At 45.2% G+C, this 121,896-nt stretch overlaps 1 protein-coding gene across 1 annotated transcript; it reads right to left on the bottom strand.

The window, feature by feature from the left end:
* Positions 1-246: 246 nt before the first annotated feature.
* Positions 247-36,155, bottom strand: PLEKHM1 (pleckstrin homology and RUN domain containing M1). Its single transcript, XM_088472179.1, has 12 exons — positions 36,013-36,155; positions 35,469-35,604; positions 34,252-34,496; positions 32,788-33,399; positions 31,478-31,769; positions 30,311-30,488; positions 29,348-30,238; positions 29,127-29,272; positions 27,651-27,844; positions 23,914-23,977; positions 17,670-17,827; positions 247-1,868 (listed from the first exon to the last, which is right to left on the bottom strand). The coding sequence occupies exons 2-12, from the start codon at positions 35,520-35,522 to the stop codon at positions 1,757-1,759; spliced, it is 2,946 nt and encodes a 981-aa protein (XP_088328305.1). The 5' UTR covers positions 35,523-35,604; positions 36,013-36,155; the 3' UTR covers positions 247-1,756.
* Positions 36,156-121,896: the final 85,741 nt, after the last annotated feature.

Below are 121,896 nucleotides of genomic sequence, written 5' to 3'. Positions count from 1 at the left end.
TCAAATTCCATGCCAGCTGTATGCCGCCGCCGCCACTCCCCCCCCCCCCCCCCCCTGCCCATACGCCAACACATTTTGCAGTATACAGCAGAATGTCCCTGCTCTTAACGCCAAACCTGCAATTAAAAAACAAAACAAAACAAAAAAAACCTCTCCTATATGTCCTAGTCTGGGGCCTAAACAAAAGTAATGCACCTCTCCCCACTGTAACCTTATCTTTACACATCTACTCGCTACCCACAGCCAAAGATTTAAAATCTCATTTATTGCAAGAACAAATAGAACAAGAGATAAAACAAATAATTATTAACAGTATAATAAAATAGAATACAGAAAACATTAGTAAACATTTGGCACAAACATTGATTTACATTGTTATGTTATGAATGAACAGCCAGTCGAAGATTTCCCAGTTTATAGTAGTGCACAGTCAGGTTAAGTCTCATCTATAAATAAATGCAGCAGCAGCAGCAACAGGATGGAGCTACACAACCCAGGGCAAAATTTATATTATTTAAAAAAACAAAAAAAACAAAAACACACCACCACCCTTACGGGCAGAGAGCCATAATCATGGCAACAGCGGCTGATGAAACCCTTTACAAAGGCTGTGCTCCCTCTGTATACCAGCCACTACACTGCATATTCCATTCATTATATGACACATTTTAGAATACCAGCATCGTTAGCACCAGTAAATGACCAGCTGGTTTGGAGTAAGCACAGTGCATACATTTCTACAGTGCTTACTGGATCATCCGTTATTATAAGCATATTGATGTGATTAGTTGTACAGACTGTGCTAGGTATCCATGTTTAGCTAAATATAAATGTAACGGAGGTTACAGAAAAGTAACCTCTATGCATAATTATGGCCTTATGAGTAAGTTTGGTCCCACATTGCTGCCTACATATAGAGTTATCCTTTGATGCTTTACACAGGCTAGTAAGGAACAACAACATTTATCCATTCTTTGTGTTGAACAAGCGTAAATAAAACCTTTACTTTTTCCCCAGCAGGTCTGTTAGCAATTTAGGCCACTTGCTGTGAGACATAGGGCATTGCCAGAATCTGCTGATGAAGTTATAGTTTAAAGATACCCAGGGACAAAGGCTGAACATTGTTAGTAACAGAAGGCACAAGATAAGGTAAAATACGACATTACCAACTCTATGTAGAAATAAGTAAACACTCTGAATGATTAGGTACAAAAATACCTGATTTTAGAAATGTTTCTGCAGCAAAAATAATAAAAATCACTGTCATTTCCAAAACTCGTGTAAAGGAGAAGTTTCCTCCGAACAGACACTCCAATGGCTTTGAATGGTGACTGGGAGGAAGCTTATTTCTTGGCAATGACTGGTTTGATTAATGGAAGACAAGATTTACATGAATATTTCTAAATTACAGGGAGATGAAAGATCCAGACAGCTAGTACCAAAATGAGCCCTTCATATGATCTTGCAGAACAAGACACTACGTGCCAGTCAGCTAACAGCTTAGTTTCTGGAGAACCACACACTTTTTGCAATTCCAGAGTACACACCTTGTGTACAATGCACAACATCCAGTTAAGCATCTCTGTGAATCAGTGGGATATATGTACAAAATATACATAGTCTACATACATTAGTAATGATGAGAGATTCTTCAATGACAGGAAATTGTTCAGTCAAAAGATGGCCATTATGGGAGATTGTGTGCAAATTGCAAAACAAGGGCTTGTGCAAACTATGGCAGAGAGAGTGTAACGTTTCATTCTATCTTTACACGCAGATTCTGGCACTTTCTCCTCTGGAGGCATCGTGGACATGGCCTGCTCGCTATCTTGCATGGTCTATGGAAGACCGCTTTACAGTCGCCACATCTAGAAGAGAGAAGTACAGATATATAATGGAGAAGGATATAAAGTCACAGGTTCTGCTCAGTCAGACTCAGATGATGAGATATTACTCAGAGCAGAAAATTGCTGTTTGATGACAAATCAAATTGAACCCAATCATGAGCAACACTGCACATAAAATGTATAGGTGCGGGTAAGAAAAGTTTTTGATAAAAACTTTATCAGGACTGGTGGCACATCAGAATATAACATTTTATTTTATTGCACTGACACAAACAAAAATAGGTTACAAAAGAGTGGAAGATTTCAAAATTCCGTCCACATTTATTTTCGCTCAATTAGCACAATATTATTTTATAGGTCTACAAAGTTCACAGACATGTTTACTTTTATTTCTGGCCCTGTAAATAAAAAGCCAGAGATTTTTTATGATACATAACGTATACACATGTATAATTACTAGATAAAGGAGCCTAAAGTGGGGTACACACCTGGCCAATCCAGCAGTCTGTTGACCGAGCGACCAATCTGATAAGCATACACACTTACCAATCAGCCACTCAATGTATGGCCAGACATCACAACTGGACAGGCATTTAAATTTGCTCATTTTTATTTAACGTCATTGACGTTGGTTTCTACAACCAGCATAACAGGTTGGTCAGTGGCCCGTACACACCAGCAGACGCACATGATTTATCTAATAATATATATTGCCATGCTGCACGGCCAACACGATACATTGGTGAACGATGTCGCTCACAGATACATCGTGTGTACACAGGAACCAAGATATAGTTTGCCGGCTGTTCAAATGATTTATTGTACAGTGTGTACCCAGCATGAGAAAAAAAAAAAAAAAAACACCTACAACTTGGGCCAGACTTCTAGAAATCTTTTTTTTTTCCCCTTTCTTTTTTTTAAGTTTTTCAAGTTATATTGTCCACCCATACATAGTACAGACACACACATACATTTAAGATAAATAGACAAAAAAGCATTCTAACTCCAGGCATCCTTAGCAAGGAGAACAAGAAAAACCAGAGACATACCTGAAGGGTTGGGCATGAACTAGTGAGAAGTGCAGTTAACGGTTTGCAAGAAAGGGACTAGCCTTAGACAAAAGGGCAGCCTAGAGTTTTTTCAGTAATAGGCACGCACCTGGGGGTGTGGCCGTAACGGAGATGCCAACCACAGATGTTAAAAAGTATAAATATTATAAATAGTGGGTTCCAATGTCCCCTTCATGGAACCAGACGAGAACATCCCAAAAATGAGCCTGCATGTGCATATGCGCAGAAGCTGCAGTACCAGCACCTTCCATAAAAAACTAGCTTCTTCAGATACAAAAATGTTGAATATGTAAAACTTGATCAATGTGTGGACTGAAGACCAGGTGGCCATCCAAAACAGCTGCTCAGCCTAAACCATGAAGGAGACGTTCACAGATCCAATGGAAAGTACCAACACAATTTTGGGAACGGGCTGTCCTGCTCCAATTTTTATAGCAAATGGTCTGCATTGATGCCGCATAGACTCTTGTGGGCATCAAAAAGATCATCTGTGCACTTTAAGGGTCCTATGAACATATGTCCTCGATTCCAGACAACGTCCAGAGTGAAGAGAGCCCTCTTCATAATGTCCAGATTAAAATGGTGATCTGGGTGAAAAAAAAAACTTTACTGCCACTTACATTTGAAGGTTCAAAAATAAGATGCTGCAAGGCTTTCAACAACGGGCTGAGATCCAACAGAGATATTGGGGTCATGTATAGAGTTTGCACATGCAGCACTTTTAGTGAGAAAGTCTGCATCTCCTGTACAAATGCAAGTTTTCTTTGGGGTATGACATCTGAATCTTCAGAGCTGTCTCTAACCACAGGTAGACCTTCTTGCAAGAACAGCAGTAATACAGGCCAAAAAATAAATAAAATGGAAAAACTTTCCATTTACACCAGGAGTTGCAGGACCCCGTCCTTTGTTAATTTGTAGATGAAGCTGGCTTTCTAGCCATAAGCATGGTCTGAACCACATTGTTACTCTACAGATTGGGACTTCATCAGTCAAGATGGATCAACTGCCTTGTTCAGAATGTCCATGTAATACATCCTTTTTGGCCAATTCAGTGCTACCAGATTGGACAAGAATGCCTTTTTACCTGCTTTAGCAGCCGCGGAAGTATTTCTACCAGAGGTAACAGGCAAATCAGGCAATGACACGGAAACGGTTTATACAAACAATGCCATAAGACCTCTTGTACTTGTAACTTAGTGCCTCTCTGACCAGGAGGTATGCAACGGTCATGGCATCATGTGACTGGACCTTTATGACCCTACACCCAAAAACTACCACCCCCTGACTAGAGTGTTGAACACCACTCTGAATTTCAGTACATTTATTAGGAGTTTTGACACCTCTGTAATCCAAAGAGCCAGAAGGCCACTCTGAAAAGTGACTGACTCCCATTTGGCACAATTTTACAATGATAAAATAGTGAAGGTGCAACACCTGTTGAGGTTGTTGCCCCCAGCCATCAGAGTAGCAATTGACACCTTTGGATAAAGTCTGATGAACTGGCTAGTCAGATGATGGAGTCACTTGTACCATTTCATTATAAACTTGATGTGGTACTCTTTCAAGTGGAACTGTGCAAATTGGACAATCTTGAATATTGAGACTATCTTCCTTAAGACATTCAAACAAAATTAAGCAATGCTAGTCTGCCAGCTAAACTAGTCCTAGTAAGGAATGATTTTGTCCTCAGATGGGAACACCTCGTACTGACAGGTGTGGAACAGCAGCTCCAGGAAGGTGTTAAGTTTAATTTCTTGTAGTTAGTGAATCAACTATGGATAGTCTAAAGTCTGGGCTGTCTCCTAGTATATGGGCCTGTAGCAAGATTTGAGACCCTGACATCATCAGCAGATGGACCAAAATGATGTTAGAAGGATCTCGATCGCTGCCATGATCGTTATGAACACTCTTGGTGCTGTCACCAGGCCAAAATGTAGAGAACAAATTAGGAAACTGAATGGCAAATCTGAGAAGGCACCAAAATTTGAATATGCAAATATGTATCTTTGATGTCCAAGGACTCCATGAACTCACTGTGGTCCATACGATTTATGACAAACTTCAGGTCACTCCCACCGTGTCAACTTGAAGCTGGATACTTTGGGTTTTTAAGTTCACAGTAACTCCAAAAGATCCGTCCAGCCTCTGAGGAAATATTAGTAACCACCCAACTCATTCTGCTCTTCTGGGACTGGAATAAGTACCCTTGCAGAGATCAAGGACTGAATAGCTCCCTGTAGAGAAATACATGTTGCTTTGTCTCCAGGTAGGCTGGGCATTTTTCAGGGCATCACCACTTAATGCACAGATACTTTTTCATCACCTTTCTATTTGTTTGTTTATTATTTATGTAATTTTAATTATTTCTTATTATATTAACACTTATTATCTTTACAAATCTATACTTTACACTTCACTATCACCTTCTTTCCCTTTTCGTGTGATATCTTGGGGATGGTCTTTGGCTGGATTCTTTTGGGGTGCCCTGCGCCTCAGACATGAACCCCTTAATGTTAGGGACGCCGGTATAGAGGAGCCTTGACGCTGGCCCGGCCCTTTATCATATATTTGCAAATGTATGCAACTAATAAAAAACAGTGAACAACAGCGCTGTGTACCACCTATAGTCTACATTAAAAATAAAAATGAAAAATAGAATGCAATACAAAAATTGTGCCAGAAATAAAAAATATTAATGATAAATAAATTATGAAAGATACTTGAATAAAAATACAAATTTAATATGAAACAGACATCATTGGCCAATGTAACAAATGTACATATACATAATCAAAAAAATGTGTCTAAAAACACTAAACATCAAAAAAGAGCCAATAAAACACTGTAATAAATGATAACTCGTGACATATAAATTTGGATCACCACATGCACCTAATGTAGCAGCTGTGGTTATAGGTGCTAAATGTATGGGCAGAGAGTGTTATGGCTCCATGCACACAAGCCTGAAATCTGTTAAAGTTCCACAATAGAAAGTAAGACGATTTTCAAAGAAATTGTCTTATCCGGGTAGATGATATAACAAATTTAAAGCATAATTCTCAGACTGTGTCCTGCTGAACAATGATGACCACTGTCCATAAATGTGATTTTAGGAATTTGGAACAATTTATAGCGCACACATAATGTTCAGGACTTTGCAGAGAGTATTTGGTCATTCACATCAGTCACTGTACCAGTGGAGCTTACAATCAATATTCCCTATCACACGATACACAGAAATACATTATTTCAATAAATTTTTTGTCAGAATCCATTAAACCTACCAGATGCAGTCACATTACCAGCCGCCGAGATACCAGGTGTCGGGAATCCCAATACGGAACCAAAGATAGTCAATATCCCGACGACGAAATCCCAACAGCCACCATTCCAAACGAAGGTAAGTGGGCACTGTTAATCATGGGGGGGGGGGTTTGAACATTAGGGTTAGGCACCCCCCCCCCCTCAATAGCATACAGTGTGTATGCATGATATCGTAAACTATGCGCGCTCCTGCGGATCATTAATGATGTCTACTGTCGCCCGAACATGCAGGGCAACCTGATGATATAGTCAGGTTGTGCATGTTCAGGGATGAGGGAGGGTGACGTTACTGGACAATATCGTTCAGTGTGTATGCTCAATGTCATTCCCGATATTGAGCCCGGCAGTTCAAGGGAAAACACTTAACGATATGTTCCATCAGCGATATCATTAAGTGTGCATGAGCCTTTAGGCTATGGGGAGGGGGTTAGGCACCCCCAGGGGGAGGGTTAGGGATTCTTCACGTTCGGGATGCCAGCATCAATGTTTTGACAGCCGGCATCCCATCCATCGATATAACATATCGATTCCAACCTACCAGTATGTTTTTGGCTTGTGGAAGGAAAATCAAAGCACCCAGAGAAAACGCAGACAGGGGAGAACATACAAACTCTACAAAGTAAGGGCCTTGGTGGGAATCGAGACCTTAGTGCAGTAATGCAAACCACTATGCCAACCGTGCTGCCCATAGAGAAATAGAAAGTAGCTCTCCATGGCACTTTTCCAGTTCAGGACTGCACAAGACATCCCCATAAAATTTCAGGGCTATCTTAGGCCCAGAGCCAGGGAGCACAGTATCATTCAAAGATTCCAGAGGCTGAAATCCTTGCCCCAGTAAGCATAACACCACTAGCAGCAGCATCAACGTATTTGGATTAGGGATGTGCAGGCTCGGATAGGTTCGAGTTTGCACGTGGAGTTCGGATTTTTCCCTCCAAAAAAACGGAACTCAGAACGAGGCAAAACGTCATCTTACATGGACGAACATCATCATTCCTGGACAAAAGACCAGGAATGATGATGTTCGTCCATGTAAGATGACGTTTTGCCTCGTTCTGAGTTCCGTTTTTTTGGAGGGAAAAATCCGAACTCCACGTGCAAACTCGAACCTATCCGAGCCTGCACATCCCTAATTTGGATACATCACAGTATGCTCCTCCACAGTTAGCAAATCCTAAATTGGCCTTCCAGACCGCAAGACCTGTGCCAATTGTGCTGATCATTTCCTAATCACCTTACTGGCAATTCAGAAACTAAGATGGGTTTAAATGAGGCCCCTGCTTCAAGGTGAATATGAATGCCTTAAAGCAGGTAGCAGCATTCAGAATCTGAATGGTGGTAGTCTTCGACAGATGATCAAGGGTTTGAACACTCTGCAAGGCGATGCAACCAAAACTTGAAGCAGACGCCGCAAAAGTGTCAAAATCTGTAGAAACATACAAAAGTATGTATGTCGGTCTCAACAGCCACACCGTCAAACAAAGCAGAATTAAATCCATGTAAACGAACGGACCCTGCTGCAGGAGATCCGACCGCAGTGGAAGGGACCAAGGTTAGTTTGCTAGAAGGAGTTAGAGATCGGAATACCAAGCCCGACTAGGCCAATCCGGAAGCACTAGAATGACTGTGGACGACTCCAGTTTGATCCGCTTGAGAACCCGAGGAAGAAGCGGAAAAAGGTGGGAAACCGGTATACAAGGCTGTACTGCTAAGGAATCAGTAAAGCATCTGCTCCCACCGCTGCTGGATCTCTGGTCCTCGAGCAGTAAAAAGGGTAGTTTATGATTTGTCTGGGACGCCATGAGAGCGATCTGTTGCCTCCCCCTTCAGGTGAACTAGTTGAAGGAAGACCTCAGGATGAAGGGACCCCTCCCCGGGTTGAAGATCCTGACGACTTAGGTAGACTTTGGTGCAGAAGTACTTCTGCCAACGGAGCCACCATTACGGCCATCACCTTGGTGAATACTCTTGGAGCTGACGATAGACCGTACGGCAGTGCCTGAAATTGGTAATGAGTCTCCTTGATGGCAAACCAGAGGAAAGCCTGGTGAGCCTCTCAAATCGGAACATGTAGATAGGCATCTTTGATGACTAATGACACCAAAAACTCGCCTGCTTCTAGTCCCGCAATCACAGAATGAAGGGACTCCATCTTGAACCTGTGAAAGGAGAGATAATGGTTCAAGGATTTCAGGTTTAGAATGGGTCCGACTGACTGAACCACAAAAAGGTTTGAGTAAAATCCCTGCTTTCTTTGTGCAGTGGGAACCGGAAACAGAAATTCGTCCAGTAGAAGTTTGTCGATCGCCTGACGCAAAACTAGTTGTTTCAAAGGATCGACAGGAAACCCGGTTGTGAAGAAAAAAAAAAAAAAAAAAAAAAAAAAAAAAATCGCACTGGAGGAGTGAAAGCGAACTCGATCTTGTGTACGTAAGAATCCAGATTCCGAACCCAAGTGTCGGAACAAGTCTGCCTCCAAGCTGCGCTGGAGACGTGCGCCCACCTTGGGATCCCCGAGGTGAGAAATGCGAGCCCGTCATGCCACAGGCTTGTCTGCTGGCTTGGGATCCGGATCGCGGGCACTGGTCGCCTGACGTCCTCTGGCGCGACCTCCTCGACCTGCTGAATACGAACCTGGAGGTCAACTCTGAAATTTTGCTGGAGCTCGAAAGGAGTGAAAAGGTTCTTTAAACGAGCAACATGGAGGAGGTGCTGACGAAGGTAGAAAAGTACTCTTACCCCCAGTGGCCAGCGAGATCCACTTGTCCAACTCTAGACAAAATAAAATATCACCTGTGAAAGGAAGAGCTTCAACTGCTCTTAGACTCAGCGTCCACTTGCCAGGCATGTAGCCAAAGTGCTCGACGAGCAGCGACCGCCGAAGCAGAGCTCCTAACGCCTCCCTGGCCGATATCTCTGGAGGAGTCTCCCAAGTGTACTGCGGATTCCTGAATATGCTCTGCCAAGGTAATCAGATATGCCGGCGGAGTGTTTGACTTTAGACCCTCCGTCAATTGTGCCGTCCACTTCTCCACTGCCTTGTTGACCCAAAAGCCGACCAAGGACAGACGGAGATGTGCTCCCGCAGCAGTATAAATGGATTTCAGCGTAGTATCTCATTTTCGCTCTGAGCTTTCCTTCAGCGTAGTAACTCCTGGAATGGGTAGTGTGATTTTCTACGACAGACGAGAAACCGAAGAATCCACAGGTGGCAGAGTCTCCCATCGTTTTCTATTTTCTGCGGGAAACTGATAAAGGGAGAAAAAACGCCTAGGAATCTGGAATTTACAGTCTGGATTCTTCCAGGCTGCCGGCACCTGTTCATCTACCTTGGGAGAAACAAGTAAGTTGACAGAAGACTTCTGTGTCTTAGCAAACAAGGAGTCATCTAACGATTCTGGAGCCTCAGGGTCAGAAACACTGCCAGGATGAGTGCATAAATACCCTGCATTGCTTCAGGTTCCTGTGAGGAAGCCTCTACATCGGATTCGTCCAGCATCTCCCCCTTCCTCCTCCCGAGACGAGTGATCTGCTGCAGAATCCTCATCTGACTGGAGAACCGCCGGAAGTGCCCTCTTCTTAGACGGCCGACTTACCGCAGCTTGAGAAGCTTTAGATGCAAACCCCATAACCTGGGCAAGACTATTCACGGTGCAGGCTAGATCCTGAGCCCACACTGGTTCTGTCGCTAGAAAAGAAGGGTTAGAGGTGCTAGGTCGATCTCCCTACAGGAAGCGGCTAACTCAGAAGAAAGATCTGCCATGACCCCTGCCAAACTATTTATTAAGGAGGGTGTGACAGTCTGCGCTTAGCATCGCACAGGGATGACCCTTCAAAGCAAACATCATGGGTAAATTTCTTTCTGCACCTAGTGCAGGCAAACAGTTTATTGTGAAGCAGTTTTGGCTCTTTAGCTCTGGAAGACATCATAGCCCACTCACAAACACCCACACACAATTGCAAATATTCTGAACAGGTAAACTGAGGCAGACAAGAGCAAAAATAGGGAGGAGCAGAACTTCAATAATAATGCTACCCAATGTATAATAGGTAGGGTAGAAATGAATGCTACCCCACTGTATGACTCACAGACCCCTTGCTGGAGCTGTCAGTAACTGGACTACACTGTATGCTGTAGTAGAAATGGCGCCGCTCTTGTGAGCAGAGCTCGCCAAAGCCGCCAGGTGATGAAGAAGGAGGCGGCGCATAGCTCTCTGGCAGCCTTCTATAGGTAGGGATCCCCTCCATAGGGTGACCGGACACAGGCTGCAGTAGCCATGGTGGTACCCTCCCTGGCGGCTCCCACAGCCAACAGTCTGCCTGTCCTCAATTCTTGTTTGCTAAATAATAATTAAATAAATGGAATAGGGCTGGAGTATAACCCCATATGCATCGGCTCTCTCGGGCACATTCTAAAAACTGGAGCTGACAGGGCATAGAGGGGGAGGAGCCAGTCACACTTTTAGATTCTTAAAGTGCTAGGATCTACTCAATCACCGTCTATACCCCACTGTCATGAAGCTCCAGTGTCCTCTGGTGGATGAAGGAGAAATACGCTGCTGGCTGTGCTACTACTTACTTTGGCAGACTTGTCCTTGTGAGATAAGCCTACTAAGGAGGAAGCACTTCTTTGGACCTGTTAGAAAATGGGTAGGCAATACATGGCTCTCCAGCTGCTGATGAACTACATCTCAGCATGCCCTGCAAGAGTTTTAGCATAACCAAATAGCAAATCAATGGCAGAGCATGCTGGAATGTGTAGTTCTACCACAACTGGGGGGGGGGGGGGGGGGGGGTCACTGCCCTCTGCCAACTTCCTGTCCACATTTAATCCCCTGAAGGCTGTGGGATTTTAGGCCATTTAGCGCTGGTGATGTTACCAGCTACTCCAGAGATATCTTCTCTGCTTATTGCGCTTTTGCCTAATCCCTTTATACAGACCCGGATTGCTCTTTGACTAGGTTTGATTGCATGCACCCTGTCCACCTAAACTTATCAGATTACCCTTTTACCAGTTACTCTGTTTATCGCATGCCCTGACAATTGTTCAATCCTAACATATCAATACCGTCCTAGTTCTTGTTGGTTACCTTGCATTCAGTAACTCAAGTAAACCTACAGTGTCGTACCCAAACTACTCCAGGACTGTGACCTGCAAAAGTAAACAGCGGAGCAAAAACCTCCTTGAGCGAGTTCTTTTTTTGGATAACAGACTCCCGTTTGACTCCGCACTCTTAGGCGAAGGAGCACCAAAACTGACCGGCTTTATGAGAAGCTCATCTATCTGGTAAGTTTCCTAACATTGCCGATATGCAATGACGACTCCATGGCACTGAGGACACTGCACCCATGCCTCCTGTGTAGGCTCCAGCAGCAGGGGTTAACCATGACATATCTCATAACATAGCTCCTGTGTTGGCCCTTAAAAACCACATCCCTTAATTTAACTTAAGTGATAACTTATTTTTACAGCAGCATTCTTACAGCAGTCAAACAGAAAGTGTCTCAGCTCCCTTGTACATTCCAGCAAGATGACTCATGCACAGGTACGGCAAAGTATTAAGCAACTTTTACTAATCCGGGATGCTAGTATCACCTCGGCATCATATAAATTGCCCCATCAATAATATATTAATAGTACAAGAGTCATATTTATATATGCACATACATAACAAGAGATATGGTAAGAACTTTGTTATCTCTGTTTCTATGAAGTCCATAGGGTCCACAGGGTTGACCTTGGGGGTATAGCTGGATCTGGATTCATGGGCACCACGCAGTTAACTGCTCCCAGGATGCACTTGCATCCATCCTCCTCTATACCCCACCCCCGAGCCACAGGCACCTCAGTTTAAGCAGCCCAGGCCGGAGGAGGAGACTAAATAGAGAGAAGGAAGACTGGAACACACAAGAAAACCACACTCACAGAAAAGGGAGACGGAAAACCGGTGACCAGCAACACAGCCCTTTTGAAAACAGGTGCGTCAGGGCGGGCGCCCTGTGGACCCTATGGACTACGTAGAAACAGAGATAACAAAAGGTAAGTTCTTACCATATCTCTTGTTTTCTACTTCAGGGTCCATAGGGGGTCCACAGGGTTGACCTTGGGGATGTCCCAAAGCAGTTCAACTAAGGGTGGGGACGCTCGTGCAGAAAGGAGAATCCTGCGCCCAAAGGATGCATCCTGAGAGGCAAAGGTGTCAAACGCATAAAACCTCAAAAACGTCCGAATGGAAGACCAAGTGGCTGCCTTGCACAGCTGAACAGCGGAGGCACCACGTCTAGTAGTCCAAGAAGGACCCACAGACCGAGTGGAATGAGCCTTAACAGAGGCTGGAACAGGCAAACCTTCCTGTACATAAGCCTCCCTAATAACAGAACAAAGCCAACGGGCTAAGGTTTGTTTGTTGGCAGGCCAACCCCTCTTATGAAAACCAAAGAGGACAAACAACGGATCGGACCTTCTAACAGAAGCAGTCCGATCAACATAAATTCTTACAGCACGGACAACGTCCAACGAAGCCTCGCCAGCTGTAAGATCAGGGGACTGAAAAGCTGGCACCACCAGTTCCTGATTGATGTGGAACTTACAGACAACTTTAGGCAAAAACTCAGGACAAGTGCGAAGCACTGCTCTGTCCTGGTGAAAAATTAAGAAGGGGGGACTACAGGAAAGTGCCCGTAACTGCCTCCCAATTGAGGACTCCCAAGAAGAAGACTGCCGAAATCGCTGGAAGGTGGCGCGCCGCCCAAGCCAGGATCTGAGACACCTCTGACATCGCAGCTCGGCTGCGAGTTCCTCCCTGGTGATTGATGTACGCCACAGTGGTGGCGTTGTCGGATTGCACCTGCACTGCCCTTGCGTGAATAGCGGTGCCTGACGACAACAGAGCCCTGTACACGGCCCGCAGCTCCAGCACGTTTATGGGAAGAACTGCTTCCTCCGCAGACCTACGGCCCTGAAGAGACAACGAGCCGGTCACTGCCCCCCATCCCCGGAGACTGGCATCTGTTGTGAGCAGAACCCAGTCCGGGATCCAAAAGGGGCGACCCTCGATGAGATTAGCTGGCTGAAGACACCAAGCTAGAGACTGGCGCACTTCCGAGGACAAGACCAGTGTCTGGGATCGGATCCGGATAGAATCTGCCCCTGCAGGGGCCTGGAATGGAACTGGGCAAATTCCACCATGTTGAATGCCGACACCATGGACCCTAGGACTCTCATGGCCGAGTGTACCAACACCCTGGCACTGCTCAGGCAACTGTGTATCCGCAGTTGTAGGGAAGACACCTTTTCCGCAGTCAGGAAAATCCTTTGCTGACGAGAATTCAGAAGGGCTCCCAAATGAACCATCCATTGTGATGGGATCAGAGATGACTACTTCCAATTTATCAACCACCCGTGTGCCTGAAGACAAGCAATGGTCAGGTGGAGATGTCAAAGTACCACCTCCGGGGAGCCCGCCAGCAGAAAATCGTCCAGATACGGCAGCAGCCGTATGCCCTGGCCCCGAAGGTGGGCGGCCATAATTGCCATCACCTTGGTGAACACCCTCGGAGCCTTGGAAAGCCCAAAAGGCAACGCCCGAAACTGGTAGTGATGTTGCAGGATAGCAAACCTCAGATACCTCTGGTGTGCCGGTGCTATGGGCACATGAAGATAGGCGTCCTGGATATCCAGGGAGACCATGTAATCCCCAGGTTCCATCGCCAGAATGATGGAACGTAACGTTTCCATCCTGAACCTGGGAACCCTGAGGTATTTGTTCAGAGACTTCAAATTCAGGATAGGGCGATGAGAACCATTGGGCTTCTGTACCAGAAACAGAGTGGAATAGTACCCCGTCTCGCGTTGAGATTGCGGAACGGGAACAATGACCCCTGCTTGCAGCAAGGATTGTATAGCCACCTGCATCTGGGAAGCTTTGGTCTTGTCCAGAGAAGGACTCGTGCAAAAAAATTGGCGGGGCGGCCTGACCCGAAAAGACAGGGCGTACCCCTGAGAAACTACTTCTCGAACCCAGGCATCCGTGGTGGTATTGTGCCAACAGTGGGCGAATTGGAGAAGTCGGCCTCCCACTCTGAGGTCCCCCAGAGGGAGGCCCATCCCATCAGGCCGCGGGTTTATCTTCCTGCTTGGAAGAAGGGCGCCGAGCACTCCAGGCTTGCTTCTTGGGTTTAGAGGCGGTCTTAGCCGCCGACTGTCTCGGGAAGGACTGACCTTTTGCCTTACCCTGAACCCGAAAGGAACGAAAAGCCGAGCTCCGGACCGTGGCAGGCGTTGCCGTTGAAGGGAGGAAAGCTGACTTGGATTTAGCCAGGGTATCCACTATTTTGTCCAAGTCCGGAGCAAATAGTAATTCTCCATTGAAAGGTAAGGCCTCCAGGCCCTTCTTTGAATCAGAGTCCGCTCTCCAGGACCTCAGCCATAAGGATCGGCGGGCAGACACTGCTGCAGCCGATACCCGAGAAGTCAGCAGACTAGCATCCAAAGAGGCTTCTCCAATGTAGGAAGCAGCGTCCCTCATCTGTCCCAACAACGCCCTCTGGACATCCGGAGCGTCGTCCGGAAAGGTATCCTCCAATGCGTTGGCCCATCCCTCAATGGCCTTGTCCACCCAGGAGATGGCCATGGACGGTCGGGCCACTGCCCCTGAGAGGGAGTAAATGGACTTTAAGCAAGTCTCAACTTTCCTGCCCGTGGGATCCTTCAGCGAGGATATAGACGGTAATGGCAAAGTAGCGCTCCGTATTAAACGGGTGAAGTGAGAATCCACCTCTGGTGGAGTTTCCCATTTTTTACAAAGTGCCTCAGGAAAGGGGTAATTAGAAGCCAACCGCTTCTGAAGTAGGAATCTCTTACTGGGCGCCTGCCAAGCCGCCATATGATCCGTCAACTGATCAGACAGGGGAAACACCGAAGAAGCCACCTTAGTTTTTTTTAAACTAGGATATTTCGACTTAGGAGCTGGTGCCTCATCCTCTATTAGGAGAATGGCTCACACTACCCTAAACAGAGCTCGCACATTAATGGACGACTTGGTATCCACTTCCTGGACCGATGTGTCCGAATCAGTGTCATCAGGAACCACCCCATCATCTGAGGACCCCTCTGAGTCCGATACATGTGCCTCCTGCGCCATTAGTGTGCGTTTTGACGCCCTAGAAGGCACGTCAGTCTGCAACATTGACTGAAAAGCCAAAGACGCGGCCGCCAAATTTTGTACGGAGTTGGAGAGCACATCCACCCAGGGCGGAGGAGCCACCATAGGGGCCTTGAAGGGCACCAGACTGCTGCGTCACAGGGGAAGCCTGTATGTACATAGGCAACCCCGCATAAGGACCAACAGAGTGAGACCCGGGGGGGCTGCGCAATAACTGCGGAACACCCGGGGAATGGGGGACAGCCGGCTGGGGCAACGCCCTAGTAGGAACCGCAGTCGGGATAGACACCAGCACCTGAGAAAACATTGCCCATGGTGGTTCCTGCGTTATAGGAGGCTTTGATGGGCCAGGAACCACCTGGCCCCGTCTACACAGGCCATCCTGTGACAAATCCTCCCTATCCACTCCTGCAGAAGAGCGTCCGCAGGAGACCAACACTGGAGCCACGGAATGCTCAATCTCCTCGTCCGACATGACAAAATATATTAAATAAATATATCTGGCAACAGAGCCGAATCAAGTGCACTCACCAGTGTGCTGAACAACAGCCCACAATATGGTACTGTGTAGCACACAACTGTATGTGACGGACCTCACAAATACGTGATTTATATAGGTGGGGTCTGTAGAAACGCCCCTCCCCCACACACCTGTAGGGCTTGTAGGAGAAGTAAAGGGATAGGTATAAGCTGACAGTAAGTAGAAATAAGCACAGACAGGCAGCACTAGCACAAGTCACATACCATGCAGAGAAGATATACTCACTGCACCTTTCCACTACAATCAACCTCCCAGATTCAGTGTCTGGGAGGGCTATAGCGCTGTGTACACTGTCCTTGATCGGGGGAGAGATACACAGGGGGACGGTCCGCGTGCTCCCTGAGAGTATCTGTGCTGCCACAAGAAAATGGCCCCCAGAGACCTCAGAGGAGGAGTGGCCGAGGAATCTGCAGCTCAGCGACGCCAGACTACGCACTGAAAGGCGCGCTGAGCTGAGGGGAGGAGCCGCTAAGCAGGGAAGGCTTCCTCCCCTGGCTAGCAATTAACCCCAGGGCTTGCCGGCTTCCCGCTTGCCATTGAAATCCCTGGTGGTCTAGTGGTCCCACGGGGTATTCCTCCGCAGAGGGGGAGCCCGCCGCCACCGCTAGCAGCCCCCGGTCTGTCCCCTAGAACCGGGGGCAAAGGACTGCATTTCTGGCAATACCTGTGAGCCGCCGCTAATCGGCGAATCGCGGCTTACCTTGTCCCCGGCAGCAGTCCAGGGAGGTCCCCAGAGTCCGGCTAGTACAGACTCTGGCCTCCCGCCGCGATCCCCAGTGCGATACTGGCGTTGCGGCGCCAGCGGGGAATAAGATGGACCCAAGTGCATCCTGGGAGCAGCTAAAGCTTTAAATGCGTGGTGCCCGTGGATCCAGATCCAGCTATACCCCCAAGGTCAACCCTGTGGACCCTATGGACCCTGAAGTAGAAACACACATTGCACAGTAGTAGCAGTCAGTCAATCTGCAAAAGTAACTGGGCCAGTATTTAAGAAACGCACACAAAACAGGGAATCCTAATTATAAGGCGAGCTGTAAAATTCTGTATAAGCGAGTATAAATGAAATCAGGTACAAAACAAGAAAAGACAGTGTACTTAGAGCTTCATTCAGAGTTATACGCCAATGCCACCACTACTGCAGCTGCGTACACATGTGATAATATGCAAATGTATCAGCTGCCGGGACATACATTGAGACTCCATCCTGCTTTGCAAATCCAAGCATCTGCAGAAAAGTCACAGCACAGTTCACTCGATTACAGCAGTGCTGAGAGAGTCTATGGTCCCACAGAATTGGCAACGAAATCAGACGCCAGCACCAATGAAAATGCGGACAAAGACACTCGATCAGACACGCCTATGGTAGCAACACGCCCGCATTTATTTCTAACCAACCCTCCGTTACCACTCACAAACGATCTCGGTCAATCACCCTGCATCTAAATCCGCTCTGCAAATTACATCGCAGAAGCACCGGTATGGGTGCAACTTGGACACATGCGCTGTAATAAAAACCATACAACTGCGTCAATATCGCCATAGCGTACAACTCTGAATCAGGCCCATAGTACCAGGATAGATGGATTTCTATCTCCAACACAGACCCGGTAAACAACTGATTATACTGGGTAGACTAGCGATCATTCCACTTTGTGTGGATTCTCAGAGTTAAATTCCATCCACAGAATAGGACATTGATTCATTTTGTAATTCCATGACTCACCTGGTGGTGGTGTCAAACTGAAAGGGGTAAATAATCTCATCATGTTTACAGATCAGACAGACAAACCCTTTCTGGCTACAGAGATCACACTGGAAGACATGGCTGCTGGCAAACTCTACCGCAGACTGCAGGAGAGATTCAAACACTCCATCAGCGATCTGTAATAAAATATGAGATATGGTAAGAACTTACCCTTGTTATCTCTATTTCTACGAAGTCCATAGGGTTCCACAGGATACCTTGGGGTATAGGTGTGACGTCAGTCGCAGGGCACCAAAGAGTTAAGCTTTCAGCCTCCCAGGATGCACTAGGTCCCCCTCCTATACCCCGCCCCCGGGCCAAGGCACCTCAGTTAGTTACCAAGCCATAGGCCGGAGGAGGAGAAGGAAGAGAGAGAACAAAGATCTGGACACATACAAGAATCACATTCTCACCAGAGGGAGACGGAAAACCGGTGACCAGAGCAAAGCCCATCTGCAGCACAGGTGCGACAGGGCGGGAGTCCTGTGGAACCCTATGGACTTCGTAGAAATAGAGATAACAAGGGTAAGTTCTTACCATATCTCATATTTTCTACTTCAGGGTCCATAGGGTATCCACAGGATACCTTGGGGATGTCCCAAAGCAGTATCCTTTAAGGGTGGGGACGCTCCTGTGCAGAAAGGAGAATCCGCCGCCCGAAGGAAGCATCCTGAGAGGCGAAGGTGTCAAACCTGTAATACCTCACGAAGGTATGGACAGAAGACCACGTAGCAGCCTTGCAGATCTGAACTGCCGAGGCACCACGTCGAGCTGCCCACGAAGGACCCACAGACCTAGTGGAATGAGCCTTCAGAGAAGGAGGGACCGGTAGGCCTTCATGAAGATAAGCTTCAGAAATAGCCATACGGATCCAGGCTGCCAAAGTTTGCTTTGAAGCAGGCCAACCCTTTTTACAGAAGCCATAGAGGACAACAAAGCGTCCGACTTCCTAAACAAAGAAGTGCGGTCAACATAAGTACTTAAGGCCCGCACAACATCCAAAGAGGCCTCACCCACGGAAAGACCCGGTGAGTTAAAGGCCGGAACAACTATTTCCTCGTTAACATGAAACTGGGAAACAACTTTGGGAAGAAACTCGGGCCGAGTGCGGAGCACTGCCCTGTTCCCATGAAAAACCAAGAAAGGGGGTCTACAAGAAAGAGCCCCTAACTCAGAAACACGTCTGGCTGAAGCAACGGCCAGAAGGAAAACAGTCTTAGCTGTTAGCCATTTAATATCCACTGAGCCCAGTGGTTCAAACGGCGGTCCTTGGAGAGCCCTCAGGACCACAGCCAAATCCCAAGGCGCCACAGGTGGAACAAAGGGCGGCTGAATACGGAGAACACCTTGCATAAAGGTGCGCACATCCGGGATTGTAGCAATCCTACGGTGAAACCAGACAGATAGGGCCGAAACCTGTACCTTCAAAGAAGCAAGGCGAAGCCCATGATCTAGTCCCGCTTGCAGGAAGGCGAGAATCCGAGACAGACGAAACTCCAGCGGTGCATAACCTCTCGGTCGACACCACTGGAAGAACGTATGCCACACGCGATGGTATATCCTCGCGGAAGACGGTTTCCGAGCTCGTAACATGGTACGCACCACAGAGCTGGCAAACCCCCAGGACCTCAGCATGGCCGTCTCAACAGCCACGCCGCCAAAGACAGCCGAGTCAGGTCCGGGTGAAGACAAGGACCCTGAGACAGAAGGTCCGGTCGTAGCGGCAACCGCAGAGGACTGTCCACGGACAGACCCTGAAGGTCTGAGAACCAGTGCCGTCTGGGCCACGCGGGAGCTATCAACAGGAGCGTCCCTCCTTCCTGTTTGAATTTCCGGATTACCCGTGGAAGAAGGGAGACCGGAGGGAACAGGTATGCGAACCTGAACGTCCACCGGACGGACAGAGCATCCACCAGAGACGCCCCTTCGTCTCTTGTGCGAGACCCGTACACCGGCAACTTGTTGTTGTGCCGGGACGCCATGAGGTCGATTTCTGGAAGACCCCACCTGTCCACCAGTAGTTGAAAAACGTCCGGGTGCAGGGACCATTCCCCTGGATGAACGTCCTGGCGACTTAGAAAGTCCGCCTCCCAATTTAGCACTCCCGGGATGAAGACCGCTGATATGGCCGGAAGATTGCGCTCCGCCCAAACCAGGATCCGAGAGACCTCTATGAGAGCCGCCCGACTGCGAGTTCCTCCTTGCCTGTTTATGTAGGCCACGGTGGTAGCATTGTCCGACTGGACCTGCACCGGGTGACCCTGGAGAAACCGCTGTGCCTGCAGGAGAGCATTGAAGACCGCACGGAGTTCCAAGATATTTATTGGAAGCTCCGCTTCTGTCGGTGTCCACCTGCCCTGGAACAAGTGTGGACCCGAAACTGCTCCCCAGCCCCGAAGACTGGCGTCCGTTGTCAACAGGACCCAATTTGGAACCCAGAACGGACGTCCCTTGTTGAGGTGGGTCGTCTGTAACCACCACGCAAGGGACAGGCGAACCTCCGGGGTGAGCACAATCGTCTGGAACTTCAGAGACTGAGGCAGCCCGTTCCACTTGGACAGGATCAGGTGCTGCAGAGGGTCTGGAGTGAAACTGGGCGTATTCCACCATGTCGAACACCGACACCATGGAGCCCAGTAACCTCATCGCCGAGTGTAAGGACACCCGGCGGCTGTGCAGACAACTGCGCACCCTTGACTGTAAAGCAGAGATCTTGTCCTCCGTCACGAAGATCCTTTGCTGTCCCGAGTCCAATAAGGCTCCAAGATGCAGAATCCTCCGAGACGGGATTAGAGTGGACTTCTGCCAGTTGATTAGCCAGCCGTGCCGTTGCAGCAGTGCAATGGTCAGGTCCAAGTGGTGTAACAGGAGCTCTGGAGATCCTGCCACCAATAACAGGTCGTCCAAGTACGGCAACATGCGGACTCCTTGCAGCCGCAGAGAAGCCGCCATGACCGCCATAGCGTCCTGTATGTCCAATGACACCATGTAGTCCCCAGGTTCCAGCGCCAGAATGATGGACCGTAGGGTCTCCATCCGAAACTTCGGGACCCGCAAAGACTTGTTGAGTGCTTTGAGGTTGAGAATCGGACGATATGACCCATTGGGTTTCTGTACCAAAAATAGATTTGAATAGAAACCCTAGCCCCTCTGGGAGAATGGAACAGGCACTATAACTCCAGCCTGGAGCATAGTGCGCAATACCTTCCGCAGCTCCGTAGCCTTGTTCCGGTCTGATGGTAGACCCGTGGTGAAGAATCGAGCCGGGGGTCTGTGCCGGAAGGAGAGGGCGTACCCGTGAGAGACCACCTCCAGAACCCAAGTGTCTGTCGTAGTGAACGACCAACACCGGGAGAACTGCAGCAGGCGGCCTCCCACCCTGGGATCCCCCAAGGGGAGACCCGGACCGTCAGGCCGCAGGCTTGTCATCTGGCTTGGGGGCCGGACGTCTGGTACTCCATGCCTGTTTCCGGGGCTTGACCGATTTCTTAGGGCCAGCCTGTCGAGGAAACGACTGTGGTTTGGGCCTGCCCTGGGCCCTAGATGACCGAAAGGACGATGGTCCAGAACCAGAAGGAGCAGCGGCCGACGGGAGACAAGCAGATTTGGCTGCCGCCAGCGTGGCCACAATCTTATCCAGATCCGGACCGAAGAGAACTTCTCCGGTAAACGGCAACGCTTCCAGACCTTTCTTGGATCTGCGTCCGCCTTCCAGGATCGCAGCCACAAGGTGCGACGAGCAGCTACCGCTGCTGAAGAAATTCTAGACACCAGAGTACTAATGTCTAGAGCCGCCTCGTTGATGTAGGTGGCCGAATCACGGAGATTGCCAAACAACTCCGCTTGTTCGGCCGGACAGTCGGATTCAAAAGAAGCCTCTAATGAATCCGCCCAGCGCTCCATCGCTCTGGCAACCCAGCAAATGGCCATAGCCGGCCGTGCTGCCCCCCCTGCAAGGGAATAAGCGGACTTCAGGCAGATTTCTACCTTGCGGTCCGTAGCATCCTTAAGGGAGGACATGGATGGCATCGGCAATGTGGCACTACGGACAAGACGGGTCACGTGAGAATCCACCTGTGGAGGGGATTCACACTTAGCAAAATAATTATCCGCGGACGGATAAGCCACCGCCAGGCGTCTCTGCGGCTGGTATCTTTTGCCAGGTTGTTTCCACGCCTCCTCTAAATGGTCCACCAACTGACCCGAAAGAGGAAAGACTGTGGCATCGCCCTTCACATCTTTGAAAAAGGCATACTTAGATTTAGCCGCTGGGGAACTTCGTCCTCAATCACCAAGGCTGTGCGGACCGCCCGAATAAGTCCAGGAATATATACTTTGGACTTAGCATCAGCGTCCTTAGTATGGAAAGGTTCCTGATCGTAAGGATCCAGAATCTCCCCATCATCAGACGTCCCTTCGTCATCCTCATAAGGAGCGGACAGAGACGCCACCGGCCTTTTATGAGGCCGCATCACAGACTCCCCTTGCAACACATCCGACAAGTGCTGTAAAGAACTCGTCAGGGAGTTAACCCACGCTGGCTCCTGAGAACCCGGGAGCGGGGAAATAGGGAGACTGTGGGGTACCACCAATTGTCGTGGGAACCCCTGCATGGGTGACGACACCACAGACTGCTGGGACAAACCCATCGGAGTAAACGCGGGCTGCGGAGCTAACTGGCCCACTAAAGCTGTTAACGCCTGAGCGAAACAAGCCCAGGGCGGCTCCTGTACCGATGCTGTAACCGTAATAGGCCGCGCCATGGACAAACACTGCCGGCAAAGGCCCTCCGCGCTACCCTCCCCCTCCGCTAACGGTACTTTGCACGTGGTACACTGTAGCCGGAGGGGAAAATCACTTTCAGACATGATGGCACCACGTATGTGACCTCTCTCACCAATTAAGTATTAAATAGGCGAGAGACCACCCTGCAGCACCGCACCGCAAGGGCTTTAGCAGAAAGAACAGGGACAGTAATAAAGCTGACAGTTTAGAGAAGAATAGTTACAGGCAGCGCTAGCACAGTCACATACAATGCAGAGAAATAACAATTCCTGCACTAACAGCGCTGATCACTCAACTACACAGACACAGGGCCTGGTAGGACACAGCGCTGCATACACAGACCTGAGCCACAGCGGAGGAGAGGTATGCGGGGGGACCCAGACCACGATGCTTCCTTCCAGACTTCCAGCAGCGTTCACCATGCGTTGCAGAGAAGATGGCCGCCGAGGAGCAGAGAGAAGCTGGCCTGGGGGAGGAGCGCTGACACAGGACCAGTCAGCACAGTGCAGAGAGGGCTGTGTGCAGCGGGGGAGGCGCCGGCTGTGAGACAGGGAAGGCGCGCTCCCCTGGCATGCATTTAACCCCTGGGACGCCGCAGCGCTACCGCTCTGCTGCGGTCCGCTGTCCCAGGGGGTAGTGGAAGCGCAGGTTGGTCGCCTGGCTCCACGCTGCAGCCAGTCCCCAGGGAGCCCCCTGCCTGGGGACTTAGGACCATGTGATCAGCGGGGACCCACCGCGGGACCCCGCTGCTTACCTCTGTCCCCCTTGAATCCGGCCATGGTCCGGAGCATCTGGGGTCACCGCTAGCTGTGACCCCAGACGCCCACCAGCATCCCCGGATCAGTACCGGCGTTCTGGTACCGGCGGGGTGTAGGGAAGACAGCATGGACGTCAGGACTGACTGTCCATGCTGTTCATCCAGATGTGCAGCCACAGCTGCATGAAGAAAAAGCTTCAGGGGCTCTTCTAGCCCCCACTCCAACAGGTGCACCCGACTCCGGCCGGGCACCAAACTAAACTGAGGTGCCTTGGCCCGGGGGCGGGGTATAGGAGGGGGACCTAGTGCATCCTGGGAGGCTGAAAGCTTAACTCTTTGGTGCCCTGCGACTGACGTCACACCTATACCCCAAGGTATCCTGTGGATACCCTATGGACCCTGAAGTAGAAATGAGAGATACAAATACTGAGATAAAAAGCATATACGGCTTGAGGGCATGTAATACACTGACCACACCTGTTTACACCTATTGTCATTTCAAAAGAATCCTCTTGAGTTTGTTAGTGTCAAGGCAGAATCCCACAACACAGCAGTTGATGAAGAATCACTCTATGATTTTGTCATGTTTGAAAATGGGATATCTGGATCAACATAATTCTCTAATAACCTTAGGTTCCAAATTATTAAAACAATGAGATACATAGAACGGTCACACCGTACCTGTTTTAGGTCTCTCACGCTGTATGTGTGAGCGCACTCTAGCAGATAATTTCGCTGTTCAAGGCTATAAAAAGAAAAACATAACTATAAATATTGAGATAACTGCACTTTGGCCCACACTGCCCTAAAATACATTTTGCATAGTTCCCTAAATGTCTGCAGATTCATAGAAACTTGTGGACAAGACCACAAATATGTCTGCTTTCAGGGAATAGGCAGGAAGAATAGTATAACACACTTCAGCCTGTCATGTAGACTGCAAGCTTGCAGGGAAATGGATTCCCTTCCTAATGTCTGCCACTTGCACGTATAAGAACACAACTGCATGGTGCCCATTCCCTTTTTATAATACATTATGTACAATGTGATCTCTAGAGAAAGACACAATAAAATGTTAATACTCTTGTAAAGGTTGCATATATGCACACAATTTAGCACTGTTGGCATTGGCATTTTATAGGTTTACGAATGCTCTGTTAAAAATATAAGAATATTATAAGTCGTCTAGTATCTCCCTGACCATGGGTTTATACTTGTCACATGACTGTGTAGCACGTTTAGGATTAAGAAAACGGGAGTTTTGTTCTTACATTAAATAATTTGGTCTAAATTTGCTGGGGAATATGGACATTGCGGTATACAGGATCCAACTAGTAGTATGGCTCTAAGCAAATGTTTACATTTCGCGACTTACTACCCACTACCAATTCTATATCCCCCTTCCTAATTTTCTATCCCATCCCACCAGCAACTTTCATCCCAAGCTAGCTTCTTTAGACACAAAGGGGGCCATTCAATTGTTTTATTGCGCCCGATCTCCTGTCCAAAGTGCTAGGAGATTGGGGTGCAATATTTATTTTGGGCAGCCCCAAATTTTATCGCGCATTTCAGCCCAAATCAGCTAAACGCGACTAAAGTACTGGTTAGCGCGCCCAAGCAGCAGTTTGGGCACCCAAAACCAGGACTTCTCGCCCCTTTTCTCTTGCATCCTCAGGATGGTGAGAGCAGAAATGCCGGCGCCTATCGCGCACGAACAGAGCAACAATTGAATTGTTCCATCAGGTGACCAGTAGTTAAAGCTGCTGACGTAAACAACTTAAGTCCCCAAAGACTTAATATATTTAGTAAAGGCATGGGTGGCAAATACGCACACACTGATCTGGTACAATGTGATTTTAGATAGTTTCCGTACCCCATTATAAGCAGACTACCAAAATAATCCACCGTACAATTGTTTGCTTTGATGCCAGCCAACATCTCTTGAGGGCGTCAAAAAAGGACTAAAAGATCATTTGTAATAAGCTTACAAGTCCTATTTACATTGAACAATGTCCTAGTTTAAATAAAACGCGAAAACAATTAGGCTTAAAAAAAAAAAAAAGGTCTGTCCGAAAAACAAGGAAAAAAATAAAATAAAAAAAAAACGGTTTGTCAGAAATTTTTTTTTTTGCAAGACAGAGAAAAAAAAAAGTCCTGTGAAAAGGGGACGTTTTTCCAGGAATCAGGACTTTTGCCTAATTATTAAGTCCCCTGCTGGGTAAGGCCAACATGAATAGCTTTCACGGTGGCATTCTGCAATGTGAGGAAGCCTTTTTATCATAGACGCTGCCATCCTCTGCTAAAGCCATCAAAGATGGTGTTAGCCAGTATGCCCATTGGAAAAAAGCTTCATTATTCATATGCTTTATCATTATGAATCTCTCTGAGCATTTTACCTGAGGGAAAAGACTGCACAGCACAACTAGAGGCTTATTGAATCTGCCCATGAGTGTAATATACGGATCTATGGAATGGCTCATATAGAATGATAGCCAGCCCCCCCTGACATATGAATAGCAACCACAGCTGCCATGATCTTCATGAACACATTTGGCACTGCTGCAGGGCCCAAAAGGTAGAGCACAAAATTGGAAATGAGGAGCCTGAGCTGTATATCTGGAAAGACATTGGTGACATTGCCAGATCAGAGCATCCAACAGCGCATTTTCAATGTCCGCCATGCACTCATTCCGTTTTATTCCCTATACGATAAATCTCAGACACTCCATCATGAACCTGTTTACCTGTAGAAGGGTTTTTAGGAATTTAAAATTCAAATTAGGCTGACAGGAGCCATCTGTTTTTTTGGCCAAGAGCCGCTATGAACAATATCCCTTCCTTCAGAGCTAGTTGCCTTGTTTAGTTTTTGGGAAGGCAAAGGGAAAAAAAACCTCTGAGGCAACGTCAGGAAATGATATATCTCTGATCTACAATTCTACAAGCTATTTAGGTGAGGAACCACTGATCCCAGAAGAGAAGTTAATAGGTTCCCACAACAGGCCTTCCCAAGTGGGCAGATTACCCATCATGCAGACTATTTCTGAGGGTTTGGAAGCTGGCCACCTTGCTGACCAAGCCAGTATCCCTTTATGTTATAATCCATGAGGAGTGGGGTACTGACCTGATACTGGCCTGGCTAATAATTTTATCCAGTTCTGGACCGAATAAGACATGATCTGAAAAGGCCCTGGACTGGAGTCCTCTTAAACACTGCTCTGCTTCCAATGCCTCAAAGCCATAGTCTACAACACATGTAAAGGTCACTGAGGCTAAAATCATAGCCGAATGATAACAGCACATACACAGAATCTCCCAGATATTCCAAGGCCTTGCAAGTACATTCAACTAAGGTCAACTGGTCTGACCAGGGTCTACTAGTTCTGCAAACCTTCCCAAGGCTGTTCTGACCACCTTCCCAATACCACACGGATGCCAAAAGAAGTCTCAAAGGTTCTTGCAGATCTACATACAGTTTAGACAGACACAGAATGTATGAATATGGGAGTAGAAGTTTAAGAGTAGCCATTTAAGAAAAAAATCTCCCCAGAGAGCTGGAACTGCAGGTTACTTTGTCTGCAAATCTGATGAGATCATCAGGAAAGTCTGCAAGGAGATGCTCGACTGTCTGAGAATATCCCCTACCACCAGTCATTGGACAAAACATTGTCACCATAGGACGGTGCCCTGTAGCCAGAATCTGCCTCATGGGCCGGCTTCCTGGGGGCCAGTCACAAAACACTCCTATGCAGGCCCTCATTGCAGGGAGCTATTAGCGACTATTGTATTGAATGGTAGACGTTACAAGCCAAGCTCATGTAATGTCCTTTCACTTCTCCTTTACTATAAAAAAAATACAAAGCTGAAAAATATCCCATCTCCCTGAATCATGGTCACATATCCGGTGTCAACTTTTTACTGATAATGCCGCACTTGCATTACGAGTGTGTTACACAATTACTTAAAGAGCACTTTTTGTCCAATATTACCTAACCACACTTCTTCCAATATTCTCCCAAATGCCCTCATACCTGCCTCCTTCATGGGCCTCACCTGCTGCCTAGAAGCTTGAATGTTGCTACCCACTAAAGTCACCAGCCACACCTGGACTCTCCCCAATGCTCTATGAAAACCCACTTCCTTATTAGAACTCTCCACATTCCCACCTATATTAGGTCTCTTGCCTTAACCCTACCTTTTCAGGAGCAGGGCCTGCCCTACCTTTATTTCACATCTGCTATTATTTTGTGTATGTTGTAGGACTCTGGTTCATGTATGGCCTGTTTTTTCACGGTCTAGAGCTGCAAAGTACCACAGCAGCTTAGACATAAATGACAATTAACACAATCGCCCGCAGTGCTGACCTGAGAAGTCAGATATTCCCTGACAATCGTGCACTCTATCTAGTGTTACAAACTTACAAAGTTCTCAACTCCCGAAGCGCTCCACTGCGACAGGTGATCAGATATTCGCCCAGCAGTCGCAGCTTTTCACGATTATGGCTTATCTCATACATTGTCTGCGTGTGCTGATAGAGACTCTCATTCAAACGCTTCATGTTAAATATCGGCTCGGTTTGCACCATTTTCAGGAAATTTAAAGCTTGTCTTGATACCTGTAGAGAGAACAAAATACAAAACAAGTGCTATAAAGGTCACTTAGCTTGCACTTTCATTTCTGGTTTTGTAAACTTTTTATTGACAAATTTAAAATGAAGTTATAAAAACTGAGAAGGTGGTGAGTGGGGGGGGGGGGAGCTGGCTTTTTACAGAAGATGTGTTAACAATATGCCAAATGAAATATGGCATATGTTGAGAGTGTGTGTACGGTTTTACTTAGGGAAGGACTGTGAGGTATGCCTATCTGCTATGGGTGAGTTATGACGGCATATTTTTATTCATATAGGGGCTATTTTTGGACTGTCAAAATAAGTGAAAATGGATGCACTCTTGTCCACATTTACGTTAACATAGAGACGAAGCCTCCAGATAAAGCTTTGTGGACCAGACTGGGGACTAGTGCTTCTTTATGGTTTCTCCTGAGCAGAATTTTCAGACATGTATGCAAGAGGAAGAGCTGATAACATTGGACCTAATGTGGGGTTTTCCTAGACTGGTACCAGGGGCAGGAGGGTTGCAGATGGGATTAATTTTTGAGTCTGCCAAAATAGTAATGACAAAATAAAAGCCCCAGGGGTACATTTATTAAAGTGCAGGTTTTTTGTAGTGGAGATGTTGCCCATAGCAACCAATCAGATGCTACTTAACATGTATCTAGCACCTTCTAGAAGATAATAGCTAGAATCTGATTGGTTGCTATAATGCAACATCTCCACTTCTATAAACTCTCACTTTAGTAAATATATCCCCCAGAGTCTACAAACATGTGTGCTAGGAGTGCCACAATATATTCTGAGCAAATGGCATGGTTAATGATACCACCATCCCCCCTCTCCCCCCTATAGTCCCTGGTGGAGGCAGGTAATCACAGGCAGTAGCTTCTAGGGTGGTGCATTATTTGAAAGCAGGGTCCCCCTTTTTGATTTTCCTCCTCCATGATTTTTCTGTAGGGTAGGGGATATTGCCTAGTGATCACATCAGGAAATAGATTCGATAGGGGCATCTGGGTTTGAAAAGAGTAATCTGCCCTTGTACCGCTTAGCATTGATGCCATCTGATTTTTTAAGGGGTTAAATGTATAAATTAAACTCAAAGCGCACTCTACTTAGTGCAAACTTCTGGTGGCAGTCGGCTTACACTGCAGTGGGATTGGGTACAGATAGATATTTGGACAATAGAGCACTAGTGTCCAATTTAACCCTTACTAAGAAAGGGTGCCAAAGACATCCATTAGACGAGGTTTGAACAGTAGGCTGTAGAGACCCATTGTGTACTCACCCCTCGTTCCGTCAAATCCCAGTTATGCACTATTCTTGAGGGAATGATGGAGATTTCGTCCTGGTGACAAAGACCACAATAATACAGCCCAGAATATGAACAGACCTTTGCTTTCGAAAACTGGAATCCAAGCTGTTGGTGGCAGCCTGAAATGAAAGGATGTATATAACATATACAGCCACAGAGCAGCAGTATCTACAGCACACAAAGCTTCCTCTGACCTGCACACTTTACGTTCTGCATGTCCAGTCCATGCTCTGTTGGAATATAAAGAAGGTATTTGAAGAGCAGATGTTCCTTGACATTCGATTTTATCTGAAAGTTTCCGACCACAGGGAGTGGCGCAGTATCTTCCGATTCCAAGTAAGCGGCACGAACAATTTCTCTCCAAGCTTTTGCTTCATCTGTGCTCTCAGCTTGCAATTGTAAGGAGCCTTTGGTGGTCACGAGCCGGAAGCAGGAAGGACTGCCAAGACTGGAATCTGGCAGAATGTCTTTCACCAATTCGGCACTGTAAGTGTTGTAGAGCGCTTTCTCAGAATTTTTGAGTAGAAAACATTTCAGTGCCCGTTCCGATAAGGAGAAGATGAATCTTGTCCACTTTTTGTGGATCTTCATGTATAGAACAGACTCTTTCAAAGCATCTGGCTCCAATTCCGAATCATAAACCCAATCAAAGACCTGACAGTAGGATGTGCTACCATTGGGACTGGTGGGTTCTTTACATGGGGCCAAATTGTTCTTTTCTCCACAACCTTTCGGAGAATCTGGATAGTGTATAATTTCCCATGATTCATCATTCTGCAGTCGAAATTTTTGTACAGCTTCCTGTATTCTATCTACCCAATCCTGAGCCTCGTCTCCAGACGGTGCTCTCAGATACAGCTTTTTGCCAGGAAACTGAAGTTCAAAGCGGCCATCACTGTGAGCGGGACCCACAGACTCGCACCGCAGCAAAGAGCAACTTTCAGCACAGTTCTGCTCATCCCCTTCCACCTGCAGGCGGAACTCATGTGGGGTCAGCTCACAGTAGTAAGGCTTGTAAAGTCCTAAAGCGTGCTTACGTTCCAGAGTTCCCAGCATCAGACGGCCTCGGAAAGGGTTCGACAGTCCTGGGGAAAATATAATGATCAGTATAAAGCAAATAAAATCAAAACAAACATACAGAAACTGAACTAAAATACCTATTTGCCGCCGATGGACAACATTAAAAGCTTTGTCAGGCTGCTTCAGTGCCTGTGAGTGGACAGTAGCAGACTCAGATGACAGCGAGGGCACAGAGTGTACTTGTTGGGACTGATCTACAGGGATGATGTTATCTGGTCTATGGAAATCTTCCTCGGAGATCCAACTTCTGCTTTTCTGTAGGATTGTAAAGAATTAGGTTCCCCATGTATACCCAACGTCCAAAAAAACATGCTAGAGACATGCTGTATCAAGGGGTTTAGCAGTCAGCACCTTAAACGGATTAAGCACATAACATTTCACTGGAAAGAACACTAGACTGATCCATATCAAATTGGATATTGATGATATGCTAATGGGAGATTAGCCACAGAATCAATACGTATTCTAGCTTCTTAATCGGGCAGCACTGATCAAGAAGTAGGGTACATCTGTGCACACTCGGAAAGGGGCATCGTCTCGCAGCACAACCCCCTTTCAATAATTCTAAGGGACGTACTCAGCACTCACAAAGATGCAGGCCTGTTCCCAAGCCCTCCCTAGACTATGAATGGCATCTATTCACCCTCACATCATTGCTCTCCCTAACTTTAATCCCCCGCGGCATACTGACAGGGAGAGGTGGAACACTGTGGGCCAGTCGGCGTCAGGCTGTGATCAGAGAAGCACCTTCAAAAGGGCAGGATGCATTTTAGCCATTTAAATGGAGCAGGGCATGGCAGCCTGTTGAAATAGCCTAGCGGGAATGCTAGTTTCTTTCCATTGTAAGCTTCATGAAAGAGGATCATCAGTCTTCCCTCTTAATTTACTAATGGACTAGAGGTAATTGAGTGGTGCTGCACACATGCAATGCTCATATATGTGCATAATATGCTGTAACAGTTACAGCATTGCTTGGATGGCACTGTATATTATCCTCCTCTACAGAAAATTTGGCACCATATAACAGATTGGCTTTAAACTACCATTGTTAGACTGCAGTAACAACAGTACATTCCGCTGGGATTATTCCCCCAAACATGCAGAGGAGGAAGTACCATCTATAAACAAACATCTAGGGTGAGATAGAAAATGTGCACCACTGTCACAATCAGATATGGAAGTGTGCACTGTCGTATGAGATTAATATTTACATTCTGGAGACTTCGATTACACTAGGTACTCACTGGAAGCTCAGCACCAGGACAGTCCTCTGGGGTAAGTGCCGTTCCATTGTGGGAAATGTTGTGCACTGCATGCGTCTGTGTGATCAGTGTGTCAGAGGCACTGTGCAGCTTAGAGACTGGTTCACTGGAAGCTGCAACACATTCTGCAGGTGCTTGATATGGGAGATCTGTTGGAGGTGCCTTTGTTAAATCAACACACTTTACAGATATTAGGTAATCCATGATGGGTGTGCGGGGACGTGAACTGCTAGCTGTGGTGTCAGATGGAGAAGAAAGCCCAACATACACGCTTCTGTAAGAGAGAGGGAGAGTCTTACGTGAGTAATGTACTGTATGCGCTGTCACTATAAACTTGTCCAGAGTCCCATAGCAACATCATCTTATGCAAAAGAAGGGGCCAACTGATTCCAGTATGAAGGTGCCACTTGCAGAATCAACTAATTGAGTCAATTCAATCAGAAGTGATGTATGGATGATGCGTCCCATAGGAGTACAATACAGGACAATACACGGCATAAGCATCCCATATGTACGAGATTTCGGCGCAATGCACATTGCCCATGTATCGTGGTAGAACATGCCAGGTCACATAGCTTCTAAATGAATTGACTCCACAGAGTGAAGAGTGAGTGAAATGCCCCACCTCCCAGTCTCCTCATGCATAGATGCTCACTAAGCTTCAAATTATTGAGTATTTAGTATCTGGTAATATTCAGATACAATAATCATTTTCCTTAGCCAATGTCTATATCACTGCCAATCAACCTTGCAAACATTTTTTACCATAATGCTAGGGCACAGCCAGGTCCCTGGTTGTGAAATGGTTTTATTTACCTGACCAGGGAGAGCCCAACTTCTATTCTCAGAGACATCTGGCAATGGTGGGCAGTACCATAACACTGCCAAATCACTGAGTATGGGTAAACTCTGAGCATGAGTGTAAACAATGATAGTATCAGCACATGCCATTCCAAGTTCATTGCTATCAATGTTTAGGGGGTCCTAAATATTTACAAGGTCATTTCTCTTGTTAGCAGTAAGGGATTATCTTCTATAAAGCAGGCTGACTGCTGTAATTCAACAAATTCAATGCTCAGTATCTAAATTGGAAAAGTGGTGAAGTTGCTCACATCAACAAATCAGATCCTAGTTATTTTCTACAATGTATTAGATGAGAGCTCTAACCTAATTGGTTGCTATGGTAAACAACTCCACTTTTCCTTTTTAGAGGTTTCGATAAATCTATCCCACAGGGCGGTTAGAAGACAAAGAAAAAGCACATACATAAGCACACCCGAAAACATGCTTACCCGGCATTACATTTAGTGACTTCCACAGTGTTGGCTGTGTCTGTAACCAGTGAGGATAACGCAGAGCTGTCAGATAAGATGGGGACTGCTAACACCCTATTCTGGTGTTGTTCATCAGAACCAGGGCTGGAGGAAAGCTGTGAAGAAGATGAACTGCTGGTGTCCAGGCTAAGGGAAGATTCCTCGAGTTTCCTTTTGGGGTCACTAAAGTTAGAGTTATTGGTGTCATCAGAGCCAGATGACTGAGACACGGAATCCAGGGACTTCCTCCTGCAAGGCTCATACTGTATAACACGATCAGTATCGTCCTGCCACAGCCCTGATAAGGACAGTGGAGAGGCTGTCCACTCATTTAGAATAGAAGACTTATAGGATAGCGAGAAAGTCAGGGATGACAAACCCTGCAAGTAGCTGAGCACAACATCACAATCCTCTGCATCCAGCATCAATGCAAACGGCTGGTAATATTCCAAAAGCCGAGACTTCTCTCTCTGCAGCGTGATGAAATAGCATTCCATCAGGCACTCGTTAAGAGCCTGGCGTAACCAGGAACGGCAGCGGCCCACATCCGTGTTAATGTAAGTTACACTTTCGAGCTGTGTGATAACATTCCTGCAAGACAGATAGAACCAGGCCAGTATAAAAACTAATGAACAGAGTGTAGACACAACCATCAGTGACAATTAAGATATACCAGTACAGAGATTAAACGAACAGAGAGTGCACAGCCATTAGACCAGCACAGAGACTAATGAATAATGAACTCACAGATGCATCATCAGGAAACCCACCATTATATTGAAAAAAAAAAAAAAAGGATGATTTGAAGTGAAAACAAAAAAAGGAAAAATCACAAAAACTGAAAGTGAATAATATACTGACAGCTGAAAAAAAAAGTTCTATATCTATAACTGCATTAACAACCTGATACATCTGGATTGTGTCCAATATAAATATCTGACACTTTCACCCTATTTCTAAGGATTTTATCTCTGCTGTGCAATAAATTCCTGGTCATATCTGAATATGTAATCCATGATAAGAGGAGGTTACTGTACTATGGATACACATTATATTCCCAGGAAGGCAGGAATAACTGAAAAATTTAGCAGAGTAAATCAAAATAAGTGCAATCTAAACGTATTGTTCTGCCAAGGTTCAGGATAATTTGTACACTACTGTATGTAGTTTGCTCAAAGTAATATCCACCTCTAGTAATAAATTCAGAACACCTGATCATTTCTTACTTAAGGATTTACTTTCAATTTAATAAAACAAACTATTTGAGCACAATTTATGAATCAACAGGTGTATGAGCTTCCATTACTTCTATTTGTGGAATATGAATGTCTCTTCCCACTACTCTATAGTTGATAGATTACCAACTCCCTAACTTTTCACCATGAGAAATAACCATATGGTTAGTGGCTCTACAGACATATACTATTTCCTGTATAGACTGACCGGTGAGTGATGGCTTTCAGCAGAGGCCAGTAGGCTGGCTGTGGTAATGGAACATGACGCCCTTTGTTCCTCCGTCTCTCAGTCTGAGTTTTAATGAATTTTGCTTTTAGTCCATGTATAAAGATAGCCTCAATTGCTACACACAATCCATTTGCATCATTGTCATCGCTGGTGATGACATCATCGGTGGTTACATAACGGACCTGAAGAGCGCGCAGCGAAGACGCTAATTTTTTGGTTATTTTCTGTCAATACAAAATCAAGTTGACAATTTTTATTAAGCAAAGCTGATAACACATGAATTACTGCCAAACGATTAGTGTACTCATTTGCTTATTGCAGAAATCAGAACCAATGTTATTAAAAAAAAAACAAAGTACACATACGTGCATGTTAGATGACTTTACAAGAAATTCCACTTTAGAAGGCTCATATTATATAAGAAAGGGTTAAACACTCTCAGGACAGGCTGCTCTGCTGGAACCAAAATAATACTAGACAGTTTATAAAAACAGCGCTCAGACTAATGCAGGTAATAAAGGAGGAGTATTTGGATGACACAGAATTTGCATCCTATTACATAGGAATTAAACACTGATGTCCGGAAAGAGATGTAATCTATATTACCCCTTCTTGGTATCAATTAAGGCAGTGGTTCTCAAACTCTGTCTTCAGGACCGGACCCCACACAGGTCACCCAGCAGGTGTACTCATTACTCACTGACATTTTAAAAAATCCACAGGTGGAGCTAATCATTTCACTTGTGATTCTGTAAGGAGACCTGGAAAACATGCACTGTTGGGGGGTCCTGAGGACAAAGTCTGAGAACCTGTGAACTAAGGTAATCCAATCAGGGAGAAATATAACAGTCAGGAAAAAAAAAAAAAAAAATGAAGCTCGCAAACTTTTCACCATAAAGAATAATGCTGGTTAAGTGTGCATAGGGTTCACCATGGGACGTCATCTAGATTATTATTAGCTATGCCTGAAGATGGGACATCAAATGAATTAAGAGTCTAGCAGGTCACTAGAATTGTTGTACACAAAAACATGTTTCATTCTCCCAGTTTCCCTATGATTTGAATTAGAGGAGATGTATTTGCTAACAATGACAAGGAGTATAAGCCTGCAATGTGCAGGCAAAAAAAACACACATCTTAGAAGTAATATAATAGAAGTAACTGCTAATAACATGAATCTGATAAGCCAGCCTTACCTGCTTGACTTCTCTGGCGTCCGGGACAATGGCAGGGGTGTGGGATGAGTACATGTCAATGGCTGCGATTACTCACATGACAACTAGGAAATGCCGGTGATCTGGATTCTTCTGCTCGATATGCAGTCACACAATCCTGTGTAATGGCAAACAGCATGCATGAGGTCTGAGCAACCAGGAGATCATGTGTAATGGGGCAAAGAGGGGATCAAAGGACACATCATCCTGTCACCACCACCTAGGGGTGGGTAATAAGCAGCTCCCACCCCAGATGTTGTAGAACTACACATTCCAGTATGCCCTTCCACAGTTTTGCCATGTTAAAGCTGTTGCAAGGCATGCTGGGATTAGTAGTTCAACAACGGCTGTAGGGTCTCTTATTGCCCACCCCGTAGCCCATCAGTGTGGTATGCGGGCTCTGCAGATAACGATATTGCACTACATATGTAAACAGCTGAGACCTCACATTGCACTATATACCAACGTATATATACACTTCTCAGCACTTATGTTATAGACACTACTACACAGAGCATATACATACACATATTGTACCGACTGCTACATGACATCACAGGGCGAAGGATTGGGGGACCGGAGCAGCAGGCCGGGGAGCCGGGGCACAGCGTACATACACACAACCCGGGACGGCGCCGTCTCTCTCTCTCTCTTTCCTCCTCCGGTCAGTGTAGCCAAAATTGATAATAACACTGAGCTTCCGGTCACGCGAGACTACAGTCAGTGACGATGCATGGGAGGGGCTATTACGGTCACATGATCAGCTTCAAGCGGCATGTTAAGTGGAAGCGTATACTGTAGATCCCCATTCCCCTGTCGTAGCTATACGTTTGGAATGTGCTGCCTGACTAAGCTTTTGCTTCATCTATATCTTGACAGATCCCACATCTACTAACTAGTAATAATATTACATACTACCCCTTGTATGCTGCACTGCCGCCTAAGATAATATATATATATAGATATATATATATTAGGGGTGTGCACCGGCCACTTTTTGTGTTTTGGTTTTGGATCTGGATCTTTCTTCGTGTTTTGGATCTGGATTGGTTTTGCCAAAACCACCCTTCCGTGTTTTGGGTTCTGGGTTTTGTGTTTTGGATCTGTATTTTTTTGAAAAAAAGCATAAAAACAGCTAAAATCACAGAATTTGTAGGTTTTTCTGCTCCTATGCTATTATTAACCTCAATAACCTTAATTTCCACTCATTTCCAGTCTATTCTGAATACCTCACACCTCACAATAGTGTTTTTATGTCCAAAAGGTTGCACCGAGGTAGCTGGATGACTATGCTAAGCGACACGAGTGGGCGGCACAAACACGTGACCCATCTAGGCGTGAAACTGCAGTGGCAGACAGGATGGCATTGAAAAACTAGGCCCCAAACTGTACATAATGCAAAGAAAAAAAAGAGGTGCAAGATGGAATTGTCCTTGGGCCCTCCCACCCACCCTTATGTTGTATAAACAGGACATGCACACTTTAACAAAGCAATCATTTCAGCGCCAGGGTCTGCCACACAACTGTGGCTGAAATGATTGGTTCGTTTGGGCCCCCACAAAACAAGCTGGCAATTAATCTGTCCCTGCACAAACTGGCTCTACGGAGGCAAGAAGTCGTCCTCATCCTCCTCATCCACAGATTCCTCACCCTCTTCAGTGTTATGTACATCCTCATCCTCACAGAGTATTAATTCGTCCCTGCTGGAACCACAGGTCCCTCTGTACGTTCTGGAGGCTGGTCTCCCTGGAAGAGTTGATCATTCATTTTATGAACATCATCTTCTCCACATTTTGTGGAAGCAACCTCCTACGCCTTTCGCTAACAAGGTTCCCGGCTGCACTAAACACTCTTTCGGAGTACACACTGGAGGGGGGGCAACTCAGGTAAAATAGAGCCAGTTTGTACAGGGACCTCCAAATTGCTTCTTTTTCCTGCCAGTACAGGTACGGACTGTCTGACATGCCTACTTGGATGCTGTCACCGATGTAATCCTTTAACAGACAGACGCACGCTTGTCGCTGCTGCTTTGAGGATTCAAGTGCGGCTACAGCCCACACAATTCACAAAGACAGAAAAAAAAAAAGAATATTTTTATTGTTTGTGGAGCACACTTTGAGGGTTACACCACCCTCTAACAGACAGACGCACGCTTGTCGCTGCTGCTTTGAGGATGCAAGTGCGGCTACAGCCCACACAATTCACAAAGACAGAAAAAAAAAGAACAATATTTTAATTGTTTGTGTAGCACACTTTGAGGGTGTCACCACCCTTTAACAGACAGATGCACACTTGTCGCAGCTGCTTTAAGGATGCAGGTGCGGCTACAGCCCACACAATTCACAAAGACAGAAAAAAGAACAATATTTTAATTGTTTGTGTAGCACACTTTGAGGGTGTCACCACCCTTTAACAGACAGACGCACGCTTGTCGCTGCTGCTTTAAGGATGCAGGTGTGGCTACAGCCCACACAATTCACAAAGACAGAAAAAAGAAGAATATTTTTATTGTTTGTGTAGTACACTTTGAGGGTGTCACCACCCTTTAACAGACAGACGCACGCTTGTCGCTGCTGCTTTGAGGATGCAAGTGCGGCTACATCGCACACAAGTCACAAACACATTAAAAAAATAGTTTTTTATTTTTTGGAGCACTTCGTGAGTTACACCACCCTTTAACAGACAGACGCACGCTTGTCGCTGCTGCTTTAAGGATGCAGGTGCGGCTACAGCCCACACAATTCACAAAGACAGAAAAAAGAAGAAGAATATTTTTATTGTTTGTGTAGCACACTTTGAGGGTGTCACCACCCTTTAACAGACAGACGCACGCTTGTCGCTGCTGCTTTGAGGATGCAAGTGCGGCTACATCGCACACAAGTCACAAACACATTAAAAAAATAGTTTTTTATTTTTTGGAGCACTTCGTGAGTTACACCACCCTTTAACAGACAGACGCACGCTTGTCGCTGCTGCTTTAAGGATGCAGGTGCGGCTACAGCCCACACAATTCACAAAGACAGAAAAAAGAAGAAGAATATTTTTATTGTTTGTGTAGCACACTTTGAGGGTGTCACCACCCTTTAACAGACAGACGCACGCTTGTCGCTGCTGCTTTGAGGATGCAAGTGTGGCTACATCGCACACAAGTCACAAACACATTAAAAAAAATTTTTTGATTTTTTGGAGCACTTTGAGAGTTACAACACCCTTTAACAGACAGACGCACGCTTGTCGCTGCTGCTTTGAGGATGCAAGTGCGGCTACAGCCCACACAATTCACAAAGACAGAAAAAAAAAGAACAATATTTTAATTGTTTGTGTAGCACACTTTGAGGGTGTCACCACCCTTTAACAGACAGACGCACGCTTGTCGCTGCTGCTTTAAGGATGCAGGTGCGGCTACAGCCCACACATTTCACAAAGACAGAAAAAAAAAGAACAATATTTTAATTGTTTGTGTAGCACACTTTGAGGGTGTCACCACCCTTTAACAGACAGACGCACGCTTGTCGCTGCTGCTTTGAGGATGCAGGTGGAATCTAGACGGGATTTGGAACCGAGGACACACTACCTCCATCAATTGTCTAAATCCCACTGCACTAATGTCGGATACCGGACGCACGTCTAACACCAACATAGCAGTCAAGGCCTCAGTTATACGTTTTGCTTCAGGATGACTGCTGTCGTACTTCATCCTCATCGCTAGGGACTGTTGGAGGGTCAATTGTTTAGTAAAAGTAGTGATGTTCCTACTTCCTCTCTGGGATGATGAACAACTCCCAGCAGCAGCAACAGCACTAGTAGGAAGTGGTTCTTGATCTTTCCCTATTTTATTTTTATCAGAGAAAGTTTGGTCCTCCATTTATGTTATATTGATATATATACGTGCGGCTAAAGCGCACACAAACACAGAAAATATTTTTTTATTTTTGCTGGAGAGTAGTGCACTTTGTGGGTTACACCACCCTTTAAGAAATGAGCCAGCCGGCTCTTTACTTATGGGACACAGGCGCACGCTTGGCGCTGCTCCTTTGTTGATGCACGTGCAGCCACAGTGCACACAAGTCACAAACACAGAAAATATATATTTTTTTGGTTTGGAGTGTACTTTGGGGGTTACAGAACCCTTTAACGGTCAAGCCAGCCGGCCCTTTACTTATGACACAGGCGCACGCTTGGCACTACTTTGTTGATGCACGTGCGGCTACTGCGCACACAATTCACAAACACAGAAAATAATTTTTTTTTTGGTTTGGACTGGAGTGTACTTTCGGGGGTTACAGCACCCTTTAACGGTCAAGCCAGCCGGCCCTTTACTTATGACACAGGCGCACACTTGGCACTACTTTGTTGATGCACGTGCGGCTACTGCGCACACAATTCACAAACACAGAAAATAATTTTTTTTCGGTTTGGACTGGAGTGTACTTTGGGGGTTACAGCACCCTTTAACGGTCAAGCCAGCCGGCCCTTTACTTATGACACAGGCGCACGCTTGGCACTACTTTGTTGATGCACGTGCGGCTACTGCGCACACAATTCACAAACACAGAAAATAATTTTTTTTTTGGTTTGGACTGGAGTGTACTTTCGGGGGTTACAGCACCCTTAACGGTCAAGCCAGCCGGCCCTTTACTTATGACACAGGCACACGCTTGGCACTACTTTGTTGATGCATGTGCGGCTACTGCGCACACAATTCACAAACACAGAAAATAATTTTTTTTTTGGTTTGGACTGGAGTGTACTTTCGGGGGTTACAGCACCCTTAACGGTCAAGCCAGCCGGCCCTTTACTTATGACACAGGCGCACGCTTGGCACTACTTTGTTGATGCACGTGCGGCTACTGCACACACAATTCACAAACACAGAAAATAATTTTTTTTTTGGTTTGGACTGGAGTGTACTTTCGGGGGTTACAGCACCCTTAACGGTCAAGCCAGCCGGCCCTTTACTTATGACACAGGCACACGCTTGGCACTACTTTGTTGATGCATGTGCGGCTACTGCGCACACAATTCACAAACACAGAAAATAATTTTTTTTTTGGTTTGGACTGGAGTGTACTTTCGGGGGTTACAGCACCCTTAACGGTCAAGCCAGCCGGCCCTTTACTTATGACACAGGCGCACGCTTGGCACTACTTTGTTGATGCACGTGCGGCTACTGCACACACAATTCACAAACACAGAAAATAATTTTTTTTTTGGTTTGGACTGGAGTGTACTTTCGGGGGTTACAGCACCCTTAACGGTCAAGCCAGCCGGCCCTTTACTTATGACACAGGCGCACGCTTGGCACTACTTTGTTGATGCACGTGCGGCTACTGCGCACACAATTCACAAACACAGAAAATATATTATTTTTTTAGCACTTGGGGGGAGCACCCCTGATGGACAGAGCACCCCCTGGACAACACTACAGCACCTCTTTAGGACTGGGACACTGCACAGGACTTTGGAGTGGACACAGCCCCTATGGAGAACTGACTGCACAACACAGTCCAGCCAGCCCCTATGGACTTTGAAGTAGTGGACACAGCCCCTATTAACAACAGCAGCACAGCACAACACAGCCAGCCCCTATGGACTTTGAAGTAGTGGACAACAGCAGCACTACACTACACTACACTACACAGCCCTAACTCCCACCCTCCCTCTTCACTGTCCACAGCCGAGTGAGAAAATGGCGCCGACGTGGGTACCTTATATAGGATCCAAAACCCGCGAGACTCGGAAGGCGGGAAGATGACGTTTTGCCTCGATTTCAGAATCCGAGTCAGGCGGGAAAAGTCGAGCCTGACTCGGATCGGACTCGGATCGGGGGGGCTCGGGGGGGTTCGGATTTCAGAAATCCGAACCCGCTCACCCCTAATATATATATATAAAAATATATATATATTATATATAATAATTAAATAAAATATATATATGTGTATATATATATATATATATATATATATATACATACACACACACACACACACACACACATTTTTTTATTATTATTTTTTATTTGAAACCAGAAAGACTGGACGGCCAGCACACCTTTTTATAGGCCAAAAATTTTTTATATATCACATATAGATACCAAGATCACATATCTCAATTTAAAAAAAAAAATCCATCAGTTCACATTTAGGGGTCTAGTTACTAAGCCTTGGATGGAGATAAAGGGAACGGAGATAAAGTACCAGCCAATCAACTCCTAACTGTAATTTTTCAAACACAGCCTGTGACATGGCTGTTACGAGCTGATTGGCTGGTACTTTATCTTCTTTTCACGTTATCGCCATCCAAGGCTTAGTAAATAGACCCTTTAATGTGCAATTGTGCAAAAAAGCAAAACACATGGTGATACTCATCCAAAAGTGCAGGACGTGAGCCAGCATTATGGCATCAGTGAAGTGGCCAGACAGCTGTTACGGTGCCCACAGGCACCTTACTCCAAGGTCATAACCTCAAACACACACAAATATACATGCAAAAACTAGCTGCACCTGTTTTCCTAATTACCCAATTAGTCACGCACTCGCATGAAGACATAAAGGAACAGCCAGTAACTCTCCATCATCCGGACTGTCACGTCCTCCAGGTTCCTATTATACATATGTTTATGGCCGAGCACCCGTTTTTTCTGTACTTTGAGTGTGCAGATTTTGCTGGACTTTTGTGAATATGTGCATATATATATTTATATATGTATATATATATACATACACACACACGAGGGCTGATTGAATAATAATGACTAATTTTTTTTTATGCTGAATCAGATGACTCCACAGGATCTGCATATTTCTTTTTCAAAGTAGCGTCCTTCACAGTCAACACATTTTTTGCAGTATTTCAAAAATGATTCTAAGACGTGCAGTAGACTGTTTTGTGACATCACTTTAATGGTGCATACACACGGTCAGATTTGTTGTCAGATGTGAACGATAACGATTTAAAAAATCGTTCATATCTGAAAGAAGCGGCTTTTCCCTTTGTACCGCCGTGTCTGAGCGTTTATTGGCTGAGAGAGGTCAGCCCTCGCCTCTCAGCCAATGAACAGCTCCCACCATTTAAGTCAATGGTGAGAGACGCAGGGTTGCTAAAGATGATTCTGCGGTTCTCACCATTGACTTCATTAACAACCCGGCACCCGTGGTGCCGGGAAAGACCCGGGCCATCAGCCTAGATCTGGGGTGCCCTGGAGAGGGGGACCCCTTTATTGGGGGGGTCCCCGACTCCTCAGGGATCCCCGGCATGGGCTGACTAGCAGTCAGGGGTAAAGTTTCGGCTGGAGAACCCAGTGATAGGGTTGCGAAAATCATGGCCACTCGCTTACAGCAAATCTTACCCACTCTTTTGACTGAACACCAGTTAGGATTTGAGACGGGAAGACATTCAGTTAAAGGCATCCGCTCTGGCCACCATAATTGCCTCTAACCAGGATCCCCATACTCAGAACATGCTCCTGAGCCTTGATACACATAAGGCATTCGATACGGATATGTTTCGTTTTATAACCATGCCTTCTTGATGAGATTATTGATTGGTTACAAGATCAAGAGATCTTGTGATACATCCCTTGAATCACAGTTTCTACCCACTATGACCCTAAAATATTTCCTACATATTCATGATCAAGAGGTTCCGTCAGAGGTTCTAGACAATCTTTTATTAATGACCACTAGGCGCCTCTGGCACATTCTGCGTCACAAATCTTGCCTTAATGGTCACAAATCTATTTACCTCCTGCTATTGCGTAACTTAGATTTTGAAGAGGGAGGGGCGGCTTATCCTTTTACGATATGGAGGGCGGGGGCGATTCATAATATAAGTCATCTACTCAACTTAGATGCGCGGTGACCCCTGACATTCCACAAGGCAACTGCGAGATTTGAGACTTTAAGAGTTTTCCCAATAGCTTATTTTCAGGTACAACATTATGTAGCCTCAGTGGTGCGGACATTTTCGGCTGTTGATTGGCGTAACCTGTTAGACCAACAACGCCTCTTAGGACCAATACCCTCACGTAAAGCCATTTCCACATACTATAGATTCTTGAGTGAAGATTTGGACCATGACGTGGTCAGCCAGGGGATACGCCAATGGTTGACGCAATTTCCAACTCTTTCTATTGAGGATTTGGTAAAAGGGCTACTGAGATCATGTACACTGCTAACGGCTAGTTCATATAATTAACTATTTTTAAAACATATCATAGGACCTATTTGTCCCATTATAGACTATATAGAATGGGTTTATCCAACACTCACAATTGCCCTAGATGTGCTAAGTAGGAGGCTGACCTCTATCACTGTCTGTGGGATGTGCCATAAGTGCCAAAGCAAAAAAGACCATTTTGCAGTATTGGGTACACCCAACCCCTATTCACTTTCAATTGTATAGGGAGAAATTACATTTTATTTTCCGAATGGACTGGGTTGAAACGATGTTTGAAAAAGAGAAAAAGGCAGTTTTTTTTTCTTTGACACCTGGGAAAGTTTTCTAGCGCCAATTTCAACACAAACCCAGATTTATCATAGTATGCGCCTGACCCAGTGGTATGTAAGTAGAATCCTCTTGGGTGATCCTTCTATCACGTGGCCTGGCGGGTGAGTGCCGGACTTTCCCCCACCTTTTTTTCCCATTTATCCATTCAAGTTATTATTTAATTATTTTCTATTATTTGCGTCTATGTTTCAATTTGTATTGGATCAAATTTTGGGAAAATGAATGCTTGTATTGTATACACATATATGGATATGCTCTGAAATAAGTTTATATACTGTTAGACACCATACAGTATGTATTGTTTTTCTTTATTTGTACTTTACTTTTTACACTGATGTCTCACTATTTTGATGCATGGTGTATTTGCTTAAATAAAAAAACTTAAAAAAACAAAATATAATAAAACTTATCTTATGGAATATACATTTTGTCCCAGGACATTCCGTCATAGTTAATGAGAAGTTCAGGAATTGAGGGTCTCATTCAGACCCGCTCGCGAGCACCTATGTGCTCGCAAGCAGGTCGATGTTGAGGCCCTGCGCACGCACAGCGGCCGTACTGCGTGTGCGCAAGCCCCGGAGCGAGAGAGAAATCCTCTTGCTCCGGGACTCACTACAAAAGGGGCGGCTGTCGATGATGAACGGGGCGGGGGAGTGGCTACACAAACGGAGGCATTCTGACGGAACGCCTGCCATTTGGGGGTGGCCCCACTGACATCACTCATGATGTCAGTGGTGAGCTTCTGGCTCTAATAGAGCCGAAAGCTCACTGGGGCTTGCGGTAGATGAGACCCTACCACAAGGGTCTCGTCACAAGCCCCGATGGTCTTGACCATCGCGACCATCAACCTGGCTGCTTGCTAAAGCTGTGGGTGGTAACCCACAGCCTAGCGTGCGGCCAGGAGGCCGGCTCTGAACTTAGAAGCGGCCGCCCTCATTCAGAGTGAGCGCTCGCATTTTGCGAGCGGCTGAATGAGGTCATGTGTGTGTGTGTGTGTATATATATATATCAGTGTTTGCCCGCAGCTTCACTTACGTGGATGTCGGTTATTAAGACAGTAGTAACATCTAATATTGTGATATATGTTTTATATTGTAGACATTGATCACAAAATGTCTTTGTAAACATTATTTGCAGTTTTTCCTGAAGGGCTTAACACAAAAAGATGCTTGGGGCTACAAACTCGTGAGCAAGCCACTTGACCTACAGTAACATTAAAAGGTTGCAAGTAACATGAGCAGTGACTCTGATATGTAGTTTGTCTTGGTGCACCATCTACTAGATTGACATGTATATTGCAATTTCATGAGTCAAGATAAGCTGCCTTATTAGTGGTTAATATATAGTTGGATTTTCCTGCAAAATAGATCTTGAGATAGATATATATACAGTCAGGTCCATAAATATTGGGACATTGACAGAATTTTCATATTTTGGCCACTATTCACCACCACAATGGCTTTGAAATGAAACAAACAAGATGTGCTTTAACTGCAGACTTTCAGATTTAATTTGAGGGCAATTACATCCAAATCGGGTGAACGGTGTAGGAATTACAACAGTTTCAATATGTGCCTTCCACTTTTTAAGGGGCCAAAAGTAATGGGACAAACTAAACAATTCTAAATCTAACTTTCACTTTTTAATACTTTGTTGCAAATCCTTTGCAGGCAATTACAGCCTGAAGTCTGGAACGCATAGACATCACCAGACGCTGGGTTTCATCCCTGGTGATGCTCTGCCAAGCCTCTACTGCAAATGTCTTCAGTTCCTGCTTGTTCTTGGGGCATTTTCCCTTCAGTTTTGTCTTCATCAAGTTAAATGCATGCTCAATCGGATTCAGGTCAGGGGATTGACTTGGCCATTGCATAACATTCCACTTTTTTAGCCTTAAAAAACTCTTTGGTTGCTTTTGCAGTATGCTTCGGGTCATTGTCCATCTGCACTGTGAAGCGCCGTTCAATGAGTTCTGAAGCATTTGACTGAATATGAGCATATAATATTGCCCGAAACACTTCAGAATTCATTCTGCTGCTTTTGTTCAAACGGTGGTCCCTGGAGAGCCCTCAGGACCACAGCTAAATCCCAAGGCGCCACCGGTGGAACAAAAGGCGGCTGAATTCGAAGAACACCTTGAAAAAGGTGCGCACATCAGGGACTGTAGCAATCCTACGATGGAACCAGACGGACAGGGCAGACACCTGCACCTTCAGAGAAGCAAGGTGAAGCCCATGGTCTAGTCCCGCCTGTAGGAAAGCCAACACTCTAGACAGACGGAACTCCCGAGGCCGACACCACTAGAAGAACGTATGCCACACACGATGGTATATTCTTGCAGAAGAAGGCTTCCGAGCTCTTAGCATAGTTCGTACTACAGAGCTGGAAAACCCCCTGGACCTTAACATGGCCGTCTCAACAGCCACGCCGTCAAAGACAGCCGAGTCCGGTCCGGGTGAAGACAAGGACCCTGAGACAGTAGGTCCGGTCGCAGCGGCAACCGCAGAGGACTGTCCATGGACAGACCATGAAGGTCTGAGAACCAGTGCCTCCTGGGCCACGCGGGAGCTATCAACAGGAGCGTTCCTCCTTCCTGTTTGAATTTCCGGATTACCTGAGGAAGAAGGGAAAACAGAGGAAATAGATAAGCAAATCAGAACGTCCACTGGACGGACAGAGCTTCCACCAGAGACGCCTTTTCGTCTCTTGTTCGAGACCCGTACACCGGCAACTTGTTGTTGTGCCGTGACGCAATGAGGTCGATCTCTGGAAGACCCCACCTGTCCATCAGAAGTTGAAAGATGTCCTGGTGCAGTGACCATTCCCCCGGATGAACGTCCTGGCGACTGAGAAAGTCCGCCTTCCAGTTTAGGACTCCCGGGATGAATACTGCTGATATGGCAGGGAGATTGCACTCCGCCCAAACCAGGATTCAGGACACCTCTACGAGCGCCGCCCGACTTCGGGTTCCTCCCTGCCGATTTATGTAGGCCACGGTGGTGGCGTTGTCCGACTGGACCTGCACGGGGTGACCTTGGAGAACCCGCTGTGCCTGCTGGAGAGCATTGAAAACGGCGCAGAGTTCCAAGATGTTTATTGGAAGCTCCATTTCCGCCTGAGTCCATCTTCCTTGGAACAAGTGTGGACCCGTGACCGCTCCCCAGCCCCACAGGCTGGCGTCCATTGTCAATAGGACCCAGTTCTACACCCAAAACGGATGACCCTTGTTGAGATAGGTCGTCTGCAACCCCCAGGCAAGGGACAGGCGAATCTCCGGAGTGAGCAGCATCGTCTGGGATTTTAGACTCTGAGGCAGTCCATTCCATTTGGACAGAATCAATTGCTGTAGAGGTCTGGAGTGAAACTGGGCATATTCCACCATGTCGAATACTAACACCATGGAGCCCAGTAACCTCATCACTGAGTGTAGAGACACACGGCGACTCTGCAGACAACTGCGTACCTTCAACTGCAAGGCAGAGATGTTTTCCCCCGTCACAAAGATCCTCTGCTGACTGGAGTCCAATAAGGCCCCGGGGTGCAGAATCCTCTGAGACGGGATCAGGGTGGACTTTTGTCAGTTTATCAACCAGCCGTGGCGTTGCAGTACTGCAATCGTCAGATCCAAGTGGCGTAGAAGGAGCCCTGGAGACCCTGCTACCAACAAAAGGTCGTCTAGGTACGGCAACAAGCGGACTCCCTGCAGCCGCAGGGACGCCGCCATAACCTTGTTGAATACACGTGGTGTTGTCGCCAGGCCAAAAGGTAACGCCCGGAACTGAAAGTGATCGTTGCGGATTGCAAACATGAGGAACTGTTGGTGACGCAAAATAATAGGGACATGCAGGTAAACGTCCTGTATGTCCAACGACACCATGTAATTCCCAGGTTCCAGCTCCAGAATAATGGACCGTAGGGTCTCCATCCGAAACCGCGGCACCTGCAAGGACTTGTTGAGGGCCTTGAGGTTGAGAATCGGACGGTACGACCCACTGGGTTTCTGCACCAAAAATAGATTGGAATAGAAACCCTGGCCCCTCTGGGAGAATGGAACAGGCACTATAACTCCAGCCTGGAGCATAGTGTGCAAAACCTTCCGCAGTTCCATGGCTTTGGTCTGGTCTAAGGGAAGACCCGTTGTGAAGAATCGGGATGGGGACCTGTGCCGAAAGGAGAGGGCGTAACTGTGAGAAACCACCTCGTGAACCCAAGTGTCTGTCGTAGTTGCCGACCAATACTGGGCGAACTGGGCAGCAGGCGGCTCCCACTTTGGGATCCCCCAAAGGGAGGCCCGGACCGTCAGGCCGCAGGCTTGTCATCAGACTTAGGGGCCGGACGTCTGGTACTCCAGGCCTGTTTCCTGGGCTTGGCCAATTTCTTGGGACCAGCCTGTCTGGGAAAGGACTGTGCCTTAGGCCTACCCTGGGCCCTATAAGGCCGAAAGGACGACGTACCCGAACTGGAAGGGGCGCAGCAGACGGGAGACATGCAGACTTGGCTGCCGCCAGCGTGGCCACAATTTTGTCCAGATCTGGACCAAAGAGGACTTATCCATTAAATGGCAAAGCTTCCAATCCCTTTTTGGAATCAGCGTCTGCTTTCCAGGATCGCAACCATAAGGTGCGACGAGCAGCCACAGGTGCCAAGGAAATGCGAGAAGTGAGGGTACTAATATCCATGGCCGCTTCATTGATGTAAGTGGCTGAATCCCGGAGATTTGCCTATCAACTCAGACTGTTCAGCCAAACAGTTGGAATCCAAAGACGCCTCCAAACTATCTGCCCAGCGCTCCATAGCTCTGGCTACCCAACATACGGCCATAGCCGGTCTGGATGCCCCACCCCCCCCGCAAGGGAATAAATGGACTTCAGGCAGAACTCCACCTTACGGTCCGTAGAATCCTTCAAGGAGGGCATGGGCAATGTGGCACTTCGGACTAGGCGTGTCACATGAGAATCCACCTGAGGAGGGGATTCCCAGTTAGAGAAATAATTGTCCGCAAACGGATAAGCCACCGCTAAACGTCTTTGAGGCTTATACCGTTTGCCAGGCTGTTTCCACGCCTCCTCTAAATGGTCTACTAACTGACCCAAAAGAGGAAACACTGTGGCATCACCCTTAATATCCTTGAAAAAGGCATATTTGGACTTTGACATTGGAGGATCATCATCCTCAATAACTAAAGCTGTGCGGACTGCACGAATAAGGCCAGGAATATAAACTTTAGACTTAGCATCCGACTCTTTAGTACGGGGAGGTTCTTGGTCAGAAAGATCCAGAATCTCCCCATCATCGGACGTCCCGTCGTCATCCTCATAAGGAGCAGACAGAGACGCTACCGGCCGCTTGTGAGGCCGCAACACAGCCTCCCCTTGTAACACGTCCGACAAATGCTGTACAGAGCTTGTCAGCGAATTAACCCACGCGAGCTCCTGAGAGACCTGAGGAGGGGAAATAGGGAGACTGTGGGGTACCATCAGTTGTCTCGGGAACCCCTGCATGGGTGACGACACCACTGACTGCTGGGACAATCCCATCTGAGAGAACGCAGGTTGCGGAGCTAACTGGCCCACTAGGGTTGTAAGCGCTTTGACGAAACAAGCCCAGGGCGGATCCTGTACCGGAGCCGTGACAGTAATTGGTCGCGCCAATAAAAAATACTGCCGACATAGCCCCTCCGCGCTACCCTCCCCCTCCGCTATAGGTACCTTGCACGTAGTACACAGAAGCTGGAGAGGAAAATCACTCTCAGACATGATGGCAAGTATGTGACCCCTCTCAATGATACTCGTTAGTATAGTGGGAGAACCGCCCTGCAATCACCGCACCACAAGGGCTTTAGCAGAAGAAGAGCAGGGACAGTGAAAAAAGCTGACAGTAGAAAGTGAAAGTACAGGCAGCAGATGCTAGCAGCAGTCACATACAATGCAAAGAAATTAATCCCTGCACTATCAGCGCTGATCCTCAACTATGTAGACCCAGGGCCTGGTAGGACACAGCGCTGCATACACAGACCTGTTCCAATGGAGGAGAGGTATGCCGGGGGACCCAGACCACGATGCCACCAATCAGCAGCTTCCAGCAGCGTTCACCATGCTTCCATAAAGATGGCCACCGAGGAGCAGAGAGGAGGCCGGCCTGGGGGAGGAGCGCTGCCACAGGGCCAATCGACAGTGCAGAGAGGGCTGTGTGCAGCGGGGAGGTGCCGGCTGTATACAGGGAAGGCGCGCTCCCCTGGCATGCAATTAACCCCTGGGATGCTGCAGCGCTACCGCTCAGCTGAGGTCCGCTGTCCCAGGGGGTAGTGGAAGCACAGGTTTGTTACCTGGCTCCACGCTGCAGCCAGTCCCCAGGGTGCCCCCTGCCTGGGGACTCAGGACCATGTTTCAGCGGGGACCCACCGCGGGACCCCGCTGCTTACCTGCTGCCCCCCTTGAATCCGGCCATGGTCCAAAACATCTGGGGTCACCGCTAGCTGTGACTCGAGATGCTTACCAGCATCCCCGGATCAGTACCGGCGTTCTGGTACCGGCGGGGGTGTAGGGAAGACGTCAGTAGTGACTGTCCATGCTGTACTTCCAGATGGGCAGCCACAAATGCCTTGAAGAAAATTTCATGGGCTATCTTTAGCTCCCCTCTAAACAGGTGCTCCGACTCCGAGCCGGGCACCAACGAAACTGAGATGCCTTGGCTCGGGGGCGGGGTATAGGAGAGGGACCCTACTGCATCCTGTGAGGCTGAAAACTTAACTCTGGTGCCCGATGCCTGACGTCATCACCTATACCCAAGGTATCCTGTGGATACCCTATGGACCCTGAAGTAGAAAAATTGTGGGTCCCAGGGATTTAAAAAATCGGGATCCTACGCCACAGTTTCTGGGTCCCATCACATATTTTAAGGGATGAGGCCAGGGAGCAGTTGGGACAGTGCTGGGGGCAGGTAGCAGTTGGGGTAGAGCTAGGGGTATAGGCAGGGAGAAGTTGGAGTAGAGCTGAGGGTAGAGAGTAGGTGCAGACAGCAGTTATGACAGTGCTGGGGAGCAAGGAGGGGACTAGGGGCAGGCAATGATAGGGGTAGGAAGGGAGCCAGGCAGGGGTGTATTAAGAGAGGAGGGGCCCATGTGCATTCCCCGTCTGGAGCCCCTCTCTCGCCGGCAGCAGACTGATGGTTGACCGCAGCAGCAGTAGACTCTGGGAGTCTACTGCACATGCGCAGGTCACCGGGGAAATGGCGCGGCCGCAACAGGGGCTGAGACACATGACACAGGACCTTGGAAAGGTATTAGAAAATATGGTTGCAGGGTGTGCGGTGTGTGCCCCCCCAGGAGCCCTTGTGCTCTGCACACCCTGCACCCATTATAAATACACCCTTGGAACTAGGGTAGAAAGCAGCTGGCACTGTACTGGGGAGCAAGGAGGGGGTTAGGGCACATGCAGTACTGAGGATATGGAGTGGGTAAAGGTACATAGCAGCTGGGGCAGTACTGGGGGCAAGGAGGGGGTTAGGGGCAGTTTTTGCTAGGGGTAGGGAGGGAGCAAAGATAGAAAACAGTCAGAGAGAGATGAGTACTATGTGACTGAAGCAGAAGGAGGAGTGCTGTCCAGCCAGGTGTACTGAGCTTCCTACCTTAGGTCTGTTCAGCCATCTTCTCATCGTGGGAAATGGGTGGTGGGCCGGCCGGTGTCTGCCTGCTCTGTAGTTGGAGATTGGCTGGAGGGGAGAGGACCAGTTAAGGAGACACCGCCGGTGGATATTGGTTGAGAAGATGCCGGCGGCGATTGGCTGCTGCAGCGCTGCAAACAGCACGTTCTGCAGGACCATCTTAGTTTTTAAAACCGGGTCCCCATCTGCCTGTAGCTCGTAAAAACGCGCTATAGCGCGTATTTTGCAATCCCTGCCTCAGTTTCTTTCTAGGTGACTAGCTATACAATATTGAAAAAGCAATCCAAATTCATCCCGTTGATTTTGCGTGATGCTGGAACTGGCAAACTAAAATTCCCCCCCAAAAGTTTTTGTCTCCATAGTTCATACACAGGCCCTGATTCAGAGCTGTACGCTCTGACAGAGCACTCGCTCTGAATCAGGTCCGTCACTCCTCCTTTTTGGAGCGGCCTCCTGGCCGCTCGCATAGCTGTGGGTGACCACCCACAGCTATAGCGAGCGGCCAAAATGATGGTCGTGATGGTCAAGACCATCGCGACTATCGGGCTTGCGACGTGACCCTTGCGGTAGGGTCTCGCTGCTCCAAGCCTTGGAGTGCTTTTGGCTCTATCAGAGCCAAAAGCACTCCCACTAACATCACTTGTGATGTCAGTGGGGCCGGCCCCAGACAGTAGGCGTTCCCATGGGAACGCCTCCGTCTGGGCAGCCACGCCCCGGCACGCCCACCAAAGGGGGCGTGCTGTCAATCACCATCGACAGCACGCCCCCTTTGGTGCGAGACCCATAACGACGGCTCGACCATCATTATTCGGGTCTCGCGCATGCGCACGACGGAGCCGCCTCCGTCGTGCGCATGCGCACTTGGGCAACAGCGACCCGCTTGCGAGCGCTCAGCGCTCGCGAGCGGGTCTGAATCAGGCCCTCTTTCCAGAACATATCAGTTCCATGATGTTGAAGATGAAATTAAACATCAGCTAATTGCATTTGGCATATGTGGAAAGTTGCGCAGACATGCTCTTAGATCTGAAATGACGCTGACAGAGCTGCAGCAATAAGCTAGAAGTCTTGAACTTTCAGAAACAGATGCTTAAGAGGCCAATCCATTAGCAGATGTATTTTTGAGCGTTGAAAGACAAAAGATATCCCTTGAAAATTCCGGTGGCTGTGCTGAACGATATCTGTCATGTACATGACTGATTTTGGCAAACGACGAACAATATCGCATGACATAATTCAGGGAGTGGATTTTTTTCTGCAGCGCTCTGTAGCTGCTGCTAATATCTTTCGTCGTTCGTCGTTTACCGCATATAAACTGCATGATATTGCTAATATCGTACAGCTATATGCGATAATTGACCAACATGTTGGAGAGATGATAGATGCGATTCATCGGCCGCGGGAGTGCGCATCTGTCATCGTTCAGGGCCTATCCATTAGCAGATATAATAAACGATTGAACGATATATCGTTCAATCATTCATTTTATCTACTAATGGATAGGCCCCTTAAAGATATGGAAAGGGGCATTAACCAGCTGGAAGTGTGCTATAAATTACATACTGACACATGTGGCTATCTGGAGTTGAGTAAATCTAGATAATGTTACAGGTGTGGACGCTCCTATCCACATTCAGGAGACTGTCCTGCCACTGGTAAAATTTGCACTGCATGTGGCAAACTGAATCACTTTTCCTCTGTCTGCAAATCCAAGGAAACCAAATGTACACCCAAACAATCTTCTCAGTAGTTTAAATCAGAACCATCTGACAGTGATAATATGCCAGAAGGCTTTATCTACATGATTCATCAGGTCGGTAAAAACAAGGGCCCTCATTCAGACCTGGACGCAAGTGGCCGTTCGTACGTTAGGCGAACGTAAAGAAATATTTAAATTCAGGCACACGTCCGTATTTTCGTTCGCATCAAAACATCCTCCCCAAACTCAGGCGACCCCTTCTCTAACTAACGAGCGTGCCAAATAGCGAGCGTACATCCCCGAAGTGGTTTGAAGGGAACGCACGCACTAGTACTACCCGGAAGTTGGCCTGAGACATTTCGATTAACTGCTCGTTTATTCTGCCTACCTCCCTCAATCGTAACATGCCAATCAATATATCAATTAGCTTAATTGGTTTTTTTTTTTTTTTTTACACAATGCAATAAACTTTATTTATGTCCGTGTTTGTGTTTACCCGCAGAATACGTACGGCTGAAACATTCGCTTTTATTTGTCAAAATACATGTTAACCCCTATAAACTAATTGGTATATTTGTTTTTAGCCCCGCATATTTCATGGAGTTCATTTTTTAATGTAAATTTGCTTACGCATGTCACTGCATTAAGCCTATCATAAGTCTCCTCAGATTTCTGGCCCTGTCGAACACATGACTTATACACTAACCAATAGAATTGCTCCTGTTAATATCCTAAATACATTAGCCAATCAGAAAATTTTTGAGCACTTTATCAAAAATTATTTTTTGGCAAAACTCCATTGCCATCATGAGAGCCTCCGCATTCACCAGGCGCGAGCTGCTGGTGCTTACGGAGGTGATGGATCGGCGGATAACCAGCCAGCCTCCACCCATCACCAACCGGGAGAAGCGATCCGCATATGCGGAGGTTCGGGCCCACCTTCGCTCCTTCGGCTAACGGCGCCATATCGGGCAGCTGGAGCGCAGGTGGTCAGACCTGCAACGGCGGACGTCCCGCTTGCTGGCATGCTTTCGCATGCAGATCGCTGCGAGTAAGTTTAATGGATTGTGGTTTTCATGTTTGTCTTTGTGGCCCTAACTGCATGGCCATGTTTTCCGTGTCTTTCATCTTTATTCATTCTCATATCTGCATGGCCATGTTTTCCCTGTCTTTCATCTTTATTCATTCTCCTCATATCTGCATGGCCATGTTTTCCCTGTCTTTCATCTTTATTCATTCTCCTCATATCTGCATGGCCATGTTTTCCCTGTCTTTCATCTTTATTCATTCTCCTCATATCTGCATGGCATGTTTTCCCTGTCTTTCATCTTTATTCATTCTCCTCATATCTGCATGGCCATGTTTTCCCTGTCTTTCATATTTATTCATTCTAATTTTTTTTTTTTTGGGGGGGGTTTGGGGGTGCATTTGAAATTGATTTTGTTTGCGGATTTGTGTTGGATCTAACCACAATTTGTTTACCATCTTTTAGGGGCCCTGCGAAGACTACGCCATCAGCGTCCCACCAGACGGCGAGCACGGCCACTCTCCCCCACCCCCAGCCAACACTCCAACTCCACTCCTTCCCCTATTCCCCCCTCCTCCCCAGCCTTCCTACACCCTCAGCCAGATTTTTCTGGACTCCTTCCCCTCCGTCCCAATTCCCCCTCTCCTCCAACCACCCCTCTTCGAATGACCCCCTCCCTGGAGTCGGTCATTACACCGCCCCGATCTTTGGGGAATGGACCCACCTCCGAGGAGGACGATGGAGGGCCTTCTGTAGCTGGCGTTGTATCTTCCGTTATGTTTTTTTGTGCTGTTTTTTTTCGACACAAACTGTTTGTTTTTTGTTTTAAATTTTATGTTTTTTGTTTGTTTAACACAAAAATAAGTGGTTTGGGTCGTTTGCCGTAACCTGTTACTGCTGTTTTCAACATACACATAGCACATAGCACATACACCTGTCTGAATTTGGACATAGGCCTTGTATTTTTGCCCTACACCATTTTAGTGTGATGAATTTTAATGCATTTTTTTTTTTTTTTTTTAATTGTTTTTTTATGTGGTTTCACTATTGTTGTATTAATCCCCAATTTTTTCTCACCCACAGAGGAACAGAGGCTTCGGGCAAATTTAACAGGATGTGTGGCCCAGATGCACAGCCAAATCATCGGGGTGCTGGTGGTCCTTGACCGTATGTCGGTCCTCCTTAGGGAGTAGTTTTATATTTGTTCAACATTCTGTAAATAAATCGTTTTGTTTGAAGTTACGTTCTGGCTCATTCGTTTTGTCCCAACCACATATTGTTTACCCTGACATAAGTATAGTGTTCCTGCAAGGATTTCACATTTGGGCCAATAAGAGTGTGTGTTGTATTTTTGGGTCAAACAGCCACAAGAAACACCTAACAGTACAAATCTGATTTCCCTTTTTGGTGTAGTCACAATTAGATATTTCAACATTTTCCAGGTTCCTAGTTGGTGTGCAAGCAGCTTAGGGCAATATTACGAAGCAAAAGGATTGTACAGGCTTCCTTTTGGTGTTGGTTTGGACCCAGAATAAAGGAATCATTTTTGCACAAATGGCGTCAGTACTGGATTACCCCTTAGTCAAATGTTACATGTGTGAACCTGGTTACACTTGGTGGTAACGTTACAAAAAAGGGACAAGATTTCGCTCAAAAAAAATTTATTACCAACATAACAGAAATTGCAAAGTGGTCACTCACAAACAAAACACACAGTGATAATCTCAAATACAACACATACCAAAAAACAAACACCCAAAAAAAACAATCAAGAACTGGTTGACGAAGGACCATGCCAACATGATTCCACATATATGGCGTGGCAAGAAGTGTTCTCAAATATAGCCACAAAATATCCACATACAGGTTTTGTAAGGGTAGCAGGAAGTAGTCATCGTTGGAGTGCCAAAGATTATGTCAAAAAACAGAAGAGGGAGAAACAAATTAGCAAAAAATTAGATGCTCTCAAACAAACCCAACCACATTAGGTATCAACACTGGTTTTTTGCAAATAATTACCTAAAAAATCTGGCCACCACATCATCGCGTATGGCCCCCCCACGTACTGACCTCCGACCAACCTCGGGGGGCCATCCTCGGGTAAGGCATCCTCTGGCTGCATTGGGACACCACTCCTTATGACGATGTTGTGAAATATCCCACACAGGACCACAATTTTCGAAACCATATCCGGCAAATACATGAGTTCGCCACCAGAGCGGTGGAGGCATCTGAATCGGCCTTTTAAAAGGCCGATACAGCGCTCCACCACTTGCCTGGTGGCTGTAAGTGTGGAATTATACTCACTTTGTGGCCCTGGTGTGGGAGCCAAATAAGGAGTGAGCAGCCAGGGCGTGCAAGGGTACCCACTGTCTCCTGTGAAAACAAAAAGACAACATCAGGCTCACTCTGTATGAAGCTTAACATTGTTAAGTACTAAAGGTCTCCACTTACCCAGAAGCCACGCATCACCAGCTTGTAGGTTGGTTAATTTGTGCCATATCCCTGATTGCCGGATGACGAAGGAGTCATGTGCACTTCCTGGTAATTTTGCATTCAGGGACAGGATCTGGAGGGAGGCATCACATACCACCATTACATTGAGGGAGTGATAGTGTTTACGGTTTCTAAATATTGCCTCCAGCCGTGCTGGAGGCTGAAGTGGTATGTGAGTACCATCCACAACCCCTATGATGTGTGGGAAGCCAGCTATTTGGTAAAAATTGGCCTTGGCCACACTAAGGGCACCCATATCCAAAGGCATTTGAATAAAATGATGGAGGTGCTTGAAAAGTGCCTCCATCACTGCCCTCAGGATCCGGGAAAAGGAGGATTGTGAGATGCCCGCCACTATTCCCACCGTTGTTTGGAACGATCCTGAGGCACAGAAATGTAACACCGCCATTAATTGCGTAAGTGGTGGTATTGCTGTAGGACTGTCAATTTGCCGCTCAAGATCACTCTCTATTAATGAGAGAGTGTCTATGATGATTTTTGGAGTAAGATGGTATCGTCTTAAAACCTTATCATCTGGCATTCCAAAAAGGGTGACACGTGTTCGAAATATCTGGGGCCTTGCACGCCTACGATGCCTACGCCTGGGACGAGATTGAGGTTGGTCGGCTTCCGGGAGCAGGGCCAGAACAATCCGACCCAAATCAACCTGAAATGACAACATTGGAAGGTCAGCCTTTTTACAACACCTAATAAAAATACATGTAACTTTGCTTTCAAATACCATCCAGTGATGCTTACATGCCGGGGTATTGTCATGATATGTTGTAACTGCAAATAATAACATCAAAAATATACATCATTTTATGCTGGCCATGTCATTATCACAAATTTAAGCAACACAAAACATAAAAGGGGACACACACACATTTGGCCCAAGAGCAAAACGACGTTACGCACACTACGCCAAATAGAGGCCAAATGTAATCAACCAATGCTCCAGGCGACAAAAAACATTATTAAGGGATGAATACACATTTCACAATGCGCTAATTAGTTTGCAAAAACAGGGCACAATAGCAAGTAGTAAAAATGCGCTAATTAGATCGCAAATACAGGGCACAATAGCAAGTAGTAAAAATGCGCTAATTAGTTTGCAAATACAGGGCACAATAACGCCGCAAAAAAAATTATAAAAAAACACAGAGTTCGATTTGGCAAAAAACAACGTAACATGTGGAAGGCCAACCAAAGTTGCGTACAGACAAACAAGAACATTCCCTAAACAATTTAACACATGAACTTACCAAGAGCTAATATCTAAGAAACCGGACCAAAATGTCTTTGGGGCAGAGCCAAAAAAAAACCTAAGAGAGATGAAATGACGGAAAAAAAATATTAGAAAAATCAACACCACAATGAGAGACAAATTGCCCCGAAGTTATACTTCCCCAAACTTACCAAAACTGGAAACGATCAAAAAAACCAAAAGTGAAAAAAAATGACCTGAAAACCAAGAAAAACCACTAACACAAAAAAAAAACAATAAACGCAATCTCCAAAACTAGCCAACAATCAACTCCAACCAACGTAACCTCCAACATTCAATAAACGCCACCTCGAGTCGAAACGCCACAACCCATAAATAGTGTTTCGTTTCCCGCCCAAATTAAGGAAGGATCAGAGGAACGCACAATCAATGATGCGGCCGCAAAATAAGGACGCATGTATAAATACGTCACAAGACAAAAACACAATTCTGGTGTATTTCTAGTTGGAACAACACACATGGATACAGACCAGGAAAACAATGGACAAAAGTCCCACGGTAAGTATTTCATGCATTTTGACTCAATGATTAATTCTAAACATATTATTGTGCAAGTTGGGAATTTGAGATTTCTTCAAATTACCCCAAATAGGTGAGGAGGATGACATGGAAGAGGCTGCTGGGCCCAGTAATCAGGGCAAAGCTGCCAAAAAGAAAAGGCAGCCACAATTCACAAGAAAGGAGATGGAGGTTTTGATTCAGAAGTGTGTGGACATCCTGCCACAGGCAGACAGGAATATGAGTGCAAGCCAGAAGTGGAGAATGTGGGAAGAGGTAGCCGTGGATGTCAATAGGGTGGGGGATTATGTCCGTCTAGCCCGGGATGTCAAACGGCGGTAAGTAAACACTTGACCACCCTAAAACCAACAACCCAATCAAATAAAAAGTAATGCTTCCAATTTAACCCACAGATGGCAAGGCTTCAAATATCGGCTGAAACAAAAAATGGCACACAGGGCTAGGCATGCAAGGGGGACAGGTGGAGGTCCCACCCCTGTGTCATTGGAGTTTACAGATTTAGAAGAGCTGGCACAGGGGTGTGTGCAGCCTGTGGAGGTGTTTGGCGTGTCCAACATGGATACAGACATGCCAGACTTTGCGGCTCCTCATGTTGTCCCAGGTAAATGTTGTGATGTCACCAACTGTGAAATGTTATTGTGCCAATATGTAGATTCTAATGTGAGTCTTTTCTCATTTTTCCAACAGAGACACAGGCGGATGAGTCTGCTCCAGAGGGGAGCCTTGGCCGCAGAATTTCTGCTGGCTCTGCAGGGGAGGAACCAGTACATCCGGCTGAGGACCCTGCAGAAGCCAGTCCAGGGCAATCCCCCTCGCAGGCAGTGTCCCTCCTCACAGAACTCAATTTAAAATCGGATTTCCATACGGAGATTCTGCAGAGGATGGACGCCAGTCTGGTACGGGTGGCTGAGGCCCTGGAGCAAAATGCTGCGGCCAACGTGACCATTGGTCAGGCCCTGGCGGAAAATACCAGGGCCAACATCCGCATCGCCACTGCCCTGGAGCAGCTCGTTCGCCAGCACATGGTGGAGCCGACCTCCCTTCCTGCCGGAACATCAGGATCCTCCACCTCTGGCACAACATCAGCCAAGCCTCCAAATGTGCCTAGCCCTGTGCCTAGTCCAGAGGCCACAACATCTGCCTCTAGACAGGCCAGCCCGATGACATCCCGGACCCGGTCTGGCGCCCTCCCTCCCCCAGCCAAACGGGCGAAAAAACGGTGACACCATTGGCTACTTTTCCCATACTCCTTCTGTGCTTGCCTCATATTCCTTTCTGGCCAAAACTTCCCTCTCCTTTCTTGTGAATTGTTTTTAATTTTTACATTTACGTTTATTCAAAAATTATTGTTTGCACAATTAATAAATATTGTGAAACAGTGTCCAAAATGTTGTAGTTCAATATGTTTTTTTTTTATCGGTGGATACAAATAAATTTTGCAGAAATGTACGACTTTGTATTCTGACATTCTTTACAAAATGGGTTACACAAGCCAACAACGTTCAAAAACACAAATTACACATTGTAAAAAAAAGTGCTCGTTAAGGAACGTTTTAAACATTACCTAAGGAGTAAAAAACACCTTGCAAACACAAAATGAGGGACCAAACCTAAACATGATGACATTATTGTTACAATAGTCCAAAAACGAACACATTGCGGCCAAAATACATCCCCACAAATGTACGCTAATTGATTGTGTAATCCTGACATTAGCAGCTATGATTTCCACCTGCGTTCGGTTTTGTGCTATCCAAAAAAACTGCTTTCCAAACACATACCAAGCCGGTTTTCAATCCAACACTAATTGAGTTTCTGACAAGCCGTGATTAATCGATGCAACATCGTGGAGTGCCGGGACGGAGGAGAAGGCCATCGCCACTGTGGTCGAGTTATCCAGCCCCTAAGCTGTGCGAGCATTTTGAAGGGAAAGAGGATCATCCAGTGACGTATGAGTTTGTACGAACACATTTGACGTTCGCATTTGTTAATGTATGTACGCCCCAAAAACGCCTCGCCACGCCTGTGTTTTTCCATCTCCACCCCCGTCAACGCCCAAAAACGGCCTGTTCTGTCAATCACATTTGACATGTCACTTCCAGTACGCTATTTGACGAACGAGACAAAAAAAACTCGCAATCAGCCGTACGCACATGCGCAGTGTAACACCGGCGCATGCGCGGTTAGTCAACATCGGAACGCAGTTAGGCAACGAGCGTACTGCCTCTAACGAATGGCTCTGAATCAGGGCCAAGGTCAGTCCAAAAACTGACATCACCCTAAACAACACATCTGTTGAATTTCAAATAGATTCCGGTGCTACTGTAAATCTAATAGAAACTATCAGTTTCAAGAAGTTGAATGGCAAGGTGGTTTTGAATCAAACATCTGTAAAAAATATTCACTTATGGTAATAAACGACCCTTCCTTACAGGCATTCTTTTGACATTATTGCACGCAAAAATGACAAAAGCATTCTTTTTGTCACTAAATATGCAAGAAGCAATCTCTTGGGATTTGATATTGCGTCAGAATTGGGTCTTATACAAATTGTGGGCCACACTCACATTTCCAATCAGCAAATTGTTGCGTTCTGTGCATGCATTGCAGTGCGCAAATCGGCTACTGTGAACGTAAAGGCTATGTAGACCCATCGCAGAGTGAATGACAGGAAGTGCCATTTGTGGGTGGTTACGTGGGGTGGTCGGGGAAATGCAGGCATGCCAGTGCGTTCGCACGCCGTTTTAGGGTCGTGCATAAATCATCCACTGCGAATGCCTACACTGCCTGAGGTCTCATAGCGTGAATGGCTGTTAGCTATTTTTAAGTAAGGTCAGAGCTTGTGCAAGTGTGCGTGAGGCTGCGATGGTACTCGATTGTACAGATGGTTTCGCTATTCTGCTAAGTATTACGGATGTGTGTAAAGTGAAGTGGGCGTCCCTGTGCAGTGCTGCGAGGGCATTGCGATTGCAATATTTTAGCAAGGATTAGCATACTATCTCAGTTTAACTGCGTGCGGATTAGCTGCTTTGATCGCAATAGCGATTGAAGCTGAATCAGGCTGAATGATATTCTGTTTTTGGAGCAACACACATGGAACATGATGTGGCTCTGCGTCAAGTGTTTCAGTGTCTTCAGGACAGGCATTTAACACTGAATAAAGATAAACATGTCTTTCTTTAACAGAAGCTCACATTTTTTGGTCACATTTTCTCTCAAGATGGAGTGAGTCCTGATTCACTAAAAGTTCAGGCTATTACAAATACAGTATGTCAAAACCTACCAATGCTGGTGAAGTCAAGTAATTTCTTGGAATGACTAATTATTGTTCCCAATTCATTCCAAATTACGTCACTCTGACAGCACCAGTTAGGGAACTCGCAAAGAAATATGCTAAATTCTTTCGGACGTCCTCTCCTTCACAAGTATTTGATGACCTAAGACAATGACTGCAGGATAGTGTCACAATGTCATATTGTAACCCTGCCTGGAAAACAGAACTTATTGTGGATGCTAGTCCTGTGGGGCTAGGAGCTATCTTGACTCAAGTGAATATCCATGGGAATCATCACATTGTAGCATGTGTAATTCTCAGTTTAAAAGGCGGTGGAAAAAACGTTACTCCCAGCCAGAAAGGGAACCTCTGTTACGGATTCCTAGGCTGTTCCGTGTAAACCCTTAGAACCCAGGCTAGCGAGGTCTTCTGCCACTAACTGCCACCCGCTGTTCCCTTAGAACTGGAAGATGTTCACCAGTACTTAAGTGGCCGTCTGAACTTAATACTTGGGGCAGTAGAGGTTTACGCTGATTACCTTTGGACAGGGGCAGAACTATGGGAGACAATGGAGGCGCCTGCCGCCGGGCGCCAGCACTGAAGGGGCACCTCCTCCATTGTCCACAATATATTCACCCCACTTAAGGCTATTTTATATTAATGTTTTTGTGCATATGTGATAGATAGATAGATAGATAGATAGATAGATAGATAGATAGATAGATAGATAGATATGCACCATATTTATTTTCACTTTTTTTTAGGGGGGGCACCAAATTATAACTTGCCTCCGGGCGTCTAGGATGAATATACGCCACTGCCTTTGGAAACCAGGGAATAGCAGGAGATACTGGATACTGGGAGGAAAGTCAGTAGTATGGCTAAGAAGCCGATGGTGTGGCTATGAGATGCGGCTGAAGCCAGCAGTAAAATTTGAATATTTGATGAAGTAGTTTGGAGCCCAGTGATGCGGCTTTGAGAGGCGATGGTGTGGCGTTGTGCGCCGATGGTGTGTCTAAAGCCGGTGGTACAATTTGAAGAGTTGATGCAATTGCTTGGAAGCCAGTGTTGTGGCTTTGAGAGCCATGGTGTGGCGTTGTATGCTGATGGTGTGGCTTTGTATACTGATGGTGCGGCTATAGCCTGTAGTACAATATAAAGAGTAACAGACTGTAGAGCTGCATGTGCTGAGGGTAACCCAAAGGCTCAAGTCTGAGGATCTCCCTTGAGAAGAGAAATGACCAGACCTACTTATTGACCCAGAGGAGACAGGACGTAACCTGAAGTATTGATTACAACTTTCTCGGAAGTTGTTGAATTGTATGCGATCCACGGCAAAATGTTCTGGCAAGTTAATCTTAGGTTCCTTGAAAGCAACTGAACCTGCTGGAGACCGAACCTCCTCAAAATGAAGGGAAAGCTCTTGAACCTTTTGTGTGAGAACTTGGATTTGTGCAGCAAGCACCTGGGCAGGATTCTGTGCCTGTTCCAACTGATCTTTTTAAGGCTGACTATAATGTTACGGATTCCTAGACTATTCCATTTAAATCCCTAGAATCCAGGCTAGCGAGGTCTTCTGCCACTAACAGACACCCGCTCTTCTCTTAGAACTGGAAAACATTCACCGGTACTTAAGTGGCCACCTGGACTTAATACTCGGAGTAGTAGAGGTTTACACTGATTACCTTTGGAAACCAGGGAATAGCAGGAGATGCTGGATACTGGGAGGAAAGTCAGTAGCAAGGCTAAGAAGCCGATGGTGTGGCTATGAGATGCGGCTGAAGCCGGCAGTACAATTTGAAGAATTGATGAAGTCGTTTGGAACCCACTGATGCGGCTTTGAGAGCCGATGGCGCAGTGTTGCAGGCCGATGGTGCGGCTAAAGCTGGTGGTACAATTTGAAGAGTTGATGCAATTGCTTGCAAGCCAGTGATGCGGCTTTGAGAGCCAATGGTGCAATGTTGTACGCCGATGGTGCGGCTTAGTACGCTGATGGTGCAGCTAAAGTCGATATTACAATTTAAAGAATTGATGTAGTGGCTTGGAAGCCAGTGATGCGGCTTTGAGAGCCGATGGTGCGGTGTTGTACGCCGACGGTGCGGTGTTGTACGTTGATAGTGCAGCTTTGTATGCCGATGATGTGGCTATAGCCAGTAGTACAATATAAAGAATTGATGTAGTAGCTTGGAAGCCAGTGATGCGGATTTGAGAGCCGATGGTGCGGTGTTGTACGTCTATAGTGCGGCTTTGTATGCCGATGATGTGGCTATAGCCAGTAGTACAATATAAAGAGTTGATGTAGTGGCTTGGAAGCCAGTGATGTGGCTTTGAGAGTCGATGGTGCGGTTTTGTACGCCGCTGGTGCGGCTAAAGTCGGTAGTACAATTTGAAGAGTTGATGTAGTGTCTTGGAAGCCAGTGATGCGGTTTTGAGAACCGATGGTGCATCTTTGTACGCTGATGGTGCAGCTAAAGCCGGTAGTACAATTTGAAGAGTTGATGTAGTGGTTTGGAAGCCAGTGATGCGGCTTTGAGAGCCGATGGTAGCTTGGAGGTTGATGGAGCGGCTTGGAAGCCGGTAGCAGCCAGGAGACTGATGGAGTGTCTGAAAACCCGGTGTAGCAACTTGGAAGCTGGTAGCAGCCAGGAGGCTGATGGGCCATCTGGAAGCCGGGGAAACCGCATAAGTTATGACCAGGAAAGATGAGAACACTGACCATGCAATAGAGCCGAGAAATCCACAAGGAACGCTATAGTCGGCGAGGTGGCAAAAGACCAGCGTGTACAAAAAGGGGAAGGAACCAATCATGTTGTGCCGTGGACAGCATGTGACATCCTGCGGCATCCAGATCGCCTAGCGGCCGATGGAACTGGAACCAGACTGCCAGATGGAGGTAAATTGCTAGAGGAAAGCAAGTCATGACCGCGACTTGTAACAAGCTAATGCAGTAGTCTGGGGTTGTGTTAATACTTTATACAGCATTGATTTTACCATCCAGATTGATCATCAAGCATTGGTGACACTTTTTGGAAATTCAAAATCCAAACAACCAGCTAGGATACAGTGATGGGGCTTATGCTTACAGACATACAATTTCTCCATCATTCATAGAGCTGGAGCTTTGGATGACATGTCTAAACACCCTCTGCCATCTGACATCTCGCAGTCTACTTCAGTGGAGGAGTATGTGAACTTTATTATCAACAATTCAATTCATTTCACTGATTCACTTACTGGTGACAGCATCAAAGAGGTCTCTTCCTCAGATAAAGTTTTGCCAGCAGTAAAACACTGGATTATTTCTAATGATTGGCGGCTGGAACAGTTTCTGTTTTCAACTAATGAGGAACAAAACTTTAGAGCACTTCATAAACATTGTCAAGAACTAACTGTGCATGATGATTCAATCATTCTCAGAGGTGACAAACTTGTCATTCCAGCTGTTTCGAGAAAGCAAATAATTGACATTGCCCATGCCAGTCATTTAGGAATTATATAGACCAAACAACTTTTATGTGAAGAGGTATGGTTTCTCTCCATAGAGCAACATGTTGCATCAGAAATCTGAAACTGCATTACATGCACCCTTCTTTCTATGCAACCTAACAGTGAACCATTACGGATGACTGACCTACCTGACAATGGCCCTCATTCAGAGCCGGACGTTCTTAGCAGAGCGCTCGCTCTGAATGAGGGCCGTCCTCCATAAAAATGGAGCGTCCTCCTGGACGTATAGCTGTGGGTCACCACCCACAGCACATACGAGCATGCAGGATGATGGTCGCGATGGTCTTTACCATCGCGACCATCGCCAGTGCGACCAGAAGCCTGTGGTCGGGGGTTTTCGACCACAAGCCCTGGAGTGATTTTGGCTCTATCAGAGCCAAAATCACTCCCACTGACATCACTAGTGATGTCAGTGGGGCCGGCTTCTGACGGTAGGCATTCCCTTGGGAACGCCTCCGTCTGGCAGGCACGCCCCCGGCACGCCCACCAAAGGGCGCGTGCTGTCAGTCAACATCGACAGCACGCCCCCTTTGATCAGACACAACGAGCGAAGGAAAGTCCTTCGCTCGTCGCGTCTGGCGCATGCGCACGACAGAGCTCCCTCCGTCGTGCGCATGCGCAGTGCACACCATCGACCCACTTGCGAGCGGACAGCCGCTTGCGAGTGGGTCTGAATGAGGCCCAATGTCTGGGAAAATATCGATGTTGACTTCTATGGCCCATTATACAGTGATAAATACAGTGGATGAATATTCACAATATCTTGTTCTTGAAATAATATCTTCAACATCTACCACATCTGTCTTACCAGCATTTGATAGCATCTTCACTACTTATGGAATTCCAGGATCAATAAAGACAGATAATGGTCCACCCTTTGAAGCTGGTGATTTCAGTAAATTAATTAAACATTTTTTAATTCGACATCAAACAATTACTCCACTGTGGCCACAAGGTAATGGTCTTGTTGAATGTTTCATGCAAAATCTTGGAAAGAAAATAATGATTTGTAAAGTATCCAGAATGTCAATTCTACAATCCTTAAATCAATTTCTCAGATAATATCGATAGTGCCCCACTCCACAACAAATGTCCCTCCTCAGACATGTTTCAGAGGAAAGTGATCAGATCCACTCTCTTCCAGAGATTCATTTGACTCCTTAGTCTAAAGATCATCAGGTTAGAAAGACAAACTGTGCCACTAAATAAAAGGCTAAACAATATGCAGACCAGAAAAGGAGATCTATTGTTTTTGATTTACAAGGAGATCATGTTATGGTGAAACAAAAAGTAGTACGGAAGGACATGACTGCTTTTCAGCAAAGTCCTTTGACTATAAAGAAAAGGAAAGGAACAATGATTGTTGCAGGAAATGACAACCAAACAGTGACAAGGAATGCGTCTCATTTCAAGAAGATATTTCCATCTTTGGGCCTGATTCAGAGCCGTTCGTTAGAGGCAGTACGCTCGTTGCGTTCCGATGTTGAGTAACCGCGCATGCGTCGGTGTTACACTGCGCATGTGCGTACGGCAGATTGCGAGTTTTTTTTGTCTCGTTCATCAAATAGCGTACAGGAAGTGACATGTCAACTGTGATTGACAGAACAGGCCGTTTTTGGGCGTTGACGGGGGTGGAGATGGAAAAACGCAGGCATGGCGAGGCGTTTTTGGGGCGTACATACATTAACAAATGCGAACGTCAAATGTGTTCGTACAAACTCATACGTCACTGGATGATCCTCTTTCCCTTCAAAATGCTCGCACAGCTTAGGGGCTGGATAACTCGACCACAGTGGCGATGGCCTTCTCCTCCGTCCCGGCACTCCATGATGTTGCATCGATTAATCACGGCTTGTCAGAAACTCAATTAGTGTTGGATTGAAAACCGGCTTGGTATGTGTTTGGAAAGCAGTTTTTTTGGATAGCACAAAACCGAACGCAGGTGGAAATCATAGCTGCTAATGTCAGGATTACACAATCAATTAGCGTACATTTGTGGGGGTGTATTTTGGCCGCAATGTGTTCGTTTTTGGACTATTGTAACAATAATGTCATCATGTTTAGGTCTGGTCCCTCATTTTGTGTTTGCAAGGTGTTTTTTACTCCTTAGGTAATGTTTTAAACGTTCCTTAACGAGCACTTTTTTATACAATGTGTAATTTTTGTTTTTGAACGTTGTTGGCTTGTGGGCCTGGATTAAAAGTAACCCATTTTCTCAATAATGTCAGAATACAAAGTCATACATTTCTGGAAAATGTATTTGTATCCACCCATAAAAAAAACACATATTGAACTACAAAATTTTGGGCAGTATTCCACAATATTTATTAATTGTGCAAACAATAATTTTTGAATAAACGTAAATGTAAAAATTAAAAACAATTCACAAGAAAGGAGAGGGAAGTTTTGGCCAGAAAGGAATATGAGGCAAGCACAGAAGGAGTGTGGGAAAAGTAGCCAATGGTGTCACCGTTTTTTCGCCCGTTTGGCTGGGGGAGGGAGGGCGCCAGACCGGGTCCGGGATGTCATCGGGCTGGCCTGTCCAGAGGCAGATATTGTGGCATCTGGACTAGGCACAGGGCTAGGCACATTTGGAGGCTTGGCTGATGTTGTGCCAGAGGTGGAGGATCCTGATGTTCCGGCAGGAAGGGAGGTCGGCTCCACCATGTGCTGGCGAACGAGCTGCTCCAGGGCAGTGGCGATGCGGATGTTGGCCCTGGTATTTTCCGCCAGGGCCTGACCAATGGTCACGTTGGCCGCAGCATTTTGCTCCAGGGCCTCAGCCACCCGTACCAGACTGGCGTCCATCCTCTGCAGAATCTCCGTATGGAAATCCGATTTTAAATTGAGTTCTGTGAGGAGGGACACTGCCTGCGAGGGGGATTGCCCTGGACTGGCTTCTGCAGGGTCCTCAGCCGGATGTACTGGTTCCTCCCCTGCAGAGCCAGCAGAAATTCTGCAGCCAAGGCTCCCCTCTGGAGCAGACTCATCCGCCTGTGTCTCTGTTGGAAAAATGAGAAATGACTCACATTAGAATCTACATATTGGCACAATAACATTTCACAGTTGTTGACATCACAACATTTACCTGGGACAACATGAGGAGCCGCAAAGTCTGGCATGTCCGTATCCATGTTGGACACGCCAAACACCTCCGCAGGCTGCACACACCCCTGTGCCAGCTCTTCTAAATCAGTAAACTCCAATGACACAGGGGTGGGACCTCCACCTGTCCCCCTTGCATGCCTAGCCCTGTGTGCCATTTTTTGTTTCAGCCGATATTTGAAGTCTTGCCATCTGTGGGTTAAATTGGAAGCATTACTTTTTATTTGATTTGGTTGTTGGTTTTAGGGTGGTCAAGTGTTTACTTACCGCCGTTTGACATCCCGGGCTAGACGGACATAATCCCCCACCCTATTGACATCCACGGCTACCTCTTCCCACATTCTCCACTTCTGGCTTGCACTCATATTCCTGTCTGCCTGTGGCAGGATGTCCACACACTTCTGAATCAAAACCTCCATCTCCTTTCTTGTGAATTGTGGCTGCCTTTTCTTTTTGGCAGCTTTGCCCGGATTACTGGGCCCAGCAGCCTCTTCCATGTCATCCTCCTCACCTATTTGGGGTAATTTGAAGAAATCTCAACTTCCCAACTTGCACAATAATATGTTTATAATTAATCATTGAGTCAAAATGCATGAAATACTTACCGCGGGACTTTTGTCCATTGTTTTCCTGGTCTGTATCCATGTGTGTTGTTCCAACTAGAAATACACCAGAATTGTGTTTTTGTCTCGTGACGTATTTATACATGCGTCCTTATTTTGCGGCCGCATCATTGATTGTGCGTTCCTCTGATCCTTCCTTAATTTGGGCGGGAAACGAAACACTATTTATGGGTTGTGGCGTTTCGACTCGAGGTGGCGTTTATTGAATGTTGGAGGTTACGTTGGTTGGAGTTGATTGTTGGCTGGTTTAGGAGATTGCGTTTATTGTGTTTTTTTTTTTGGTTAGCGGTTTTTCTTGGTTTTCCGTTCCTTTTTTTTCACTTTTGGTTTTTTGGCTCGTTTCCAGTTTTGGTAAGTTTGGGGAAGTATAACTTCGCTGCAATTTGTCTCTCATTGTGGTGTTGATTTTTCTAATATGTTTTTCCGTCATTTCATCTCTCTTAGGTTTTTTTTTGGCTCTGCCCCAAAGACATTTTGGTCCGGTTTCTTAGATATTAGCTCTTGGTAAGTTCATGTGTTAAATTGTTTAGGGAATGTTCTTGTTTGTCTGTACGCAACTTTGGTTGGCCTTCTACATGTTACGTTGTTTTTTGCCAAATCGAACTCTGTGTTTTTTTATAATAATTGTGCGGCGTTATTGTGCCCTGTATTTGCAAACTAATTAGCGCATTTTTACTACTTGCTATTGTGCCCGGTATTTGCGAACTAATTAGCGCATTTTTACTACTTGCTATTGTGCCCTGTATTTGCGAACTATTTTGCGCATTTTTACTACTTGCTATTGTGCCCTGTATTTGCGAACTAATTAGCACATTTTTACTACTTGCTATTGTGCCCTGTATTTGCGAACTAATTAGCGCATTTTTACTACTTGCTATTGTGCCCTGTATTTGCGAACTAATTAGCGCATTTTTACTACTTGCTATTGTGCCCTGTATTTGCAAACTAATTAGCGCATTTTTACTACTTGCTATTGTGCCCTCTATTTGTGAACTAATTAGCGCATTTTTACTACTTGCTATTATGCCCTGTATTTGCGAACTAATTAGCGCATTTTTACTACTTGCTATTGTGCCCTGTATTTGCGAACTAATTAGCGCATTTTTACTACTTGCTATTGTGCCCTGTATTTGCGAACTAATTAGCACATTGTGAAATGTGTATTCATCCCTTAATAATGTTTTTTGTCGCCTGGAGCATTGGTTGATTACATTTGGCCTCTATTTGACGTAGTGTGCGTAACGTCGTTTTGCTCTTGGGCCAAATGTGTGTGTGTCCCCTTTTATGTTTTGTGTTGCTTAAATTTGTGATAATGACATGGCCAGCATAAAATGATGTATATTTTTGATGTTATTATTTGCAGTTACAACATATCATGACAATACCCCGGCATGTAAGCATCAATGGATGGTATTTGAAAGTAAAGTTACATGTTTTTTTATTGGGTGTTGTAAAAAGGCTGACCTTCCAATGTTGTCATTTCAGGTTGATTTGGGTCGGATTGTTCTGGCCCTGCTCCTGGAAGCCGACCAACCTCAATCTCGTCCCAGGCGTAGGCATCGTAGGCGTGCAAGGCCCCAGATATTTCGAACACGTGTCACCCTTTTTGGAAAGCCAGATGATGAGGTTTTAAGACGATACCGTCTTCCTCCAAAAATCATCATAGACACTCTCTCATTAATAGAGAGTGATCTTGAGCGGCAAATTGACAGTCCTACAGCAATTCCACCACTTATGCAATTTATGGCGGTGTTACATTTCTGTGCCTCAGGATCGTTCCAAACAACGGTGGGAATAGTGGCGGGCATCTCACAATCCTCCTTTTCCCGGATCCTGAGGGCAGTGATGGAGGCACTTTTCAAGCACCTCCATCATTTTATTCAAATGCCTTTGGATATGGGTGCCCTTAGTGTGGCCAAGGCCAATTTTTACCAAATAGCTGGCTTCCCACACATCATAGGGGTTGTGGATGGTACTCACATACCACTTCAGCCTCCAGCGTGGCTGGAGGCAATATTTAGAAACCGTAAACACTATCACTCCCTCAATGTAGTGGTGGTATGTGATGCCTCCCTCCAGATCCTGTCCCTGAATGCAAAATTACCAGGAAGTGCACATGACTCCTTCGTCATCCGGCAATCAGGGATATGGCACAAATTAACCAACCTACAAGCTGGTGATGCGTGGCTTCTGGGTAAGTGGAGACCTTTAGTACATAACAATGTTAAGCTTCATACAGAGTGAGCCTGATGTTGTCTTTTTGTTTTCACAGGAGACAGTGGGTACCCTTGCACGCCCTGGCTGCTCACTCCTTATTTGGCTCCCACACCAGGGCCACAAAGTGAGTATAATTCCACACTTACAGCCACCAGGCAAGTGGTGGAGTGCTGTATCGGCCTTTTAAAAGGCCGATTCAGATGCCTCCACCGCTCTGGTGGCGAACTCATGTATTTGCCGGATATGGTTTCGAAAATTGTGGTCCTGTGTGGGATATTTCACAACATCGCCATAAGGAGTGGTGTCCCAATGCAGCCAGAGGATGCCTTACCTGAGGATGGCCCCCCCGAGGTTGGTCGGAGGTCAGTATGTGGGGGGGCCATACGCAATGATGTGGTGGCCAGATTTTTTAGGTAATTATTTGCAAAAAACCAGTGTTGATACCTAATGTGGTTAGGTTTGTTTGAGAGCATCTAATTTTTTGCTAAATTTTTTCTCCCTCTTCTGTTTTTTGACATCATCTTTGGCACTCCAACGATGACTACTTCCTGCTACCCTTACAAAACCTGTATGTGGATATTTTGTGGCTATATTCTGGAACACTTATTGCCACACCATATATGTGGAATCATGTTGGCATGGTCCTTCGTCAACCAGTTCTTGATTGTTTTTTTTGATGTTTGTTTTTTGGTATGTGTTGTATTTGAGATTATCACTGTGTGTTTTGTTTGTGAGTGACCACTTTGAATTTTCTGTTATGTTGGTAATAAATGTTTTTAGAGTGAAATGTTGTCCCTTTTTTGTAACGTTACCACCAAGTGTAACCAGGTTCACACACGTAACATTTGACTAAGGGGTAATCCAGTACTGACGCCATTTGAGCAAAAATTATTCCTTTATTCAGGGTCCAAACCAACACCAAAAGGAAGCCTGTACAATCCTTTTGCTTCGTAATATTGCCCTAAGCTGCTTGCACACCAACTAGGAACCTGGAAAATGTAGAAATATCTAATTGTGACTACACCAAAAAAGGGAAATCAGATTTGTACTGTTAGGTGTTTCTTGTGGCTGTTTGACCCAAAAATTCAACACACACTCTTATTGGCCCAAATGTGAAATCCTTGCAGGAATACTCTACTTATGTCAGGGTAAACAATATGTGGTTGGGACAAAATGAATGAGCCAGAACGTAACTTCAAACAAAACAATTTATTTACAGAATGGTGAAAAAAAAAAAACTACTCCCTAAGGAGGACCGACATACGGTCAAGGACCACCAGCACCCCGATGATAGTGCTGGGCCACACATCCGGCTAAATTTGCCCGAAGCCTCTGTTCCTCTGTGGGTGAGAAAAATGTGGGGATTAATACAACAATAATTAAAAAACATTTAAAAAAAACAAAAAAACATTTTAACAAAACTGCATTAAAAATCATCACACTAAAATGGTGTAGGGCAAAAATACAAGGCCTATGTCCAAATTCCGACAGGTGTGCTATGTGTATGTTGAAAACAGCAGTAACAGGTTACGGCAATCGGCCAAAACCACTTATTTTTGGGAAAAAAACACAAAAAACAAAAAATAAAAAAAAAAAAAGAAACAGTTTGTGTCGATAAAAAACAGCACAAAAAAACATACCGGAAGACCCAACGCCAGCTACAGAAGGCACTCCATCGTCCTCCTCGGAGGTGGGTCCATTCCCCAAAGATCGGGGCGGTGTAATGACCGACTCCAGGGAGGGGGTCATTCGAAGAGGGGTGGTTGGAGGAGAGGGGGAATTGGGACAGAGGGGAAGGAGTCCAGAAAAATCTGGTTGAGGGTGTAGGAATCCTGGGGAGGAGGGGGGAATAGGGGAAGGAGTGGAGTTAGAGTGTTGGCTGGGGGTGGGGGAGAGTGGCCGTGCTCGCCGTCTGGCGGGACGCTGATGGCGTAGTCTTCGCTGGGCCCCTAAAAGATGGTAAACAAATTGTGGTTAGTTCCAACACAAATGCGCAAACAAAATCAATTTCAAATGCACCCCCAAAACCTAAAAAAAATAAATAAAACGAGGAGAATGAATACATCTGAAAGACAGGGAAAACATGGTCATGCAGATATGAGGAGAATGAATACATCTGAAAGACAGGGAAAACATGGCCATGCAGATATGAGGAGAATGAATAAATATGAAAGACAGGGAAAACATGGCCATGCAGATATGAGGAGAATGAATAAATATGAAAGACACGGAAAACATGGCCATGCAGATAGGAGGAGAATGAATAAATATGAAAGACATGGAAAACATGGCCATGCAGATATGAGGAGAATGAATAAATATGAAAGACAGGGAAAACATGGCCATGCAGATATGAGGAGAATGAATAAATATGAAAGACACAGAAAACATGGCCATGCAGATATGAGGAGAATGAATAAATATGAAAGATACGGAAAACATGGCCATGCAGATAGGAGGAGAATGAATAAATATGAAAGACATGGAAAACATGGCCATGCAGATATGAGGAGAATGAATAAATATGAAAGACAGGGAAAACATGGCCATGCAGATATGAGGAGAATGAATAAATATGAAAGACACGGAAAACATGGCCATGCAGTTAGGGCCACAAAGACAAACATGAAAACCACAATCCATTAAACTTACTCGCAGCGATCTGCATACGAAAGCATGCCAGCAAGCGGGGCGTCCGCCGTTGCAGGTCCGACCACCTGCGCTCCAGCTGCCCGATATGGCGGCGTGAACCGAAGGAGCGAAGGTGGGCCCGAACCTCCGCATATGCGGATCGCTTCTCCCGGTTGGTGATGGGTGGAGGCTGGCTGGTTATCCGCCGATCCATCACCTCCGTAAGCACCAGCAGCTCGCGCCTGGTGAATGCGGAGGCTCTCATGATGGCAATGGAGTTTTTCTTAAAAATCATTATTGATAAAGTGCTCAAAAATTTTATGATTGGCTAATGTATTTAGGAAATTAACAGGAGCAATTCTATTGGTTAGTGTATGAGTCATGTGTTCGACAGGGCCAGAAATCTGTGGAGACTTATGATAGGCTTAATGCAGTGACATGCGTAAGCAAATTTACATAAAGAAATGAACTCCATGAAATATGCGGGGCTAAAAACAAATAGACCAATTATTTAATAGGGGTTAACATGTATTTTGACAAATAAAAGCGAATGTTTAAGCCGTAGGTATTCTGCGGGTAAACACAAACACGGACATAAATAAAGTTTATTCCATTGTGTAAAAAAAAAAAAAAAAAACAATTAAGCTAATTGATATATTGATTGGCATGTTACGATTGAGGGAGGTATGCAGAATAAACGAGCAGTTAATCGAAATGTCTCAGTCCAACTTCCGGGTAGTACTAGTGCCTGCGTTCCCTTCAAACCACTTCGGGGATGTACGCTCGCTATTTGGCACGCTCGTTAGTTACAGGTGGGGTCGCCTGAGTTTGGGGAGGATGTTTTGATGCGAACGAAAATACGAGCGTGTGCCTGAATTTAAATATTTCTTTACGTTCGCCCAACGTACGAACGGCCACTTGCGTCCGGGTCTGAATGAGGGCCTTTATCTTGTGATGGACCAAGTCAAGAGGATGTCATCACAGTGCATTTAGCATCTTCAGCATCAAGTGATTCTATCATGGAGTCTGACAAGAGGCAGAGTCATTAAACCTCCTGCTAGGCTTAGTGAGCCGATATGACTCTTAATTTATGGCTCGTAACTTGTTGTTCTAGAAGGTTTTCCAGTTTCATGTGTAGTGGCAGAAAAAATATAAAAAGGCAAACTGGCACTTAACCTACCAGATATATGGTATTATCTACTGATTTTGTATTATGACTGCAGCCTTGGAAACAATTGTGGGGTTATACCTCCCACTCAATCAAAAACTAAAAACAACAGCAAGTATTCAAGGCGCTGTCAATTAATACACTTTTAAATGGTATATACCAATATTTTAATTCACATAAAATCACATAAACCTATACATAAACATAAACAGTTTTGACATATACTGAACAATATTCCTGCCAAACATTTAAAAATTGCACAGAGAGGGCTCCTTATTTTAGGGTGATGCTTCCAACACAGCTTATGTTACTATGTAATGATTTCAGCTGGAAATGACAATTTGGATTGTTAGTTTCCAGTCTCTGAAGTTTTGTAGCAATTCACTTTCTAATAGAGACTTGTTTTCATAACATGAGTTGTTTCATCACAAAAAATTGTAACTAAGGGCCTGTTTCAGACTCGCGAGCGTGTAACGCTCGCAAGCGGGTCGAAGGTCGGGGAGTGCGCACGGTGCGAGCCCCGGAGCGAGCGAGAAATCACTCGCTCCGGGGGTCGCTACAAGATGGGGCGGCTGTCGATGTTGATTGACAGCTCGCCCCGTTATGTAGGCGGGTCGGGGGGTGGCTGCACAAACGAAGGAATGCCTGCCATTTGTTGGCGGCCCTACTGACATCACACGTGATGTCAGTAGTGAACTTCCTGCTCTATTAGAGCAGGAAGTTCACTGGGGCTTCCGGTGGACGAAACCCTACCACAAGGGTCTCGTCACAAGCCCGATGGTCGCGATAATCACGACCATCGCCAGGCCGCTCGCAGCCTTTGAGCTATTAAGATAAGCACCTTTTAACTCACTGCTGTTTTTAGAACCATGGCCCTCATTCAGAGCCACTCGCTAGCGGCAGTACGCTCGTTCCGAGCGATGTTCGCACATCTGCGCATGCGTACGGATCGTTATACGCATGCGCGAACCAGTCAGTGCGGCCGAAATTCATGTGCTCGCAATATAGCGAATGCCTGCTATTTTGAGTGACAGAATGAGGCGTATGTGGGTGGTAACAGGGGAAGGTGCTTGAAAATGGGGAGTGGAGATCCGAACGCAGGCGTGCTTAAAGGTCAAAACGGGCGTTTTATGGGTGTGCATAATTAATACAGCAGCATCATTGACCACGTCACTGGGTTATTTTCTAGCCAGAACTGCTCGCAAAATGGTGGTAGCAAAAACCAACCACAAGAATAGCGAGCAGTTCATACGCTGGTCGATGTACTCGATTAATCTAATAAATAGCGGACATGACGTATGGTGCGTGCGGCCAGGGGGCGTTTTTAACAAATAAACGAGCGTATGTTTTGCTCGCTCATTCAAACTTAGAGGTGGGAACAGACTGCAATTTGCGAACTGATCATTTGAATAGCCACCCCTTGTTTTTGAACGAGCGAGCGCAAATAGCGAACGGCTCTGAATCAGGCCCCATATTCTCAGTTTATTTGCTTTTAGTATATATTATTGGGCCTGTGCAATATATACTATTGTCCATCTGCACTTTATTCTAACACTATGGTGTTGAGATTTATTGACATGCATTTTTAATTTAGTAAATATTATATAATATCATCTTTGCTCCTTTACCTTGTAGCCAATAATTTGACACTTTTAAAAAAAGGTCACATGTACCATTCTGTGCATTCTATTTTGTATATTTATGTTAGTATGTCCTTATGAATTTTGATAAAAAAATTTTTATTTTACATATATATTGCACTGTGCACTTTTATTATTAGTGACGCCGGTCGCTGTATCTTTTACTATTTTCACATTTTCGTTTGGGATTTGCCCCAGTCCCTCTTATTGGCATTCAGCTGACACCTTTGGGTAGTGGGTCCTGCTATATATACTTTTCACTTTAAATTTCTCACTACAGTATAACACTTTTAGTTGTATATTTATCTGCTGTTTTTGGTTGGCGCCATAGCCATCACATTTGTTATATATATATATATATATATATATATATATATATATATATATATATATGTATATATATGTATATAAAATAATATAGAGAATTGTTTTTTTAGCAAAATCAAACAATATACACATATATTCACGTGTGCACATCCCTACATAAGAACAGCCACATTTATAGTTATTGCAACAAAAATATATATACATTCCTTGCAATAACCACAAAATATATATACATTCCTTGCAATAACCACAAAGCGTGACACATCCGCTATATATATACAATTTATCAAGAAGCCTAGATATTATAAATGCAGAGGCTAATATTCTACCTTTTATTGGTCTCAAATATTATTAAGAACTACAGTATCATTGAGACCTTGTGGCATAAGTGTCTTCAGATGGAAAATCCAATATGCTTCCCATTTGCATAGTAGACTATACCTATCACCTCCCCTCTTAGTAGGACCAATAGATTCAATTGTCATTATCCTTATATAATCTAGCCTATCTTTTTGACATTCCACTATGTGTTTGGATAATGGTTGATGTTTGGTTTTCTTAATCCAGAGCCTTTTATGTTCTAAAAACCTAACGTGTAATGGTCTAGTTGTACAACCCACATACTGCATGCCACAAGCACACTGTATAACATATATAACATATGCTGATCTACAATTGGTGAATTCCCTCATCTTGAATTGTTCATAAGATACATGAGAACTAAACATATCAGTCTTCTTAAAGGTATACTTACATGTTAAGCACCCAGTTTTCCCACATTTGTGATGTCTCATTATTTTTTGAGGGGTTCCTATCACAAAATGATTCATGGATCTGATTTTCTCTGATGGTTTTTTTCTCTGTGAAATTATTTGGTGCTAATTTTTATTTAAGATTTTCTGATCTTCTAAAGACCACGCCTTGAATACTTGCTGTTGTTTTAGTGGGTTAATGTTCATGCACAGATATATTGTTATGTTTTATATGTTTAATTTCATAAATACACTACTTAGTTGAAAGTAAATTACATTTTCTGTGTCTTAAAAAAAATGATATGAAAGGAAAGGGGAGATGTAGTCCAAAACTCTGGCCGTGCATAAAGGACAGACAGACAGACAGACAGACAGACACGCTTTCTTGCTTATTATATAGATTTTGGCAATCTATTTGCTGATATATTTTGGTGCCATGTCCAATTCTTCAGTTTTTAGTCTAATCATTTATGTTTAACTCCTAAATATATCAGTTTCTTCTAAACATACAGTAATATAACACCTTCATCCACTCGCTTCTTCAGTCATCATCTTACAAATACAAAATCATTAATAATTTGTGAAGGCAGTGGGAAATTACTGAGTAGTCCCAAGTAGTCATTACACCAAGGACAGGGCTGTTTTATGGTCTACTGGAATACCATCTTGGTACAGTGCTGGTACAGTGCTGGACCCATAGAATTCACTGTCACTGTCACTGTTGCTGCAATTGGTTTCTGCAGCTTTTTGCCACAACTTCTGCAAACCTGAAGACAAAAGTGTCCTGACTTATTGTCCAGCAGCGAGCATGATCCCAAACAAATATACTGGACAACCGGCTGGCAGATAACCACAAGAGGTCCCGTTTAGCATAAAAGTGAAAGCCTTCTCCATACCCAGAAGAGGACTGACATTCAGTTGATAAAAAATATTTGATAGTCGTCGTTTTAAGTAGCTGGCTGTCTTAAGATTTCTACAATAAATAGTTAATATTAGCACCAGTTAGTACCGCTACTACATTCATTTTTGCATAATCTTATATAGTGCTCTATATAATATACTGCTCTGAGAAACCAGTGCCATAACAGGGCTTTAATGCATTCTGTGCCGCCCCCTTTGCGCATGACTTCATGATGTCACGCAATAAGGTTGGCGCCAGCCAGCACCTACAAGTGAGTTAGTGCACAGAGCGTTTACAAGATGCTTCGTGCAGCAGTATACAAGGCAAGGTTCCTGCCTGTAGCATCCAAAGGACACTGTGGGTCGCACTGCAGCCTCGTTACTGGCTGCAGGCTGGATGGTGTGAAAGATGTAGGGCTGCAGCCATCCGGCTGTTCAGATCACTCTGTGGCCACAGCTGCATCTCTCTCCAGTATCCAGAGTCCAGGTGATGACGGAGGATAAGCATCTCAAATGCCAAAGCTGCTGATAAACTCACCAGCAGGTGTAGTGAACATGGGGGGCCAGTGATGGCAAACGCCATATGCCCACTTCATTCTGGCGGAGCGCGGGCAGAGGGCCTGATTCAGAGCCGGATGCTCTGACCGAGCGCTCGCTCTGAATCAGGACCGGCTTTCTTAATTTTCAGAGCGGCCTCCTGGCCGCTCGCATAGCTGTGGGTGACCACCCACAGTTATAGTGAGCGGCCAGGAAGATGGTCGCGATGATCAAGACCATCGCGACCTTCAGGCTTGCGACGAGACCCTTGTGGTAGGGTCTCGTTGCTGCAAGCCCTAGAGTGCTTTCAGCTCTAACAGAGCCAAAAGCACTCCCACTGACATCACTTGTGATGTCAGTGGGGCTGGCCCCAGATGGTAGGCGTTCCTTCTGGGCAGCCACGCCCCTGGCCCGCCCACCAAAGGGGGCGTGCTGTCACTCAACATCGACAGCACGCCCCCTTTGTTACGAGACCCGGAGCGACGGTTCGCCCGTCGCTATCCGGGTCTCGCGCATGCACACGACAGAGCCGGCTCCATCGTGCGCATGCACACTGGGCCACCATTGACCTGCTTGCGAGCGCATAGCGCTCGCGAGCGGGTCTGAATCAGGCCGAGAGAGTGCAGACTAGGGATGGACAACAGCTTCTGTTCTTTCACAGCCATCAATGTTTTCCTTTCAATGGGAGTATCTTCACCATTCGATGGTGGCTTTCCTATGGTCGCCTCCATCAAATAGTGTGGAAGCGATGACAATCTTATGTTAAAATACAGCTGAATTCAGCTGTTTAACATGTGGAATGGTCGTGGGGTCTTATTGCACAAACAGTTTTTTGCACATGCATATGAATGTTTTTTTCCATCAAATTCTTTTGATGCAATGGTTAGTTAATTACCATCGCATCAAAAGTTTAGATGGCGGAAGCCCACCATTATTTGATGGTGGGTTCCAATATCCATCCCTAGTGCAGACCAGTACTAAAGCTCTGGTAGGTCCGGCACAAACACAGTGGTGGTGCAATCCTCAGGCATGACTGTGTAGTAAACTGATAGCTGCTGTGGGAGTCCCAGGTACAATCAATATAGATGCACCAGCATTATAAATCCATTGTAGCTGATTCCTTTAGCTCTTAATACCTGTGTGGTTGTTAATTCAAAATATAGATCAGTGTGTTTCTGTGACTCTCTCCTGCAATTCTCCTGACTCCCAGTGCAGAACTGCTGCTAGGCATCTTGGACTTAGATCATGCCTTGGGAAAATGAAAAGTTTGAAAGGACGGATTCCCGGATGGCGGCATAACAGGGTGTGGGGTACAGTCATTTTGTTTATTTTCTTTCAACTTAATAAAGAGCCATTCATACACCTTTATATAACAGCTCAGAAGCAATTCACTCCCCTTTATATGGCATCAGAGTCCCCCTCATACCCCTCTTTATGCCAAAAGCCCCTTATGGCCCTTTATGTATTATGAGTCCCACTCATGCCCCTAAATGTCAGGGCCCCAAGCCATTTTGTATGGCATCAGAGACCTCCTCATCTCCTCATGTCCATTATATGGCAGAACCCCATCCTGATGTTCCACCAGTGCCCACCCCCTTATGGTTATGGCAGCACATCAGCAGCTAGATTATGCCAGCAGGCCCAGGCCTTCCCATCATTCATCACACAGACACACATTGACAGTCTTACCTGTTCAGCACAAAACCAGGACAAGGCAGCACTCCTCCCCCTCTCCGAGCCAAACCACCTGAACGCTCCATCCAGTCCATCTGCACTGTGCACAGTCACAAGCAGTGGCCAGTATCCTCCCAGCTGTTAGCCAAAGTTGCCCCACTCAGATGCCAAGATGTCACCACAGCATACCGCTCACACCTGAGGGAGGACTCAGACATGCAGTCACAGAGGTCAGAGATTTCCGCCGGACTCCATCTGTTCGAGAATTAAATATTTCTAAACAGGTCTTGTGATTCCTGGACTGAACGGAGGAATCCTGAATAGATGATGACCACACTACTCAGATCATGAGTTTGACATGACTGAGGACCAGATTAGGGAAACATTGCTGTAAACCAAACACCACAAACAGCTCATGTGTGACACTCTAGTGTGATGTGTGGAGACGTACCTGTTATCTTCTGGGTTTTGTACACTCACGTCAGAGAGGCATTTGTCTCCCAAGTCCCTCCACAATGATTACATATATTGAAATAATATTTACTTTATTCAGCAGGAGCACTTCCAAAATCCAGGAATCTTCAGCATAGAGTTAGTAACAACATTTTACACACTGAGGGCCTGATTCAGAGCTGAACGCTCTGACCAGAGCACTCGCTCTGAATCAGGGCCCTTTTCCATGAAAATGGAGCGGCCTCCTGGACGCTCGTATAGCTGTGGGTGACCACCCACAGCATATGCGAGTGGCCAAAAAGATGGTCGCGATGGTCTTGACCATCGCGACCATCGACTTGCGACGGAGACCCTGCGGTAGGGTCTCCCTGCCACAAGCCCTGGAGTGATTTTGGCTCTATCAGAGCCAAAATCACTCCCACTGACATCACTAGTGATGTCAGTGGGGCCGGCTTCAGACAGTAGGCGCTCCCATGGGAACGCCTCCGTCTGGCAGGCACGCCCCCGGCACGCCCACCAAAGGGGGCATGCTGTCAATCAACATCGACAGCATGCCCCCTTTGATGCGAGGCCCGGAGCGATGGAAAGCCCATCGCTCCCTTGGTCTCGCGCATGCGCATGACGGAGCTCCCTCCGTCGTGCGCATGCGCATTGGGGAACATCGACCCACTTGCGAGCGTACTGCCGTTCGCGAGCGGGTCTGAATGACCCCCTGAGGCACAATATTATTATTATTATTATTATTATTATTATTATTATTATTATCCTTTATTTATATGGCGCCACAAGTGTTCCGCATCACCTTACATAGTACATAAAACTAATAAGTGAACAAGAAACAAGTAACTTACAGTACATTACAGTGCAGGACAAGGACACGATTTATATACATTGCTGCAATAGTGATTAAAGCACTCACAATAAGCAGCCGGGAGTGGGTAGAAGAAAATGTAAAGAGAAGCACATGAGGGAAGAGGCCTCTGCTCGTGAGAGCTTACATTCTAAATATTGAGACACGTTAAATATAAATGTATCACATTACCACATAACCAGGGGTTGTTAACCCAATTACTATTGTAATTAACTATTTTAAGTAATGTGATTGAACTATAAGTGTAAGTACAACTTCACCAGAGATATATAGAATATAATTTTTAGAGAAACAATTGCTAATAGTGGCAATAGTGGCTAAAAGCAGGTGGCTCTCGTCTTCAGCCGCACGTCCTTGTCTGCCTTTGGGCTCGATCCTCTCCCAGGGTTCGCCTCTGAGTCCGCCTAAGGGAAGGCCGGTGCTGGTATCTTTGCTCCACCAGGCTACTACCTCCGGCTCCACCCGCTCTGTTTCCGTCACTGAGAAGCGACTCACACTGTCACGTTGCTCTCACACAGCTGCTCTGATGGTCGGCTCCTGCAGCGCTACTCCAGCTCCTTCAGAGACACTTCACCAACTGCCTCTCAATATCTGGTGAGTACCCTCTTATACCCTCCTGTTGGGGCCCCAAATGAACAACTGTCATGAGTCCCTGCTAACTGGAGTGCGAGGTATAGCCTCTCTAACCTCGCACCAGCTCCTGAAGCCGGCTACAGTTCTCCCCATTGGCACAAATGTGCTGTATGGAAGTTTATTAGACATATACACAGGGGCTGTCTGAGAAGGAGGGCACCGTTATGGGGCATCACACATGTTTTCAGGACTTCTTTAATCATGCACAGGCGACTGTGGGCTTCTGAATAGGATGCAGCGGCGTCTGTGTGTACGTCTTTTGGCGGTCGCACATCTGCGACTTTATGCTAATACTACTACAAGCCAGCACTGGCAACAGGGGACATGAAGTTATGTCCATTTTTGGGTATGCACACAAAAGTCCTGACCCGGTCCTCCCCAATGTCTGATGCAATGCAAAGGATGAAAATATGTTTATTCTTTTTGCATGCATGGTTAATACTGGCTGCTTTTGCATGTAGCTCACAAATGCTGGACAGCTTTATTATTACACAACAATTTTGATGCGAGTTTGGACATGCCTCTCTCAAATCTAAATCTCTCTGCAGATGATAAATTTGCCCCACCTCATAGACAAACGCAGGGGGGGGGGGTTCTGTCTGCCTGGAAACCCCCTTCCCCAGCCCACACCATAACCACAATAGAAATAGTAATGCAATAGAATTTTACTAGTGCTGCATGTTCTTCTCAGTATCACAAATGAAATAATTAGCACCACCTCTAGATCTTTTAACATGTATCAGTCAGTAATAAATAACCTGTGCACCAACTAGGAGATCTGGAAAACATGCACTGTTAGGGATGTGCTGCTATAGAGTCCAATATGTACATATATGTCCAGGGCAGTGCTAGGTTCTTCTGCTCCTCCCAGACTCCCAGACTTGCTCCTATGCTCTAGAATGGTGCTCACATCTAAAATAAAAACCTTCAGCTCAGGCAGGATGGCCTTACTGCCGCATCTACTGGCTTACTGTGATAGCTGGTCCTGTACATGCTGGAATTATTACACACAATAGACTTTGTATGACGCATATGAAAGCTGGTTAAGTGCTAATTCTACCCTCTTCATGGACTGCCCACACTCACTCTAAAATCAAGCATTTGGAAACTCCCCTCTAAAAAGCCACCGTTGAGCATCTCTTTACAAAAAATGGCTCCTTCTATATATTCTCTGATGCGCTGCGACCGAAGATTCAGCACAGACCCAATTTGTGTCCACCTTATAGACGATAATAGCTAGAATCTGATTGGTTGCTATGGGCAACATCCCCACTTCTAAAAACTTCCACTTTAGTAAATATACCCAGAAGAATCAGCCTCAGAGTTATTTTTTCCTCACTCATTTAACTCTTTTATAACTATAAGTATAATAATTCCATGACATAATTGTAACTATCAAACACCTACAAAAAAAACAAACTGAACCTGGTTTTGCCTTTTAAATGATTGCTGTTTTAATAATATGGGGCAGACTAACCTACTTCTCGCCAGAGCCTGCATCTCGCAGTCTATTACATAAGGCTATTACATAAGCTGCATAATCTATACTTTGAATGTGTTTATGTGTTTATGCCCAACATGTTATAGGAAATTTATAATATAAGCCAGAACTGTCTTGCTTGATGTGTCAGTGACTCAGCTCGGTTGATAGACTGTGCATAAGTAATCATATTTCTTTCCACAATCACAACTCATGTGACTGACTTCCTAAAATGCATGAATAATACAGCCCTGAGTAAGCTGGTTAGTAACTTGGGTCACTGGCTCTTTCCATTAACTCTTGGACTTTACACCCATAAACAGATAAAATAACAGCAAATGTAATCCAATTGTCAATGTTCCCTGTTATCTGCAGGTCTGCAAATGAAAAAGTTAAAGGAGGAAATTTACTAAAACTGCAGTTTAGACTGATGTTTTCATCAAACCTGCTTTTTTTATGTGCACTGCTAATCATAAAAAAACAGAGATAGGCAGCGCTATATCCTAGGATAATAAGCCAGATATACCTGACATTTTATTTAAATAATTTCATATATCAATAATATATAATATATAAATGGAAAAAAATGTATGTGTGTACACAGATATAATTTTACAAATATAAAAATATATTCAGCACACTTGTCAGCAGATCGATCTTGTAGCATATTAACATTAGGTATACAGTTCTTAAGAATCATATATATTCAATAATGTTACAAGACAAATGTGTATGTCACGCTCTGGACTCTAAAAACTATCTTTTTACCTCTCTAGTGTCTGTACCGTCTAGCGCTGAGGTCCACTCGTGCTGTACATTGCTCCAGACTGTTACTGTTCCAGCCCAGTCTGCTCAGTCTCCTTTTCCATCTAGTACTACAGTCTGGGTTTTCCACTGAGAATTGCTCCTACCTACCTCCATCGATCCCATCCGATCTCTCCAAATATCGGTCCCATCCCAATCCTACTCTTCAATTCAACTTCATCAGTCTCAAACCGATTCTGCTCATCTACTCAGAATCATCAACTCCAGTTGTATCCTATTCAGCTCATCATCAGTTCCACACCATCGGTCCCAGTCCGATATCATCAACTTCAATTCTCGTCCCAACCTGCTGTATAATAAAGACATTCCATTCCTGTTCTCGCCTTCGGGCCCATCATCCACTGCAGTTCCCCTACCTCCTCACATCAATACATGAGGAAATCCTGGCTCAAGCAACCCAGATCCATTCACGCCTCCCTAGTCTCCTTTTCAGGGACAAGATAAATCCTACCAATAAATGGAGGGCCTGCTTAATATAAATGCCAGTTAGATACTCTCAGCCTGTAAAATACTTCCGTCAGAGCTCCCGATCTACATAAAGTAATTAGATTGTGTAAATACTTACCAGCCCGCTGAACTTCAGTAGGGCGGTGGGAGATATGATAATATGCTAATAACTAGAGATGTGCGTCGACCCTTGTGTTTTGGTTTTGGTTTTGGATCTGGATTTTTTCTTAAAAAATCATAAAAACAGCTAAAATCACATAAAATGGGTCTGTTTTTGTTCCTACAGTATAATTAACCTCAATAACATTTATTTCCAGTACTTTCCAATCAATTTTGACCACCTCACAAAATGATTTGCTTCATCTAGTTAAGGCCAAAAGGTTGCATCCAGCTAGCTGGCTGACTAAGCTAAGTGACACAGTGGGCGGCACTAACATGTGGCAGTTCAGCTTCTAATTTCCAACACGGATACAGTGTGTTATACGGTGTGGGTTGGATACACCAATAATGCACTTATTGTGACAGCAGTGTCGGCAGAGCGGGGTTGCTGACGGTGTCCTCAGTAAATGGAATGGCAGTAACCTCAGTGAAGGGTACCGGTGATGTCGGCAGTGCGGGGGTGTCAGTGGTGTCTTTAGTGCAGGTTTGCTGGCTGTGTCAGCAGTGCGGGGGTGCCAGCGGTGTCTTTAGTGCAGGTTTGTTGATTGTGTCGGCAGTGCGGGGGTTGCTGGCGGTGTCCACGGTACATAGAATGGCAGTGCTGCGGTGTTCTCAGTGAAGGGTACAGTCGGCGTCGGCAGAGCGGGGGTGCCAGCGGTGTCCTCAGTGCAGGTTTGCTGACTGTGTCGGCAGTGCAGGGGTGTTCTCAATGCAGGGTGCTGACAGTATCGGCAGTGCAGGGGTGCTGGTGGTGTCCTCAGTGTGGGAGTGTTGGCAGTGTGGGGGTCGCTGACTGTGTCCTCAGTACGTAGGGCAGCAGTGCAGGGGTGCAGGCAGTGTCGGCAGCAGTGGTGTCGGCAGCAGGGGCTGGCGGTGTCGGCAGCGGGGGATGCCGGCGGTTTCAGGCGGTGGGGGATGGCGGGCGCCATCTTCATTTTCTTCTGTGTGCATTTTCAATGGGCTTAACGCTGCTTGGCTGAGAGCCGTGACAGACGGCTCTCTCAGCCAATCAGTGTTAAGCCCGCCCAATACAAAACCTTGCGACCCGACAGCAGGGTCGTGAGGTTTTGCCTCGGGTGAGGGATCCGGGGCAGGCAGAGAGATCCGAGCAAAGCTCGGATCGCCCCGGATCCCCTAAATTCTAATGGGTTCGGAACTCTGAAATCCGAACCCGCTCATTTCTACTAATAACATAGTAAAAATATTTATTAACAAGCTCCAGATCATTAATATGAGAGTTCAGTTCTGCCCACATAACTTTTATAACCTAAGTACAAATAACTGTACATAACCCTGTGTAGTTGCTACATGAAATATGGTATGTTCCCATAAATCTCTATTATTTACACTATAAAATGAATGCAATCACGACTGGTCTGAAATGTGTGATTGGTTAGATACCTAATTTCTCCCAAACCACACATCCTAGATGCCCTCAAATCCCACCAGTCCTGCAAACAGACTCAAGGTATTTTTCTATGACATATCACATCAAAAACAGATAAGATTTGGTGAGTTCTTTGATGCCACTTTATTTTAATTCACACATTGTGACTAGACTGCTGTTTAGATACCCCCTCCTGTGTTGGGAGCCAGGTAAGCATCCTCCAGTCATCTATATACAAACATAAATGAAAGTGCTTTTGTCTACCCATCCTGTCCAGGTAATTGCATTTTCATTTTCCTGCTGACAGTGGGCCTGATTCAGAGCCGGACGCTCTGACCAGAGCGTTCGCTCTGAATCAGGGCCTTCCTATCTAAAAATGGAGCGGCCTCTTGGACGCTCGCATAGCTGTGGGTTACCACCCACAGCTATAGCGAGCGTCCATGATGATGGTCGCGATGGTCGCGACGAGACCCTGCGGTAGGGTCTTGCTGCCGCAAGCCCTGGAGTGATTTTGGCTCTATCAGAGCCAAAATCACTCCCACTGACATCACTACTGATGTCAGTGGGGCCGGCCCCAGACGGTAGGCGTTCCCATGGGAACGCCTCCATCTGGCAGCCACGCCCCCGGCACGCCCACCAAAGGGGACGTGCTGTCACTCACCATCGACAGCACGCCCCCTTTGGTGCGAGACCCCGAGCGACGGCTTCCTCGACGCTCGCCGGGTGTCACGCATGCGCACGACGGAGCTCCCTCCGTCGTGTGCATGCGCATTCGGGCACCATTGACCCGCTTGCGAGCATCCTGCGCTTGCGAGTGGGTCTGAATTAGGCCCAGTATACCATGATTGAATATACACCAGGCCATCTCAGGCTTCCCGAGTGTAATTAAAACTCATATTGATCTGTGTGTGCAGAATATTACCAGTATATCAAAAGAACATAACAAAAGGCATTCAGATTATCTGCCCTACCTTTCCTTATATTTACAAAAACCATATGTATATATATATATATATATATATATATATTCAGAGAGAGGGAGAGAGAGAATTATCATTTGAGAATTATTAATGGAATATATTTTCCTCTCTACAATGTCCGAACATGTCTAGAATATCTTCATAGTTGCTGGCCACTTGACCACTGTCACAGTTGGAAAGAGAACTACTACTACTGATCAGACAATTATCTATAACAGTCTCAAAAGGTGACTTATTCCTAACATTTCTGGTTTCTAGCCCTTGGTCCCTGATCCATAAATCAAATCACTGAGCAGTTAGTCAATACATTTCTAGGATTAAATCATCCAGGACTTCAGAGACACCCATTTAAATACTTGAATCCCCAAAAAATCATCAAACATGCCCTCGTTGTGTCACTCATTCAATAGTTTAATAGGGCGATACATAAAGTTTATTTAAAATTTTGCATCTGTCTATATATATATATATACATATATATATATACAGTCAGGTCCATAAATATTGGGACATTGACAGAATTTTCATATTTTGTCCTCTATTCACCACCACAATGGCTTTGAAATGAAACAAATAAGATGTGATTTAACTGCAGACTTTCAGATTTAATTTGAGGGTAATTACATCCAAATCAGGTGAACGGTGTAGGAATTACAATGGTTTCTATATGTGCCTCCCACTTTTTAAGGGGCCAGAAGTAATGGGACAAACTAAACAATCCTAAATCTAATTTTCACTTTTTAATACTTTGTTGCAAATCCTTTGCAGGCAATTACAGCCTGAAGTCTGGAATGCATAGACATCACCAGACACTGGGTTTCATCCCTGGTGATGTTCTGCCAGGCCTCTACTGCAAATGTCTTCAGTTCCTGCTTGTTCTTGGGGCATTTTCCCTTCAGTTTTGTCTTCATCAAGTGAAATGCATGCTCAATCGGATTCAGGTCAGGGGATTGACTTGGCCATTGCATAACATTCCACTTTTTAGCCTTAAAAAACTCTTTGGTTGCTTTTGCAGTATGCTTCGGGTCATTGTCCATCTGCACTGTGAAGCACTGTCCAATGAGTTCTGAAGCATTTGACTGAATATGAGCATATAATATTGCCTGAAACACTTCAGAATTCATTCTGCTGCTTTTGTCAGCAGTCACATCATCAATAAATACAAGGGAACCAGTTCCATTGGCCGCCATACATGCCCACGCCATGACACTACCACCACCATGCTTCACTGATGAGGTGGTATGTTTTGGATCATGAGCAGTTCCTTTCCTTCTCTTCTCTTCCCATCACTCTGGTACAAGTTGATCTTTGTCTCATCTGTCAATAGGATGTTGTTCCAGAACTGTAATGGCTTTTTTAGATGTTGTTTGGCAAACTCTAATCTGGTCTTCCTGTTTTTGTGGCTCACCAATGGTTTGCATCTTGTGGTGAACCCTCTATATTCACTCTTGTGAAGTCTTCTCTTGATTGTTGACTTTGACACATATACATCTACCTCCTGGAGAGTGTTCTTGATTTGGCCAACTGTTGTGAAGGGGTTTTTCTTCACCAGGGAAATAATTCTTTCGTCATCCACCACAGTTGTTTTCCGTGGTCTTCCGGGTCTTTTGGTGTTGCTGAGCTCTCCGGTGCGTTCTTTCTTTTTAAGAATGTTCCAAACAGTTGATTTGGCCACACCTAATGTTTTTGCAATCTCTCTGATGGGTTTGTTTTAATTTTTCAGCCTAATGATGGCTTGCTTCACTGATAGTGACAGCTCTTTGGATCTCATATTGAGAGTTGACAGCAACTGATTCCAAATGCAAATGTCACACCTAGAATCAACTCCAGACCTTTTACCTGCTTAATTGATAATGAAATAATAAGGGAATAGCCCACACCTGTCCATGAAATAGCTTTTGAGTTGATAGTCCCATTACTTTTGGCCCCTTAAAAAGTGGGAGGCACATATTGAAACTGTTGTAATTCCTACACTGTTCACCCGATCTGGATGTAATTACCCTCAAATTAAATCTGAAAGTCTGCAGTTAAAGCACATCTTGTTTGTTTCATTTCAAAACCATTGTGGTGGTGAATAGAGGCCAAAATCTGAAAATTCTGTCAATATCCCAATATTTATGGACCTGACTGTATATATATTACTCTTGGTATAATTGGGACACCTGCCTTTTATACTAGTCTAATTGTTTGAAAGAGTTGACAACCAAGAATTGGACTGGGGGTCTCTGGGAGAGGGTAGACATGCTGTTTTTGCACCCTTGACCGGTGATGGCCAGCTTTAGAATGGTTTTCATTATAGCAATGATACCTTGGCATCGTGGTCTCCCTGTTACTGTACAGTATATTGGAAGTGATCCCACGCTGTCTAGCACTGCTGCTTGCTGAGGATTTCGGGAAGGGGTTGCGCTAATTTGTTTACTACACATTGCACTGTGTATGGGAAATGCTTTGTCTTATTCTAAGTATAGGACTGCTGAGGCTCTGGTAGTGCCTCTTTTCCACCAGTTTATCTCACTAGAATAATCTTGCTCTGTAAAATAAAACCTTGCTTCTACAGTGATCCACATAATAGGCTGTAGGGAAGCCATCAGTGCTTCCAACTCCTGCTCTCTGCCGTTGCAATTTTCTGTTCTCCACAAATGTGGCCTTTTTACGTCACAATCCTCGAGCAGATGGACAAAGCATGCTCAGTCATTTTCGGGTTGGGTACAGGATGCTGGCGCTCGGAATTCCGGCGGTAAGAAAGCCGACGCTAGCACTCCAACAGCGTTAGGATACCGACACCTGTCAGTAAGTATTCTAACCCTACCGCTAAACCTAACCATCCCACCCGCAGCCTAAGCCTAACCCCCCCCACAGCCTAAACCTAACCCTCCCCCCCTAGTTCCTAACCCTAACCCTCCCCCTAGGTCAGGTCCGGATATGGCACCAATAATCCTGGTAACAGTCAGAACAGAGCCCCGAATCTCTGAACTCCAAATCTGGGGCAGCACTCAAAACAAGTGAAGGCCTCAGCAGGATAATAAAAATAAATAAATGCAGACCCCAGAAGGTTGGGGCCCTGGGCAGGTGCCTTTATCGCCTAACGGGTGATCTGGCCCTGCAGGATACCTGATAACTTTTAACCTCTACCTCCAATCCTGCATTTTCAGTATCTGGGCTGCCATCCAAGATACCATTTCCTCTTCTCACTGTAAAAACTGTGGTAGTTTCCTGAGTGGTAGACCAAGTGCCCAAAACAATAAATGTGAAAGGCAAGAGATGCAGCAGGCTTCTGTGTTACAGGAGAGTAGTCAACAGTGAGCTTACAAACCTGTGGATAGTAGACTTTTTATTCTTTATTTTGCAATTTTACATAATTAGTAACAAATACAGATTTATTATATACATGACCAAAAACTAGTTTCTTTTAAAAAAAAATCTATGTAAGTGCTAGGGGACATAATATTAAGGACATAACTTGTGGTGAAAATATGATATCAATTGTTAATGAGGTCATAATGCGTGGAGACAGTATCTGTCTTGGACTGAATCAAATATAGACTTATATTTACTTATATTTACTAAAGTGAGAATTTTTAGAAGTGGAGATGTTGCCCGTAGCAAACAATCAGATTCTACTTAACATTTATCTGGAAGATAATAGGTAGAATCTGAGTGGTTGCTATGGGCAACATCTCCACTTTTATAAACCTGCACTGTAGTAAATATACCCCTTAAAGTCTATGTAGTCCAAGTAATAGTTAGCAGAGCCGCAAGTAGGCATTTCGATGCTCTGTGCCAGAGACAGCATTGTTGCCCCCCTCCCTATATTTTCAACGGATAGTGCATGGCGAAGGCAAAATGCCAAAAATAAAGTGGCGTGGCCTCACAGGGAAGGGACGTGGCCACACAAAAGTACCAATTCACATTACACTGCACAGTATGTCTGTTATTCACATTACATCACAAAGTATTACCCTAAACCCATTAAACACATTACGCCACACAGTAGTACCCCTTATACATGTTACACCACAGAGTAGAGCCGCTTATACTGTACACATTATGCCACACAGTAGTGCCCCTTACACATTATGCCACACATTAGTAGTGTCCCTTACGCATTATGCTCTCACAGTAGTAGTGCTCCAAGGAGATTCTCATCAATTTAATTCACAATCCGAGATTAATAATCCCCCACTCAACCCCCCTCCCCTCCTAACCCACTCATATGCATGCACTGTGATTAGTCTGCCGTTGCAGCACTAGAACAGCACCACTGATAATGAGTCACTTTGACTGCCGGGGATCAAACACTCTCCCCACACTGTAACACACCTGCTGCGCTAATAATTGGGCACCTGCTGGTGCTAGCCGCAGGCGCTGCCACCGTACCTGTCACTGTCTGTGACAGACCTGCTGCAGACAGTGCTCTCTGATGGACAACATGCTGCCCTCTATCATACTGTAACTCCAACACCCTAGGAATTGTGGGAGTGGAGGAAAGACATCATGACGTCTCTTCCGTCCCAAGAGACAGTGCGCAGCAGGACCGGTTCAGGAGGGAAGTAGAGACTGGGGTGCATGAGTGACATGCCCCTTCAGTGGAAAGTTAGAAATTATGGTGTGCAGCTGGTTCCGCCCTCAGGGCTGTTGCGCACTGTGTGGCAGCACTGACAGCACCACCCTAGTTACGGCCCTGATAGTTGGGTACCGTGATAGAGAAATGAAACAAAGAGGGGTATTCAATTTGAAATGTAAACTTCGGCGTCTATGTGTGTCGAAGTTCTCGCCGCTCATCGGAGCTTTTGCCAGCGAAAAAGTATCGCGCGCGCCCCAGCTTATACCCGTATTCAATTTGAAATCTTCGAAAACGGCACCCGGCGAAAGTGAAGTCAGCGAGAACTTCGATGATTTTTGGGGAAATCACCCTAACACCCCCAAAAAGATGCTCTGACATGGGGGATCACTTTGGATACCCCCGATTAGCCCTGGTGAAGGTTTTTGGGGTCTTTAAACGGGCTTGATAGCTGCTATTTTAGGGTTTTGGGAGGTGGTGATGAATAGTATTTAGAATTTTTTTTGGCAGAAAATAAGTAGTCCCATCAAATTTTGGGCACTTGAAAATGGGGGTGAGCATATTTAAAAGTTGCTAAAGTGAAGTTTAAAAAAACGTGAAAAATCCACCTGCCGCAAACACCTGCAATGAAAAAAACACCTGGGGCATACTTGGGGACCCCCCTAGATTGTAGTTCGCTAGTTTTTAACTTTGCACCCCCAATTTTTTTTTCGCCCCCAAAATGAAATAGCTTTTTTGGGTGTCCTCTGAGTTATTTTTTTTAAAATTTTTTGACACAGTTTCCCTTTGGGGGACTCCTGAAGGTTGCAGGGTGGTTTTCCAAAATGTTGCACCCCAAAACCCCAATTCTGCACTTTTTTTCGCCACCCATTCCTTGGTGATACTTTTTCGCAGGGTCGAATGCAATATACTTTTCGCACTGGCGAAAAGTTTTCAAATTGAATATGGTGTAAAAGTAAAAGCAGCGAAAATGACATCATCCGAGCGAAAACATAGCAGAAACTGTTTTCGCTCCATATTGCATACCCCTAAAAGTGTCAAGTGTACAAATATACTGCATAAATAGCTAATAGTCCTGAAAAGCTTCTAGGACAGAGGTTCCCAAATGTGTTCCTCAACAGTTCGGGTTTTAGAGATATCCATGATTGAGCACAGGTGGTTAAATCAAATTGACTGAGATACTAATTAAGTCATCTGTGGTCAGGCATGGTTAGCCTTAATAAGTAGACTGTTAAGCTGGCCACACATCTAAAGATTATCTGTCCAACCAGCCAACTAGTTGATTGGTTGGAATGAAAATTTGGTAAGATATGAAAGCAAATGACAATCAGCAATTTGCTCCCAAACGATGGAAAATGGACAAAAACTGTTGTTTGAACAAATAGTTTAGATCAAACATTTAACAAAATTGTCTGTACGACCAATTTCGTCTGTTTTCTGGCATTTAGGAGCAAATTGCTCATCATCATTTACTCCCATACGTTACCAGATTTTGATTGCAACCAATCAACTAGTTGGCTGGTTGGACAGATAATCTTTAGATGTGTAGCCAGCTTTAGGGTGCCTTGAGGACCAAGTTTGGGAATCTCTGTTCTCTGTTCTAGGATATCAGATCTGTACTGATGTCACCATAGAAACATTCTTGTATATGTATATATATATATATATATATATATATATATATATATACACACACACTTCTGTGATATCCAGTGTGTTACTGTGCAGAGACAATAACACAAAACAGATATGTGACAATTGTGATTTGCTACTTCTGTTGCTGACATTACATCAGCATTCTTAGATTTAACAGAAGGGTTAAATCCAGACAATAAGTTTTAATCCATGGCACTCAACCATCTGAGGTGTCTGAGGTATGTGACCACACCATATAAATTTAAAAAAATCATACATGCTCTGCACTCAGCCGATCAACTCCGTTGAAGTCTAATAGCCAACATTTTCAGATAATAAACAATGTAAGATCACATTGGTATCCACATAGTTTTTATTCGCTGAGCAGGGAATAAATACAATGCTATATTAGTCACTCTCTTGTCAAGAGCAAAATAACGCTACAGGCAAATGTGATGTATAGTACATTTGAGGAAAGCAAAATAAATGGTGGATTTGTACTAACAATAGATATGGGGTAGTTTATATTAACTCCCAAAATTATAAGTTAATAACCATTAATAATCAACACTGCACTAAAGAAATTATTTGAGAAAACAATGGAGACCCAAGGTTACATTCAGACCATTAGGGGCCAGCGTAATCTGTCCATCCACTTGGTATCTAATTGTAACAACTTTTTATCTCTGGCACCTCCCCTTGGAACAAGTTGAACTTGATTGTTAATTCTGTACCTGAGGGGGGAAAGATTATGTACCATCCTCGGGTATAGAATTACTGATCAAGTTCCATGTCTACATTGTATGCTCCCCTAAGTGCCGAGAACTCCATTATGTTTGTCTATGTGTGTGTATATATATATATATATATATATATATATATATATATTTCAACACTCACCTCAAAGTGTACGACCAGCACTCACAGTTTCAGTAGATAATGGAAGGCTTTATTCAGCATAATATCATGATACAGGCTATGACAAGGGGGCAGATGCCCAACAGCCGTTTCAACTGAAACCGTTTCAACCGTTTCAACTGATCACCATCAGTATTCCTCAGGCACCTGAGGAAGACTGGCGGTGATTAGTTGAAGTGGCTGTTGGGCATCTGCCCCCCTGTCATTGTCTGTATCATGATGTTATGCTGAATAGAGCCTTCCATTATCTACTGAAACTGTGAGTGCTGGTCATACACTTTGACGATGAAGGATGAGATGAGTGTTGCTGTACCTGTATCATGTATTATATGGCTTCATTGTTTAAATAAATAATGATAATAATAAATATATATATATATCTGTATATATATATATGTAATAAAATTGCAATTATAACTAGGGAAAATTCGCTGCGCTGAGTCATGAATTTCAATACAATCGTTATGTCTGTATCCTATGTGTACAGATAAATATCATAAGGCTCAAGTGGAATAAATTTAAATTTTCTTTTTACTGATACATAAGCATAGAGATTGTGTGACAATTAGTAATACAGTGTAACCATTTACAACATTTGCAACAATGTAAAAAACAAAGCATAAATAGTATATTCTAAAAGTGGGTTCCATTTATCAGAGAAGTAAGTCCAGTAACATGTGCTTTTATTTCCCGCAATCTGGCACCCCTTTCAGACAAGCCTAAAACCCTTGTTTTTGCTCGTGAACCAGTAAAAGTAGTGTACACTTTTGGGCGCTGTTTACTCATCTAAACCTATATTAGAAACCTCACTGCAGCTACCCTTTTTAAGAAAGATGTGGGCTTTCTGTATTAGAACACAGAAACTCAGAAAAAATTAAAAAAGGTAAATGAGCGCTTAGAAGTTCTGATTGAGTACACTAAATAGGTAGATGTTAAAATATATGATTTATTAAATGACATCTGCTAGTAAAAATAGATAAACCGGAATTTAATAATTACAAATTGAAAAGAAAGTAAAAGACTTTACAGAAAAATCATTTAACACATAGTATTTTTAGCAATGACACAGAAGATATGTGAACGTGCATCAACGTGGGCCTGGCATATGTCTGAAAGATGTGATCCCGGGTTAACTGTCTAGAGTCTGCGACCCTGCTTGCTAGCAGGAGTTGCAACCTGGGTCGACGACCCAGCTCAAGTGTGAAACGTGCGACTTGGATCTTGATGACACTGCAAGACCCGGGTCCGGTGTGAACAGTGATGACCCGGGAATAACCCAGGTCTTCCCTCTAAGTGTGAATGGGGTAGCCCGGCTTCATCCTGTGCTTCCGGTGTTCCAGGTCCAAGCTGGATTGAAGCTGGGAATTTATGTCTGAAAGCGGTATCAGAGTCCTTGAAAAGTACAATATATACTTGATTTAATTTATTTAAAAAAATAGCTGAAATGTAGTGGAATATACTTACTCCCAGAAATTTCATGGACTTGATACATTGTTCATGTGTACACGTTTATTTAAATACTGGTCACCATCAATAAGCATATAGGAGCTAATTGGAGTAACAGCTATTACCTTAGTAGCAATGTGGAGACTATTGTTGGTGTCCCAGCAGACGTGGTATGTGGCCGATAAACTCCAATTCTCTCCCGGAGTGCTGAGGTGTCTGCTGGGCTTTTAGTAGTAACAACTTGCCAGCAATAATTAAATCGAATAGCCTTAATAGGCTATACGGATGGTGTAGTCTGTGTTGGTGGATCCTGATGTTTAAATCCGTGACACCAATTTTTCTTTTAAAAAAAAATTACTAAAAAAAGAGGAAGAAAGTGGATTTCCTTTCCCATAAATGGTTGATGTTGAAGTATCTATGTGAGGATGTGGATAAAAGATTTTGCATAAGGCAACTTTTGCATCTGCATCTAGTACCCACAAGCATGAAAGGGGAACTGGTCTATTTATCACAGCTTGCTGTGATTATTATTCACATTTGGGTGTATATAAAATAAACAACTTCATCACATGCCACACGAGTAATATATTGTATCTAATTGAATGTACGTGTGGCTTATTCTATGTAGGACGTACTTCCAGGGCCCTTAAGAAAAGGATGTCAGAACATGCAAGAAATATTAAAAAAAGTGTTGGAGACACATAGTCTATCCAACCACTTTAAAACTGTTCATCACTGCAAAATAAATGATGTGAGATTATTTTTAGGTATACAAAGTATAAAAGCAAATTGGAAAAACAGATATTGAAGGGACTTTAGCCAAGACAGAAATGTCCTGGATTTTTAGATTAAATACTATTTTACCTATGGGTCTTAATAAAGAATTTGAACTGAAATGGTTTTTAAACTAATTATTGATATTTGTGCCATGTAACATCCCTCTTCTTTTATACTTATTACTATTTTAATATTTTGTTGTTAATATGGTGTACTCAACCCAATTTTATTCGTTTATATGGTATTTTTGGTTTTATATTGGATATTTATTGTACGTTTTTTTGCATTTTGATATTTATTATGGACACCATTACCACTCATGTTTAAATAATTTAAGTAAGCCACATAAATGTATTATGTTTTATTTATAAATTGGTGGTCACGTGCCCGCAGTCACGACTTCCGGCTAATAACCGGAAGTCCCTTCAGATCAGCGTCTCCGCCGGACCGCTGGACATATTCTATGTCAAAGGTAGATGCATGTGGAGATGGCCATGTGTATGGGAGGCGGGACTAGAGTCTGAACTCGCTACCTCAGTCCCCCAGAGAGGAGAACGGCAGCCCGACAGCTTCTGGTAATCACCGGAAGTTGTAATGTTTAATATCGGCGGCGTGATCCCCGTAGCCACGAGGCACTATAGGACGACTGCCCAGGTGTGGAGATAACTTTATTACTCCATAAGAGTTAACACCTGGAAGCAGATAGTTTTTGTTTTTATCATCTGTGGTCTAATTAAGTTTTATATATGAGGTATTTATTTTTATCAATAAGTGGATCTGGATATATATGATTTTGTAGTATATTTATAAAGAGGAAGTAGTGTTTTACTTCAAGGGACCTATAAATACTAGGTCAGTTAGCAGATAATCCCATACAGCCTTGAGGAGAGTACCTCTTACTCGAAACGCGTTGGAATCTGAGATTTATCTGCTTTGGATTATTGGAAACCTGGAACTGTGTCTGGCTAGCCAAACCAGAGGCTTAAAGGGAGAAGGGCGGTTATCCGGAGATCTCCATTATACACTCTCTTGAAGCACCGAATCTGGTGCCATACACGGTACGGTTCCAATTTTTACTGATTTGGATGATATTTCACTCTGCGTGATACCAGAAAGTGTCTGTATTTTGCACCATTTTTGTTTATTTGTTGAAAACCTTCAAAGAAAATGTTTTGTTTGGATTTTTTTTATTTCATTAAATTTGTTTGCCAGATCCACTTTCCTTGCAACCCACACATCACGGTATCCTTTGCCACCTAGAACCACTTTTTGCATAGGTGTAGGAGACCGGCAGACGCGGCAGGACATTCCAGACACCACGTCTATTCCTGCCACTCAGAACAGCTGCCCGACTGCCGCTACACACAGAGCACCTGCACGGCCGGTACACGTGCTGCGGGAGATCGCTCCACAGTGCTGGGCATCGGCACACACGTCGCGGGAGCCCCTTTACACCAGGCGGCTTGCTGTTCCACACAGGACCATTGCTGTGACTTTTTTCACCTTGGCAGACAGCATACATCTGATGCTTATGGGCTAAGCTGTTCACCATTCTCACGGTCATCCCTATATGAGACACAGCTTCCCATTTAATTACTAACATTTGTTCTGAATTGTTATTACATCTCTGAGTACTCATCATCGCCAAAGTTACGCAAGAGGTATACCTTTTTATTCACACTATTTTTTGTTTCCCGGCTGGGATGAACTGTGACTATTAAGCACATGACTTATTAGATTGATTACCAATAATCAGATTCATTTATCATTATTATTTACTATAATTCATGCATGTATATTATTCTATCAACTGTTGATTAATTGGTCCATTACCAGTGTCAATGTACTATATTATGTCCATATATTTTTAGATATTTTTTTAATTTATGTGTTTATTTTAATCTATCAAGATATTAAATCATCTAATTTTCAACCTATTCAGGTTCATTATTGCTATACAAAGTAGCGCTCCCTGTATCCATAGGTGAGCTGCTGTTTGTATATACACATTTAGTATTTGGTGCGCCCCTCATTGTGTTGTCTTTGTCTAGTTAGACTTTAAGACCTTCTGCTTGCTTGTATGTTTATAATCATCCATCTCTACAATAGATCCATTTAGATGTCTCCCTTATTGCCATGATTCCTGGTTACCCAGTATTGTAATATATAAATGATCTGGTAGTCCTTGATACTAAAATAAATTCCTTGAAGCCTTGGTAACAGGTCAATACACCTAAACCTAAGCCCTTAATATCCACTTATTCCCTTCCTAAGGCCACACCTGCTTTTGTTTTAAAATGTTTATATAATTAAAGTTTTAATTTATGTGTAGTTCCATACATGAAAATTGAATACGTTTTTTTTCTTGGCTATGAAATGGCGCAGCTGCCACGTTCCTGAAGATATGTGCAGTAGAGAAATCAAGGGGATCATGGTATGGGCACCATGTTCCTGGAGACCTGCTCATGTGTTGTAGAATGGCATAGTGTCAGCGTCTACTTCGTAACTACTCCAGCAAGAGTGGGGTGCACAGAGACTGCATGCGGGACCCCTCTTCTCTTAAACTACCCCTGAAAGGTAGGCAGCAAAAAAATTAAAACAATAAAAAAGGAATAGTTGACAAAATAACTTCACAGTGAATTTATAATTCATTCACGATTTCAAAAATACACACATTCCATGTCTCAATCCCCACATAATGTCTTTTACTCATAGCTACAGATATTCCATATAAAATAGACATCCAATTTTAATTTATCATTATTCATCTTTCCATCAACACTTTATGTGCAAGGAACCCAGATATTAACTACCTAAAAAAAAAAAAAAATTCCTTCATATGTTCAGGGTGAACTCTTGTTCTTCCAGTCACAATTGATGAGCACTGTCATGATCTATACTTCATTATACATTTTTGTTTATTAACTATGTATTTATAAATATTGATAAGGTCATATGTAAGCCATTTTTCCCTCCCAAAGCAAACAATGGTACCTTTTCTCACCTTTATTTATAATGCAACCCTTCCCTTTATTGAAAAAAATAAATAAAAAATTGGTCTCACTAGTGACAGTAAACCAGCTGATCTGCAGCTCTCTATAAAGGAAATTGTCAGCCTTTAGTTCCACAACACAAACAGGTTTGAAGTTATTTTAACTTCAAATAAAGAAAGCACTGTTCAGCTAGTAGGAATCATACTCAATTTATTTAGACACTTTGGGGCATATCCAATTACCCGAGGGACTTCTCCCGCGAGTAATTGAGGCTCAAAAGTCCCGCGGCGCGGGGTTAAGCTATTCAATAAAATAGCTTTTTCCTTGCGCCGTTAAATCAGCTCTCATGTGCGGGAATACACTGTTTCCGCGAGAAATGCGGAAACAGTGTGTTAACCAACATGAGGTGCGAGGTACTGTCCGACAGCAGGGATTCGCGCACGGGGAATCCCCGCTAAATTGAATCCTGTCCAGCGTGATAATTAGCCGTGGGGTAAACCCAGAGGCTAATTGGATATGCCCCTTAGGGCCTGATTCAGAGCCGCTCGCTCTGAATCAGGGCGTGTTTTTTTTTTCTTTTTATCCAGCCCGCTCGCACCCACAGCTTGTTCAAGCGGCCTGGAGTCAGTTGCGATTATCGCGACCATCGGGCCCTGTGGTAGGGTCTCGACTCCCGCAAGCCTGAGTGGACTTCCTGCTCTAATAGAGCAGGAAGTCCACTAGTCACTAGTGATGTCAGTAGGTCCGCTCTCAAATGGCAGGCGTTCCTTTGGGAACACCTGCGTTTGCCCAACCACCCCTCCTCCCTGCCTACAAAACGGGGTGAGCTGTTACTCACCATTGACAGCTGCCCCGTCTTGTAGCGAGCCCCACAGCAACTGAAGCTTAGTCGCACGTCGGCGTGCGCGTGCGCATCACTAGTGATGTCAGTGGGGCCGGACCCAGACGGTAGGCGTTCCCATGGGAACGTCTCCGCCTGCGCAGCCACGCCCCCGGCATGCCCACCAAAGGGGGCGTGCTGTCAATCACCATCGACAGCACACTCCCTTTGGTGCGAGACCCTTAACGATGGCTTGGCCTTCATTATTCGGGTCTCGCGCATGCGCACAACGGAGCCGCCTCCGTCGTGCACATGCAAACTTGGGCACTATCGACCCGCTTGCGAGCGCTCAGCGCTCGCGAGTGGGTCTGAATCAGGCCCATAGTGTGTACACAATTGCTGATGTGGACAATAGGTCAGCATGATCCTCCGGATTGTGCGACATATTGTCTAATGTGTACCCAGCTTAACACTACTCAAGATGTGGTTTAACTACTGACATACAATGAACTATTGGGGCTGATGTACAGTTAGACGAAGACATAAAATTGTGCACCCAAAAAAGATTTTGTTGCGTCCAGCTCTGCAAGAGTAGCAAGCACATCGAATTTACACCAGGAGAGAACAGTAGTACTTAATATGGGGCCTGTTTCAGAGTTGTATGCTAAAACGGCACTGCTGCGTCTGTATATGCAGCTGCTATGTGAAAATATGCAAACTATGCCGGAAAATGTAATGAGCCGCCCATCGGTGGCTTTGCAAAGCCAAACATCTGTGTACAAAGACAAAGCATTGGTTACAGAACATTCTATGATTGCAATCCTGAGTAAACCTATGGTCCCACAAAATGGACGCCTGAACCATATTTTTTGCATATGGGATGACAGAAGCAGGATGTGGCACACCCCCAAAATGGTCACAACATGCCTTAATTCTTTGTCACCACCCCTAAACGCTTTCTTACTGTCAATCACACGGCGAGTAAAACATTGCTGCGTATGACTTCGATAATGTACCTTGATGCATGTGTGGTTTACTGATAATCGCTCAACTCTATAAACATCAGCATTGCATACAAATCTGAATCAGCCTCATAGAAATATCAGTATATGTCTGAACAGTATTATTAATAAACAAAGTTCCATTAAAAGTTGCATTTACCATGTAAAATGAAATTCACTTGAGACACAAATACAAAATAAAAGTACTAATTAAGTTCAATTAAATACAAATATCCATATTTGTTTTTGACCCGATTGTAGATATCAAATAAATAATGTGATAAGATTGCAGCAGCCACCAGTGTTTCCACTTTCAAATGTCCAGATTTCCAGGTCTATACCTCTTTTTCTCCTGGTCTTCCTGTAAATTTCCTGTCCCAATTTGCACTTACATTACTCTGGTAAATATACATAACATGAAGGTTAATTTAGACAGTAGGCAGCAAAATCAAAGTTGAAAAGGTAATTTTATCCAATTTAAAGAATCAAGTTTCCCTGTAACCAGGAGAAAAAAGGAACAAAAGTAGAATTACTATACCATATGATTGAGTGATTTCATTGTAAACAGGAAACACAAAAGGGTCTATTCATGTACAGCATGAAGTGGCTACTAAAAGATTTCACTATATATCGCATCATATCGATGCGATATATAGTGATATTTAGTAGCTATTCATGTATATACTTAACGTGTAATTTTCTAATATTTGTAGAATTTGCATGGTATCTTTGAGGAAGCTTCTTCGTTGTGATACCAGGGATTGTAGATAAAAATCGACATATTTGGATAAATTTGAGGTCAAGGATCCTATTCCTAAAACTATGGGTCTTCCCGGCGGTTTCAATACGTGGGACAAATGAAAAGAAAGGTAGAAGTGAGAATATATGAACATATTAACAATACAGGTTGAGTCTCCCATATCCAAAATGCTTGGGACAGGGGTATTTTGGATAACGGAATATTCCGTATTTTGGAATAATTGCATATCATAATGAAATATCTTGGGAATGGGACCCCAATATACACACAGAATGCATTTATGTTATATACACCTTATACACACAGCCTGCAGGTAATTTTATACAATATTTTCAATAATTTTGTGGCTCAAACAAAGTTTGTGTACAGAAATGAAATTCATTTATGTTTCATATACACCTTATACGGAATTGGTATGAAATACCGCCGGCCGCATGGCGGTTCGATTCCCGGCAGCGGCAGCCGGACATCAGCAGAGATCCCGGCAGCGGAAGCCCGACAGCGCTGGAAATCCCGATCGTGGATAGGTAAGTATTGTCTAACCTAACCTAACCCCCCTAACCCTAACCCTCCTTAGGGGTGCCTAACCCTAACCTCCCCCCCAAGTGCCTAACCCTAATCCCCCCTCTCAGTGCCTAACCCTAACCACCCCCTTCCCCACTGCCTAAACCTAAGTCCCCCGGGGGGGTGCCTAACCCTCCCTCCCCCTAGCCTAACCCTAACCCTTCCTGGGGGTGCCTAACCCTAAGTCCCACCCGGGAGCCCTAAACCTAAACCTCCCCCTGGCGGCTGTCCGCTCACGGCGCCCGGCATCACTACGATCGGGATGCCGGGCGCCGGTCTCCCGGCGTTGGGGAAATGCCGGGCGTATACATCTAGACACCCGGCATTTCACCCTTGCCGGGATATGACAGTCGGGAAGCCGGCTGCCGGTATTTAGGCAGTCGGCTTCCCGATTGCATACCCCTTATACACACAGCCAGAAGGTAATTTTATACAATATTTTTAATAATTTGTGCCTTAGACAAAGTTTGTGCACATTGAACCATCAAAAATCAAAGGTTTCATTATCTCAGTTATGCTAAAATAATTCCGTATTTTGGAATATTCGTATTTCGGAATATTTGGGTATGGGAGACTCAACTTGTATAAAAAAAGGATTAATGACCCACAGTGTTTCAGCACATTTCCATGAACATCACAATAGAAATCCAAAAGGCCTCAAATTTTTAGGCATCCAGAAAGTGAATCCAAGCTGGAGGGGAGAAGATATACAGTCATAAATATTGGGACATTGTCAGAATTTTCATATTTTGGCCTCTATTCACCACCACAATGGCTTTGAAATGAAACAAAGAAGATGTGCTTTAACTGCAGACTTTCAGATTTAATTTGAGGGTAATTACATCCAAATCAGGTGAACGGTGTAGGAATTACAACGGTTTCTATATGTGCCTCCCACTTTTTTAAGGGGCCAAAAGTAATGGGACAAACTAAACAATCCTAAATCTAACTTTCACTTTTTAATACTTGGTTGCAAATCCTTTGCAGGCAATTACAGCCTGAAGTCTGGAACGCATAGACATCACCAGATGCTGGGTTTCATCCCTGGTGATGCTCTGCCAGGCCTCTATTGCAAATGTCTTCAGTTCCTGCTTGTTCTTGGGGCATTTTCCCTTCAGTTTTGTCTTCATCAAGTGAAATGCATGCTCAATCGGATTCAGGTCAGGGGATTGACTTGGCCATTGCATAACATTCCACTTTTTAGCCTTAAAAAACTCTTTGGTTGCTTTTGCAGTATGCTTCGGGTTATTGTCCATCTGCACTGTGAAATGCCGACCAATGAGTTCTGAAGCATTTGACTGAATATGAGCATATGATATTGCATGAAACACTTCAGAATTCATTCTGCTGCTTTTGTCAGCAGTCACATCATTAATAAATACAAGGGAACCAGTTCCATTGGCAGCCATACATGCCCACGCCATGACACTACCACCACCATGCTTCACTGATGAGGTGGTATATTTTGGATCATGAGCAGTTCCTTTCCTTCTCCATACTCTTCTCTTCCCATCACTCTGGTACAAGTTGACCTTTGTCTCATCTGTCCATAGGATGTTGTTCCAGAACTGTAATGGCTTTTTTAGATGTTGTTTGGCAAACTCTAATCTGGTCTTCCTGTTTTTGAGGATCACCAATGGTTTACATGTTGTGGTGAACCCTCTATATTCACTCTTGTGAAGTCTTCTCTTGATTGTTGACTTTGACACATATACACCTACCTCCTGGAGAGTGTTCTTGATTTGGCCAACTGTTGTGAAGGGGTTTTTCTTCACCAGGGAAATAATTCTTCTGTTATCCACCACAGTTGTTTTCCGTGGTGTTCCGGGTCTTTTGGTGTTGCTGAGCTCTCTGGTGCATTCTTTCTTTTTAAGAATGTTCCAAACAGTTGATTTGGCCACACCTAATGTTTTTGCTATCTCTCTGATGGGTTTGTTTTGATTTCTCAGCCTAATGATGGCTTGCTTCACTGATAGTGACAGCTCTTTGGATCTCATATTGAGAGTTGACAGCAACTTATTCCAAATGCAAATGTCACACCTAGAATCAACTCCAGACCTTTTACCTGCTTAATTGATAATTAAATAACGAGGGAATAGCCCACACCTGCCCATGAAATAGCTTTTGAGTTGATAGTCTCATTGCTTTTGGCCCCTTAAAAAGTGGGAGGCACATATAGAAATTGTTGTAATTCCTACACCGTTCACCTGATTTGGATGTAATTACCCTCAAATTAAATCTGAAAGTCTGCAGTTAAAGCACATCTTCTTTGTTTCATTTCAAAGCCATTGTGGTGGTGAATAGAGGCCAAAATATGAAAATTCTGTCAATGTCCCAATATTTATGCACCTGACTGTAATAACCTTGTTGAAGAAAACTGAAACCAAGTGGATTTATACCTTATACTCTTTGGAACCATATGGGCTAAATATTGATTTCGAACTGAAAGCCTTTTTCTAATAATGTTTAATGAAAAAATCTTTTAGCTATACTAATTTAATACATATAGACTCATTCACTATCTAACTATATATTTTTATTTATATATACAGTGGTGGCCAATATTGCAGACACTTTTTGAAATTTGAATGGCGTTCAACTTCGAATGCTTAGAAAAACTGTTACACTTCATGCAGTGCAATGATTCATATATCAAATGGAAGGAAATGTAATGCTGAAATTCAACACAATAAACAGAGGTCAAATATTTGCATTACAAGGGAAGTTATGCAGTGAAATCAACACTTAGGGTGAAAATCCCTGTATACTTATGATGTTACTGTCCTATCAGTATTTTGTTGGGTATCCTTTATTTTTCAAGACAGCAGCACAGCGACGTGGCATTGAGCCAACCAGTGTTTGGAGCTCTTCCTTCTTTATTATGTGATGCCATGAGACAATTACAGCCTCAATTAATTGTCTTTTATTGGATGGACGCCTCAGATGTACCAGTTTTTTCAAACTGAACCACAAATGTTCTATGGGGTTCAGGTCTGGGCTGTTTCCTGGCCATCCCAGCACCTGTATGTCACTCTCCGTGAACCACTGTTTGCATATCCATGCAGTGTGCCAGGGAGCTGAATCCTGATGGGAAAAAAATGGGGCATTTTCTGGAAAAAGATCCCTGATAGAAGGTAGAAGTTTTGGTTGTAGGATGGTGTCAATGTACTTTCTGCTGTTCAGTGTGCCATCCATGACATAAAGGCGGCCTACAGCATCTGCTGTCATACATGCCCAGATCATAACACTTGTAGGATTCTTTGTTGTTGCTTGAATGCAATCTGGATGTGCCTCTTCCCCGATGCGACGTCTCCGATATTTTCTCCCATCACTGCCTAATATCGATATCTTAGTTTTGTCACTCCATATCACTTGTTTCCACTGACCTTCTGTCCATGCAATGTGTTCTTTTGCCCACTGTATTCATTTCTGCTGCTGCTTCTTATTCAGCAATGGCTTTTTTGGGGGGAATCCTACCTTTTAGGCCAACCTCCGTTAGTCTTCTCAGTACCGTTCTTGCACTGACAAAAACACTAGTTGCACTCAGGTCACTGCTAATGGCCGCAGATGACATCCTTCTGTCCCTGACGCAAATTAGTTTTATTCTCCTATCATAAACAGCTGTTGTGCACTTTTTCCGACCATTTCCTTCTTTGTTTTGTATAGATTGTGTTTACTGATAGCGTAAACAAAACTTTCGTACTCCTGATGTTGTCACATACCCACCATTTCTCTCGCAATTGCTGCATACGAAAGACCATGCTCAAGTAACACCACAATCCTGGATCTCTTACTGGGTGACCAGTCACCACTTTGCCTGGATGACATTGTTGTATTTATTTTTTACACCATCGTTAGCACTAAACAATACACCCAAACATCCAACCATAATTGCACTTCAGTAACCAACTTTATTCTGCAAAATGAAACAGCCAAACTGACCTTTCCCACCTTTGAACATGACCTTGCATCTGCTCATAAATGACAACTGATTGGTCCTCAGAACGACGATTCCGATTGGCTGGTAGTAGCTGTTACTACAATCTGCTTCTTGAATCTAACGCATCTGTGCTTCTTTGTCTGACTGAAAGTAGCATAACTTCCCTTGTAATGCAAATATTTGACCTCTGTTTATTGTGTTGAATTCAGCATTAAATGTCCTTCCATTTGATATATGAATCATTGCACTGCATGAAGTGAAACAGTTTTTATAAGCATTCAAAGTTGAATAACATTCAAATTTGAAAATGTGTCCGCAATTTTGGCCACCAGTATATATATATATATATATATATATATATATATACACACCAATTTTTAAATAAACACATAATTATGCATAATAAACAACAAATTATACAAATTGCATGAAGAAATTTTTTTATTTTATTTGTAGATTTTTAGAGCACATGGTTGCCACCTAAATAGGAGGAAGTTCCGGTCCTGGACTTCCATTTTTTAACAATGTTGTTAATAAAGACTAGTATAAATAGAGCTACAAAAGCACATCATCTCCATCCTTGACAAAGGGCCCAGCGATGTCCGAAATGCGTTGGAGAAGTAGGAATCTTTGGAGCAACATCGAGCACTCCCTTCTGCTAAGTCCACACTGCACCCAGCGGCTGACATCATATCTGAGCATCACATCTGAGCAATGCACGTGAAGTTGGAACCCGGAGGAAGAGCACCCCGCTAAGCAGGAAGAAGACTGCCACCACCAGGAACCGTCATGTATAGTAAGGGACAGATAGGGCATTAGTTTCACCATATGGACTGTCTTTGCAGACAATATTGGGGAACACCGCTACAGCTCCACCCCTACAATTAGTCACAAGAAGACTATTAACAAAATCTCAAATGTGTGTATGTGTCAGTGTGTGTGTCAGTGTGAGTGTATGTGTGTCAGTGTGTGTATGTGTGTCAGTGTGCATGTGTATCTGTGTCAGTGTGTGTGTCAGTGTGAGTGTATGTGTGTCAGTGTGTGTGTATGTGTGTCAGTGTGCGTGTGTATCTGTGGCAGTGTGTGTGTATGTGTGTCAGTGTGAATGTGTATCTGTGTCAGTGTATGTATCTGTATCAGTGTGTGTGTATGTGTGTCACTGTGTGTATGTATCTGTGTCAGTGTGTGTGTATGTGTGTCACTGTGTGTTTATCTGTGATGGTGTGCTGAGAGATGACACAGAGGGGAGGCGATGGTGTGGCTGAGAGATGACACAGAGGGTGGAGACGATGGTGTGGCTGTGAGGCGATGTGGGGGAGAGATGATGGTGTGCTAAGAGACGATCCAGGGGGGAGATGATGGTGTGCTGAGAGACAATGCAGGGGGGTAGGCGATGGTGTGCTGAGAGATGATGCATGGGGTAGATGGTGGTATATCTGAGAGACGACGCAGGGGGGAGGTGATTGTGTGCTGAGAGACGATGTAGGGAGGGGAGATGATGGTGTGCTGAGAGACAATGCAGGGTTGAATCGCTGTTGTATGATGATGACCTTGTTAATATTCTTACACAAACAGGCATCTTCCCGACAATGTGACCTACAGTACATGAATAGTGAATACCAACTGAAGATGCCGTCGTCCCAGAGAGGATACATCTCTTCAGAGGTACCACATTGTGAGAAACCACTGTTTAGGTAAGGTGCATATAGGATGGAAAAGAATGTTCCCTGAGTGACGAGAAAAGGGTGGCATGTCATGTTGGCACACCCCATTTTCAGTGACCACACCCATTTGGCATGTGACCACGCCCCCTTCGGGATGTGACCACGACCATTTTTTTTGCCGCGCACAACATTTTTTTTTATGTGTGTGGGGTGGGGTTGGGGGCGCCATTCTTAAACTTGCTGAGGGCTCCAAAAACCATAGTTACGCCACTGCCCAAAACCTGTAAATGGAAACACTGGCAGCCAAACAAACATGCTCAGTCTATGAATAGCAGCTATCAATCTTCACCTGTGTGTATATTGCACCAGAGTTCGAGCACCTGCAAGTTACATACCGAAGAAGCAAACAACCAACCAGAGGCTCCTAAATTGTTAAAATGTGATAATTAATTAAATGCTGCTACACCTAATAAGGGGAGGCTAACCCCATAGTCCAAATAGGAAAAGGGAAAGGTTCAGGGAGCACAAGTAGGTAAAATGTGAATTTACTAGTCATATGCATAAAAATACAAACATAAAAACTGAGAATGCATGAGATGCAAAGCCTACAATAATAATGACTAAAAACAGTAATACTGATAACTAGAGATAGTCACTGACAAAGTTACACTTCCCACAACACACTTAAAAATAGCTGTATGTAGCAACTGTAGAATGAATGTCCACAATGTAGCAAGCTTGCTATTTCCAAATCACCAAAATGCTTGTATCATTGAACTACAAATTGTTATAACGGGGGTATAGAAGCTCCAAAAAAACCTCTTTAAAGTATTGAAGTATACAGTGTTTAACTGTGATAGCCTATACCAGCTAGGCGTACTCACATAGCAGCAGAGGCTTAGAGCAGTGGTTGCCTCTAGCTACAGCTCCTGGTGCAGGAGGGATATCGATATCAGGAAGGGTCTGCCATCCTACGGGGTCTATTCATGAAACTGTGCTAAAGTAATGTTATTTTTTGCTATAGATCGCATCACTTGGATGTGATCTATAGTTTAGTTAAGTAGTAATTCATGTACACACAGCAGAAATGCGAAGCGGTATATGCAGCAGCCGCGATGAGCTTTTCCTCATGGACTTTCGAGGTTTTTTTTTATTACAAAATTAGACGCATGCGCTGTAATTATGTGTTTACTGCAAGTGTGTCAGGGCTAGAGGCATATCAGCATGTCCTGACTAAACATAGATTACCTCATAGAAGACTGCAAGGGCTGGTGGGATCACAAGAGGCGGAGCTAGATCGGAGACCTTCCTCAAGGAAAGGAAAATATTCAGTTTGCCTCTCCATTTCATAAGAACTTGCACACACTCCGCCATCCACAGATGGCGAAATGCGGTAAAAGCACAGGAGCCAAAAGCTGTCCTTTCCGCTACTTTATGAATCGCTATCACCATACACATGTATGGTGATGAGATGGCGAAGCAGGTGACCCACCGGAGAAGTCATAAGCTTCTCCACTGGCACCATCCACTATGAATCAGACGAAGAAGTAGCGCCCTGTTTTCAGATAATCAGGACACTTCACTGCTTCATGAATAGATCCCTATATGTGGTGAAGTCACTCTGGTCCAGGTAAAATATAGTGATAGGTGCCTCTGTGCATGTGGGTTTAGGAGCTGCATGAAGATCTTTAAACAGGCAACTCTGGAGTGCCGAGTAGTGGGAGCCGGGAAGTGCTGCCAGGTGAAATACCTGATACGTGTCACTGCAGATACAGGCTTAGGAGCCGCATGGAGAACTTTAAACTAGCCTCTGTGGTGACCTGGGCAGCAGGAGCTGTGAGGTGCTGCTCGTCACTCTATTAACTATTAGCGGTTAATAGCAGCTTCAAGCTGGTGTGCGCAGAGAGTCAGCCAAGAGTCTAGCTATGATGTCCTATGACTCTGAAACAGAAGGCAGTGAGGATCCTCTAGCAGCTGGCGAGCGGCTTAATGAGGAATTCAAGTAAAGAAAAAATTGCAGCTAGCGCTAAATTTCATTCAAGAAAAAGTAATTGATAAATGGGGCCCATGAATTGGTATAGTAAGATTCAAAGTTTTCCAGAATGTCGAGAATGTGGTAGGAGTCAATTTCCGTGGATCTTTAAAGATGGTAATAAACTGCCGGGTTATCCCAGTTTTAGCCATAGTCGCCAGGAGACGACCAGTTTTGTTCCCCTATCGGAAATACTTACACTAAGAGAAAACTAGGTGTAGCCTGGAACAGTAAAAGTTGTTTGGCCTATGTACATTTGTAAAGGTTCATTCGACAGGGAGGCAAGGTGGCCCTGTAATGACTTGGACAATGAGTCAAAGATTGATATTGTGCAGCTAGTTTTTTTTGTCTGGAAACAAAGTCAATTATATGGCTTAGAAGAACTGCTCCCTGCCTGAACAGAGGCACTCACCATTGCCTGGCTCCAGAAAATCCTAGCTGGCGTTATTGGGTATATGCTCAGGGGGAGGGAGGGGGCGCGACAGTGCAGCATAGGATGGCGCTGGGCGCAGAGGAGCCTGTTGACAAAATTCATCAGACTTATAAAGATAGCTTGAGAAATGCCAAATTCACAATCCACCAGCCTGTACAGATCGTGCAAGTAATAGAGACACTGGAGCATGATATGAAATCAGTATGTTGTGGATGTCAGTGTGTTTACCTCTGTGACCATAGAATCAGTACCTAAAACAGCATCTATTTGTGACCAAGGGGTCTATGTACTAAGACTTGGAAACAGATAAAGTGGAGAGAGATAATGTACCAACCAATCAGCTTCTAGTCATTTTTCAAATAGCCTGTAAAGTAACAGTTGTCAGGTTGCGGCCTGGTATTGGCAGTTACTCACTACAGTGCCGGCTTCCCCTAATCTCCTGGGTGGTCAGACGTCAGGTGCAGCGGCGAGTGACACACTGAGGATTACTCTTAGGGTTCACTAGGACTTTCTTGGGTTGCGCTGTGACTTGGTTCCTGTGGTTGCCATCATGGACGCAGCTATGACAGTCCATATCACCTGACTACCTTTGTCCTGTGGTAGCGTCACTAGCTGCCAGCTGACGTAGTCCACCAATGGACTGCTACCATTAGGTATTTAGCCGGGCTCTGTGTAGCAGGAACTTGCCTGAACAACTTTGCTACTTCAGTGTAGGTTCGCTGTGGTTTCATTCCAGGTCCCACGTTGGTCCATGCTGAGTTTACTTGCAGTATCCTCCAGTGTGTCTTTCAGTGTTACCCATGTCCCGAGTTCCTAGTGTTTCATATTTCCTCTCGGGATTATTTTTTCTTTTGTTCCAGTCTTTCCCTGCTTGTGGCTACTTTATACACCACCCTGTACCGGGTGGTATATAGACCAGCGCTTTCGATTAGACATCTATTTGCATCTGGATCCCTACTGCAGTTACTAACCCGCATCTGGTTCCCAAGTGCATAATTTACTGATATCTGTGTCTGGATCCCCCATGTATCTATTACTGATATCTGTGTCTGTTTCCCCAGTGCATCTGTTACTGATATCTGTGTCTGGATCCCCCATGCATCTATTACTGATATCTGTGTCTGTTTCCCTAGTGCATATGTTACTGATATCTGCGTCTGGATCCCCAGGGAACTTATAACTTGATATCTGCTTCTGGATCCCAGTACACTTGTTCGTTACCTGTGACTGTGACGCTCTCTGAGTATCAGAGCTACTATACTCTCCCAGCACCCCTCCTGTGTCTTCCTGTGTTTTTGTCTCTTTCCCACTAGTACCGGATACCTGACCAAAGGGCCACGACCTGCTTGCCGGGTGCAGCTAAGCCCAAATCCCAATTGGACGGTTCACTGACGAACAACTCCCGGTAAGTTAGACTCTGCGCCTTTGGTCAGGTCTTGTCAACATCTCATGCTAGTGGATTAGGAAGACATATATACAAGCACCCCATCTCCTACTATCTCCTTTCCCCAGGGACCAGGCTCCAAGCCCTCCAGCTGAGGATCCCGAGAACGTAAGCGTGACAAGTTAGGATCTGATTGGTTGGTATTTTATCTCTCTTCACTTTATCTCTCTCCATGGCTTAGTTAATAGATCCCATAGACCGCAATGAGTGGTCCATCCCAAAAAAGAAAGTGAAAGTCTTATCTGTTAGGTTCCAGTGCCATGAAATGTCTGTGAGCTGGAGAATGAATTTAAGAAATTGGATTATTTTCCACAAAGAGGAGGCTGGGTGTTGAGAGGAAAGTTGCTTATCAAGAGGTGGATTATCTATTGAGTTAAAGTCCCTGCCTACAACAAGAGGAAAATTGGAGCTTTGTGCTGAAAGGTGAGGAAGTTCCTGCAAGAACTCAGAGGCAGAGCAGTAACTAGACAATTTGGTGCCCTGTGCCAGAAAGAGCATTAGTGCCCCCCCCCCCCCCCCCCCCCCATCAGAGCTGTAACTAAACATTATTGTGCCCTGTGGTAGAAAGAGCAGTGGTGCCCCCCCATCCACTTTTTAAACAGGGTCATTGGGTGCGGAAAAGGGATGTGACTAATCTGATTTGTCCCATATGATGATGGGGCATCGATCCCTTTGTACAAACTTCCAGAACCACTGTTATCCAGGTGTCACTGCCAAATACAGTGTGAAGGCTGCAGTATAACTCACCAACTATAGATGTGGGAGAGCACTGGTGAAGCTGCAGCAGGATTTGTCCATCGGAACAGCCTTGCACAAGCCTGGAGCTGGCAGTTTAGATCACCGACTGAAGGTATAGAAAGAACGCTACATGTAGTGTATGTACTCTACGCCGGCAGCTAAACTAATTGGCAAGGGTACTCCAAGTGTGCTGGTAACACTTCATCTGGGTCGGGAATCTGTGGCTGTGTTCAGAGCTGGATTAATGTTCCAGGGGGGCCCGAGGCATTTAAGACAAGCAGTCCCCTATGGACTAATGTACTTTATAGATGTCACCAAATGTTCTATCCCTGGTCCCCAAGCAGCTGACTGTGCACCGGACTCTGCATACAGACACTATTCTACGTAAATGGGTATCTAACAGTGTTACATATACAATATAGGTAAAATTAAACTTTTCTTTTCTTCTACAATATAGGTAAAATTAAACTTTTCTTCTCAGTTGTGAGATTAAATATAAATGTGTGTATATATAAATATATATTGTGACACAGTTAGGTTAGGGGGTCCCTCTCCTGGGTAGAGGACTCCTTCCTTACACACACACACAGCAGCAGGGAAGCAGCACACCAGTCTGGATGCAAGTACAAGCTGGTCGGCGCCAGTCTTTATTGTACAATGTCAGAAATAACACAAATAAAACATAAACGTAAATCCTAGCCCTGTCGGGGCACTAACTTCACAGGTAGTTCCCTCACTACCAGAACCTGGCAGGGCCTAATGCCCTCGCCAGCAACAAAGCACAGCACAGTACTCACAGATAGGTTTTCCAAGTGTCTCTGAGCAAACTCCCTGTCTGCTCTCCCAGGTGAGACAATCAGCCCTCAACACACTAGGCTTATATTGGCCACTCTCAGGTGGGAACCCAATCAAGCCTGTTACCAGGCTAAGAGACCCAAAACCTGGAGTGGCCGTGGGTGGAGCCCTCCCTCTCCTCTCACCCACAACCCCCAGGTCCAAAACCGGCTTTTCAAAAAGCCGAAACTCAAGCCTGCTATACTGCAGACTTTCTCCTGGGGCTTTAAAACACAAAAGACAGGAATCTGGGACAAATGTACCTGCCACAGACCACTTTACCAGTGATCCTATCACATATCCCCCCCCTTTGTTTCGACCTGTTGGGCGGAACAACTGAAGCCCCTAAACAATGAACGCGTGACAACGCGTCAGCATTGGCCAGCTGGCTTCCTGGCCTGTGTTCCACTGAAATTTAAAAGTTTGTAACACCAAGAACCATCTTGTAATTCTCGCATTACTGTCCTTATTTTCAGACATCCACTTCAGAGGGGCATGGTCAGTGATCAATGTAAACTTTCTTCCGACCAAGTAGTACCTGAGAGCCTCTAACGCCCACTTTATGGCCAACGCCTCCTTCTCCACTGTGGCATAGTTTCTCTCATGTACATTCAACTTTCTGCTAAGATAGAAAATAGGGTGTTCCTCACCCTCCTTGTTCTGGGACAGGACCGCTCCTATACCTACTTCTGATGCATCGGTTTGTACTATGAATTCCCTTTCAAAATTAGGAGTCATCAGGACTGGTTGGGAACACAACGCTACTTTCAACTCCTGAAAAGCTTTCTCTGCCTCAGGACTCCATTCTACCATGACTTTTTGTTTGCCTATGGTCAGATGGGACTGCCATGGTAGCAAAGTTGGGTATAAACCTCCTGTAATACCCCGTAATTCCCAAGAAGGCTCTCACCTGCTTCTTATTCAGAGGCCGTGGCCAGTTTTGTATGGCATCAACTTTATTGAGCTGAGGCTTTATCAGGCCTCTTCCAATGGTGTATCCCAGATATTTTACTTCCTCCATGCCTAGACAACACTTTTTTGGGTTGGCTGTCAAACCTGCCTTATAGATGTACTCCATCACTGCTTGTACCCTGGGTAAGTGAGACTGCCAATCCGGACTATGAACAACCACGTCATCCAGATAAGCAGCCGCATACCGTCTATGGGGCCTTAGAATCCTGTCCATCATTCTTTGGAAGGTAGCAGGTGCCCCATGTAGCCCAAAGGGCAACATCTTGTACTGAAACAAGCCCTCTGGCGCTGAAAAAGCTGTCTTTTGTTTGGCGCTCTTGGTTAACGGTACTTGCCAATACCCTTTGGTTAGGTCAAGAGTGGTTAAATACCTTGCCGTCCCTAGTCTCTCAATCAGTTCATCCACTCTTGGCATCGGGTAGGCATCGAATTTTGAAACAATGTTCAACTTTCGGAAGTCATTGCAGAAACGCACACTCCTGTCGGGCTTTGGAATCAACACAATGGGACTTGACCATTCACTATGTGATTCTTCAATAACCCCTAACTGTAGCATATTTTTAATTTCTTTCGACGCCGATTTTCTTTGTGCTTCTGGTAACCTATAGGGCTTTAGATTAACTTTAACCCCTGGGTCAGTGATGATGTCATGTTTAATGACCGAGGTTTTCCCAGGTACGTCAGAGAACAGCACCCTATTTCTAATCAGAAACTCCTTGACCTCTTGTTGTTGAATTGCTGACAGGGTTTTTGCCACTGTCACTTCGGGAACTAAGGGCCCTGGACTTACTGGAGGGTCTCGGACGGCCGACAGTACCGTTCTATCTTTCCAGGGCTTTAACAGATTTATATGGTATATCTGTTCCGGCTTTCTTTACCCCGGCTGGTAAACTTTGTAATTGACCTGCCCCACTCTTTCTAAGATTTCAAAGGGCCCTTGCCATTTAGCCAAAAGTTTATTTTCCACAGTGGGAACCAATACTAACACTCTGTCCCCAGGAGCAAAGCTGCGTAACCGAGCATTGCGGTTGTATACCCTCTGCTGTGCCTGTTGAGCCTGTTCCAGGTGCTCTCTCACTATCGGCACTACTGCAGCAATTCTCTCCTGCATTTGAGAAACATACTCAATCACCGTTTTGTAAGGACTAGACTGCCCCTCCCATGTCTCTTTGGCAATGTCTAGTAACCACCTTGGGTGTCTCCCATACAACAAGTCGAAGGGTGAAAACCCGGTGGAGGACTGGGGAACTTCTCTTATGGCCAACAATAAATACGGCAATAAGTAGTCCCAATCCCTAACATCCTTGTCGACCACTTTCCTAAGCATGTGTTTTAACGTCTTGTTAAACCTCTCGACCAGCCCATCGGTTTGGGGGTGATAAACCGAAGTTCTTAACTGTTCGATTTTGAACAGGCGGCATAACTCTTTCATGACTTTGGACATAAACGGTGTACCCTGGTCAGTTAGTATCTCCTTAGGTATACCCAGCCTGCTAAAGACATGAACTAGCTCTCTGGCAATGGTCTTGGTTGACGTATTGCGCAATGGGATCGCTTCCGGGTACCTGGTAGCGTAATCCATTATGACCAGAATATACTGGTGTCCCCTGGCAGACTTCATTAAGGGTCCAACCAAATCCATCGCTATTCTTTGAAACGGCACCTCTATGATAGGCAATGGAACTAGTGGACCCTTAAAATGTGGCCTGGGAGCATGATACTGACACTCAGGGCAGGATGCGCAAAAATCAGATACCTCTTTATGAAGCCCGGGCCAGAAAAACCTCTGCATTATTCGCTCAGTGGTTTTCTCTACTCCTAGATGGCCTGCCGTTATATGACCATGGGCCAGATCCAACACTGTTCTTCTGTAGGCTTTGGGCACTATTAGTTGTTCCACAACATCTTCCCCCTTCTTAGTCACCTGATATAACAAATCCTGACACATTGCCATGTGGGGATAGGACAAAGGACTATCAGGGTCTACGGGTTTACCATCAACTACTTTTACATTCTCCCTGGCTTTTACCAAAGTAGGGTCATTCAACTGCTCCACGGCAAAGACCTCTCTTCTGACCTCTAAATCAGGCAGACGATCACCTGGCCCAACAACACTTCCCACCTCAATGGGAGGCACATCAGTTGGCGGGCCACCGTCACGTTCCGCATTCTCTAGTTCGCCAACCATAGTAGAAAAAGGGAATAACTCTGACTCAGAAGAAACTCCCTCCTCCACTACATCGACAACCTTCTCAAATGGATCGGGGTTGTTCACCTCTGGAACAAAACGGCTTTCCCACAACTTCCAGAAGTGAGCAAAGTCTCTCCCCAATATTGCATCGTACACCAGACCATGCACCAAACCCACAGAAACTATAGCAGAGCCACATGGTGTCTCGATGTTCACCTCGGCCGTAACATAATATCGAGTATCCCCATGTATGCAGGTCACACCAACAGTTTTCCCTGTATGCCTCAAGGGGTTCACCAGCTCAGCTTTTATAAGTGTCACCAAGCTACCAGAGTCTAACAGTGCCTCTACTCGGTTGCAATCTACAGTGAGTACACACATGTGCTTATCAGCCTCAGCCTGCCGGTCAGCCGTACAGGCTATCTGTGCAAAGAAAGACCCCCTGCGGTAGACATGAGCAGTATCACATTGCATAGGTTCAGTTGTAAGTGCACAATTAGCAGCAATATGGCCGAAGCCACCACATCGGAAACACTGAGTCATATTAATGTCTAGTCGTTTACGGGGCAAGAACCTTCCCGGCCTGGCAGGCCTGTCTCCAGGTTCTACACCCTCAGTCTTAGGTACATTCCACCGCCCAGCACCCTTCTCCCCTGGAACAGTCTTACCAGTGTCTCTGGGAGTTCGCCGGTACGCCATCGGGGCTCGGTGGGGCATACTCATCAGCTCCTCAGCCGCCACGTACCTCTCCACCAGCTCGACCAACTGGTCCGCGGACTTAGGGTCTGCATGGCTCACCCATTTGCGCAGAGTCGCAGGTAATGATCGCAGGTACCGGTCCATCACGACCCTTTCCACGATCTGTGGTCCCGTCAGCATCTCGGGCTGTAGCCATTTTGAGGACAGATGGACGAGGTCATGCATCTGTGAACGTGGAGGCTTGTCCATATGGAACTCCCAGCGGTGGACCCGTTGGGCACGAACAAAGGTGGTGACTCCCAAGCGAGTTAGGATCTCCTGTTTTAGTTTTTTATAGTCCTTGGCATCAGCCAGGCATAAGTCAAAATAGGCCTTTTGTGGCTCCCCAGACAAAAAAGGTGCCACCAGACTTGCCCACTGCTCCTTGGGCCAACTCTCCCTTTCGGCCGTTCTTTCAAATGCGGTGAGATAGGCCTCCACATCATCGCCCGAAGTCATCTTCTGGAGGAAGTGACTGGCTCGTACGGAGTGAGTGGTGGTGGGAGGACCAGTACCAACATCTCTGGGCCGGGCGATCAGGTGCTGTACCACCTCTTTTATGGCCTGGCTGTTTTCCGCTAAGGCCCGGCGGGTTTCCTCGATGGCAACCTGTTGTTGCCCCTGGGCGGTCTCCAAGGCCAACAGTTGCACCCTGGTGGATTCCTGCTGAGCCCTGGGAGATTCCTGCTGAGCCCTGGTAGATTCCTGCTGAGCCCTGGTAGATTCCTACTCAAGCCTGCTATACTGCAGACTTTCTCCTGGGGGTTTAAAACACAAAAGACAGGAATCTGGAACAAATGTACCTGCCACAGACCACTTTACCAGTGATCCTATCACAATATATATATATATAGATAGATAGATAGATAGATAGATAGATAGAGCTAGGGAACAGAGGGAAAGGAGGGAGGGGTAGCCGGCCAGGGAGGAGATGGAAAGGGGGGGGGGTGGTGATCAGACGTCGAGGGCTCAGAGCGAGAGGAGATGCCGGAGTCAAAGAGGCGCAAGTGCAGCAACAGATCTTTAATCAGAAGCACTACAGGAAGAATGATTAAAACAGAACCAAACAGCGCCCCCTACCTAGCTGTGCTCTGTGCCGTGACACATGTCGCACCACTCTAGATACGGCCCTGCTCAGAGGTAGCCAGGTTAGGGGAATATATATTGACTAAGGTATAATTAGTGCCTCACACTTCCACATCAAGGATTAGATAGCGCCCATTAGGGTCAACCACCGAATGCATGAGCATATAGTGGAGATCTTTATGGAACAATAATCCTACACCCCTAGCCTTCTTCTAGAAATTAGTGGAAATGCATTGACCCAACCATGAATAATTTGAGGGCAAAAGTATTTCAAATTCGTTACCACTTGTTTGCCCTTAATGGGCATTAAGACCTCCCAAGTTCTATGATAGTATTTTAAAATGTATGTCAGAAGAGGGAGAGATTATCCGAGGGGACCCTGCAGCCATGACAGCCTATTCCTAAGGGTGATAACAAAAACACAAATTAAACATATAGTCCACCATATCCCTTTCCCAGTGAGCAGGGACAATTAGGTCAGGAGAATTTTGACAGAAAATACCATTAGACCCAAGTGAGAGGGGGAGCATCATGTAATACATTGTTGTGTGCAAAAAGTAGTGCAAAATTAAATTAAGTGCAATAATTAATTGAGTAGCTTTAACATAAGTATCAAAGTGATATGAATCTGAGGATTACGCAGAGAACAAAACGAATCAGGGAGTAGGAGATCTATCCTGACCAAGCATGCGAGTGATGTGATTTAGCATGAGTAAGGTCAAGTGGCGTATCTAGGGGGGGTCGAGCAGGGCTCGTGTCCTGGGCGCCATTGGACTGGTGGCATGGGTGGCACCACCGGCTGTGGTCCAGGACACTGGTCAATGTTCATTACACAGTAACAAATGCTCGTACTACCCTGCAGCAGTGTGTTTGTTTTGGTAACCAATGAGGATCAGACAGACTCTCAATGGCTGCTGCTCATGACTCATGAGCTCCATCTTCTGGCTCCCGCAGTGGGTGATGGGAGAGACATCATGATGTCTCTCCCATAGTGCAGAGTGGGCCAGCCCGGGAGGACAGATGAGCAGACAGCGGCGGGCGCAGGATTGGATAAATGTTGTTTTTTGTTTTGTGTGTGTCTTTGTCTTTACAAATATAAGGGGCACTGCTGGGGTGCACAACTACTGAGGGCACTGCATGGGGGGACTAACACGTGGGGCACTATATAAGGGGCACTACTGGGGGCACTGCATAAGGGGGACCACTACTGGGGACACTATATAAGGGGCACTACTGGGGGGCAATGCATAGGGGAGACCACTACTGAGGGCTCGGCAAAGGGGGGACTACTACTGCGGGCACTATATAAGGGGCACTACTGGGGGCACTGCATAGGGGGGCCACTACTGGGGGCACTGCATAGAGAGGACTACTAATGGGGGCACTGCATAGGGGAGACCACTATTTACCGGCATACCGGACATTGGAATCCCGACGCTGGAAGCCCGACTCTGTATACTAACGCCTATCTTTAGCCAGACATCAAAATCTGGACACCCGGCCCCCAAATGAAGGTAAGCAGGGACTGTTAGCTGTTAGCTCCGTGGGGAGGAGGGTACGTTTTAGGCACCTACTGGAGGCACTACATAAGGGGCACTACTGGGGGCACCAGGGCTGCCATCAGAAAATGAGTGGCCCGGTACTGACAAAATAGGCAGGGCCCCACACTGGGGTATGGAACAGAAGTGGGTGGAGCTGTGGATAATGTGGGTAGAGCTACTTTGGCGGGGTATCAATTGGTGTGTAAACCAGTTTAAAAATTCTCAACATTTGGGCTGCAGTGGCAGTTGTTATTATAACTGGGGGGGCGGGTGCGGGGAAGGCTTGCTGGACTGGGGCAGGGCAGGGAAGACTGGCTGGCTGGACTGGGGGAGGGCACAGGGAAGACAGGCTGTCTGGACTAGAAAACTGGCTGGACTGGGGGCAGCGGGAAGGAAAGGCAGGCTCACTAGCTAGACTAGGGGGGCACAGGGAATGCTGGCTGGACTGTGGGGGGAACACAAGGAAGACGGGCTGGACTGGGGCAGAACAGGGAAGACAGGCTTGCTGGCTGGACTGGGGGGTGCAGGGAAGACAGGCT

Source organism: Taudactylus pleione, unplaced genomic scaffold (assembly GCF_031769625.1).
Source record: "Taudactylus pleione unplaced genomic scaffold, aTauple2 ptg000121l, whole genome shotgun sequence".
NCBI lineage: Eukaryota > Metazoa > Chordata > Amphibia > Anura > Myobatrachidae > Taudactylus > Taudactylus pleione.
Note: the sequence above shows the minus strand (reverse complement) of the source record. Positions and strands in the feature narration are given on the sequence as shown.

Bases quoted from the DNA above. Each gene is read 5' to 3' on its own strand.
- PLEKHM1 (XM_088472179.1), bottom strand. From the start codon at position 35,522: ATGTACTCATCCCACACCCCTGCCATTGTCCCGGACGCCAGAGAAGTC. The intron at 33,400-34,251 runs GTCAGTCTATAC...TCTGTCTTGCAG, and splicing joins CTGAAAGCCATCACTCACCG to GAATGTTATCACACAGCTCG. The intron at 1,869-17,669 runs GTGAGTCATGGA...TCTCTCTTCTAG, and splicing joins CAGTTTGACACCACCACCAG to ATGTGGCGACTGTAAAGCGG.